The sequence below is a fragment of the Esox lucius genome, chromosome 15 (genome assembly GCF_011004845.1).
Source record: "Esox lucius isolate fEsoLuc1 chromosome 15, fEsoLuc1.pri, whole genome shotgun sequence".
NCBI classification, from domain to species: Eukaryota; Metazoa; Chordata; class Actinopteri; order Esociformes; family Esocidae; genus Esox; species Esox lucius.
This window is the reverse complement of record NC_047583.1, coordinates 4,873,513-4,995,279: the sequence shown is the minus strand read 5'-3', so window position 1 is coordinate 4,995,279 and position 121,767 is coordinate 4,873,513. Positions and strand designations below refer to the sequence as shown.

The 121,767-nt window shown below is 39.8% G+C and overlaps 3 protein-coding genes across 13 annotated transcripts; 2 read left to right on the top strand and 1 right to left on the bottom strand.

Annotated features, from left to right (window-relative positions):
* The first annotated feature begins 1,091 nt into the window (after positions 1 to 1,091).
* Positions 1,092 to 18,190, top strand: tpo (thyroid peroxidase). The gene is made up of 12 exons (XM_034297419.1): positions 1,092 to 1,098; positions 2,244 to 2,354; positions 2,680 to 2,812; positions 3,132 to 3,261; positions 3,989 to 4,195; positions 4,470 to 4,988; positions 7,249 to 7,507; positions 9,379 to 9,549; positions 9,736 to 9,973; positions 10,103 to 10,311; positions 11,279 to 11,452; positions 18,090 to 18,190. Exons 1-12 carry the CDS (start codon positions 1,092 to 1,094, stop codon positions 18,188 to 18,190), a joined length of 2,259 nt encoding a protein of 752 aa, XP_034153310.1.
* An 895-nt stretch (positions 18,191 to 19,085) lies between these two features.
* Positions 19,086 to 64,290, top strand: LOC105009564. Of its 6 annotated transcripts, none has more exons than XM_034297212.1 (90): positions 19,086 to 19,109; positions 23,102 to 23,204; positions 23,438 to 23,454; positions 23,610 to 23,631; positions 23,804 to 23,840; positions 23,955 to 24,018; positions 24,335 to 24,478; positions 24,600 to 24,796; positions 24,875 to 25,050; positions 25,272 to 25,390; positions 25,485 to 25,652; positions 25,865 to 26,064; positions 26,167 to 26,279; positions 26,459 to 26,565; positions 26,691 to 26,861; positions 26,988 to 27,196; positions 27,295 to 27,389; positions 27,561 to 27,589; positions 27,765 to 27,786; positions 27,883 to 27,910; positions 28,006 to 28,090; positions 28,233 to 28,379; positions 28,469 to 28,680; positions 28,785 to 28,888; positions 29,010 to 29,128; positions 29,223 to 29,390; positions 29,600 to 29,802; positions 29,905 to 30,017; positions 30,197 to 30,303; positions 30,430 to 30,600; positions 30,727 to 30,935; positions 31,034 to 31,128; positions 31,300 to 31,328; positions 31,504 to 31,525; positions 31,622 to 31,649; positions 31,745 to 31,829; positions 31,972 to 32,118; positions 32,208 to 32,419; positions 32,524 to 32,627; positions 32,749 to 32,867; positions 32,962 to 33,129; positions 33,339 to 33,541; positions 33,644 to 33,756; positions 33,936 to 34,042; positions 34,169 to 34,339; positions 34,466 to 34,674; positions 34,773 to 34,867; positions 35,039 to 35,067; positions 35,243 to 35,264; positions 35,361 to 35,388; positions 35,484 to 35,568; positions 35,711 to 35,857; positions 35,946 to 36,157; positions 36,262 to 36,365; positions 36,487 to 36,605; positions 36,700 to 36,867; positions 37,070 to 37,272; positions 37,375 to 37,487; positions 37,667 to 37,773; positions 37,901 to 38,071; positions 38,324 to 38,529; positions 38,687 to 38,787; positions 41,158 to 41,276; positions 41,492 to 41,647; positions 41,766 to 41,980; positions 42,147 to 42,232; positions 42,498 to 42,625; positions 46,084 to 46,209; positions 46,606 to 46,796; positions 46,939 to 47,030; positions 47,679 to 47,809; positions 48,980 to 49,104; positions 49,359 to 49,479; positions 49,676 to 49,888; positions 50,095 to 50,265; positions 50,611 to 50,757; positions 50,917 to 50,969; positions 52,382 to 52,514; positions 52,704 to 52,786; positions 52,963 to 53,089; positions 54,066 to 54,256; positions 54,759 to 54,849; positions 54,975 to 55,098; positions 55,373 to 55,554; positions 55,766 to 55,921; positions 56,071 to 56,204; positions 56,380 to 56,516; positions 57,746 to 57,840; positions 58,325 to 58,589; positions 63,849 to 64,290. In XM_034297212.1, exons 2-90 carry the CDS (start codon positions 23,147 to 23,149, stop codon positions 63,947 to 63,949), a joined length of 11,229 nt encoding a protein of 3,742 aa, XP_034153103.1. In that variant the 5' UTR covers positions 19,086 to 19,109; positions 23,102 to 23,146; the 3' UTR covers positions 63,950 to 64,290. The 6 variants fall into 6 exon arrangements, with proteins under 6 accessions (XP_034153103.1, XP_028981156.2, XP_028981155.2 ...); XM_029125323.2 differs by having other exon boundaries at positions 25,862 to 26,064; positions 29,603 to 29,802; XM_029125322.2 differs by having other exon boundaries at positions 25,862 to 26,064; positions 33,342 to 33,541.
* A 36,651-nt stretch (positions 64,291 to 100,941) lies between these two features.
* LOC105009069 (calpain-1 catalytic subunit) lies at positions 100,942 to 120,787 on the bottom strand. Of its 6 annotated transcripts, none has more exons than XM_010868466.4 (23): positions 120,434 to 120,786; positions 117,294 to 117,443; positions 116,580 to 116,836; positions 116,397 to 116,466; positions 116,170 to 116,288; positions 115,105 to 115,238; positions 114,848 to 115,022; positions 114,159 to 114,233; positions 111,786 to 111,871; positions 111,302 to 111,376; positions 110,915 to 111,075; positions 110,638 to 110,804; positions 108,161 to 108,172; positions 107,840 to 108,048; positions 107,023 to 107,062; positions 106,844 to 106,906; positions 106,629 to 106,686; positions 106,490 to 106,554; positions 104,330 to 104,398; positions 104,165 to 104,243; positions 103,161 to 103,277; positions 102,596 to 102,648; positions 100,942 to 102,075 (listed from the first exon to the last, which is right to left on the bottom strand). In XM_010868466.4, exons 3-23 carry the CDS (start codon positions 116,814 to 116,816, stop codon positions 102,049 to 102,051), a joined length of 2,091 nt encoding a protein of 696 aa, XP_010866768.2. In that variant the 5' UTR covers positions 116,817 to 116,836; positions 117,294 to 117,443; positions 120,434 to 120,786; the 3' UTR covers positions 100,942 to 102,048. The 6 variants fall into 6 exon arrangements, with proteins under 6 accessions (XP_010866768.2, XP_019909409.2, XP_019909408.2 ...); XM_020053850.3 differs by having other exon boundaries at positions 117,343 to 117,443; XM_020053849.3 differs by lacking the exon at positions 117,294 to 117,443 and having other exon boundaries at positions 120,434 to 120,785.
* Positions 120,788 to 121,767: the final 980 nt, after the last annotated feature.

Below are 121,767 nucleotides of genomic sequence, written 5' to 3'. Positions count from 1 at the left end.
GAGCAGGGATCTGAGATCCATGAACTCAGGTTAGCTAGTAGAGTCCAAACAAACATGGCGAAGCTGCATTTAGCAGTTATGCTGCACACAACTGGAATAAACTACCAGAAGATCTTAGACATGCCCCAAACGTATAAATTTTTAAATCTAGGTTAAAAACACTTCACAAGCCTATGAGGGAAGGATTAAACTTAACCACACTGTTAGCCTTACAGCTTTTATAGCTTCCTCATGGAATCTACTACTGAATATTTTTTTTTTTATTCTATTTCTATATTTTTCTTTTATGTTTTATTATTAAGAGGTTTTATTGTTTATATTCTAGTATTTGTTTTTATTCTATTGTATTTTTATATTTTTCTTTATAAAGCACATTGAATTGCAAGTGCTGTGTCCAGGCATTGCGCTATGCATTGTGCATAAGAACCATAAGCCATAATAAATTGGCCTTATTCCACACCCCCCCTTATTGCTAAATTATAAACATAGGATGGTATTGTTCCTTTATGTAGAATGTCAGTGATGTTTCCTGTTCAAAGACATAATAAGAACAAGGCAATCTCCCTCTCAGGTAGAACAATTATTTCCCCTTCTTTTTCCCAAGTAAAATAAGGAATGATTGACTTCAATGGCAAGGCATGCATGGTGAGATACACAGAATAATAAATAATTCATCCTATAGGATATGTCTATCTTTTAAATGCATTGGCAAAAGCAGACAAAACGTGCACCTAGAGAAAACAACGCATCAAGTGCTTTTGCAACGTAGTCAACCAAGTATAAGTGAACCACTTACACTGCCAGACACTTTTATACTAGACCAGCAGGTTTACCCCAAGAGTGTTCTCTCAGCAACATGACATCAGGTGAAATAATACTATTTTCCTATTGCTTTTAGCATAACTTCTTCAAATAGTTGTTTTTAACTCTTCAGAATAGTTTTTAATGTCAGAGTTTTTTTCTCCAACTGCAGCTCTAGGGTGAACTGCCTTGTGGGATTTAAAATTGACAATTTCAATCGAAAAAGGAAGAAAGCTGGATTTGATATATTTCTGAGAGTAGCTTACTGTTCAATTCAGTATAACCCAATCATGGCAGGTAATTTGAACCTGATTAAATGTGTCATTCTATCCTGCATAATCTTCATGAGGTTTTTAAGTGATGAGGCCAAAAACTCAAAACGTAAGTAATATTTATGTTTTCTTTTGGTTCCATTGTTGAAAAAAAATGTATTACATGTTTTTAATACATTTTCTGTTTACAATAACTGTTAACTTATTACTATAAACAGATAAATATGTAATGTTACAGACACATTGGTTATGGAAATTAGAATGTTGTTTGTAGAATCTGTCTTTAAGATGTATTATTTATTTGTTGTTGCACCAATGAAAATACAACTATTAGCACATATCAAACGATAGAGAGTATGAAACCTTAGTCTTTTCATTTACATCTATTTATATAGAATGAAAACCTACCCGATGGTATATACCAAGGGTACTAAGGATTTCAGGTCTCTGTAAGTAAAATTGACATGCAACTGCTCATTCTAAAGCTGTTTTGGCTGAGGGAGATTACCTCTAAAGTAATTCTGGTCGCACATCACATCACCCTGGGTTCAATATCGTCTTTCCCCTCCTAGGAATGTCATGATTGCCTTCAAAGTATAAGATCACTGTTGATACAATTCACATGTACCATCTAAATGCGAGGAGTTGTGTTTTCAGTCAATTTCCTCAGGTTTTGTAAATATGGACCTTTTTTAAATACCTTTCCAGGTGCATCATTAGACAGCAGGGGAATGCTAATTTCTTCCTTTCAAGAAGGCCTTTGGATGGTGGACACAGCGTTGTCTCACACCAGGACAGAGTAATGAACCATTGCTAATCCCAGTTTGTGTATGCTTCATTATTGCTGGGTGACATTGTTTTTTCATTGGGAAATTGGAAGAAAAATAAAAACAGTATTTTGCTTAATTAATTATTTAACTCCTGTTCGTAAATATGTGCAAGATTTGCATAGTGTTTGTGAATTAAGAATGTGACTGCCATTTTAAATGTTTACAAGTGGAGATTATAAATATGTATATAAATTATTCTTAATCAATATATGAATACTGTATATATATACTGTATTTACACACAAGACGACAGGTCCACTGTTTATCCTATCAATCCCTCTGACTGACAGGTTAGGTACACTCAAGTCCCCGATTCAGCTCTTTACATTTCTCCGGCAAGGGGAGCCTGAGACCCAAGCGATTTCCCGAGCTGCAGAGGTCTTTGATGCAACTCTGTTTATTCTAAAGGACAGAGCCAGCCGAAGACAGAAAAGGGGTCTGGTTGCATCAGGTAGGTCATGTTTCAATTCAACCGTTATCACATCATGTTTGAATAATGTAGGCTGTACTATGCTTGCAGTAACGGCACAAAGGGCATACCTACTATATTCAGATAGCCCACACTGATACTGTGAAGTGAACTGGAGTCTCCAGTTATCGGCCCAGAATAGAAGTGCAAAGACACGCGTGCAGGATCCACTTCACCGATAGTTAAATGTCAAAGATAAGCCTTTCGGAAATACCTGCAAAATGATTAAACCTCCCTGCACCAGCTTAATTAGAAGATCCGCTCCAGACTATTTGCATTTGTTAACTCGGTGCTGTCGTTTCTAAAGAGCTTCTTTCACTGGAAGACGTGGAGGTGATTGCAGATCTGTCGGGCTGTCCTTCACCAGTCCACACGGATGTCTGTCACCACGAGGGCTTCTCCAGCAAGTACAGCTCCATATCTGGAGTTTGCAACAACAGGTACCTCATATGTTTTTCTATTTGGTTAAATCTGATTGCAAATGAAGTTGAACCACAAGGGTCATTCCTAAAAAGCAGTGTGAAATGTATGGGGACTTTCTATTATTTCGATGAAGATATTATGTGTTTTTAGGTAGCAGAAAGTCAGACCTCTCTTTCCCACATACACATGCTAAACAAACACAAACACCCCCCCACCCCCACCCCACACACCATCGTTTATTTATTCCCGGTGAGATGTGGGAATCAGGAGATGCCATAACACCTGTTTTGTATTACGGGGTTATTTTGACAGATTTTGAACATCTCTTTTTTTCAGGCAAAAGCCTTTATGGGGCTCTGCCAACAACGTCCTGGCCAGATGGCTTCCGGCAGAATATGAAGACAGGGAAAGCCAGCCCAAGGGCTGGAACAGTGGGCAACTGTATAATGGCTTCCAACTTCCCCCGGTAATCTCCAAAGCGTTCTATTGCACGTGCACCATGGTTGCATGAAGAAAAGTTACATTACATTTGGATCCAATTTCTTTTTTTCCCCAGTATTATCTGCCTCTGAGTAAAAACATTGTAGATCAATTGCGTTTTCTTTTTTATGACAGAATTATGTCAGCAAATGATACGATCAAAACTTATAGTACATTTGTATTCATTGTGCAAGAACCAGATATTTACCATTTTCTAGTCCTACAAAATAGACATTTGTTATGAAGGAATGAGCATTTTTTTTAATGCCAACAGTATCCAATTATTTGCATTTGTATTTGCAATTCAGATACTTTCAGCAGACTTCCCCAGAAACATATAAATAAATATGCAATCCATTATGTACACAGTCTTACATTTACACAGACTTTGATACACTAAATTCAACCAAGAATTATTTTGTCCATATTAAACATATTTTTGGGGTAATTCTGAAGTTACTATATGTAATTTTTCTATGATTGTTCTGGTTTTTCTTGAGGAGATCATTATGTTTTTAAAACACATTTGGTCATATGCAATTTTCGCAGTGTGCTTGCATTTGTGAACAGTGTAGGTGACACTGTTGATTTATTCTTTATTTTGCATGAGGACAAGATTAGAATCTCCAAACATTTGAAGATTAGACTGAAAGAATTAAATCAAATGTTATCATCTAACCATCCTATGTTTCATGTTCCTATTGCAATACTAGGTACAGGAAGTCAGCAAGAAAATCCTGCAGAGCTCCATCAAATCAGTCACTCTAGATGATATTTATTCTCAAATGCTAGTGGACTGGGGCCAGTACATAGACCATGACATATCATTCACTCCTCAAAGCACCAGCAGAGTTGCTTTCTCTGGAGGACTGGACTGTTTAAAGACCTGTGAATACATAAATCCCTGCTTCCCTATTGAGGTAACTCAATTCTCCACATATTGAGGTATATCTCTCACATGATAAACCTGTTGATGTGTACCCTTGACATGATTATCATATTGAGGTATACCCTTCAGATAACAATAATGGGAACAGTTTCACAATAGCTATGTGTCTGCTTTCTTAGTCGACTACAAAAATTCCACAAATTCCACAAAAGTTGGAAGTCATTGAGTGGTTGTGAAGTGTCATTTTTGGTAAAATCTTACATAATATCATATACTAACCACATGTTATTTTATTTCCATCCAAGACAGTCTCTCATGACCAACTATCTGGAAATAGAAGCTGTGTTCCTTTCTTCCGCTCCTCACCAGCCTGCTTTTCGGGTAACGCACAGGCCACAACCGCAGACATCAAACCAGCACTACAGCGTCAACAAATGAACTCAATCACGTCTTTCTTGGACGCGTCCACGGTATATGGCCACACCCCAAATTTACAGAGTGCCCTTCGAGACCTGTCAAGCTCTGAGGGCAAGCTAGCTGTCAACAGCAGATTCATGGATCAACGGGGCAGATCCTACCTTCCCTTTGTCCTGAAGACCCCGTCTCCATGCTTCCAAGATTCAAACCATCGCCAAGGGGACAGGGTGGACTGTTTCCTGGCTGGAGACAGCAGGGTGAACGAGGTTCTGCCCCTGGTGGCTCTACACACACTGTGGGTGAGAGAACACAATAGAATTGCAGAGGCCTTGCATGACCTCAACCCACACTGGAGTTCAGAGATAATATACCAGGAGGCTCGTAAGATCATTGGCGCTCTACACCAGGTAGGTCCTACCGAAGGAACTGACTTTATGCTAATTTCCAGCAAGCGGGCAGTGACGGAGTACCAATGGCAGGGTTGATGTTCTCTGCATTTTGAAGTCCCTTCTTTTTTCTGCTTGTTAGCTAAAATGTTGCTCGCTAGCTCAAAAACTGGACAAGAAATGTATAATTGCGGTGTCCAGTTTCCCCATTATTTATGATGCTTCTCTGTCTTCATACAGAGATAGAATTGTAAAATTGATGCATAGAAGGTTTCAGAGATCGTTGGGATCATGGGTGAGTGATACATGCATAACGTAAAATGAAGTGAATTGCTATTTGACCATTGACAAATCATTGACCTGGCATGGTGTTGATACATAATATGTTTTTAGTAATGGAGTCACGCAAATAATAAATACTTGCTAATAATTGTGGAGACTGGTGTTTCCCCTATACTGGTTGACTGGTTGGCTGTCATAAATCAGGAAGACACGCCCGCCTGAGTGGGCAGTGTGCACGCAAGGGAGGGCTCAGCGACAGCTCGCCAGAGATTGAGCAATTTGCAAATTGAGCGAGCCAGCAGTGTGCACGTAGAGTTATACTTCAGAATGATTATCTCGTTCTGAAAAAATGGGAAAAAAATAGAATTTAAAAAATTCAAAAAATGACTTGTTAAAAATTACATTAGTTCACTGTTTCCCAGCCCTGGTCCTCGGGACCCAAAGGGGTGCATGTTTTTGTTTTTGCCCTGGCACTCACACACCTATTTTGAATGTTGCCCTACCACTTACACACTCGAGGGAGGTAATCAACCTGTCATCGAGGCTTTAATTTGGATCAGGTGTGTGAGTGCTAGGGCAAAAACAAAAACATGCACCCCTTTGGGTCCTGAGGACCAGAATTGGGAAACACTGCATTAGTCAATGCAAATATTATTACATAAATGAGTTCTATGTCAATATCCAGACATAGTTTCACTTCAATATCCAGACATAGTCGCACCTCAGTATACAGCCATAGAATTGTAGCGTCAACCATTTTTGAATGTGTTCTGTGCGTGCCCTACACGTCTTTGTCTAGGCTCTGATTAGCTAGGTACAAGGCATTGTGGGTAAAAAGAGAATTGCAGGTTTGGTAAGTTAGAGTAAGTCAGAGTAGGTTTATTTCTGGAATGTTAGATAGAGTTGGATGTTTGTTAGGGTAAGCCTTCGAGTTGGTTCACCGGCTCTATGTTTGTTGTCATACTACATAGCCAAAAGTATGTGGACACCCGACCAACCCTCCTAATGTATATGAGCTTTTTGATCATCCTATTCCAAAACCATGGGTATTAATATGGAGTTGCTCCTAGACTCTCCCACTTCACAATTATAGCAGTTACAATTGACCAGGGCAGATCTAGTAGGGCAGACGTTTCTCACTGACTTGTGGCAAAGGTGGCATCCTACGACAGTACCACGTTTAAAGTCACAGAGCTCTTCGGTACGACTCATTGTACTGCCGATGTTTGTCTATGGAAATTTCATGGCTATGTGCTGTATTTTATGCACCTGTGAGCAATGGGTGTGGCTGAAACAGCTGAACTCAATAATTAGTAGGGGTGTCCTCATACGTTTGGCCATATAGTGTATGTTAACCTGTTTGAGTCATTGTGTGGCAGCTGGTTCCAGTGTAGTTGTCTCAGGCCTACTGAATGAAAATTAAGCAGGCAGTTTATTGAGGAGAAGCTCGATACACTATAAAGTGTATCAATATCCAGCCATAGTTTTACCTCAATATAAAGCCATAGATCCAACTGAATATCCAGCTATATTTCTACCTCAATATTCAGCCATAGTTCCACCGGAATATAAAGCAATGGTTCTACTTGAATACCCAGCAATATTTCTACAACCATATAAAGCCGTGGTTCCAACTCAATGAAAAGCAGTGGTTCTGTAGGTCTGCACATACCGCAGATACACAAAACGACATACGGACCAGTGTCTCTGAGTTTCAGTGTGTGATGTGTTGAGATTCTGGTGAGCCAAAGCCTTTATAAATAGTGATGCCAGATTACATTTTCTGAAGGGAATCACAGGGGGACAAATCCTCAACAATCAACTCAGGCCTCCGGATATCTCGAAATACCATCTGAGTGGAACATGACCCGTTTACTGTATACACCCTGTCAAAGATAAGGATACCTTGTGGTGTGTTAAAGTTATATTTCTTATCAAGCGATTCATATAAATATTTATCTAAAGGTCTCCTTTTGCTTTGTTCTACATTTCCCCTCAGATTATAACCACCAGGGATTATGTTCCTAAAGTCATTGGAAGGGAGGCTTTTGATCGGTACATTGGTCCCTATGGAGGATATGATCCAACTATAAACCCCTCCGTCTCCAATGTGTTTGCAACAGCAGCATTCCGATTTGGCCATGCCACCATTTCCTCAGTTCTCAGGAGACTCAACGAGAGCTTCCAGGAACACGAACAGTTCTCTTCTCTGAGTCTGCATAAGACATTCTTCAGTCCTTGGAGACTCGTCAAAGAGGGTCTGTATTCTCTAATAGGATGAACTGTTGCATACTAAACACTTTGAGATGTAAAGGGCAGGGGATAAAATCTGCTTCGGTCAGCTCCAGCGATACGTTGTAGTATTTCCTCAGATCTGTAATTATTTTATGGACAAAGAAATACATGATTTCCAAGGTTGTGGAAAGTACCCGACCTTAAATTACACTTTCACATGCATCTTAATTAAGGTAATGGGCATACTGTGGCGACGGATGTAAATATAGCATATGCCTATGGGGTTACACAACCTACTGTTCATTTGACTGCTAAAATCACAGTAGACTCATTAAAGACTTTAAAGGAATGATTTCTTTTCTTTTTGTGCACTGTGTATGCCCACTTACAGTTGAGAAAATTAACTACAGTGGATATAAAAAGTCTAAACACCCCTGTTAAAATGCCAGGTTCTTGTGAAGTAAGAGATATGAGGCAAAGCACCTTTTGATTTTATTACAGCACTCAGTCTTTTTGGGTTTCCCCAGTTATAAGAGGGTGTGCACACTTACAAAACCAGGTTATTGTAAGGTTTTTATTTTTAATTTTTTCCCCCTCAAAGATTTCAGTTTGTTTTTTCAATTTAATTGTTCACATCATAGGTCACATTAAAAGTGAAAAAAGTTCTGACATTATTTATCTTTGTCTCATTCTTTCACATTACAAAAACCTGCCATTTTAACAGGGGTGTGTAGACTTTTTATATCCACTGTAGGTATATTAACATACACCATATAGCCAAAAGTATGTGGACGTAACCCCACTAATTATAGAGTTGAGCTGTTTCAGCCAGACCCATTGCTCACAGGTGCACAAAATACAACACATAGCCAATGAATCTCCATAGACAAACATTGGTAGCACAATGAGTTGTACTGAAGAGCTCAGTGATTTTAAATGTGGCACTGTCACAGGATGCCACCTTCACCACATGTCAGTTTGTGAAATTTCTACCCTACTGGATCTGCCCCAGTCAACTGTAAGTGAAAGTGTCTAGGAGCAACAACAGCCCAGCCACGAAATGGTAGACTAAGCGAACTCACAGAGCGGGCCGCTGAGTGCTGGAGTGCATAGCTTGAAATATCGCATATCATCTGTTGCATCATTTACCACAGAGTTCCGAACTGGAAGCAACATCAGCACCAAGAACATCGAGAACTTCACAAATTGGGTTTTCATGACCGAGCTGCTGTACACAAGCCTCATATCAACATGCGCAATGCCAAGCGTCGGCTGGAGTGGTGTAAAGGACGCCGCCACTCGACTATAGAGCAGTGGAAAAATGTTCTCTGGAATAATGAATCATGCTTCACTATCTGGCAGTCTGATGGACGAATTTGGGTGGAGTAGATGCCAGGAGAATGCTACCTACCGCAATCCATAAGGCCTGCTGTAGAGTTTGGTGGAGGAGGGATAATGGTCTGGAGCTGTGTTTCAGGGTTTGGGATAAGTCCCTTAGTTCTAGTGAAAAGTCATTTTAATGCTACAAAATTTTTTAGACAACTGATGGGCGGGGGTAACTCCATATTCATTTTCAAGGTTTCAGAATGGGATGTCCAACAAGCTCATATAGGTGTGATGGCCGGGTGTCCACATACTTTTGTCCATATAGTGTATAAACAGATGTACTTAAGTACATTTGACATGGGGTCCCAAACAACTGTGCTGCTCCATCCCATTGCCTCCCATTCTCAGGCCATGCTCAGTGTCTACTAGTAAGCGGCAGTTACTGCACGATTTCTTCAAGTCCACTGCACATTTGAGTCTCGACTACCTATCTGCTAAATAATTTGAATAGAAGTATCTGTGGAAAGTACTGGAAAGTGTATTGCAAAATGTCATGCTTTTATCTGAGGTGGACTAGAGCCGATTCTAAGAGGTTTGTTGGGGACGCCGGCGGCTGTGGTGAACCCTGACAACCTGCTGACGAAGGAGCTGACAGGGAGACTGGTGACTCTGAATGTCCCAGGGGACCTGGACCTGGCAGCACTCAACCTGCAGAGGGGGCGCGATCACGGACTCCCAGGTTTGTGTTACTCGTCAACACAACTCAATAATTACAACAGTTGTAACAGTTCAAAACAAATGTAATTGAAATCCAAGCAACTAAAAAAACAACAAGCATCAATCGCTCTGCAGTCCCCTTTTGGGATCTGTTTTCTTTGATCTTGGTATGCAGGCGTAATGGAATTGCACCATAATTACATTCCAGGTTACAATGACTGGAGACAATTCTGTGGACTTGAGAGAATATGGAATCGAGACGATTTCAGACAAGTTGCAAACGATGAAAGTGTTGCTGAAAAGATAATGGATCTGTATAAACATCCTGACAACATTGACATATGGCTTGGGGGACTGGTAGAGGAACCTCTTCCTGGTTCCAGGACGGGTCCACTCTTTTCGTGTCTCATTGGAAAACAGGTGGCAATGCTTCGAGACGGGGACAGGTGAGCTTTTTGAAACATTGACAGCTGCACTGTGGTAGTGGGTGATGCTTAGACCCCTGTTATGCAACACATTGCCTCATCCATCTTCACTAAATTTAATTGACTCTTATGTTTTCATTTGATTTCTAGGTTCTGGTGGGAGAGTGAGGGTGTGTTCACAGAGCGTCAGAGGATGGAGCTTCAAACTCACTCTCTATCTTGCGTCATCTGTGACAACAGTGAAATAAACGAGGCCCCGCTGGACCCCTTCGTGTTTGGGAGATACCCAGATGGTTTCCGCTTGTGCAGCAATATACCATCAATGAGCTTGGAGGCCTGGAGGGAGGAGCCTCACCCAGGTACACTACGCCTCTTCTCTCGACTGTGTGGTGTGTTTAGAAACCTTGTTGTCCAACAAATGATCACGGCAAGGTGAAAATGGCATCTGCGTTTTTCCAGGTGAATATGAGTTCCTGTATTGTGGGTAGTTACCAGCATAGTGGTCAGGCAAAGCGAAGAAAGCCAATACAAGACGTGATATGAACAAAGAATTCGGAGAAGGTTCCACTTAAATCACACATGATTATAATAATCCAACTTGAAAGTAGGAATTGTAGTGGGCAAAAATGTAGTGGGCTATATTTTGCTTGGACATCGCCATTGAAAGCATCTGCCGTTTTAATGTTTGTTACTGGGCAGTACTTCCTATGAGTTAAGGAAGGGTTGGTAATATTCTGTCAAGGGTAGCCATTTATGACTTGCCCAATATGGACATTGTTTTAACCAATGATAATTTAGTATGAAAGAACGCCAAAACTGGACAAACCTGTGTAATATTTCCATTCAGGCTGCCCTACTTATTCTCTCTACACCTAAGGGGCTGCCCCAGAGGGGTTCTTCTTGCTGGCTGTTTCTTGCTGGCTGTTTCTGTATATGGCAGGCAGGGCACAACATGTGAAAGGGGACCATGCCAGTGACCAAAAGGTTGCTGGATTGAATCCCAAGTTGGTTGTAGATCAACTGCAATAAATGAGCATAAAATATTGGTTATTCCATTGTTAGTAATGAACTAACTACCAGTTGTTAGTAATTTTTTTAGTAACATGCACGCTATAAAGATATATTAATTAAATGTATTGTTTTACACTCTGTCTTATCACAGTACTATCTAAAACCTTATGTATGTTCTGTAGGATCTGTAACATTTCAGTAGGATTTTAAGTTAAAAATACAAATAAATGCAGGGATTGTTGTTGTTGCACACATTGCATGTGAACAATTTATGTTATGTTTAATGTTAAACAATATGTCTCACTTAAATTCCAGCCCTCAGCTTCTGCGGCAGTCCAGGGAAAATAGCGAATGGCGATTTTGTATTTCTTTCCAAATCCGAAGAATTTGTAGTTTTGTATTCCTGCTACCATGGTTACAGCTTAAAGGGTGTGGCTGAAATGGTATGTACTGAGAACGGCTGGAGTGGTCCATCCCCTCAGTGTGAAGGTAGGTTGGACATTTTTGCCACCATTTGAATCGTCATGGCACATAATGTACTCATTAAAGGTAGACTTCATACTGAAATATTCTTAATCTCATTAAGTCCAAAGACATTATGGTTTGTAATGCAATGAACAAACATCAGTGCAGGCTAATGATCTCTGAGTATGCAGGCAATGTCTATAAAGCCAGTTACAAAATCTGCCCATATTTTCCAATACACAGCCTACTACTAGTAATGCTAAAATACTGAGTTCTATAATGGAATTACCATAATTTAAAAACTCACTCTTTCCCAAAACTTTTGCCAATATTTTATACTGGGTAAAACAACGATTCATCACTGAGTAATATTGCCTCGGTTCTTAACTGCCCTCCAGTGGTCATTTTAGATTAACACCACTTTAAGAGAATTAGTGTTGCCTGCAGTAGGTTTGTGCTCTCACACATTTACTGGCATGACCTGATCAAATATAATATGATCAGACATTGTATTTCCTTCTCCTTTTCAGATGCCAGTTAGGATGAAAAGCAAAAGAGACCGTTGATGAAAATGAAGCAGAAAAACAGATAATGATCTGCAATGCCTCTTTGACGTCTTTTCTTCTTCAGAATTTGCCATGTATCAAAAAGAAAATAATGCCAAGAGATGTTCAGCGTTGGTGGTTAATCAAAAAGAAACACACAGTAATTCTGTCAAACGTTCCTCCGAGGCAATAAAAAAAAAACAGACCGTGAAAGGTGTTCCTGACATGTTGTTCCGGGTATCACCCAAAGAAGTTATGCTGTGCATGTATGTGTGACAAAAAGGGTAAGAGAGAGAATATTAGAGGAGGAAGAGGAAAAACAAATAAAGGGTTTAAGGCCCATAACAGCGATTTTCCAGATGTGCAATATATTCCACAATGTAAGGTCAGAAAGGTGTTGCTGGCATGTTGTTTTGTTATAATCTTCGATTTGTAACCTTAATCTGTGTCTGCAAAACGGGGCCTATATTTTATGTCGGCCTTTATTTAACTTGCTGAAGTCTTTCACAGATCAATGGTGACCTTACAATGGTGGCAGTTCTTAATGGTGGTTTACATGTGTCATACCACACATGGGAGAAGCTCTGTGGTTTGGGGACCTCCTCCAAGCTATCACATTTGCCGTCCTCCAGGTGACACTGTGAACGCTTTGTTTAGTGCTGATGAACACTCCACTAGAACACTACCTCCTTCCAGAGCACTTTGTAAGTGCATCATGGGAGTGCTCCGCAGGGGTCAGAGGTTGAGCGGAAGAAGCGGCTTGGGTGCGGTCAGAGAAGTTCTCACAGGGTGCATGACGTTAGGAGCATATCTCACCCAACCTTTTTGTGGCTTAAGCAGAATGTTCTGACATTGTTGGGTTTTGAAAATAGAAGAGAATACAATAAGCAAAACAGAGATATTTAACCTGGTCATAAACAAACAGATTCTTAATTAATGCAAGTCCTCAGTCAGTGGTCTAAACCCCAGAGAAATTCACCTTTGGTAAGTTTTTAAGGTTATTTCACACTCAGGTGTACAACAACGAGAAGCTGATTTACCTCTGTAGAGATTAAATAATATAACCCTATGCAACCCTGAGATCAGGTGTGGTTAACATTTATATACTGAAAGATTATTATTAATTATGTTAAACACAGCAGGAGCTTTAAATAAGAGCTTTATTTTAAAAAATCACATTCAAACTCATGTTAAATAGAAGTTATTACACACCTGACATCATTTAAAGTGACTCAAATAAAGTTCAGCTGTTCTAGTAGGATTTTCCTGACATTTTCTTTGTTGCATCTCAGAGCAAAAGCCATGGTCCGCAGAGAGCTTCCAAAGCATCAGAGGGATCTCATTGTTGAAAGATATCAGTCAGGAGAAGGGTACAAAATACTTTCCAAAGCATTAGATATACCATAGAACACAGTGAAGACAATCATCATCAAGTGGAGAAAGTATGACAGAGACATTACCAAGAACTGGACGTCCCTCCAAAATTGATGATAAGACGAGAAGAAAACTGGTCAGGGAGGCTTCCAAGAGGCCTACAGCAACATTAAAGAAACAGTAGGAATTTCTGGTACTGGCTGGATGCTACATAAGACAAAAATCTCCCGTATTCTTCATAGGAATGGGCTATGGGGGAGGGTGGCAAGACAGAAGCCTTTTCTTACAAAGAAAAACATCCAAGCCCGGCTGAAGTTTGCAAAAAACAACATCAACTCTCCGAAAAGCATGTGGGAAAATGTGTTAGGGTCTGGTGAAACACAGCACATCACGCAATGAACACCATACCCACAGTGAAGCATGGTGGTGACAGCATCATGCTTTGGGGCTGGTTTACTTTAGCTGGAACCGGGGCCTTAGTCAGGGTGTCAGGAATTATGAACAGTTCTAAATACCAGGCAATTTTGGCACAAAATGTTCAGGGATCCGTTAGAAAGCTGAAGATGAAGTTCACCTTTCAGCACGACCCAAAGCACACATCCAAATCCACAAAAGCATGGCTTCACCAGAAGAAGATTAACATTTTGGAATGGCCCAGCCAGAGCACAGACCTGAATCCAATTGAACATCTGTGGGGTGATCTGAAGAGGCGCAAATATTGCCACGTCAAGATGTGCCATGCTAATAGACTCCTACCCAAAAAGACTGAGTGCTGTAATGAAATCAAAAGGTGCTTCAGCAAAGTATTAGTTTAAGGGTGTGCACATTTATGCAATCAGGTTATTGTTAGTTTTTGATTTTTCCCCCTCAAAGATTTGACACTGTTTTTCAATTGAATTGTTCACGTTATAGGTCACATTAAAGGTGGAAAAAGTTCTGACATGATTTATCTTTGTCTTTTTCTTTTATATCAAAAGAACATTTTAACAGGGGTGTGTAGACTTTTTATGTCCGCTGTATCTCTAGGTATAAAGCACAGTAGTGAGTTTTAAAATCAGAAACGGTAATAAACCTGGAGGCATGAAGTGACTGGAGTTTGGTTGTTCCCGATTGCATACACACAACACCCCCATAATCAAAAACAGACATAAGACTGGCCTGAACTATTTTTTTCTGATTAACGGGAGGAAACCAATTTTGGATTTTAACTTTCTCACTGGTTCTAAACATGAGTTTTGAAGGACAACTTGTCATCAAGCCATATAACAATATAGAGCTCAGGACAAAATTAAGAGACCCCTGCACCTTTTTCTTTTCTTTCCCAAAAAGTTGAAAAGGAAGGTTTTGAGTGAGGAACAGAAGGGTTAAAATTAAGAGACCACTGCAAATTGAACGCTTCTGTTCCTCACTCAATACTTTCCTTTGGAGTTTGTTACGTGTTAACTGTTCAGATTGGTAATATCATATTAATTTACATACACGTTATATGACCTAAGGAAGAGCATGTAATTCTTTTAATTTGCATTCGGCACTAATTTACAGTGTCATCTATAGTACAAGAGTCGTATTTCAAGTATAAAAATGCTTTGTCAACATTAGGTGCAATGGAATACAATACTGTGTCGGTAGCATTTTAATACATTTCACAATTTCTTCCAGTATAATTTATGCTGTTGATAGAGACAGCAAAGAGTAGAGGGTCCTTGTACAGAGCCTGGCACAAACCCTCTTTTGTAGTTCAGGAAATTTGAAACTATTAACCATATATTTTATACCCAGCCTGAAACCCCTAAAATCATATGCATATGTTTCCCCAGAAATGTGCACTGTTTTGCAATGTTTGTTATCCATCCAAAAATGTAAAAGCTACAATACATTTTTAATAATGTTTTCAATTTAGTAAAACGTATGACTCTTCATGTACCCTTTAAACACTGCTACACTTTTGATTGATAGAACAATTTGACCAAAACCAAAGACATTGTTGTGTTCAGGAGACTTCAATGATTCCAAAGATGGCATGGATGAGTTTGTAGTTCCAACGGTTTGGTGCTGGCGTTTGTTCATATGTCACTTTGAACATATTTGTCTCTATCTCCGGCAGCAAAATCACAAAGAGCCTTTATAAACAGAGAAAACCAAAAGAATACACAACAGTATTGTCACCCTAAACCAGAGGGGGCAGAACAAAGAGTTTGTGTAGGGATGTAGGGTTTGAGCATTGCCTGAAGATAGGGAGGGGCTGTACCCCTTGCTGCTCTGCAGTCAAGCACCAAGATCTGGTAATGGATGCAAGTTTCAAATGTGACTAACGCTATGACTAGCATGTGTGACTAGAACATTTCAGTTGCGCCCCCAGCGGGCCAATTGGTTTGATTTTGCATTATTCCCTGAGTTTTAGTGTCTGAGATTATGCGAGTAAACCCTTTCAAAATGTTTTAAGACATGCAAATAACAAGGTTTTATTTTTAAACACGTACAACTGATCGGCTTACTGCCTCTGCTTGAGATTCTGACAACATCTTAATGATAGCAAAGTTCAACAACCAGTGCCTTAACGGTGCGTCAGGGTACACTAATGTTAAGGAGTGTTGGGGCAAGAAATAAATGGTGGCTGGTTCTGTTTGGCAAGCTGACAAGGAAAACAAGCCTGTTTCTCTGTCTCTGACCTAGACAGTTAAGATGAATTGCTCTCAGGCCACTGTGGTAAATAAGAATGTGTTCTTAGCATAGTTATATGGTAAAAAGAAACCAGGCAAGCCTAGTTCAGACGGCCCGCAATCAAATGTTTTAATCGTGGCTGCTCTCTCTCGAGAATCGAACACAGCTCGCCCACGTGAAAGGCATTGTCGTTAGGCACTATGCAACCATTAACATCACACCAAGTTTGTATATTTTGTTAGACACCATTTACTAGTGTTAAACTGAGTAACGTTTCTTATTAAGTTTACCTCCACCACAAATAGTAACTGTATGACTTTTCCCACTGGACGTTTTAAAAGCTTATTAGCAAGTAATGTTTCATGGACGCCATTAAATTATGTTAAACTGAGTAATGTTTTGGTACTATGTTTACCTCCACCACAAATAGCATCTATGAACTTTATCGCTTTTGCCACTGGCCGTTTTAACAGCTTATTAGCCATTCGTGAATGACATTGGTGTCAATAACCAGTGATGGCCATTCGAGGCTTAATTTTGGGTTATTTAAGCAGCAGGATATTAAGCTGGCAGCACTCAGATTTTCTTCATCACAATAAAAGCCATAATTGAAATGTACAAGGTAATATAGTTAACAATCTAGTCTGTGAAAAAGAACAAACAAGAATAACATTGGAACGGACATTAAACATAAAATGTACAGACAAGACTCTTAACTATATAATCTTACATAGTTCAATTATGGCTTTGATTTTGAAAAAGAAAATCTGAGTTAACACTGCTAGCATAATATACTGCTGCTAGAAGAACGCAAATGAAGCCTCAAAGAACCGTTTTATTTCAGGCTCCCTATTACGTAGCTACGCAAAGTTGTAACCAGCGAAGTTTTTTCTGTCCTGAACTTCAGGCATAATGTGTTTTGAATGTTACGCTATTTAACAAAGGGTAGTCAGTCACTCAGTCAATCAGTCAGGGACGGAATCAGTAAGAGACATTCACTCTTCTAGGCCGGCTCCACTTACATGGTCTGGCAAAAAAGTACCTATTATTTTAACCACATTTGACAGATTTACTATACAAAATAAAGATCTCCATAAGCAGTCCAGGTATGTTATGACATAGCTAAAGTTTGTGTTCGTGTGTTGGTGTGCGCGCGCGAAACACAAGACTGTGTGAATGTCATAATGACACAGATTCCCATCCAACCAACTCCTTTTACATTTACTTTTTACACTGTCCACAGTTTAGACTAAAATGAATCAGTTGAGCTCTTGCCTAAACTTCAGTGTCAAGTCGTTTCTATGTGATGGACAGCAGTGAAGAACTGTTTGTTTTTCTCCCTAGTTGATTTTTAAAAGTGAAAATTACAACCCACTAACTTCCTTTTGCGTACATATAACACGGGTTCACACTTCACAATTTCGTGCTATGCATACGCCAAAGTCCTTTTTTGCGTGCAGTCGAGACGCGATCTCCCATGAATAATTATGCCAATCAGTTTTTTATGACCAGTATCACAAAGCAATGACAGGGACCAAGGTGAATCAAACTGGCCCTTGAGCGATTACACCACCAGTTTTACCACCAGTGAAAACAGAAATTCCTTTACATTCACATTCTTCGATTATTATTAGGTATCAAGTTACTTCTAACTTCGGATTACCTACTGTGTATCAATAACATTAAACTATTAATACATATAATTTCCCAATACCTTATTTTGAAGTATTGCTTTGCATATTGAGGTGGGCCAGAAGGCCTTTGCTGATAAATTCTTACAACATTCCCCAAAGTCCCTTATTTTCCCCAAAATCACAACATTCTAAAAAACCCTGTGCAACCCTACTCACACATCACTGGCCTATGAAGGGATGGGTACAATTTCACAAACTTTCAACTTCTTTGAACTATTTGAGTAAAAAAATACTTATGGTCGACTTTCAGGACGTTACCAATGTTCCCTGCACGTCATCAGAAGGTAAAATAGATGGACCCATCCTCATTTCACTCCCTCCTCGCCACCTCCTCTTCCTCTCTATCTACTGCTGTTACACTTTTCTTTTAACTCAAATTTCCCTCAGGAAACCCCTTGAAAGTCTTCGCCAACTTCTCATTTGAAGCCCTGGAAATTCCATACTTGGACACTTGGATACTGGAGCTAAGTTCCTACTACATTCGCTGATGAAGGTAACCTGTGAGGTGCGAGGGTAGCGAGTGCGTAAAGGAGAGGCAAACACCAAAGTAACAACAACACCGACACGAAGAATCACGTTTAGACATGGCTCTTGTTATATATATACATATATATACACACACACACACACACACACACACACATATCGAGCATTTTTGCTAACTAACAATTAGTTCACTAATTTAGTAATCGTTGTTGTACAGTCACGACTTACATATATATAACGCGCACGGCACCACACGGTCAGGAACTAAAATAGACTGACTAACTCAAAACAGGTGTGAGGGTGTGTTGGGTGCGCTGCTGACATCTTCTCCAGCCGGCGGCTAGTACACCGGGGAGGTGGAGCGCCGGAGAGGGAGAGAGCACGCAGCCCCACGCGGAGCAGCATAACTCAATTTAACAAACCCAATTTTACAAAACACACAAAGATATTTTAATTTTGAAACTATTCATGCGTTTAACATTACTTACGCGGAAAAAGTAAGTACACCCCAATTTTTAGGCTACTTCACAGAAAATGTAAAAAAATTATATCAGGTGCAATAACAGGTGCAAATGATTAGAAAATCATTGCCAAGTAACTTGGGAGCAAGGCACCCGCCTTCATAAAGGTTAGGACCTTGCTGTGGTTTGGTCTTAACCATATTGGTGTGTGATAACAAATGTTGTCCAAGTTCCAATGCCTTATCAAATGCCCTCAGAAGATAGATAATTGATGCCAATTCCCTTCCATGAGAACATTTGGTGCATTATGCTTATTTCAAACCATACCTGCCAAACCTCATTCCGAAAGCTGACAGACTAGATGCTTAAACATGACTGTTCGCCACACCTAAACTATAAATGATCCCGCCCTGTTCCTGACTATTTCACTCCTCTTTGTTAAAGCACTGGGCATAGACAGGTAAGCAAATTTCACGATCTACAGTATAATACAGTAATAACTAAGGCTAGAGTTCAATTGGTTGTCCATTAAGAGCACAATGGTTGTATCGAAAACATTCTTAAAGCAGTAAAAATAAACATAATGCTTCCTAAATATTTTTTTTATGAAATAAAAACACAAAGTAAAAATGACATGGTAAATATTTGCAATAACTATACACAAATATGCATGTATTAATACATTAATAAAAATGCATTAACGGTTACTTGATGGATCTATAGAGCAGGATTTGCATCGTTAACTCATGAAGTATACCTTCATAAACTTGAATTAATACATCTAATTTCGAATAATCAATGACTACTGCATGAGTGTACAGACCAATTATTTTGTGTTAGTAAACATATTAATAAACTCATAGTGCATAAATATATATGGATGTTAGTTAATGATCATTTATCAGAATGGGTGGATTTAATCATGTATACAACACAGTTGTTCATGCTTTGAGCTGGACTGCTGCTGTAGTTTATTTTTCTCTTGTGTGCATTGAAAATGCTATTAAACTATTACTACTGAAAAGAAACCCTACTACAACATTTAATTCACAAATGTTCATTAATTATCATTATGTCATAGTTTACAAACATCTATAAGTGCTATAAAGCTATGAATAACCTAATGAATAGTAGTGACTGTACAACAAGGATCACAAAAGTAGTTAACTAATAGTTATCAATGAATGCTTTATTAGCACATGTAATTGTTATAAAGTTAGTATTTAACTAATGAAATTACAGACACGAATTAAATACAATCCATTCACGCTTTAATAAGCTCTGAATTTATGCACAAAGAGTACATTTGACAAATGATCAATTAAAATCAAGCAATCAAAACATTTTTACGTGACAAAGGCTTGTTCCATTTCAAAATTCCTTCACTAAATTGACTCTGTAGAATGCTACATATCATGCTATGTATCAACATTCGAGCAATGTCTTAATAGTTCAATTGCATTTTCAATGCACACAAGAGGAAAACAAACTACAGCAGTAGTCCTTTTTAAAGCATGAACAACTGTGTTGGTATACATAATGATTAAATCCACCCATTCTGATAATTTACCATAAACTAACATCCATATACAGCTCTGGAAAAAAATTAAGAGACCTCACTGCAGAGTGAGAAAGCTAAAATCCAAAATTGGTTTCCTTCCGTTAATCTGGAAAATAAAATTCAGGCCAGTCTTATGTCTGTTTTTGATTATGGGGGTGTTGTGTGTATGCAATCGGGAACATCCAAACTCCAGTCACTTCTTGCCCTCAGGTTTATTAACGTTTCTGGTTTTAAAACTCACTACTGTGCTTTATTTTAACCCATCTGTTCCTCACTCAAAACCTTCCTTTTCTACTTTTTTGGAAAGGAAAGAAAAAGGTGCAGTGGTCTCTTAATGTTTTCTGAAGCTGTATATTAATTCACAATGATGTTATTCATTTGTTAATTCATACCATCACAAATAAATCCTGCTCTTTAGATGCATCAAGTAATGTTTTATCTGTGTATTAACTCATGATAATTAATTTGTACTCCATGAGTTAACTATGCATATATTAAATAAATCCTGACCCTAAAGATGCATCAAGTTATAGTTAATGTATGTTTATTAATGTATTAATACATGTATATTTATGTTTAGTTACTGTAAAGTATTTCCATTGACCTTGAGTATAAATTAAGGGCTTTCTAAATGTAAAATGTAAAATTCTGAGCAAATCATTATGTATGTTAAAGCCCTACTAATAACAGTGCATAATACTCTATATAACAATATATGCCATTTTGTAAACACCTTTATTTTGCAGGCTATGTTTTTACATGTGGGTAGTCTCTTAAATTATCTCTCAAACTATTCCGCCTATAAAAAAGACCAGATCTACCATCTGAGATCAGTTATTGTGGACCACAACGTTCAGTCTATTGTTACTTTCTGCTCTACAACAGAATATTATTGCAAATCTAAAAATGTTGAATGGATGATTAGGGTAGAAGCTTTCTAACCAAAAATCTAGTACAATATATTTCTATTGTGACATTTATGGTGACATTTAACATGTACATTAGTAATATGGGAATGGTGGTGTGCTTTTCTGAGACGCTCATTGTATTGTGTTTAAGAATCTCTAAAGAATGCTGACCGCAGTCAGTAAGAGGCAAGGACTAATTACTGCAGTGTTGGGAATCCTGATTTCAACTATGCAGAATGAACTGGAATGTACTTGTATTTCTATGACGTACTGAGAACTATACACAACTCTGGCAGAGTCTTGTGTAAGAACAGCTCTTAGCCATGGTATATTTGCCATATATCAAGCCCCCTCAAGCCTAATTGCTTATACGCGTGCACACACACACACATTCAGAAAAATCTGAGTAAATTAGTGGAGTAACAGTCATTTCATGTGTATTGCATGATACAATTAAGCAGTTGACATCCTATCAAGCTCTGTGGCGTGTATAAAAACGCTGAGCAGGCCCAACTGATATGCATTTCGGGTTATGATGGCAAGAGGAAAGGATCTTAATGACTTTGATAGAGAGTTCGTTGCTGGGTCTCTTCCAGGACGACAACGCCCCCATCCACGGGCCATGATGGTTCACTGAATGGTTTGATGAGTGTGCAAATGAGATCAATCAAATCTCACGCCAGTTGAACAACTATGGGAGTATTTTGGCCGACGTGTTAGACAGTACCTGCCACAACCATCATCAGAACGCTCATATCCCCTCATCAGAAATTAAGGGAAATTAAGAATGGTGTTCTATTCCTCCAGTAGAGTTCCAGAGACACCTAGGGATTTATGCCAAGGCGCAAATCTGGTGGCTTGTGATGGACCAAAACCTTATTGAAACACCTTTTTTTAGTTTTTTCCTTTCATTTGTCACCCATCTGTATGTATAGAGTTTGCCACAGATGGACTCCAGTCAAGTTCTAGTTCTAGACCGGTTCCACGGAGGGCCGAGTGTCTGCAGGTTTTTGTTTTTCCTATAAATTGGTTCCCAGTTCAGACCTACACAACCAGGTGAGGGTAGAAACTAACCGATTAGTGACCTAATTAATCAATCAAGTACAAGGTGAGAGTGAAATCCTGCAGACACTCGGCCCTCCACGGACCCGGTTTGACAACAGTGTTTTGGATATGTCTTGGATGATCAAAAGAAGCAGGATGCCTCCGAGCATCACTTTGGAGTGTCATGGCAACGGGTCGAAAAACATCCGTACATGTACGTGAAATATTTCAGCTTTTATGTGTTGTAATTTTCAAAATTACATTTCTAGAAACGTATTTTTGCTTTGTCATTATGGAGTATTGTGTGTAGGTTGATGGCAAAAATAATAATGTAATCAATTGCATATCATTCTAGTGTGTCTGGCACAGCAATTTAGGTAATTCTGGGGTTAGGCGTGTTTCCAACTTCGCTATATATTGTTATCAAAACAAACTCCTCGGTCCCTTCCAATGATAATCATACCTGATCATGACAGAATCATGACATAATGCTGCTCTCAAAATTCTTGCTGCTCTCCAAAAAAAACAATGGTTCAACAACAATGTATTGAATCCAGACTGTCTGCCAGTTTTTAAAGCCATCAGGAATATTGCACGAGGAGCACAAAGGCATTCACTTTTTGACATGGATTAAAAACACTGGTTAAAGTCAAATACAATACAACACGCAAAGAAACCCTCTTCATGTCCTAGTAAAATGGTGGCGGCAGCATCATGTTATTGCCTGACACTGGAAATAATAGATTAGCTGGATTATTTCTCTCCATATTTTAAAAATGATGGTCGTGAATTCTAATTTTAGAGGGAACATATGTTAGGGTTAACCCTAACCACTAATCCTAACCCCTATGCTCTACCCTTAACCCTGACCCCTATCCATAACCCCTATCCCAAATTAGGATGTCTACATGTATTTATCTTTTGACATGCTTTCTTTAGCACCAAAGGTTTCTGTACATGTGGAGGTGAGTCATACTCAACAACATGATGGGTGGGCCCAACACTTCATTATGGCTCCTACTAATCTCAGCTATTGGAACAGGTGAGTTTCAGACCGACTCATAAATCTAAACATTGGCACATGCGTATATATCTATATCACCCAAATACCCAAAAAATGAAACAGCTGAAAGTTAGCACTACCAATAGTAGTGTATTGTTGTCAAAGTGTTGGCAAAAAAGAGGGACAAAATTTTTGAAAATGTGTCACGGTCTTAATACTTGTGGAGTTGACTGTATGTAATATTGCATTTCTTTTCTTTTTGTCTCTATCAGTCTGCACAACTACAAAGGTAGGTTGTATGTCATTGCCAGACAATTTCTGGCTATTAAACGTGTAGGCGATAAACACTGTAAATAAATATTCAAATAATATATATATTTTAATTTCTTGCTTAATTTGATTATATTTAAATTATAATATCTGCTATATGGTGTTGTTTTTCAGATCAACTTAATAACAATGAATGGTAGGGAACATTCTTTGTATCTTTATAAATTAATCATTTATAATCTGTTTCATGTGTTTGCTTTAATGAATCAGTTAAAAGGTACACAACATGGTTGATTAAATGTGACCCACTAGATGAACATGACTCACAAACAACAAAGTAAATTCCTATTAAATTCTATTCATTTTAGACATAGTAAAAACATATCAGTGGAGCCAACTGAACAGGTAAGTGGACCGAGTTATTATCTCAGTTGATCTTAAAATATATGGCATAACTTCTCTGACCTCTATGTGGACTGAATTAAGACTGTCATTTAAATGTAATCCTTTTAATTTCAGCACTATTAACAATGCCTCACACGAAGCCTGCAACACAACAACACTAAATATAGCAAGTTCCAGGGTACGTTTCCGGAATCAATTTAAGAATAAGCACTAAAAAAATGATATTATTGATATCTAGCTCTTACAGCACTGTTACAGTGTTTATTTATAGTATTATTTTGTTAACTGGAAGATTGAGTAGTAACAATACAGCCAAATTCACCGCACTGTTAAAACACCAGTAACATTACCTTATTTGTTGTTTGATAGTGCCCTCTGGTGTAAGGATGAAATGATACCTGTCATTTGTGAATGCTCAAATATTTACAGTGAATATGCATTCACTATACACTATATACAGTATGTATGAATAAGTTAATTCTCTTCATTTTTAGATATCTAACACTGTGGAGACCCTTACTAACCAACTGTCTTGTGTGAGTGGCAAAAACCAAAGCCTTTCTGAAGAGAAGATTGGAGGGCTGCAATACAATCTCAGACGGATTATGGATTTGAATTTAAAAGTCTTCATATATTTGGTATTCAATACTTTCATTAAGGACTTCCCTTACAAATTATTTTAAACCTAAGTAGAAATTAAATGACTTAATATTAACATTGATGATGTCAAGGTATAGTTTAAACTGTCTATTATTTCAGGCTGAAAATGACTCAAAATCCGAGGTCCTCAATGTCTTTGGAGTTTTGAACAGTCTCAACCCTGTTAATGTCCGAAGTGAGACGTTCATACGACTGTGGTCCAAAATCCAGCTGGAACCTCTTTTGCCCTACATTACTGGAGAATTCATGACCCTGTTGAGCACAAAAGACTTCAGCTGCAGCGCTTATCAGGCATTGTGCGTTGACAACAATTCAGATTCTATAATATGAAAAGGTCTGCACTCGTGTCATTTAAATATTTTTTTTAATTTCAGGATCAAGACACTAAGTGATGATCTGGGATCCATTACCGAAGGGCAAAAACTATTGTTATACAATCACAGAAGCACAGACGCTCAAAGCAGCCAATCTGCCTCAATAAACACAAAGCAACAACAATTGATCTTCACTTACTTCATCCTACCATTCCTTTCGAGAAATGACACAACAGGTAACTAACATCTGTAGAAAAGCAAAAATCTCATGGACAACAAGCTTATCAAGTCATCTGCTAGGGCAGTGTTATTAATCCGGGTCCTCTGGACCCAAAGGGGTGCACATTTTAGTTTTTGCCCAAGCACTCACACACCCGAGTGGCATCATTTGAATCAGGTGTGTGAGTGCTTGGGCGAAAACAAATGTTTAATACTTTTAATATTTATATTGTTTCAGATCCCGGCTGTGTGTCAAACACCAGTGGAAGCACGGACTGGCTCCAGAGGAACTTTGGCGTATTTTCAGTTTTTGCAGAACTGTCCGAGTTACAAGTTCTTAATCCCGGGTTTTCCAGCGTAAGTTGCCTGAGTGTTTGTCAGGATGATTAACCTCCCAATAATTTTACAGTGCAATTCACTAATACGCCCTTTTCTTTTTCTTGTTTTGTAGATGGAATCTCTCTCGGCGCTTACTCCAGACCAAGTGGCACAATGGGCATTGAGCTCTGGAGCATTGAATAACACCAATGACATCAACCTTGTGTTTGAGCGGCTGGACAAAGGAAACGCTTTCCAAAATGTTGACCAGTTTCTGACGCAATTGACGGCCGATGCAGAAGTAATGCATGTTTGAAAAAACTAAACATTCATGCGTTCAACTTGACAATCAGCAATGTCTGTGCCTTCTTGTGTGTCCCTTTGTGGATAGTAAAATATTCCCAATAATCAATGATAAATCTATTCATCTCCTACTTTAACCCCATCTAAGCTTGTTGGAATTCCACAGTGATTCATGTAGCATTGATGAACTCTGGTCCTGTTTTTCAGCAGATTCCTGACATCTCTCCGGCCGTGAGGGATGTAATGATGAATCTGACATTTAGCATCATCAGCCCTGAATTCCAACGATTTGAAAGGCTGGACTGGATTGTGTGGTTCGAAGTAAAGCTGACTCCCATCCTCCCCAGTTTTAATGGAGTGATGCTCACTAATGCTACGTCATACGTCAACTGCACCAACTACCAAGTGATGTAAGGGCCAAGATCTTCATAAAACAGACAACGGATGCGATAGCTCATATCTTTGGCAATGGCTGGTTTTAATATGACGAGTGTATCTTCTCCCATTGACAGTGTTAAAGGAATGTCCGATGCCTTCCCTAAAATGACTCCTGATAGAAGAGAAGAAATCGCAATGGTCATGCTGAATTACCTGAAGAGATCTATACAACTCATCAATGGACCAGGTAGGACACACCAAGCTGGTTGTTGTTTTCTTTGGCTTTCTGACAGGTGTTTCATCACGTTTGCTAGATGATATGCGCTTTGTTGGAAATGAGCAAGCAACATGTCACTTCCTTTACTATTGAATGTAACATCAGTGTACTCCACATTTCAATAATGAAAATGGCCATATGTGTTTTAGCTTGCACCCAGGGCATTCAAAACGATGCAGACTGGCTTGAGATCAACCTGGGTCTATTCTCTCAATACGTATCCTATTCGGATCTCACACACTTCAACATCTCAGGGGTATAACAGTGTTTACCAGTTTCCTTTGCATTATCATAATTGACTTGTTTGACAATGTTCAAGTGTGGAATAATGGCTATTTACAGGGGTCAATGATTTGTCTTTTCCCCCCCTTCTCTACGAAGGTGGCAGTTCTAGACATCCTCTCACCAAATCAGAGAGCTGAACTGATATTTGACCAAAGCAGTGGCGCTCTGGAGAATGTCACTCTTGTCAGGGAAGTTTTCATCAGCTTGGTGGAATCTGACGTGCAGCTAGAGGAGTTCTTTGTGACTTTTGTCGAAATCACCAAGCAGGTGAGTACACCACGCTCTGGTTGGATTGGACCTTGTCCAGTAAGACCCGGCTGTTGTGAAATCCACCTGACTTGACAATCAGAATGCAAGGATGTTATACTAAGGCATGAACCATTTCATTTCCAGGAAAACATCACCATCATCACAAACACAGATGTAAGAGACACAATGCTAAACCTGACCTTGACGGCTCTTGCTCCCCAATTCTACGTCTTTGAGCCAAAAGACTTCCAGCTTTGGTTCCAAGTCAATCTGGATGTTCTACTAGCCAGTTTCAATCCTTCCAGTTTGGTTGTTATCCCCCTGAACATCACCTGTGAATCATACGACGCCATGTAAGGGACTTATTTTCTCGCAGCCATATCAAAAAACACATCTTTAAGTACAGATTCATGAAAGGCTGCATTAACATCTCCCACTCCCATTCCCTTAGATTTACAGGTCTCAACCAAAGTTTGGAATCTCTTCCACCTAACCTCTCACAGGGTGTGATGTCCAGCTTGGATGCATTGATGGAGAAATTCCAACGTATGTGACACGCTGCTCTTGTTTAACTACAGACAGTCCAACATCTAAATCTAGCATTTATAGAAGATTAAAATAATCTCCTAACAGGCACTCTGTCATTTTGTATTCTCAAATTATTCCAAAATATTGTCTGATAATCGGGTACCCTTGTCTGAATTATCTCCCTCAAAGGTTGCCCAAGGCCGCTCCCTGATATTGTGGTAAGAACTTTTAAAATACGAGTAGCTTGGTTTTTTTCAACCAGAGATTCACACGATAAATGGATAGATCATACACGTTCATTCTTTATTGTGTCGTTGTTGAGGAAAATCAAGCATCTTTTTTGTTATCTCATTAATTTTCACAATGGTAAAAATAATGTTTTCCCCCATCTAGTGCAAAGAAACATTGGTCAATGGTAAGTTGATGCAGGCTGAGAAATGTAGATTTACTTTTTACAGTGTGACAATTCATGTTTTGAGTGTAAAAACATTGTATTTTTTTTCTTTGGCAGAAGAACAACTTTGTACTGGAGTCAACAGGTTGGTTCAGTGGATTCTTGTACTGTAAGAAACTGAGACATGCCACGGTATCATTGATAAATGAATAATGTTTTTTTTATGACCAATTCCTACAGTGCACAACTGGAGCAAAACCTATTGTCTGGCAGTTCTTCTGAATCTCTGTGCAACTTCAACCTCCCTGAATATGCCTGTTCCTCAGTAAGCATTTAAAACCGATCAGAGAATGTGGTTGGTAGCAACAGAAGCATTTGTCTTTTCTGCATCTATTTTTGTGGATTTTCATTATGTCACTGTAAATGTCGTCCAATTTTGTTCACGTCCCTGTGCTCTTTTCTCTAAGACATTCCATCTCTCAGCGGACAACTTGGTGACGCTGCTGAAATGCCAACTAGCGAGCAACACCACTTACTCAACAGCAATGTGGAAGCTGTTCTTCCAAAACAATGCTGCGGTTCTGGATCAGGCTCTTCTGGAGTATTCCAGCATGGTATTTTGAATCCCCGAATTCTAAGCAAATGAGGGAAATATACAGTATGTCAACGTTTTAAAGCTAAATATGTTTTTTTACTTTTCCAGAACCCCAACATCAGCAGTCCAGCTATGCCACAAATCCTTGATGCCATTGAAGAAGTCAAAATAAACAATTTCACTAATGCACAGCTGAACAACGTCGGTTTCATCAATGACTGGTTCCAGAAGAGGCTCCAACCATTCCTGGCATCTCCATCCAGCAATTTCCTCTCCTGTCTGAGCTCCAAGAACTTCAGTTGTCAGACCTACCAAACTGTGTATGTATATCTAATGATATCTAATGCCACTGTCAATACAATGAGTGATATGCCCACAATTGAATGAGAACATGAGGTAACACTGCCTCTGTTCTCTGTTTCAGTATTGCTGCTCTAAACAGCCAATCAACCTCCATGAACACAGAGCAACAACAATTGATCTTCACTCAATTCATCTATCCATTCCTTTCAAGAAATGACTCAACAGGTAATATATGTTGGTAGAAAACACAAAAACAGGAATATATTATCTCATGGCCAGTCCAATAATTTAGTCATCTGCTTAGGGGGATTCTTAATGCTTTATTTCAATACTTATATTGTTTCAGATCCCGGCTGTGTATCAAATACCAGTGGAAGCACGGACTGGCTCCAGAGGAACTTTGGCGTATTTTCAGTTTTTGTAGAACTGTCCGAGTTACAAGTTCTTAATCCCGGGTTTTCCAGCGTAAGTTGCCTGAGTGTTTGTCAGGATGATTAACCTCCCAATAATTTTACAGTGCAATTCACTAATACGCCCTTTTCTTTTTCTTGTTTTGTAGATGGAATCTCTCTCGGCGCTTACCCCAGACCAAGTGGCACAATGGGCATTGAGCTCTGGAGCATTGAATAACACCAATGACATCAACCTTGTGTTTGAGCGGCTGGACAAAGGAAACGCTTTCCAAAATGTTGACCAGTTTCTGACGCAATTGACGGCCGATGCAGAAGTAATGCATGTTTGAAAAAACTAAACATTCATGCGTTCAACTTGACAATCAGCAATGTCTGTGCCTTCTTGTGTGTCCCTTTGTGGATAGTAAAATATTCCCAATAATCAATGATAAATCTATTCATCTCCTACTTTAACCCCATCTAAGCTTGTTGGAATTCCACAGTGATTCATGTAGCATTGATGAACTCTGGTCCTGTTTTTCAGCAGATTCCTGACATCTCTCCGGCCGTGAGGGATGTAATGATGAATCTGACATTTAGCATCATCAGCCCTGAATTCCAACGATTTGAAAGGCTGGACTGGATTGTGTGGTTCGAAGTAAAGCTGACTCCCATCCTCCCCAGTTTTAATGGAGTGATGCTCACTAATGCTACGTCATACGTCAACTGCACCAACTACCAAGTGATGTAAGGGCCAAGATCTTCATAAAACAGACAACGGATGCGATAGCTCATATCTTTGGCAATGGCTGGTTTTAATATGACGAGTGTATCTTCTCCCATTGACAGTGTTAAAGGAATGTCCGATGCCTTCCCTAAAATGACTCCTGATAGAAGAGAAGAAATCGCAATGGTCATGCTGAATTACCTGAAGAGATCTATACAACTCATCAATGGACCAGGTAGGACACACCAAGCTGGTTGTTGTTTTCTTTGGCTTTCTGACAGGTGTTTCATCACGTTTGCTAGATGATATGCGCTTTGTTGGAAATGAGCAAGCAACATGTCACTTCCTTTACTATTGAATGTAACATCAGTGTACTCCACATTTCAATAATGAAAATGGCCATATGTGTTTTAGCTTGCACCCAGGGCATTCAAAACGATGCAGACTGGCTTGAGATCAACCTGGGTCTATTCTCTCAATACGTATCCTATTCGGATCTCACACACTTCAACATCTCAGGGGTATAACAGTGTTTACCAGTTTCCTTTGCATTATCATAATTGACTTGTTTGACAATGTTCAAGTGTGGAATAATGGCTATTTACAGGGGTCAATGATTTGTCTTTTTCCCCCCCTTCTCTACGAAGGTGGCAGTTCTAGACATCCTCTCACCAAATCAGAGAGCTGAACTGATATTTGACCAAAGCAGTGGCGCTCTGGAGAATGTCACTCTTGTCAGGGAAGTTTTCATCAGCTTGGTGGAATCTGACGTGCAGCTAGAGGAGTTCTTTGTGACTTTTGTCGAAATCACCAAGCAGGTGAGTACACCACGCTCTGGTTGGATTGGACCTTGTCCAGTAAGACCCGGCTGTTGTGAAATCCACCTGACTTGACAATCAGAATGCAAGGATGTTATACTAAGGCATGAACCATTTCATTTCCAGGAAAACATCACCATCATCACAAACACAGATGTAAGAGACACAATGCTAAACCTGACCTTGACGGCTCTTGCTCCCCAATTCTACGTCTTTGAGCCAAAAGACTTCCAGCTTTGGTTCCAAGTCAATCTGGATGTTCTACTAGCCAGTTTCAATCCTTCCAGTTTGGTTGTTATCCCCCTGAACATCACCTGTGAATCATACGACGCCATGTAAGTGACTTATTTTCCCGCAGCCATATCAAAAAACACATCTTTAAGTACAGATTCATGAAAGGCTGCATTAACATCTCCCACTCCCATTCCCTTAGATTTACAGGTCTCAACCAAAGTTTGGAATCTCTTCCACCTAACCTCTCACAGGGTGTGATGTCCAGCTTGGATGCATTGATGGAGAAATTCCAACGTATGTGACACGCTGCTCTTGTTTAACTACAGACAGTCCAACATCTAAATCTAGCATTTATAGAAGATTAAAATAATCTCCTAACAGGCACTCTGTCATTTTGTATTCTCAAATTATTCCAAAATATTGTCTGATAATCGGGTACCCTTGTCTGAATTATCTCCCTCAAAGGTTGCCCAAGGCCGCTCCCTGATATTGTGGTAAGAACTTTTAAAATACGAGTAGCTTGGTTTTTTTCAACCAGAGATTCACACGATAAATGGATAGATCATACACGTTCATTCTTTATTGTGTCGTTGTTGAGGAAAATCAAGCATCTTTTTTGTTATCTCATTAATTTTCACAATGGTAAAAATAATGTTTTCCCCCATCTAGTGCAAAGAAACATTGGTCAATGGTAAGTTGATGCAGGCTGAGAAATGTAGATTTACTTTTTACAGTGTGACAATTCATGTTTTGAGTGTAAAAACATTGTATTTTTTTTCTTTGGCAGAAGAACAACTTTGTACTGGAGTCAACAGGTTGGTTCAGTGGATTCTTGTACTGTAAGAAACTGAGACATGCCACGGTATCATTGATAAATGAATAATGTTTTTTTTATGACCAATTCCTACAGTGCACAACTGGAGCAAAACCTATTGTCTGGCAGTTCTTCTGAATCTCTGTGCAACTTCAACCTCCCTGAATATGCCTGTTCCTCAGTAAGCATTTAAAACCGATCAGGGAATGTGGTTGGTAGCAACAGAAGCATTTGTCTTTTCTGCATCTATTTTTGTGGATTTTCATTATGTCACTGTAAATGTCGTCCAATTTTGTTCACGTCCCTGTGCTCTTTTCTCTAAGACATTCCATCTCTCAGCGGACAACTTGGTGACGCTGCTGAAATGCCAACTAGCGAGCAACACCACTTACTCAACAGCAATGTGGAAGCTGTTCTTCCAAAACAATGCTGCGGTTCTGGATCAGGCTCTTCTGGAGTATTCCAGCATGGTATTTTGAATCCCCGAATTCTAAGCAAATGAGGGAAATATACAGTATGTCAACGTTTTAAAGCTAAATATGTTTTTTTACTTTTCCAGAACCCCAACATCAGCAGTCCAGCTATGCCACAAATCCTTGATGCCATTGAAGAAGTCAAAATAAACAATTTCACTAATGCACAGCTGAACAACGTCGGTTTCATCAATGACTGGTTCCAGAAGAGGCTCCGACCATTCCTGGCATCTCCATCCAGCAATTTCCTCTCCTGTCTGAGCTCCAAGAACTTCAGTTGTCAGACCTACCAAACTGTGTATGTATATCTAATGATATCTAATGCCACTGTCAATACAATGGGTGATATGCCCACAATTGAATGAGAACATAAGGTAACACTGCCTCTGTTCTCTGTTTCAGTATTGCTGCTCTAAACAGCCAATCAACCTCCATGAACACAGAGCAACAACAATTGATCTTCACTCAATTCATCTATCCATTCCTTTCAAGAAATGACTCAACAGGTAATATATGTTGGTAGAAAACACAAAAACAGGAATATATTATCTCATGGCCAGTCCAATAATTTAGTCATCTGCTTAGGGGGATTCTTAATGTTTTATTTCAATACTTATATTGTTTCAGATCCCGGCTGTGTATCAAATACCAGTGGAAGCACGGACTGGCTCCAGAGGAACTTTGGCGTATTTTCAGTTTTTGCAGAACTGTCCGAGTTACAAGTCCTTAATCCCGGGTTTTCCAGCGTAAGTTGCCTGAGTGTTTGTCAGGATGATTAACCTCCCAATAATTTTACAGTGCAATTCACTAATACGCCCTTTTCTTTTTCTTGTTTTGTAGATGGAATCTCTCTTGGCGCTTACCCCAGACCAAGTGGCACAATGGGCATTGAGCTCTGGAGCATTGAATGACACCAATGACATCAACCTTGTGTTTGAGCGGCTGGACGAAGGAAACGCTTTCCAAAATGTTGACCAGTTTCTGACGCAATTGACGGCCGATGCAGAAGTAATGCATGTTTGAAAAAACTAAACATTCATGCGTTCAACTTGACAATCAGCAATGTCTGTGCCTTCCTGTGTGTCCCTTTGTGGATAGTCAAATATTCCCAATAATCAATGCTAAATCTATTAATCTCGTACTTTAACCCCATCTAAGCTTGTTGGAATTCCACAGTGATTCATGTAGTATTGATGAACTCTGGTCCTGTTTTTCAGCAGATTCCTGACATCCTTCCGGCCGTGAGGGACGTAATGATGAATCTGACATTTAGCATCATCAGCCCTGAATTCCAACGATTTAAAAGGCTGGACTGGATTGTGTGGTTCGAAGTAAAGCTGACTCCCATCCTCCCCAGTTTTAATGGAGTGATGCTCACTAATGCTACGTCATACGTCAACTGCACCAACTACCAAGTGATGTAAGGGCCAAGATCTTCATAAAACAGACAACGGATGCGATAGCTCGTATCTTTGGCAATGGCTGGTGTTAATATGACGAGTGTATCTTTTCCCATTGACAGTGTTAAAGGAATGTCCGATGCCTTCCCTAAAATGACTCCTGATAGAAGAGAAGAAATCGCAATGGTCATGCTGAATTACCTGAAGAGATCTATACAACTCATCAATGGACCAGGTAGGACACACCAAGCTGGTTGTTGTTTTCTTTGGCTTTCTGACAGGTGTTTCATCACGTTTGTTAGATAATATGCGCTTTGTTGGAAATGAGCAAGCAACATGTCACTTCCTTTACTATTGAATGTAACATCAGTGTACTCCACATTTCAATAATGAAAATGGCCATATGTGTTTTAGCTTGCACCCAGGGCATTCAAAACGATGCAGACTGGCTTGAGATCAACCTGGGTCTATTCTCTCAATACGTATCCTATTCGGATCTCACACACTTCAACATCTCAGGGGTATAACAGTTTTTACCAGTTTCCTTTGCATTATCATAATTGACTTGTTTGACGATGTTCAAGTGTGGAACAATGGCTATTTAAAGGGGTCAATGATTTGTCTTTTTCCCCCTCTTCTCTACGAAGGTGGCAGTTCTAGACATCCTCTCACCAAATCAGAGAGCTGAACTGATATTTGACCAAAGCAGTGGCGCTCTGGAGAATGTCACTCTTGTCAGGGAAGTTTTCATCAGCTTGGTGGAATCTGACGTGCAGCTAGAGGAGTTCTTTGTGACTTTTGTCGAAATCACCAAGCAGGTGAGTACACCACGCTCTGGTTGGATTGGACCTTGTCTAGTAAGACCCGGCTGTTGTGAAATCCACCTGACTTGACAATCAGAATGCAAGGATGTTATACTAAGGCATGAACCATTTCTTTTCCAGGAAAACATCACCATCATCACAAACACAGATGTAAGAGACACAATGCTAAACCTGACCTTGACGGCTCTTGCTCCCCAATTCTACGTCTTTGAGCCAAAAGACTTCCAGCTTTGGTTCCAAGTCAATCTGGATGTTCTACTAGCCAGTTTCAATCCTTCCAGTTTGGTTGTTATCCCCCTGAACATCACCTGTGAATCATACGACGCCATGTAAGGGACTTATTTTCCCGCAGCCATATCAAAAAACACATCTTTAAGTACAGATTCATGAAAGGCTGCATTAACATCTCCCACTCCCATTCCCTTAGATTTACAGGTCTCAACCAAAGTTTGGAATCTCTTCCACCTAACCTCTCACAGGGTGTGATGTCCAGCTTGGATGCATTGATGGAGAAATTCCAACGTATGTGACACGCTGCTCTTGTTTAACTACAGACAGTCCAACATCTAAATCTAGCATTTATAGAAGATTAAAATAATCTCCTAACAGGCACTCTGTCATTTTGTATTCTCAAATTATTCCAAAATATTGTCTGATAATCGAGTACCCTTGTCTGAATTATCTCCCTCAAAGGTTGCCCAAGGCCGCTCCCTGATATTGTGGTAAGAACTTTTAAAATACGAGTAGCTTGGTTTTTTTCAACCAGAGATTCACACGATAAATGGATAGATCATACACGTTCATTCTTTATTGTGTCGTTGTTGAGGAAAATCAAGCATCTTTTTTGTTATCTCATTAATTTTCACAATGGTAAAAATAATGTTTTCCCCCATCTAGTGCAAAGAAACATTGGTCAATGGTAAGTTGATGCAGGCTGAGAAATGTAGATTTACTTTTTACAGTGTGACAATTCATGTTTTGAGTGTAAAAACATTGTATTTTTTTTCTTTGGCAGAAGAACAACTTTGTACTGGAGTCAACAGGTTGGTTCAGTGGATTCTTGTACTGTAAGAAACTGAGACATGCCACGGTATCATTGATAAATGAATAATGTTTTTTTTATGACCAATTCCTACAGTGCACAACTGGAGCAAAACCTATTGTCTGGTAGCTCTTCTGAATCTCTGTGCAACTTCAACCTCCCTGAATATGCCTGTTCCTCAGTAAGCATTTAAAACTGATCAGGGAATGTGGTTGGTAGCAACAGAAGCATTTGTCTTTTCTGCATCTATTTATGTGTATTTTCATTATGTCACTGTAAATGTCGTCCAATTTTGTTCACGCCCCTGTGCTCTTTTCTCTAAGACATTCCATCTCTCAACGGACAACTTGGTGACGCTGCTGAAATGCCAACTAGCGAGTAACACCACTTACTCAACAGCAATGTGGAAGCTGTTCTTCCAAAACAATGCTGCGGTTCTGGATCAGGCTCTTCTGGAGTATTCCAGCATGGTATTTTGAATCCCGAATTCTAAGCAAATGAGGGAAATATACAGTATGTCAACGTTTTAAAGCTAAATATGTTTTTTTACTTTTCCAGAACCCCAACATCGGCAATCCAGCTATGCCACAAATCCTTGATGCCATCGAAGAGGTCAAAATAAACAATTTCACTAATGCACAGCTGAACAACGTCGGTTTCATCAATGACTGGTTCCAGAAGAGGCTCCGACCATTCCTGGCATCTCCATCCAGCAATTTCCTCTCCTGTCTGAGCTCCAAGAACTTCAGTTGTCAGACCTACCAAACTGTGTATGTATATCTAATGATATCTAATGCCAATGTCAATACAATGGGTGATATGCCCACAATTGAATGAGAACATAAGGTAACACTGCCTCTGTTCTCTGTTTCAGTATTGCTGCTCTAAACAGCCAATCAACCTCCATGAACACAGAGCAACAACAATTGATCTTCACTCAATTCATCTATCCATTCCTTTCAAGAAATGACTCAACAGGTAATATATGTTGGTAGAAAACACAAAAACAGGAATATATTATCTCATGACCAGTCCAATTATTTAGTCATCTGCTTAGGGGGATTCTTAATGCTTTATTTCAATACTTATATTGTTTCAGATCCCGGCTGTGTATCAAATACCAGTGGAAGCACGGACTGGCTCCAGAGGAACTTTGGCGTATTTTCAGTTTTTGCAGAACTGTCTGAGTTACAAGTCCTTAATCCTGGGTTTTCCAGCGTAAGTTGCCTGAGTGTTTGTCAGGATGATTAACCTCCCAATAATATTACATTGCAATTCACTAATACGCCCTTTTCTTTTTCTTGTTTTGTAGATGGAATCTTTCTCGGCGCTTACCCCAGACCAAGTGGCACAATGGGCATTGAGCTCTGGAGCATTGAATGACACCAATGACATCAACCTTGTGTTTAAGCGGCTGGACGAAGGAAACGCTTTCCAAAATGTTGACCAGTTTCTGACGCAATTGACGGCCGATGCAGAAGTAATGCATGTTTGAAAAAACTAAACATTAATGCGTTCAACTTGACAATCAGCAATGTCTGTGCCTTCCTGTGTGTCCCTTTGTGGATAGTCAAATATTCCCAATAATCAATGCTAAATCTATTAATCTCCTACTTTAACCCCATCTAAGCTTGTTGGAATTCCACAGTGTAGCATTGATGAACTCTGGTCCTGTTTTTCAGCAGATTCCTGACATCCTTCCGGCCGTGAGGGATGTAATGATGAATCTGACATTTAGCATCATCAGCCCTGAATTCCAACGATTTAAAAGGCTGGACTGGATTGTGTGGTTCGGAGTAAAGCTGACTCCCATCCTCCCCAGTTTTAATGGAGTGATGCTCACTAATGCTACGTCATACGTCAACTGCACCAACTACCAAGTGATGTAAGGGCCAAGATCTTCATAAAATGGACAACGGATGCGATAGCTCGTATCTTTGGCAATGGCTGGTGTTAATATGACGAGTGTATCTTCTCCCATTGACAGTGTTAAAGGAATGTCCGATGCCTTCCCTAAAATGACTCCTGATAGAAGAGAAGAAATCGCAATGGTCATGCTGAATTACCTGAAGAGATCTATACAACTCATCAATGGACCAGGTAGGACACACCAAACTGGTTGTTGTTTTCTTTGGCTTTCTGACAGGTGTTTCATCACGTTTGCTAGATGATGTGCGCTTTGTTGGAAATGAGCAAGCAACATGTCGCTTCCTTTACTATTGAATGTAACATCAGTGTACTCCACATTTCAATAATGAAAATGGCCATATGTGTTTTAGCTTGCACCCAGGGCATTCAAAACGATGCAGACTGGCTTGAGATCAACCTGGGTCTATTCTCTCAATACGTATCCTATTCGGATCTCACACACTTCAACATCTCAGGGGTATAACAGTGTTTACCAGTTTCCTTTGCATAATCATAATTGACTTGTTTGACAATGTTCAAGTGTGGAACAATGGCTATTTAAAGGGGTCAAAGATTTGTCTTTTTTGTCCCCTTTTTCTATGAAGTTGGCAGTTCTAGACATCCTCTCACCAAATCAGAGAGCTGAACTCATACTGGACCCTATGAATCTGTCCAATGAATCTCTTGTACAAGAGGTTTTGCTGTCGGTTCTGGGGTCTGCCGACATCGGGGAGATTGGACTTTTTTTCCAGGCATTTGTTAATACTGCAGCAATGGTTTGTGTTTTGTTTCTTGATTTTGAGATGACAGGATTTCTTTACATCTCACACTCCTGAACACCAGTGTTCGAAGTTGTCGTAGCTATGCTAGTACCATATATGTAATATTTTATTATCTTCTTCTTACTTTTCGTCTGTCAGTCTCTTCTCACATCATCGAACGTTGTTGTATGCATTTGTCGCAAAGCATTGTCTCCCTTTCTGCTTATCTATGTAGCACTTTCTCACAGATTGTTTATGTTTTTACAGACAAACCTGACCTCTATTGAGCCAGGACTACGAAACACCCTCTTAAATCTGACTCTTACAGCACTAGCCCCCAAATTGAAAGCCTTGGATGCTCAGGGATTCAAGTTCTGGTTTCAGGTCTATCTCCAGTTATTGCTCCCAGGCATTCAACCTGGGACCTTTTCTGTCATCCCAAGGAATATCAGCTGTGACTCCTTCAGTGCTATGTGAGTTGGAGCCTTCCATGTTTGAAAGGATTAATGATTATTTATGACGTGATTTGTACAACACTGCATATACTGTATATTATAGGTGTCTAGTTTACATAAATTATGTAAGTACATGTAAACATATTTTAATTAAAAACATTTGTTTGTCACACAGCATCAAGGGGTGTGATAATGTGGTCACTCAACTGTCACAGATGCAGTCCCAGGAAGTCTTCACATTTATTATGAATTATTTGACAGGCCAATTAGTTGGAGGTAAGACATTGATTCATCTGACAGAAAAAGCTGTCTACAGTTAGTACTGGAACTATTTGGACACTGACATAATTTTCATAATTTTGGCTCTGTACACCAGAACCTATTGTTTTAAATGTTTAAGAATTGGTACCATTTTCATACACAATCCCCTCATTTCAGGGGCTCAAATGTAATTGGACAAATTAACACAATCATACTTTGTCGAGAATTCTTTGGAGGCAATGACTGCTTTAAGTTTGAAACACATGAACATCACCAAACGCCGGGTTTCCTCCTTTGTGATGCTTTGCCAGGCCTTTGCTTCAGCTGTCTTCAGCTGTTGTTTGTTTGTGGGTCTTTCTGCCTTAAGTTCTGTCTTCAGAAAGTGAAATGCATGCTCGATCAGGTTGCAATTAGGTGATTTACTCTGCCATTGCAGAACATTCCACTTCTTTGCCTTAAAAAACTCCTGGGTTGCTATTGCAGTATGTTTTGGGTCATTCTCCATCAGTAAAGTGAAGCGCTGTCCAATCAACTTCGCTGAATTTGGCTGAATCTGAGCAGACAATATATCCATATACACTTCAGAATTAATCTGGCTGCTTCTGTCTTCTGTCACATCATCAATAAACATTAGTGACCCAGTGCCATTGGAAACCATGCATGGCCATGTCATCATACTGCCTCCACCATGTTTTACAGATGTGGTATGCTTCAGATCCAAGCCTTCGCCATACTTTTTCCTTCCATTAATTTTGGTACAGGCTGGTCTTAGTTTCATCTGTCTAAAGAATGCTGTCCCAAAACTTTTTTTTAAATGTTTTTGGCAAAGTCTATTCTGGCCTTTCTATTCTTGAGGCTTATGAATGGTTTTCACCTTGTGGTGAACACTCTGTATTTGCTCTTTTGAAGTCTTCCCTTTTGGACTTGGATAATGATATGCCTACCTCTTGGAGAGTGTTCTTCACTTGGCTGGATGTATTTGTTTACCATGAAAAGGATCCTACGATCATCCACTACTGTTGTCTTCTGTGGACGTTCAGGCCTTTTTGTGAAGCAGAGCTCACCAGTGCTCTCTTTTTTTCTCAGAATGTACCAAACTGTTGATTTGACCACTCCTAATGTTCCTGCTATCTGTCTGGTGAATTGCATTTTTTTGCAATCTAAGGATCATCTGTTTCTCTTGCATTGAGAGCTCCTTTGACTGCATGTTGTGGGTTCACAGCAACAGCTTCCAAATGCGAATGCCACAGCTGGAATCAACTCCAGACCTTTTACCTGCTTAATTGATTAAGAAATAATGAAGAAATAGCCCTCACCTGTCCATGAAACAGCTTCTGAGTCAATTGTCCAATTACTTTTGGTCCCCTGATAAAGAGGTGGCTACATATTAAAGAACTGCAATTCCTAAACCCTTCCTCCAATTTGGATGTGAATACCCTCAAATTAAAGCTGAGAGACTGCACTTTAAGCCCATATTCATTATTTAAAGGCAAAGTTCGCATTTTTTTACTTTGGGCCTATTTACAGCATGATCCTTTTTCATTGAGACATTATTTTTCGTAAATTCTTTCAGTTTTGACTTTTTCAGATCTTTTTTATTGAACAGGGAAACTGACGTAGTGTTTGAAAAAATATGACACGTTCATTTTTCAAAATGGGAAGGCTATGGTGTATTGATAGAGGTCTTTGTATGTTCTCCTGAAAACATGGTGCCATAATGAGCATTGTATAAATGGTTATGTTCTACGTGAAACCGAACTATTTTTCTCGTAAACAACGCACTACCTCACAACTGTAAACATTCGCACTCAAGCTAACAGCGTGCTGTTCCAAAAAATCTGAACTATGCTGCTGACCTCATTGGAGTTTACTAGCTAGCAACAAGCACAATTCACGGACATTCATCAAAATGTTTCGAGAATGTACAGTCCCTCATTGTATTTATAAAATGAAATTTAGCTAATTGTCTAAAAGACAGGCTGTTATTCCGGAATGTTATCAGGAAAAAATGGCCGGCCCCCACACTATCAAAATCGTGCCAATGCTCCATACTAATAATAATTTCAGTACCTCCCCATACTATTCCTGCAGAATGGTTACTTACAACAAAATCCAAATAGCTATTACATGCCTACTTACAGAATTGAGAGTTGTCCGTTTGGTCCCTCCGGCCTCTGCCTCTTCTTCCAGTTTCTCTCTCGTCGGTTTAGATTGAGAAATATGTGTCAAACATGAACCTGTAACATACAGTAGAAAAGGAATCACATTGGCACTATTCATGGCATTGGCACTATTCATGGCATGTTGTGGCACTTTTGTGCCACAACAATGTTTTTGCACTCTGGATACTGTGCATTGTTTTATTCCTTCACCTCTCCCCCAAAGGCTTTTCCTGTGTGAACACTGTGACTAATGACAGTGATTGGCTTGAAAGCTACTTGGGACAATTCCGGATCTATGCAACATATGTGGACTTTGTGATCCTGAAGAGTGATTTTAATGGAGTAAGTCACAAGCCACTACGTTCGTCAATCACTGATTATTTTTTTTTACAATTGTTTGCCTGTGCTCAGATTTAATTTAGTGACTGTAATTGTGTGTTTAATTCATTATTAGCTTTGCATCAGCTTTATTCCTTAATTTTAATGGCAATAACCTAAATTCTGCTTTCAGGTCCTTAAGCGTCTTATATTCTCTTGAAATAATTTTTATTCACCAGGTGAAAGTAGCGGATCTGCTCACTCCTACACAGTTGGCTCAGCTGGCAATAATTCCCTCACAACTAAAAGGGGCACAGGATGTCAACAAGATCATGGCATACATCATTCCGGCTGACTTTGGACTGTTCTATGACATACTCTCACCGGCTATTCAGGTACATATCCTTCTACCAACCTTTCAGGCAAACTTTGCTAATTATTTTTGCATCTGTGTTTTCAGTTGCATTAGAACATTCTGAAAATACTCATTTACATTTTTCAAAATGTCTCCAGAAAAACCAGAACAACTACACAAAAGAGGTGAAGTCTGCTTTCCTCCAGGTGGTTTTTGACAGTGCCGACCTTTCCTCCACTGCCATCAACGACACAGAATTTCTTCTTTGGCTCACTGTTCGGTTGAACCCTCTCTTGGTGAACCTTTCATCCAGTCAAGTGACACCACTCTTCAAAATCTTGATTGATAGGGACTGTAATAGTAGCCAACAAACGTAAGGAGATATGGCTAATGGAAATGGCTGTTTGTTTGTATTATGATGTGCTATATTGTTTCACGAAGACATAAAAAAGCTAATAGCAATATTCTGATATTAAAGACTTAAATTTATAGACATTTAAAAGTCACTTCTCCCTGTTATTTTCTCTCTGGAATCTCAGGATCTCACTGTTAGATGAGCTGCGCTCAACATTGACTGAAGAGACTCAGAGTGAAATCTACAGCAACACTGTGCTCCTGCTAACAGGTATAATTTTGAGTCTTAAACAGTGTTCTTCTATCCTGATTCTACATACAACACAGTGTATTCAGGTGTTTTTGAATACCGGTCATGTGCAGCTCATTTGACAGAGCGTGATTTGACATACAGCGCCAGGGTTGTGGGTTTGATTCCCTCACAGAGCCAGTGTAAGAAACATTTACGTGGATGCACTCACTATTGCAAGTTGCCACAGATGAGAGTGGTGAATTACTGAAATGTGAATAAAGAAATAACTTTTGTTGTTTTACAGAGCCAACACCGCTGCGATGCTATGTAAACGGAAGCTTCTACTCATTTCTGAAAAGCACGTTCCTTGACTTTGGATTCCCCGACCTGTCAGTGCTTCTCACTCTCATGCCAGACACGCGTCAAACTGAGGTAATGGCAGAGGAACTGGAGGTGTCATGCCTTTATGTTGTTTGTACATGCTTAATACAAAAGAAGAATCACTATTGTACATCTGTGATCCATTAAGTTCCCATCTACTATAGTGGTTTTGATGAAATAGGCATATTGGCAGACATATTAGCAAGACAAGTTTGGGGTGCCCGTTTTGGCTTGGCAACACCACTTTTACAACCAGTAGCCAAAAATCACAGAATTCTGCTTTAATCAACATATTGGTAACTAGAGGTCAACCGATAGTTGATTTTATATTGGCCGATATAATTAGACAGTTTGGAGCAGGAAAAAGCCCATAGCTGATTAATCAGCCGATACCACCCCCCACACTGTCGGAAATGAACAAACTTTGACTTCATTAGAAACAGGATAACTGTTGAACTTGACATCTAAGTCAAAGTAAATACATAAATAAACAAATAAATCTGTAACTGAACATCAAAACTCACTGATTTTAGTATGCAAAATAACACTGTGGGTGTTAGTTATATCAGAGTTTACATTAGCCTTTTTTTTCACTGCCAATATGGCCGTTAAAATTACAGAACTCCGGCCATATAGAACAGCTACCAGACATATTTTTTTAAATATAATAGCCTACATTTAAACAGCAATAAAACACGAACGCTATGATCCAACAAATGTGTTTTATTTAAATTGGTCAGCAGAATGAACTCTTCACAATTTTTACGAAATATGCTTATAGGCTACAACTAGGGCTGTCACAAATATTACAAAATTGGCTGATAGCAATCATTTGAGCCAGGTCGCAATTATTTTATAGACAACTATCTTTTTGCACATTATTTGGATTACAAAATCATGTTTCCAATCTGAATAAGGGATTTGAAGCCATGCAATGTTAGAAATGTATCAACAAATAGCCTACCAGGCAAATTATATCAGTTTCATTAGGAGGTGGATGGGTGCAGAACAGCGTTTGACAGCTTTGCGTGAAGTTACAGGCGCAGATCATTCACTGAAACTCGTTTGCTTCTAAATGTCAGCATGTTTAAACCTAGTTTAGAATTGTTTTCTAAATCTAGTCTAATTTCTCAGCATTATTATTTCATAGAAAAAGCATTTCAGTCGCTTATTTGTTGGATAAGCTGATAGACATAAGAAAAAAAAACAATCAAGCGTGTGTAAAATATGATAATGCGCAATAAAATATACAGTTCTGGAAAAAATTAAGAGACCACTGCACCTTTTTCTTTCCTTTCCAAACAAGAAACCAAGGCAAGTCTAATTCAGCCCAACAGCAATAGAAAGAATTGCCCTCTCGAGATTCAAACCCTGTTCACCCACATGAAAGGCTGTGTCATTAACCACCACATCATGGAGCTATACATTTGCCGGCTGTCAGTATAGCCTCTTGTCTATACTGAAACCCGGCATCTGTACATATAGAACAAATTCTGTTTTGCCACTGGCCGTTTTAATAGTTAATTGGCCATTCATGAATGACACTGATACAGTTAAACTGACTAAAGTTTCTTAGTTAACTGTATTGCTTTTGCCACTGGACGTTTTAACAGCTTATTAGCCAGTAATAGGCTCTTATCTTCTAAGTTCCTAGGGAATACTCATAAGAATTGAGCAATTGCTAGCGAGACTGAAGCTGAACTATTCCATGCCAGAAACAGCCGCCGTACACAGATTCAATTAAGGCTTACTATAACGTAACTACGTTTTAGGCCAGCAAATCTGTATACAGTCTATGGTCTATCCTGACCCAAAATGCACGCACTGATGCATACTTTGAAAAGCCACGAGAAACAGTCGCATAAACTGTTTTATTTCAGGCTTATTATAATGTAGATATTAACGGTTTTAGCCAGCGACGTTTTCGTCTACATGGAATAATGCATAATGCATACATCGCTTCGCCTGCGAGGAGATAGGAAGAATTCACAAGTCCGCTTCTCTAACCACTGAGCAATTTTAACCAGGGGTAGTCGGTCGGTCAGTCAGTCAGTCTGTCACTCAGTAAGAGACATTGGCTCTTCTTAGTCCGGAAAAAAGTTGGAAAGGAAGGTTTTGAGTGAGGAGAAGAAAGGTTAAAATTGAGATCACTGCAAATTTAACGCTTATTTATTTCCAGAGCTGTATGTTGTCCCGTTACATAACGTATGCTGGAATTGCTGCCGGAGTGTGCATCTTTTTAATCTCTTACCACGCTTGGTCACATGAACAAACACTCAGTAACATCTTACTGAAACCACAGAGGCTCGCTGTTTTCTAGGCAACAGGTCGTATAAGTCACACAATGTTAAGCTATTTAATATGCTGTTAATCAATTTATTTGGCATATTTCCCACCGAACATTTTGGCCGTTAATATTTTCATCTGCCGGACAATTACACGACGTGCTACCGGAAACGTAAACTCGCTATATCTATATTTTTCTATATTTTCTCCCCATCAGTTAATCCAGTTGAGAAGTCTTAGAGGAAACAGCGTGATTGCATTCTCTACCGAAGGCGTATACGTTGGTAACCGAACATCCTGAAGTACGTGTTATTTGGTGGATTACATCGTTGGAAATAATTATGTCGTAATGCTGTTATGTGATTTATCACTGGCCAGGAAGGTATACTTCTTTTGCGCGTCCCCTTACATTGTAATGTCACTCAAATGTTCGTGCATATAGGAGTAAGGAGGACCCAGAAGTGTGGGTCCTCCTTAATTTCTTGAATGGATAGTTACATGGCTGGAGGATTTGGAAGAGGGAACGCTGTTATGTAAAAGTTGAATGGTTTATTTTCCTCCCGGTCTTGTATCGTAAACCAGGAGCTTACAGTGTTGCGTTATATTCGAAAAATAATTGAAAACCGATACTACTTGAATACCACTTGTCAGCTGTACAATCAGCTGATCCAATGTTTACTCCGGGTGTGGCCGGGACCGCAAGGTTTTCACCACGTTTTCTAACCCTATCGCCAGAATAATGCGTTCAATATTTTTTCATGGTGTGGATAATTGCTTTCTGAGAAAAATATATCTGATTTAGTCTACATTAAAAGACGAAATTTAGTGTGTCGCGAATTTATGTCAGCTCCTCTCCAGCGCAATGAGTGCCAGAGTGTTATTGCTTTGAACAAGGGGATATACTTGTTGTGAAAAGTGTTTTTGTCCTCAATCTGAGAATATTTAATTCATCTGAATCTGATCTCGAAAACAAGTTAGAATTTCCACACAAAATTTTATGTTTTCTTATTTTAGGCTAAAAGAAAATGGGGGTTTCATTCTTTATCATATCTAGAAATCTACAGTATCTACTCTCTTTATTTAGAACTGTGTGCTTGATATGTATCCAACTAATACTCCCTCATTTACCAGGAGCCCTAATACAACTTTAACTTACTTCATGTGGCTTTGCCATGATTTAATCATCAATTGACCAGTGATCAATGATTCTCTTGGCATTGCAGCTCCTGAATTCCATAACGTTACCTGAGCTGAGTCAGTTCCTGAGTCAGCCTGGCATCATCGACAACAGTTCTGACATATGTGTTCTGTTCAATGACTACTCCAAGACACCTGAGTTCTTGGAAATTGTAAGCAGCTCAGATACTTCCTCATTTGCATTCTTGTTTTTGAATGGCCAATGTTATTCTTTGAGCATTTAACAAGTTTTGGATGCCTCCGGAACGCGAGGAGACCCCGGGGAAGACCTAGGACACGCTGGAGGGACTATGTCTCCCGGCTGGCCTGGGAACGCCTCGGTGTCCCCCCGGAAGAGCTGGAGGAAGTGTCTGGGGAGAGGGAAGTCTGGGCATCCCTGCTTAGACTGCTGCCCCCGCGACCCGGCCCCGGATAAGCGGAAGAAGATGGATGGATGGATTTAACACATTTTATCTTTTCTCTCCTGTATTTTTATCCAGCCTGAATTTAATTTAAATCAAACTGTTGGTAAAATTATGCATTTACCCATTGCGTTTTTTTTTCCTCAGGAGAATGTACCTGATGCTGTGAAGCCCCTGATTCTTCCCTGTGTCTGGCCTTTAGCCCTGGAAAGCAGCAATACATTAAACGTGGATGCCTGGTTTGACCTTAGCCTGAAGAAATACTTACGTTTTCTTACTAAGAGCCTCATCAGCTCATCAGAAGTGCAAAATGCCAGCTGTCTCGCATTCCAGAAACTGTACGTTTTTTATACATTGGTTGACTGACTGTTTGAGATAATCAACATTACTTTCTCTGTACTTTTCATTATATAAACCCTGAGACGCCAACACCAGGCTTTGTTCTGTTCACATCTGTCAACCGTTGTTGTTTTTCTTCAGAGTCTCCATCCTTGGAAGTGATTTCAATTACAGCACCTCTAACTTTGGGCCAAGTGATGTGTATAGCAGCATTAAGACTTATCTTGTCACAGGTAACCCTCCGTGTCACATTCATGTTTGGCATAGGTTATAACAGGATATCAGCAAGGATGCATTCAGGTTTGGCATGGGTTATAACAGGATATCAGCAAGGATGCATTCAGTTTTGGCAAAGGTTATAACAGGATAGCAGCAAGGATGCATTCAGGTTTGGCATGGGTTATAACAGGATATCAGCAAGGATGCATTCAGGTTTGGCATGGGTTATAACAGGATTGCAGCGAGGATGCATTCAGGTTTTGGCATGGGTTATAACAGGATAGCAGCCAGGATGCATTCAGGTTTGGCATGTGTTATAACAGGATATCAGCAAGGATGCATTCAGGTTTTGGCATGGGTTATAACAGGATAGCAGCGAAGATGCATTCAGATTTGGCATGGGTTGTAACAGGACAGCAGCAAGGATGCATTCAGGTTTGGCATGGGTTATAACAGGAGATCAGCGAGGATGCATTCAGATTTGGCACGGGTTATAACAGGAGATCAGCGAGGATGCATGTATGGAATTTAATGTTCTCATTTTCATTGGTAGAAATACTGTGATAATTGCATTTCATTTGGTTGACTTTTATTATTTTACGATATAGACTATGAACATGTGCAAGTGTATTAATGTTAGCATGTCCCTCTGTCACTGTAAGGCCCTCAACCTAAATGCTATATTGCCAGTGATCCAGACCTGAACTCTACCGCTTGGTTTGTGAACTACATTGGTGTGTTCGTGACTTACCTCTCCCTGGATGACCTCAACACCTTTCTCACCACCAGTCAGGTATGAGTCATGAGCAGTTGGTGCTAGGTGAGATGTTTTTATGCCATGACCCCGGTTTTGGTGCCATGTCCAGTCCAATCCTTAATATGGTAACACTTCATTATGAGAGTCCCAAAAGTGTGTCTGTAGATGCTTTAAAGATTCTTTACTGACAATCAGCAATATTTTAACTAACTATGCTAAACCTAATCTTAACTTTTATCCTAAGCTTAACCTTAACCTAAACTGTCTAAACCTTACCTTAACCCTAACCTTAGCAATCAGTTGCTTATCAATTTGTTAATTGAAGGTTTGTTGAGAGTACAACTATTTATAGAACATGTTACCAAAGTTCACACCAGGCAACCCCACGTGTTTTCGTCATAGTTTGGAAAAATTACCAAACCTTGAACAGTGCCATCAAAACTCCAAATTCTTCTGTGCAATTTCCTGTTAGTTGCAGGTTGAATATACAACCTTATAAAATAATTTCAGAGGACTCCAGTGGGGAAAAAAACTTGTTTAACACTTGTTTTGGCAGCGCTTTTGAAGGCTTCCACCACTCTAATGTAGCCTACTCAGTGGGGACTTTTAGCGGTATCTCTCGTAGTAGAGATACTACTGGGTTACTTAAAGACAGGAACAACTGCTTTCAACTAACATTCCCTACATAGTAATCTTATGTTAGAAGTCTTGGTAACGATATAAAGTAGTTAAAAAGTTTGATACATTACCTTTTTGCTCTTTTTAATGTGTATGTTTGTTTCATATCTGTATGTTATTTTCTGCATTTCTAATATTGCTGTTTATGTACTGTAGGTGTAAAAGAGAACTGCATCTAAGATAAATCTATGAATACACTTCCATAAACTTGAATGTACTGTATATATATATATAGGGATCCCATTTAAGGCTTCATTCTCCATACACAATCACCACAGTTTCAGGTGGTACCATGGTCTACACCATACTCCACACTTAATACCATTATAAATTGCAAATACAAAATGAAATGTTTACAAAATGTAAATGTTCCCATTGATGTAATGGGAAACTATTGCAGTAAGGTACATTGTGGTTACACCAAAATTACTTGAAATTGTTAGAACAGCTACATTGGGCCTTTTAAATAAAACAAGAAACATCCACTAGAACCGACATTGCATTCATTACGCTTTTTTGTGTTTAAAGTTCAACATCTTTGTGGAAAACCAAGCCAATATCCAGCTCTTCAACAACACTGCTATAGCTGCAAATGTCATCTCCTACTACATCACACAGCTATACACAGTGGACCCCACCTTTAACCCTATGCAGTGAGTATACATTTGCCTTAGCAACTGTTGTATTAGTAGAAAGATGGTAATGATAAAAATACTTTTAGTTAGTGAAGTGCTGTATATGTACGAACATGAGTAGTATACTACATGAACTATGGTGGTTGTAATAACAGTAGCTGTCATACTAGTAGTTGTGCCATATCTCCAGTAGAAACATAATGACGACAACAACAGTTATAATGCTACTGAAATGACAGTATAACAGTGGTTGGTCTTTTGCTTTCCTGTAGACTTCCAGGCAGCTTTCTGTGTCAGGTCCCAAGTACAGCCTATAACTCTCTGAGCCAAAACAACAGTGTTGATATACTGAACCGTTTCCAGCAATTCTGCAATGGAACTGACAATCCTCAGGTACATGCTAAGAAACAGAGCAAGTAGAAAATATACAGTTGTGAGTTTGACATGATTTGCTGTTAGGAGTTGAGTTTGGTCACAATGTAATGCTGATCCAAAGCAGAATAACATGAGTAATGGCTTAATGACATCAGAAGCTCTGGATTTCCACCCTCCTTTGTTGTAAGACTACAATATTTCTTCCCCTGGGCAGATATTTGCTGCACTGGTGTCTAACCTCCAAAATATCACAGCAAACATTATCACAATGTTGGGGAACGCCATCACTGGCCTGTCGACAAATCAGATTGCCTCGATTTCTACCTCAACACTTGTATCATCTCTTTCAACTCTTGGTTCTGTGAGTGGCTGGAACCAAGGCCAGGCCATTGTGGTTGTACAGACCATCATTTCTGGAGGCTTCCAGGTGAGGGCGCCATCTCCCGTAGAATCTTGGAATCATGCATGCTTCTATATAATCATAGATTTTACAGAATGTTAGGACTTGGATTTCAGGCGTAACTGCCTGATTTGTATGCCCCATTGTTCTGCTGTGTTGTTTGTATGATAGGAAAATGGGAAAATAAAGCGTGACTCCATTTAAAAAAAATCCAAATACTGTTTGATTGCCAGATCAGCAACGCCTCCACTCTGATCGCATTGGGCACACTCATTGGGGGTGTTCCGTCGGCAATAATAACGTCCGTCTCAGCCACTGAGCTCTTGGCAACATCCCAGAACCCCGGGTTTATCACCAACTTGCTTGCTGCGCCAGAGATTTTACAGGCAACCTACATCAGCAAGGTAGTTGATGTATTTGGCAGGACTGGGGTCAACTTCAATTGAAAGCAGACTTAAATAGCAATTATTATTATAATATTTATTTTCAATAACTTGTTTATACACTTATTGATTAGTAGTGATTTATTTTAAACATTTGTTTTCGATGAAAATTACTTTGGTCGATTCTTAGCGAACGGCCTTCAATTCAGATTGACCCCAGGAGTATCTGAGAATATTATACCGGAAAATGAATGAGCACATTCTTTGTTTTAACGAATTGTGTATGCTTTCACTGTGTTCCATTCGCAAGTGATTAACGAGTACATGAACAAATGATACACAGACCCTTCTCTTTTCCCCTTGTAGATAATCACCGTCGGCCAAAGCCAGAACGCATTTATTGTTAATGTACCAGATGCTATGGCCACGCAGATCCCCAGGGTTCTCTTGACATCCTTCCAGGATACAGTAGACGTGCAGGCGATCAACAGAAAGACCTGGACGCAAAATCAGGTTTGGGGCTTGATATCATTTATGGACAGGCCTTCCCTTTGGCAAAAAAATTAAAATAAAATACAAATGTATAAAATACAAAAAACAGTGTGTTTCTTCCATTGCCTTGTGCAGATATAACTGGCAACACCCAGACTCTAATCTTGTTTCTTTATTTAGGCTGTTGTCTTCTTCTCCTTTGAAGTAAGCAATGCAACCATCAGCCCAGAGGAGTAAGTTATGAATTAGAAACATTTCTGCATTTTACACAAACCAATATTTTTTGTACTATTACTATGCTAATAACTTTCTTATGTTTTTCTCATTCTTTTGAAATACTATCTCATTAAGTTATTTCAAGATAAACACATTCTCTGATTCAGTGATATGTAAAGCATGCATCTGTCTTTATTTTCAGAAAGTGTTTGGTTGTATTCCTTTCATTTTTTTTTATCATGTTGGCAGTAACATAAATCCTAAAGGATAGCAAAAGCATGTGAAATGGGCCTGCCATAACTGACCACTGGAAGTTGTGTCTGGCTGATGTTCTGCTGTTGAAAGATTCCCAACTGATCTCAATTTCAGCCTGAACTGGAAGGGATACTGTGGTCAAAGTAACCTGTAGGCTACATCCCCCATGACAAGATTGTATGTAAAATCCCGGTGTACATTTCAGTCATGTGTTATTTAATTATAGTAGCCTAACCCTTCCAGTTCAGGCTGACATTTAACAATATCACACTATTATACCACACCTAAATATGAAATGAATAAAAACATTGTTGTGCATCCTTCAATGGCAGAAAAATCCGCCAGACTGTAATGGAGGAATCTAGGACTGTATATGTAGTGTTTCTTAGTCTTCTACGTGTTTGCTCCTGGGTGCTGGTAAGGGCATAGATGACAGAAAGGACATGTGATTCCTGTTTAGGGGTTTTAATGAAGGTTCAAACAGACCAGGATACAGAGCGCAGTGATGTAACATGGACATCCTGATACGTAGCTTGACAATTATTCGTTGGTCTTTGTGTGTGTGTGTGTGTCTGTGTGTGCATGTACATGTGTTTGCGTGGTATAAACCAAAGATGTCAACTACTGAAAGACACAAGAAGTAACTGGATATTTAGAGATTTTGTGCTGCTTGTGGGACCTTTCCCCCAGAGGTAGAGATTGCCTATAATGCACTGCTTCCCTTTACCAGTGGTCATAGCTACAGCTGTCCATATGACCTAAAGGAATACTCTACACCTTAACTACAATTTGACTATTAACTTGTTCATTCTTCCTAGCCTTCTTTACATAGACACAACTCCCAATGGTCAGCTATGGCAGGCCCATTTCATATGCGTTTTGCATGAGGTGCTTTCCATATCAATGAATCAGAGAATTTGTATAACCTCAAATAAAAACAATCTTGTTTTTCTTGTTGATGCAAATTACGAAATAACGAGAAACTTTAAAAATATAATGGTTTATTATTATTATTTAAATGTATCCCATTATTATGAATAGTTATCTCGTTATAACAAGATTGTATCTGAAAATGATTAGATAAACTTAGATGTAGCACCTAAAAATAATCACCTTACATATCAGGGCTTTCGTCCTATCTCTCTGTATTCTCTAAATCTCTTCTGCCAAACAGGCTCTCCCCATTCGTGTTGCAAGGGTTTACTTGTACAGCAGCAGGGTCCATGCAGAGCGAATTGATTCGCAGTCTGGTTCATGCCTGCAGACCCAGGATCCAGAGGCAAAAAGTGGTGCTAATAGAAACACAGGTCAGTGAGACATGAAGATGTCAGTGTTGTGATTATGATGCTGTGTGAGTTCCAGTAATGATGATGGTGACGATGATGGTTTGTCTCATGATGATGATGGCAATGATGACAAAGTTCACAGTGCCATTGTGTTGATGATGATGATTGCTGATTAATTTCACACATTGTTGTCTCATCATTTTTCCACAGTTGACCTGCATGTATAATTTACTGAAAAGCAACCTCTCGCAGAACTTCACTGACTATCCCTCAGAGATGTTACTCTATTACAAGTAAGTCTAATCCTGTTTATTATCCTAACATTGAAATTCATTACAATATTTCAGACAATACTCAACTACCTGGAAATGCAAGCTGACCTTGTGATCCTTTCAATGCTTCACACGACTAATTTGTGGATAATTAAAACATGTATGTTAATCCAAGTTAATTGTTAACTTCATTCCAGCTATTCGATAGTTGAGCAAAGCAACTGCAGGTCCTACTTCACCGCTGTGGGTTCTGCAGATTTCACCGTCCTCTCCAGAGTGCTGAACAAGGATACACTGTTGCTGAACAACGCAAAAAGCTGCTTGGTGAGTGACTGCAAAGTTGTGATTTTCACCAGTAGACAAATCTCCACTGTGACCTGAATATTACCTCAGGGTTATAGGTGGCGAAATGGCTATAAAGTTGGACCTGTAGCTAAAAGTTTGCTGTTTGAGTTCCAGGCCAGACAATGAGAAAAGGGAAGGAGGACAAAATGTTACAGCAACTGGAATGTTGAAAATGCACAGTGTTACCCTGACTCTGGCTGGGACCCAACCCCTTTGCTTACAAAATGTTCCTCATTCAGTGAAGCTGCTCTGCCACTTGAGCTTGTACTCTTCTCAGTTGTGTGTGTGCGGGGGGTAGAGAAAAATGTAATAGCGTATGTAAGGAGGATGGTAAGCAACCCCTAACCACACATACCCAGACCCCTCTGGTAAGATCTAGAACCTTCTGGATCCCACAGATAACGACACAATTATTGCATTGAAACACAGCAACCAAGAAACAAGTTTCCTTATTAGTATTTACAGTTATTATAATATAACTATATGTAAATGCTATACAATGATGCTGTGTGTGCCAGTAATGAGTGCATACATGGTTAATAAGTATGGTAGCCCCCAGTAGAAATCAAACTTACACTCTTTCGGAAAGTAGGATTCAAACCCACAACCATTAAGAATGAAGGAATCACACCCATAACCTTTAGAAATGTAGGACAAACCCAGAACCTTTAGGAATGTAGGAATCAAACCCACAACCTTTAGAAATGTAAGAACCAAGCCGAGAACTAAACCCAGATCCTTGCTCTCCTGACTGAACACGGTAGAATGGCACAAACCAACTCTTTTGTTCCATAGTTGAATTCATTTTGAGAATGGTATTTTCGGAAAGGATGTGGTCCTCCTAGACCATTGACAGAATGTTGGATAAGCCGGAATGTCGATTATACAGATTATACAGAACTATGTAATTCTTAAGAATCACTTTAATTAAGGCATCAGTTTGTGTAACTTTCAGGGAATACGTGGAATGAGCCTCAGCAAAGACAATGTGGAGGTGCTGGGAAACATGCTGTGCATTGTGAACGGCTCCTACATCCAAAGTTCTGACCCTTTCATTCTGGAGAAACTGAAGAACTGCCAGGACTTCACCGTGTCTCAGGCCAATGCCATGGAAACACTCCTGCTTTCAGGGACCACTCAGTATGGGTATGTGAATACACACTTCACTGAATGGATGCTGTCTTTTGAGGAATGTTCAGTGGTTACCCACGTACTGCTTTTGGCCAAAAACCTCTATCCTGGTCTCGTCTGACCACCGTAGGTCATTCTCATGCTTTCTGTCAAACTCCTGGGCATTGATCTTTCAGCAGCGAGGTATTTATTGAGAATGTGACAATAACTTTGTTCTCATGTTCAGATGTAGTCACTCTATCTTTATTTAGACGGAACTGAAAACCTATGCAAGCAACATTTTTCATTTTCTTGAAAATGTCAATCAACAATAAACCGCTGTCAAATTAACTGTAACAAAAGAAAACGAACAGAACAAAATTATTTAATTATAAATCACTAATTACAGACAGCTCAGGGGTCTGTATATTTTTGCATATATGGATGTATAGATATATATCTATAAATATATGAAATTTTACAGTATATTATAATTAATCACAGAAGTTCCTTATGTAATATATTTTTTTTTTTGTAGAAACACTTCGACATGGAATGAACAAACCTTGGTAAACCTTGGAATCCTACCACTGTATCTGTCCAGTAACTTCTGGAGCCTATTCACCAGTGTAGGTCAACACCTTTTTCATGCGCACGTCTTGATCATTATTCTCTATTTTTTAATTTATTTTTTATGGCTGTTACATTTGTCACAGGTTGCTAATTATTTACCTACATTTTTGTCTATTCAAAGAATGTGAAAAGGACATTCCTCCAGTACTTTATGCCCCAGCTAAGGAACAACGGAACAGTGGGGACAAAGTTGATGGCACTGTTCCAGCAGGTTAACAAAATCACAAGATCCAGGAGAGAAGCAGGTAAACCTACATCCGTTTGATCTAGGAGAAACAGCTTTTTATTTTAACTTTACTTAACCAGGTTGGCCGAGTGAGAGCAGGATTTACCTAGCAATATCTTACAGATGAGCTGATACCAGTGGGTTTGACGTCGAGTGTGTAGCGAGGGCCAGCCAATGAGTGCTTAGAGGTCACACTGGTGGGCGTTGTATGTAGCGTTGGTGACCTAACGAATGACACTGTGGTAAACTTATGTTTGTGTGTATAACTTCTGCTCACTGTTGTGTTTTGAAAGGTTGCACCATTGGCAACATCACCCAGTCGACCATCGCTGATGCCGCTTTCCCCTTCGGCTATACCGCGACCCAGTTTGACCTATGCCTTAACACCAGCGTTTTAATAAACAATCTCGCCGCTGTCACTGGAAAAGTGGATGATGTCACCTTCCAGGCTGTTATTTTAGCCAAACTTAACCAGGTAATCATGATTTCAGTATGGTTTCTTGAAGTTTGCCTCTTCAGCTCCCACGAATGGAAAACGTGATTGTATTCATTGTAGGAGTAGTAGCATTACATCGATGAAGGAAACTTAAGGTACGCCAGTCCAGTTTCTAAACTGACTTAACTGATGGTTAATAATCAGATACAATAAACCGCGGATAACTGGACGGTAAAATCATTTTTGGCAGGCTTATCCATCGGGGATTGTTGACGAGCAGCTCCAGATTCTGGGTTCAGTGTCTCGTGTGGCCACACTAGATGACATCACAAAGTGGAGAATCACCAGTATCGACACACTGTCAGCACTGATGAATCCGAAAAATGGTCCATGGGAAGCAGCACAGGTAGATGGGGGGTGCGAGGGGGTAAAGAGAGGTCTGTCCTCTGCACATAATACATTTCTTTATATGTTGCTTTGACTTTTGTAGTTTGTACATTGGTTTTTTTATAGCTTCACTCTAACACAGTATCTCTCTCTGTTGATTGATTTTAGAGTAACGCAATCATCATGATATACTTAAACACATCAGGCAACTCCTTGGGCAGTTTCGAGCTAAACGCGATTGGTTCAAACTTATGTTCTCTGGACATCAGTGTGTTGCAGACAATCACGCCAGACAGCCTAAGGTGGGTACACCTGGCCGGATCAGGAAATAAACTTTTCACTGTTCTTGTTTACAAAGTAATGGGTAACAGTTAGTTTCAGTTAAACTGTAAAACCATAGATGGCCATGAATATAATAATAGATAACTGACACTGTACTATATCCCTGTCAACTAAAACATTATTTCCTCTCCTAAGAAATGCCAATTCCTTGAATGTGACCTCTTGCTCCACTGAGCAGAAGAGAACTTTATATAACATCGGCAAGACTGCCTTCAACACACAGCGCACCAGTGTAGCAACAACTTATTACCACCTCATCAGCTCCTACCTAGGTAAACACACACACACACACACACACACACACACACACATACATACACTCACCTAAAGGATTATTAGGAACACCTGTTCAATTTCTCATTAATGCAATTATCTAATCAACCAATCACATGGCAGTTGCTTCAATGCATTTAGGGGTGTGGTCCTGGTCAAGACAATCTCCTGAACTTCAAACATTGGGCCAACATTTCTAAAGAATGCTTTCAGCACCTTGTTGAATCAATGCCATGTAGAATTAAGGCAGTTCTGATGGCGAAAGGGGGTCAAACACAGTAGTAGTATGGTGTTCCTAATAATCCTTTAGATGAGTGTACACACACAAACTAAAATGCTAAATATCTGATTTATCATTTGTGATGTTAATTTAAGGCAAATGTATTTACATTATGGTGAGTTTGCAAATGCTTATATCCAGGGCAACTGATATTTTAGGAATGCAGAATGCAAGTTTAGTTTTAAAAACTACAAAAGATTAAAAGGACATCTCACACACCTACACACGTTTGATACAGTTGCTTCCTTTAACCTCCTGAGACCCTGTGTTCACATATGAGGACACTATGTTTTAGGCTTCCTGCACCATGTACCTCATTCTGCTGGGCTGGTGCAGGTAACACGCATTACTTATTGATCTTTGAATACCTCTCTGGTACTGACAAATGCAGTATACAGTATGACGTAGAGTATAGAAATAAAACACTGACTGTATATGTCATTGGCAGTTGAAATGCACACACACTGAGTGCAAACACACATACATATACTCACACACACTGTTTGCAAATTTGGGTTAGGGTTAGTTTTGATGAAAACAGTTGAAACGAACAGTTTTCTACTTTGTTACACTTTGGTGACTTTGTGTTATGTCGTAAAATAAACCCAATGTCATCATAATTTTTTCAAAAGGTACTTCTTGTTCAAAGATAATGCTTAGATATTATACTTATCAGGTCCTACTAATTCCAAATAGCTAAGAGAAATAAAAAATGCACACATTATCAAAGCTCAGGTCTTAGGAGGTTAAGAAACGATTATGACCATCTCCGAATCATATAGCAAATTGAAAGTATGGTTCAGATTTTTTTAACAAAAACATGTTCATGTTACGCAAGACACTTTGATAAATCCCTGTAATTGTTGCAGTACAAAAAAATATATATGCTTGGTCGATATACAGCCTTATGGCCTTCCCATTGCTGAATGTGTGCCTCCTTTTTGCCAGGTGGGGCTCCCATTGAAGACATAAGGAGCCTTGCAACTCAGAATGTGAGCATGGACATCGCTACCTTCCTAAGTCTTGACATCACCGTAGTTACAGTAAGTGTGGGTGGCTTTGGTATTGTACTGTTCATTCTGACACAATATGGCAATACAATAGCTAGGTCTTAAGTAACCTGTACTGGGCAGGGGTATTTTAAGTTGGGGTCCTTGCCTTCGGAACTAGAGGGTTCACCAGTAAATATACTGTATGTTATTATTTTCTTTTTACTGTATTTAACCTTTAAAAAAAAACTAAGAGTAAATATTATTTCATGGGAGAATACAAACATTTTTGAGAAAGATATATTTTTTTATTAAATATATTTATTATTTGATATTTTTCCTGAGAATATAAGTAATTGTCAGTGTAAAAATGAAAATGTACAGATTCTAAAGTTGTGTTATTAGTTTTGCAATGGGGTAAGTATGGGTTCCCCAGAAATTCAGACCAAAAAACTTAGGTCCCAGCAAAACATTTTTGATATACCACTGCTAAACAGTATATGTGTTTAATCTTATTCTTTTTATGAAAATGTTTTAGAATCTGACCGTAAGCGAGGTGAAAGGACTTATGGGTATTAACGTGGACGATCTGAAGACGTTTGAGAATACCTCAGTTGTTAAGGCGTGGGAAGCTCAGCAGCCACAGTCTGAGCTGGATACCCTGGGTATTGGCCTGACTGGAGGCCGAGAAGCTCTGATTGTCACACCCAACCCCAACATTAGCAGCTCTACTAACGGCATCACGAAATCACCAGTGCCCGCCACTGCCACAGTCATGCCACTGCTAAACACCACAATCAACAGTAAGGCAACATCACTGCTTTATTTCCCTAATGGAAAAGTATTCAAGAGAATTAAAATGTTGGTGTACTTTGTATATTTCCTGAAATTGAAGTAGACTTCAATCCAATCCTTATACACAAACCACATTCCCACACTTTGCTTTTAATTATTCAAGGTTAAAACAACTGCTCTATTTATCAGGTAAACATGGTCATTATATAGTGGTTTCAAGCTGGCTCTAAATTGAACACAACAAACCCACACAGCCAACGGACGCATCTCTCCACAAAATTGAATATTATTATTACCAACACACCAAGCCCTGTGTGGGGACACACTTTGCAGTGGTCTCTATAGCTACTCATGCCTTTAAGCACAACTAATTTTTTTTAAATGTTTTTCATCGATGGGGCTGGTTCATCAGTCCAGCAAAGGAAAATAAAGGCTCTATTGGAGCTAAAGATGGGATGATGGTGTTAAACCTCACAAAAAGGTGCTTGATTAGGGGATTGTCCAAAGATGCCAAGTCCCTCCTTTGGTACTGGGTTGACAACCTGCTCTTTAATGGCGTTGCAGCACAATGTTGTTAATGACAATGATGCACACGTGTGTGCATGTTACAAGTTACCATATCGTGGCATTATAATGTAATGTTGTACAACACTGAAAAGCGCATTTTTTTGTGCACAACTGAGAACTTAACATTGGCTGAAAGTTGCAGGCTAACATTAACTGTGAGGGCTGCTACTCAGGTTAAGTATTTTACAGTATTTTAAACTACAAAATACAAAACGCTAAAGTATTCTGATACAAAATATGAAGTCATTTTCATCAACCCAATCAAATACAAGTGACAAAATCCTATTTTGAATTTGAAATACGTATTTTAAATACATGTATCATAAAAACTGCCCATCCCTTCCCCTAGAATAGGTGACATGGACTATTTTGACACGTATCCATATGGAATAAAAAAACTTCCACAGCCCCACTACAAGATTAATCATTTTGCTAGCTAGCTACAATATGTTGTGAGAGTTGAATTTGTTTTCCTTCTGATTACCAAATTAATGTTGTCATACAGTGAGGGAAAAAGTATTTGATCCCCTGCTGATTTTGTACGTTTGCCCACTGACAAAGAAATGATCAGTCTATAATTTTAATGGTAGGTTTATTTGAACAAATAAATCCAGAAAAACGCATGTCAAAAATATTATAAATTGATTTTCATTTTAATGAGTGAAATAAGTATTTGATACCCTCTCAATCAGAAAGATTTCTGGCTCCCAGGTAATGAGCTGAGATTAGGAGCACACTCTTAAAGGGAGTGCTCCTAATCTCAACTTGTTACGTGTATAAAAGACACCTGTCCACAGAAGCAAACAATCAGATTCCAAACTCTCCACCATGGCCACAAGGCTGGAATGGGATACAAGACCATCGGCAAGCAGCTTGGTGAGAAGGCGAGAACCGTTGGTGCGATTATTTGCAAATGGAAGAAACACAAAACAAGTGTCAATCTCCATCAGTCTTCTGGGGCTCCTTGCAAGATCTCACCAGGTGGAGTTGCAATGATCATGAGAACGGTGAGGAATCAGCCCAGAACTAAAACCCTGCAGCTCCCCCAAGGTCCCCCTGCTCAAGAAAGCCTGTCTGAAGTTTGCCAATTAACATCTGAATGATTAAGAGGTGAACTGGGTGAAAGTGTTGTGGTCAGATGAAACCAAAATCAAGCTCTTTGGCATGAAGTCAACTCACCGTGTTTGGAGGAGGAGGAATGCTGCCTATAACCCCAAGAACACCATCCCCCTGTCAAACATGGAGGTGAAAACATTATGCTTTGGGGGTGTTTTTCTGCCAAGGGGACAGGACATCTTCACTGCATCAAAGGGACGATGGACGGGGCCATGTACCGTCAAATCTTGGGTGAGAACCTCCTTCCCTCAGCCAGGGCATTGAAAATGGGTCTTGAATGGGTATTCCAGCATGACAATGACCCAGAACACACGGCCAAGGCAACAAAGGAGTGGCTCCAGAAGAAGCACATTAAGGTCCTGGAGTGGCCTAGCCAGTCTCCAGACCTTAATCCCATAGAAAATCTGTGGAGGGTGCTGAAAGTTCGAGTTGTTGAACATCAGCCTCGAAACCTTCATGACTTGGAGAAGATCTGCAAAGAGGAGTGGGACAAAATCCCTCCTGAGATGTGTGGAAACCACAAGAAACTACAAGAAACGTTTGACCTCTGTGATTTCCAACAAGGGTTTTCTCACCAAGTACTAAATCATATTTTACAGAGGGGTCGAATACTTATTTCACTCATTAAAATGCAAATCAATTCATAACATTTTTAACAAAGGTTTTTCTTGATTTTGTTATGTTAGTCTGTTGCTCACTGTTCAAACAAACCTACCATAAAAGTTATAGACTGATAATTTCTTTGTCAGTGGGCAAACGTACAAAATCAGCAGGGGATCAAATTTTTTCCCTCACTGTAACTGATTTCATTGGAAAAATACATAACATTTGAGTTGTTTCAAGTGTTTTACACACCAAAGATATTTATTTTTTTATCTTTCTCCAGGGAATACATAAGTGTGCACAATTATTAGGCAACAATTGGTGTGCACAATTATTAGGCGACTCAATAACAAAAATAATTTCTCCAACTCACTTGTTTATTCTCAATCATTCTCAAAGTGCAACAAATATGTAACAAACAATTTAAATTAAATAACATTTCTGGCCTAATTTGACTCTTAATATCTCACCCGGCACAGCCAGAAGAGGTCTGGTCACACTTCTGAGCCTGGGTCCTCTCTAGATTTCTTCCTAAAATCCGGCCTCCTTAGGGAGTTTTTCCTAGCCACTGAAATCCAACACTACTGTTGTTTGCTCCTTGGGGTTTAAGGCCGGGGGTCTCTGTAAAGCACTTTGTGACAACTGCTGTTGTAAAAAGGGCTTTATAAATCAATTTGATTGATAAAAAAAAATTGGTGACCAATATAGCCACCCTTATGGTCAATAACTGCCATGAGCCTTCCATCCATGCAGTCTGTTTCACGATCAACTTTCGCTGAAGCAGCAACCACAGCGTCCCAAATGCTGTTCAAAGAGGTGTATTATCTTTCCTGACTGTAAATCTTACGTTTGAGAAGCATCCACAAGTTCTCAATAGGATTTAAGTCAGGTAAGGAAGGGGGCCAGGTAATTTTTTGGGCATCTTTGAGGCCCTTGCTTGCTAGCCATGCAGTGGAGTACTTGTTGTGTGATGGAGCATTGTCCTGCATAAGGAATATGGCCTTCTTGAATGCTGAGGACTTCTTTCTGTACCACTGCTTGAAGAAAGTATCTTCTCGAAACGGGCAGTAGGTATGGGAGTTGAGTTTAAGTCCATCTTCAACCCGAAAAGGTCCAACTACCACATCCTTAATGATAGCAGCCCATATCAGTACCCCTCCTCCACCTTGCTGGTGCCTGACTTGAAGTGGTGCCCCGTGTCCATTAGTGATCCAGCCACAGACCCATCCAACTGGTCCATCAAGAGTAACTCATTTTATCTGTCCAAAAAACCTTTGAAAAATCTGTTGTCCAATATGTACTCTTCAACATGTGAATCTTATTCAGTGGTGGTCTTCTTTCAGCCTTCTTGACCTTGGCCATGTCTCTGAGCACTTGACACCTTGTACTTCTGGACACTCCAGGTAGCTTGCAGTTCTGGAATATGGTGGCACTGGAGGATATGGGTTCCTGGTAGCTTCACATTTAATTCTTCTCAAGTCTTTTGCAGTTTATTTGCGTCTTTCCCATGCATTGTTTGCACCCCAGTTGACTATTTGCAACAAAACATTTGAGTGTCCGGTGGTCACGCCTCAATAGTTTAGCTATTTCAAAGTGTTGCATCCGTCTGAAAGGCATTTTACAATTTATGACTTTTCAGTGTCAGTTAAATCTCTTTTTTGGCCAATTTTACCGGAGGTCATGAAGCTGCCTAATTATGATGCACACCTTGATATACGGTGTTATTCAGTGGTGCCACACCCTCCCTCATTACACAAATATATATCACCTGAAAATGATTCAGTCCAATGAGCATTCAAGTTTATATGGTTTGGAGTAGGAAAATGTGCATAGAAATTATAATACGATCAGAATACTCACTTGCCTAATAATTGTGCACACAGTGTAATTGTTAAAATAAATGTAATCTCACACCGTCAGTAAAAAAAATTGCATTAATTATTGGCCATTATCTGTTGCAGATTTATGAGTTCTTACACCAGTTTGAGAAGAGAATCATCCAATAATGTTTACTCAGAAGAATATGTTGGTAGAACAAGACTATGTATGTTTACATGGAAATCAGTGACGGTGTGAGATTACAGTGAAGGGCATTTTTTTGTCTAAAATGGCTGACTGTTTTCATCATTTTGACAATAACTAAACTAAATAAACATTAAAATGTAACTAAAACTTTCACATATTTTAGTCAAAATGACTTAGACCAGACTAAATTATAAAAAGCAAGTGCCAAAATTAACATTGCTGAGAACACATCCTCAATTACCATTCTGACTTGGGAAATAGCAACAGGGAGGAGAAGGGAAGATGAGCTAATTGGAAGGTTGGTATGAGAGCCGGATTGGAGATTTGACCATAACATCAAAGTTAACACCCTTACGACCAGTGCCATGGGCAGGGCTGGCTCTAGCCTTTTGGGGGTCCTAAGCAAAATTGTATTCAGGGCCCCCTTCCCTACCATTCCCTAGTGGACAGGGTGCCCCTACCAAACGGGGGCCCTAGGAGAACGCTTATGTCGCTTATGCCTAGAACTGGCCCGGCCCACGGGATTGTGACCACAGTGAGTCAGGGCACCTGTTTAATGTCCCATTTGAAAGACCGTTCCCTGTACAGAGCAGTGTCCCCTTCACCACTGGCATTGGGATTTGATTATTAGACCAAAGGAAAGAGTGCCCCCTGTTGGCCCTCCAACACCACTTCCAGCCGCATCTAGTCTCCCAACCAGGGATCGACCAGCATCCATCATGCTTCCCTTCCAGCCAGCTTCAGAGGCAAGCTAGCAGTGGGATGCACAGATTTATGCTGATGGCAATATCATAAACATAACTGCTACTTTAATTGAATAGGTGATCATGCGTTTTGGGGTAGTTACTTTGGATTATTCCATTGCTGGTTACCTCATGTTAAAAGTGATTTATACCCAACAATTACCAAATTATTTACTGTGATGGTGACTTCACAAAACATATTTTCTCTTACAGATGGCATTGGTGATGGAGGACAACTGCTTGGGAAAGACATGCGAGCCTTCTCTCTCTGTTTGGCTCTGCTGACCATTATTCTACAGTTGACATCAGGCTAGATGAAGAGACCATAGAATGGGCTGACCATCCCATTGTTTTACCTACAGCAACATGTCTTGAAGAAATATCAAACAGTCCTGTACTACTTTTATAAATAAAATTTGCGTTTTTATAATGTATCCAATTATGTTGAAATTGTTACAAATTTAGTCCCTCTTAATAATGAATCTACATTTGTTTTCCTATGAACGACTTGATTTCCATAAGATTGCACATGGCACTTAACATTTTTATTTAAATTACATTTAAGCACAATTTGTGATGTACACAGTATTTCCAAGTTCCCTTGTTTGTAACCCGTAAATATTTTATTTTAATTTTAAATAAATCTCTCAATGTATCTGTATCTCTCACTGTATATGTGTGTATCTCTCAGTATATACACACATATCCATATATGGCACACATAAAATATGTATATCTATCACTTTTTTATATAAATAATAAGTGGTAATTATTGATTTATAAATGGTTGTTTCTCATCTTGAAAAAAAAATTTAGATAGCTTTTATACTTCTTCTACATTGACAATATTTGTATGACTCCCCAATGCATTTCAATGGTAATAGATGTGTCATTTAACTGTGCAAGCTAGAGACTGCAAGCCAACCTTTGATGTTTAGGCTATCCTAGCATACTGTTTCAGCTATACCAAGTCTCTCACATTACCAATGCAATGAAGGCACCTACTAAATATGTTTTTAAAGACGCTTTAAAACAAGTTGGTATCACAACACAGTGGCTCTAAAAAGTATTTACACCCCATGGACTTCTCCACATTTTAATGTTACAACTTGAAATCAAAATGGAGCTAGAAATTGTTTAATACAAAAAGTCCATAATGTTGAAGTGAAAAATAGACATTGTTTTAAATTATTAAAAAAATAAAACAGAAAATATTTGATTGCCGGAGTATTTAACCCATTTAGTCAATATTTCGTACTGAAGAGGCACCTTTGGTAGCCATGAGTCTACTTAAAAGGAACCCTGACTATTAAGATACATAAGCCAATATGCTACAATTGCTCTCTCCAGAAAAACATAGTTAGAAATACATATTAGCATATTAGGTTGAGGTAGCTAAGTATGTGTGCCATTGGTCCAGTTTATGTTCTTTACCTTATATGTGTAAATGCAGCATCTTGCCCTTCGTGGTTTCTGTCTTGAATTCCCCCTGCCCGGACTGTGTGTATGTGTTGTTAATTCTGTCCCCCTCTGTTTCCTGTTAGTCTGACACACAAGCTCAGTCTGCTCTCCTTACCCAGGAACAGCCTAAATAAGATTTCCTGTTTTCTACTTGCAACTTTCAGTTTCAGCTTATATAAGATAGCAAAAAATATAAGCACGGCTTCTTTTTCCAGCCCTAAGCTGTCGTCTATAGGTGCGTCCTGCTGGCGGGGATGAAACGTTTGCCGCCGAATACGTCACTCCCATTTCTTGCGAGATGCCGCCCGCGAACAGCCGGCGGTCTGACTGCTTCATTTTCTTTGGCGGTTGCCTCGGTCTGATGGACCGCGGTCGTCCGGCGGCAAGACGCTTTTAAATACAAGGCTACTCTCAAAATCAACCGGCCATGTTTGTTTGGACACATTCGCATCAGTTCGTCGCTCAATCGCGAGTTACTACAGCCTGCAGTTTGCTAGCTAGCAAAGTCATCGACTACCATCGTTTAAGTAAGTACATGCTTCCTTTTTGTGTAACGCAATATTATGTTTACATTGTTTTTAGTTTATATATTTAAAATGTGTAGTCATCTTTGTTCTTGCCTAACTAGCTAAAGTAGCCTTGTTTACGCAATGTTGTTAGTACATGTAGAATTTTAACGAACTATAATAGGTAGCAAAAGCTTTACATCTAGAAAGACTAAGTTTAACTTTTAGTGTTTTCTTACAAAAATAACGATGTATATATGTTGTTTAAATTATTTTGTTTGCCTGAACAAGTATGCTGCTAGTCCAGTAGCTAGAGTGGCTAGTAAGTGTTAGCTAGCACATGTTGTTTTGCCTTTGTTACAGTACACACTGTGGCTAGCAAGTTTTGTGCTGTGTTGCTACTGTACTGGATTTAAGGCGATTATGATTTCTAATTCTTTTTATACTTTTTATGTTTGAGGACAATTTTGTGTTCACTTGAATCACAACACTCGGTGAATACATTTGTTTTAACAATTTCACTGTTCCACATTTGGCTGAAAATGTTTCCCCCCCACAGCATAGCTACTGTATATTCCTAACGTTAACAATCCGGTTTTGTTCACGTTTTCTTGCAGATACCTTGGCCAGAGCATAACCGGTTATCTTCACCCAAGAGACCTACTGTTGGTCAATCGTTTTGGCTTTAAAGGTAAATGTATTGTTAATCACAATGTCTAGTTACTGGGCCAAAAGGAAAATAATATTGAAAAGAGTTGAGAGGGAAAAACAGGACATTCACTTGAATCACTACATGCTACAGAAGTTGCATCGATTCCAGAAAACCAGGAAAATGTTGAGCCATCTGTAGACTTCAGAGCTGGTATGTAAAATGTATTGCTGTGATGCTTTATTTGTGATCCTGTAACTAAACTATACACTTTGTTAGATTTTCACATTTCTGTTCCCTCTTTCTCAGAACCAGGTTTCTCCCCAGTAATCCAGACTCCACTTCACAGAGCCAAGAGTTTGAGTACAAGTAAGTGATGTTATTTGTGACGTTTTTTTATTGCTTCTATTTAAGATGAGGAATCCTTTTATCCATGATCTGTTTTTCATCAGGGCATTTGACTTTCTAGACAAAGGGTGTCAAGGTGTGTTGTACATATCATTAGCTTTGCACAGTTCAATTATTGTTTCATTACTGAATATGCAATATCTGCAGTGAAATTAAAGCTGTTATGTTTGTTCCCCCAGCTCGTCAAGTACTAAGCTTTACACCACCAGCAGCAAATTTACCCTGGCAGCATATGGGCGAAAACGCTGGAGGTATGTAATACGTTGCGCTAAACTAAGTTTTACATTTAAGTCCAATTCATTAAATGCATGCAATTACTTCAAACATATTTTTACGTCAATGATTATCAATAGGAGAAAGTCATCGCTTTGTTATTGGCCCTTGGACGCCCCTGGCATCTCGTGTACAGCACAAAGTTTTCAGCTATGAAGGTATATTCTAGGCCTATGTCTTATTGTGCAGTGTTTTAACAGTATTGAAAATATTGCCTTTAGTAATTTTTATTTTGTTAATGTAGATTTCCAGTGACTCCAGAATGAAAACCAAGCTCTGAGGGAGAAGAACCAAGCCCTGAGGGAATGCAATGCACAAGCAGGTGAGAACGTGCACTCTTTCTTAAATTTTACTTTTTTGTGTGTAATGTATGTTCAGAATTACCATATGCCTTTGATTTTGTAGCTTCGGATGACAGCGGCTCACTTCAAGAGCAGGTGAAGCAAGTAGGGACTATGTTGAAGACGTTTGCTCTCACTGGGCAATCAGGTACAACTTGCAAACAACACCTGTGGTTATTAGTTTAATGCCTGTACATGTAGTAGACCTAGATATAAATGTCGTAGTTTAGTATTTGAGGGACCAGGACTGACTACTTTATTATTTTATTCTGGGAACCCCTGTAGGTGCGTTACCTGAAAGGAGCATCTGACCGTGAAGGCAGAAAAAGCCACACAGCTGAGAAGGACCCACAGCCGACCCCTTAAACCTAGGCTGACTACTGACACCCCAGCATCACTGAACTGGAACACTTTCTTTATCCTGCAGTCAGTAACCTCAAGAAGCCAGAAGTGCCAGACTACCAAATCCACCCTTTGTATTTTAACTTTAGTATTGGCTTATTTCATTCCGTCTTAACAATTCTATTATAGTTTGTAAATCCTATTTTCATACCTGTTACTTGATATTGCACATTAACTAGTACCAAAATTCGACTTTCATTTCATCACTGTGCTTAACTGTTATTCTATTAATAATAGCTTGGAAATACTATTTCGTACCTCTGATACTTGATATTGCACATTACCTGGTACCAAATATTCTACTTACTGTTTTTAACATCAGCATTTTTCATTCCATCACAGTGCTTAACTGTTATTCTATTGTTAAATATAGCTTGTAAATCCTTGTGCCACAGGTCAGCATTGCAGTTATAATGGTCTGTTCTACTACTGTTTTTACCTCCGTATTTTAATATAAATATATATGTCAAGTTTTGTTTATCACAGATACAAGAGACACAGATCTTTTTGCAGCACGGTGTAAATCTTGTGCTCCAGGTCAGCAATGCCATTATAGCGGTCTATTCTACTCTAGAGCTTTACTCTAAATTATTACCACTTTTCCTATTGTTAGAAATGGCTTGAAAATGTGATGTTATACCTCGATTTATTTGATATCCTGCACATTCTTTGGTACCAAATATCCTCATTACTTATGTTTACTGGTAATTATTTTCACCCCAGAGCTGACCTCTTTATATTATTAACAATTATTGTGTTTGTGTTATAATTTGCTTGTATGGCTGTTTTTATTTTAACCAAAATTTAATTGGAAACCTGCATGTTCTGTAGTGTGTATTAATATGTATATTTTTTTCTGCCTGTTCTTTATTTCAGTGATCTGACACATCTTGTTTGAATGACAGTTACTGTACTTTGAAATGTGGAATTAAAACACCAAATGGAAATTTGTCTGGTTTGATCAATCATTATTCTCGATAAACTGCATGCTATAAATATTATATATATATATATATATAAGCGGCAGATCGCTCGAAAATAGCGTTTGACTCATTGCTGTCTGGATAACTTTAAACTTATTTACTGACATTATGAACGTGCATTCATCAGGGGAAGAATAAGCACGAGTCATTGGTCAAAAACTCAACCCGTGTTGCCGAGCGCGCCCCTTGTATGCGAACGTGCAAAAAACTCCAATTCAGTATACACCCAGTCAACTAACGAACATCTTAATCACCTTCGTTGTACCATTTAACAATTTAGGCTATCAGAGTTAGTCAACCCTGACTTTCCTTGATAAGCCCCGAGTTAAATCTGAGTAGTTTGAACTCTCAGCCCTCAGACCTAGCATGAATACATGGGTTGGTTATTGTGTATCATTGCGTGTGGAATAATTTTATCAAAACGATGTCTGTTTATTTTGCCCTGACCAATAGGATGTCAGTTACAGTCCACCTAATTTGCAAAGTCAAACCTTGTTGAAAAGGATGATGATGGAGGAGGAGACAAGATTAATGTAAGTCTTTGGGTAAAATAACTGATTCTGTTGTATGTGATTTTTCTTTGTCGGCGTTTGTATGTCTGGCGTAGCCGAAAATCAAACAAATTGTCAGATCTTCGCTTTTACCTGCTCGGAATAACAAGCCTATTGTGATGTCATCAGTTCTTTCTGCTCCACCAATGCTCATGGAACTTGAATGCATCACAGTGTGATTTCATAAAGTTAATTTACATTACTGTACCACTGGTTGCTATGGTAAGTAAGCATCACAATGGATTTCTCCTTATAAAAACTTGTCACCTAAATGCTATCCTCATTTTGCTTAACTTTTACTTCTGAGTGCACCTATGCAGTTTTTCTCTGTTCATTTAGTTAGATTAAAGATACTCAGAATGCATGTATGAGCACAGATGGGTCAAACTCAGAGCCCAGCTCCCGACAAAGGCCAAACTGCACATATTAAGGAAGGTGTTAGGGCAAAGAAGATGAAGACCAATCCGATTTGGGCTGCCTTCCAGCTTGTTCTAATGCTCATCTGTTGTGGAGTCCGCTGTGGAAAAAAAGGAAAAGATTGCTCGAACTCAGGAAATGAAAATCTATATGGGAATCACAGCAGAGTGACCTCATCTGCTTCCACTGGTAGGTCAAGATATTTATCTAGATGGAACAGAAAAAAACCAGACTGGACCATGCAAGCCCAGACAGCGGACCATGAAAAAGACATAAACAGAAAAACAACCAGATCTCGAATATCAGTTCCTCCTGATGGAAAGAAAACTGCTGTTGAGGAGATCAGCATTGTCCCTGAGTCGACTCTAAACTGTTTTGTCTCCCAGTGTCCCAGCTCCATGTCTTGGTGCTCACTGCCTTCCTCGCTTCCCTCCAGAGGTCCCCAGATTAGTGAAGATGCAATTTCAACCTCATCCACCTCACGACCTCACAGCTGTCCATCACGCTTCTCACTGTTGTCAATGTGGAAGAGCAGAAAAACCACCAGAAGTTCAACATCAGTTCCTCCTGGTGGAAAGAAAACTGCTGTTGAGGAGATCAGCATTGTCCCTGATTCGACTCTAAACAGTTTTGTCTCCCAGTGTCCCAGCTCCATGTCCTGGTGCTCACTGCCTTCCTCGCTTCCCTCCAGAGGTCCCCAGATTAGTGAAGATACATCTTCAACTTCATCCAGCTCACGACCTCACAGCTGTCCATCACGCTTCTCACTGTTGTCAATGTGGAAGAGCAGAAAAACAACCAGAAGTTCAACATCAGTTCCTCCTGGTGGAAAGAAAACTGCTGTTGAGGAGATCAGCATTGTCCCTGATTCGACTCTAAACAGTTTTGTCTCCCAGTGTCCCAGCTCCATGTCCTGGTGCTCACTGCCTTCCTCGCTTCCCTCCAGAGGTCCCCAGATTAGTGAAGATACAACTTCAACTTCATCCAGCTCACGACCTCACAGCTGTCCATCACGCTTCTCACTGTTGTCAATGTGGAAGAGCAGAAAAACCACCAGAAGTTCAACATCAGTTCCTCCTGGTGGAAAGAAAACTGCTGTTGAGGAGATCAGCATTGTCCCTGAGTCGACTCTAAACAGTTTTGTCTCCCAGTGTCCCAGCTCCATGTCCTGGTGCTCACTGCCTTCCTCGCTTCCCTCTAGAGGTGTCAAGATTAGTGAAGATACAACTTCAACCTCATCCAGCTCACGACCTCACAGCTGTCCATCACGCTTCTCACTGTTGTCAATGTGGAAGAGCAGAAAAACCACCAGAAGTTCAACATCAGTTCCTCCTGGTGGAAAGAAAACTGCTGTTGAGGAGATCAGCATTGCCCCTGAGTCGACTCTAAACTGTTTTGTCTCCCAGTGTCCCAGCTCCATGTCCTGGTGCTCACTGCCTTCCTCGCTTCCCTCCAGAGGTCCCCAGATTAGTGAAGATACAACTTCAACTTCATCCAGCTCACGACCTCACAGCTGTCCATCACGCTTCTCACTGTTGTCAATGTGGAAGAGCAGAAAAACAACCCGAAGTTCAACATCAGCTTCTCCTGGCAGAACCAAAACTCCAGTCGAGGAGATCAGCATTGTCCCTGAGTCGCGTATCAAGTGGTCTTCATCCCAACCTCCAAGCTCAATGTTCCACGGCTCACTGTGTTCCCTCTTTCACTCTGGATGTCCCCGGGTTAGCCACCATGCAACTTCAACCTCATCCAGCTCACGACCTCACAGCTGCCCATCCCGCTTTTTACTGTGTTCAGTGCAGAACAGCAGATGTTCCAAGAACTGTCCAGAGAACTGGCAGTTGCTGCCTGGTGTGCCCACCCACAATCTAGAAGATCCCTCTGATTAACCAATCATCCATTGTGCAGCCATCCATTTAACTAACCAGCAGTCAAGTTATTTAACCCTAAGAAATTGATTAAAAAATAATTTCTATAATAATTTCTCAGTTTTTCTCTTCTGAATAAAATAAAAGCTTAGAAAAATATTTGAATTTGAATATTATTGAATGTCAAAAGTATCCTTTATGAAGCATATTGTTTGACCTGATGGCTGTAACCAACATGACTTACGTAAAATATTAAATATGCTTTTTTTTTAAATCAAAGTATAATTTTCCTTAATCTATATGCTTTGTTTATGAGATTTACAAACATTGAAAGATTAACTCTGACGCTATTCTCTCATTATGTACATTGCCCTCCACTAATATTGGCTCCCTTGACAAATACAGTTAGGTTCGGAAATATTTGGACACTGACACAGTTGAAAAAATGGTGGATTTGAAATGAAACAACCAAGATGCAATTGAAGTGCAGACTTTCAGCTTTAATTCAAGAAGTTGAACATACATATCCTATGAAACGTTTAGGAACTACAACCATTTTCATACACAGTCCCCTTATAACAGGGGCTCAAATGTAATTGAACAAATTAACACAATAATTTGTAATACCTTGTCAAGAATCCTTTGCAGGCTTGATGTCCGGAATGCTTGAAGTCCGGAATGCATGAACATCACCAAACGCTGGGTTTCTTTCTTTGTGATGCTTTGCCAGGCCTTTACTGCAGCTGTCTTCAGTTGTTATTTGTTTGTGGGTCTTTCTGCCCTAAGTTTTGTTTTCAGCAAGTGAAAGGCATGCTCGATCAGGTTAGATCAGGTGATTGGCCATTGCAGAATATTCCACTCATTTGCCTTTTAAAAACTCCTGAATTGCTTTTGCAGTATGTTTTGGGTCAAGTGTCCATCTGTAAAGTGAAGTGCCGTCCAATAAACTTTGCTGAATTTGGCTGAATCTGAGCAGACAATATATCCCTATACACTTCAGAATTCTTCTGGCAGCTTCTGCGTTCTGTCATAAAATCAATAAATACTAATGACCCAGTGCCATTGGAAGCCATGCATGTCCGGGCCTTCACACTGTCTCCACTGTGTTTTACAGTTGATGTGGTAATCCATGACTCCATCAAGTATCAGCAGATATTAAATCAAAACCTGACTGCCTCTGCCAGGAAACTTAAATTGGGCTCATTACTATTTAGTGTACTAAAGTACAAAGAAAGTGTTTCCAAAATAACATACTATAAGTATACTACTTTTTTTCTTTCAGTTGCCTGCAGGGTGTAACTGTTGAAATTAGGATGAGGACAAAAGACGTTAAGAGTTCATTTGTATGTCCAAAGATCCAGGACTTTCCAGAAATGTTCAGAGCTGACTTGGTACGACTTGGTGGTTAAAATCTTTATACATCACGACTTCTCAGTTCAGGCCTTTTACTTCTTATCATTACAATGACTTCTACTTGTACAGACACTATCTGAAGCTGGCCTTTTCATTCAGTGTAAGTATATTTTGCCTGCCAGGGTCACTGTCCTGGGTCATTTGGCGCATCTAGTGATCCATCATCCTGTTTTAGAAGATAATAGGGTTAAGTTTGGACCCAACCACTATAGGAACTGTGCCAGCCATGGTGTTGTTTTTCAAAAATGTTCAGCAAAACCTGAAAACTGATTGTTAAAACATGTACAAACAGTCTGTAAAAATGGCTTTCACTTTAGGGATAATAAGAATCATGAGAAGCATCATTTGTCAGTAATAAATAGTGTGAATTTGGCCAAGCCTTAACAATCTCACCTTAACAAAGCTCAAAGTGGGCTGCTTTGCTCCGGCACAAGTCAAACACTGCTGCTACTGTAGATAAAACTGCTAGGACAAATTCAGCTTTGAAACAACCCAAAGGAGGCTCTGTGATCTTTGAAATAACCGCCCCCAAAAACTTATATTTTTTTAAATAATTGGCCTTCCCCCAAATGTGAGGCAATATTAACTGAAATCCTTCGGTTCTCTACATATACCTCCTTCCTAGTGTTTTAGCTTATGTTCTTTAACCTTCTCCTGATTCCTACCTCTGGAACCTTCTGATTCAGGTTTTCTTGCTATGACTTTCATTATTCACTTTGAACCCATCAGTAAAAAACAGAGACATGTCTGTTTCCAATGTTTAAATGAAGTATAATTTAAATCCAGCCTTATTAATGTTTGAGGCAGGATTTTCCACAGTGCTCATTTAACTTACTGTAAATTATATCTATCATAACCCCAGAGCCTGAGGTCTCATGCTCACTTCACTCCCAAGGCTCAAAAGAATGTTCCTGACTCATTGTTGTTGAATTACAGGAAGCTATTTCCTTAAGAGATTAATGGAATCAGTAATGATATCAATCATCACTGCATGGCAAGAATCAATTAAGCATCTTACATGTTTGTTTAGATTTTTTTCACTTTTTTTTTTTTCACTGAAAATTAAAGTGTTTTATAGCTTGATGGTAATCCGCCAAATTGTTCCTGTTTTCTATTGATGCTAATCATTCTTCAAAAGACCACATTTTACAATTAGGACTGATCTTATAGGGACTAATAAAGATGTTTCAAGTACAAAATGTGAATTTTACCACACATTTCTTTTTTTTCAGGTTCCCAAATGCATCTGTTGGAAAATATTCAATCTGATGTTGAGGCACTAATTGCATGATAGACTATGGTCCCAGGTGGTGAGGTCATCACAGTGAGGCAAATAGAACAACATTACTTTCATGAACTCCTTGAAACAAAAGTCTCTCTACATCCCAACGCTGTTGGATAAAAATGGCAATCTGACGTGATGGTGAAGGGAAGGATTAACACATTTGGAAGGGGAAGACTAAAAACAGGCCTCTGGCACCAGCAGCCCTGTCCGCAGCAGACAAGCAGACAGAAGGGACCAATTTTTGGGGAATCCCGAGGAGAGCTAGAGAGCCAGACAGTCCAACCGACTGGAAGACAGGGATACAATAAAAAAGTGTGCATTTTCCATCATAGAATGAATAAAAAGTGTAATAACATGCATACAATTTCAGCGACTCCAAAGACTGTAGGAGCTTTAACCCCCCCTTCTATATTTTAGTACACATAGTTCCCTTTGAGTGTATTATAGAGACTTCCTGTTCTTTACACTGTGATCTCAGAGTTTTATGAAGTTCTTTTAAGACAATGAAACAAAAATCCTGGTAAAATCCTAACTGTATGTGCAAAGAAACAAGTGTATTACATCATATGAAAGCATGGAGTTTAGGCTACAAGACCGTTTGTTACTTTAAAATTAGATTTCATCATAGAACTGTCCTCCTGAATTGCCAGTTGCTGACATGGTGCTGTTTGGGTTACAGTGAATTATCACTTTAGTTATATTCAGTAGATTTTTAGGAACACAGATGCAAACACGTTTTTGAAAGTAGGCCTGTCAATTAATTCTTTAAATTACTAATTCATTTGTTATAATAGGAATGTGGTTAAATTTGGGTTCAAAACAGGGTTCTAAAAGTGTACTGAACATCTTTCAGAAATTAGAATTTCGAAATGATCCACGTGTAGAAAAAACTGCTCAAAAAAAATAAGGGAACACCTAAATCACACATTGGGTCTCGATTAACTAAATATATTAAAGATCAGATTCTTTACGTATTTTGTGTAATTCGTTTTAGATCAAAATTACCTAACAACGGTCTATGGAAACCAAAATCACCTACCGATTGAGGGCTGGATTCAAATTCTCATCAAAAATCTAAGTATACAATTGAAATCACAGGCTGAACTTGGGTGAAATTCATCATGGCAACTCATAATGTGACTCAGTAGTGTGTATGACCCCCAGGTGCCAGTATGCACTCCCGACAATGTCTGGGCATGCTCCTGATGAGACGGCAGATTATGTCCTGGGGGATCTCCTCCCAGACCTGGATCAGGGCATCAGTGAGCACCTGGACAGTCTGTGGCACTACTTGGTGGCGTCGGATGCACCAATAAATAACGTCCCAGAGGTTCTCATTTGGATTCAGGTCTGGAGAACGTGAGGGCCAGTCAATGGCATCAATCCCTTTGTCATCCAGGAACTGCCTACACACTCTGACCCCATGAGGCCGGGCATTGTCCTGCACCAGGAGGAACCCAGGGCCCACAGGACCAGCATAAGGTATGACGATGGGTCTGAGGATTTCATCCCGGTACCAAACAGCAGTCAGGGTACCTTTGGCTATCACATGGAGGTCTGTCCGACCCTCCAAAGATATGACCCACCGCCAAACCAGTCATGCTGGATGATGTTGCAGGCAGCATAACATTCATCATGGCATCTCCAGAGTCTTTCACCTCTGTCACACGTGCTCAGTGTGAACCTGCTCTCATCTGTGAAGAGAACGGGGCGTCAATGGCGGACCTTCCAATTCTAGTGTGCTCACAGCTCAGCACCATCGAGCGGGACGGTGCTGAGCTGTGAGCACAGGTCCCACTAGAAGATGTCGGGCCCTCACGGAGTCTGTTTCTGACAGTTTGGTCAGAAACATGCACACCAGTAGCCGGCTGGAGTTCTATTTGTAGGGTTCTGGCAGCGCTCCTCCTGTTCCTCCTCACACAAAGGAGCAGATACCCTGTCCAGCTCGCCTCGTGTAGCGGCCCATCTCCTGGTATCTCCTCCATGCTCTTGAGACTGTACTGGGTGATTATACTGTGATGATTGTGTTCCTTTTCTTTTTTTGAGCAGTGTATTATTAGCTTAGTACAAATGAGAAAATAAAGGGACTACAATTCTGAGGGTATGTTCCTTCCTGAGTGGGGTTCTCAGAAACACAACCGTTTCATAATAGGCTTTTGCATTCAAATTCAGCTGACTAGCACTTTCTAACTACTTTTGTATCCAGAGCTGACACTATCCTGGTAAGACTTGTTCCAGCAGAAATGTTGAAAGGCAAAGGGCAGAGATGAACCTTTTCTCATCTATCAAAAGCAATGTTCTGGAGGTGTTGTGTTCTAGGACATGCTAGGCTTGAGCTGGGAGACGCATCAAGGGACCACTGAAAGATACTAGAGTTGCAACCCCCACTCCAAAAGTGCTGACAGAGGTTGTCAATTTTGCAGTCCAGAGCTCGCTCACAATATCTAATGGTTGATAATTATCTTTTAATACTGCTGGTAAGCTTGTATCAGCTCAAATGTATCTTTCCAGTGGGATATAGAAGATTGTTGGTAACTATTGGTCCTGGTGCTTTGGTTGCAGGGAACAAATGCAAATTACGTAAATATTCAATAAAGGGATTTTCAGTAAATATTTTAAGTGAAGCCTAATGGGTGATGTCGTTATATCGAGAGATGTATGGGCAAACTTTTGCCTTTAAGGGGCAAGCTGTAGACATGAGCAGTAAACATCTGTAGTTAATGTTTTAAGTTAAAGGTGGAAATAACTTTATTCAACAAAATGTATCAGAGTTACTGACATATTCCCCATTTATACTTCATTGCTGGTCTGACTATCAGATTACAATGACTTGTAATCTACTTTAGACACTAGACACAAACAGTACTACCCAACCCCAAACCAACCCGTACTCGGTAGTACTATATTGGTCTCATTTTGCACAGTGCCCCTTTAAGGTAAACGTATCTACTGTATGGAAAAACAGGCAGGGCTAAGTGACACTTATTACCAGTGAGCTAGCTACACCCTACTAATTACTGAGTTCAGGTGTTTCAGATGTAGCCAACTCAGCTCCGTCCATAAAGGTAGGCCATGTGATTCTGCCTGCTTGCATCTCAGACAATAGGCTCTGTGCACAAGCGTATGGACGAACTTCCGCTTTAGCCAGATGTTGGCATATCATTTTCCGGTTTACGATCACCTGCGTCGCCCAAAATGTCAGTTTTTAGTAGATGTCTCCAAGACCTGCCTAAAAGAAGCATTAGTGATGTCCATCAAATTGTTGATGCCTGGTCCCCTGGTCCAACAAGCAAGCGGAACAAGGGATTCAAACTCTACGTATCGAGTTATCTGCACATCTACGAGGGTAAGTAGTTTACTGTGGTGTGCCGGCCGGCTATCGTCTAAGCTAGTTAGCGACGTGTTCCTTTTCAGTGTAGTATTAGGCAGGACAATAGAACGCATAATAATTCACCCTAGCCTCAAAAACGGCAAAAGAACGCTGGCTGAGCTGGAACGCTAGCGCGTCCCCATAGCAAGTGAATTGAAACTAACCTTCGTTCAGCCTCTTCTAACCTGAATTAAGCTTAAAATTCCATAGCCTCAAAAAAGCACCAAAACAGGTCTCCTCTTTTATTTTACTACTGTAACCTCATTTCACAATGAAACCGAAAAATAACAACTGGCATAGGAAGTAAACATCTGGTCCTATATGGTATTAATTGCGCTTAAACCTGCGTTACGTGGAAGTATATAAAAAAATCGCCTTTTCTGACTATTTCTAGTATAGCGTTTGAAGTCATTGAATGGTGCAAGCCATATTTTATTAAAAAGAGGACATTCTCCTGATTAAAATGATGCCCCACTTGTACCTTGAAACTTAAATGAATCACGTACATTATATATATTTTTTTCCCGTACAACAGCATCACTCTTCTTGTTATGAGTTTAGGTGTTTACTAATGCGGATGAGTATTAGTAAGTAAACCGGAAACTGCAATACCGACTTCTAGACAAAAGCGGAAGTTCGTCACTACGTTGGTGCACAGTCTATTGCGTTCATTGGTTAGCATTAGTTGCTGATGACTTTAAATTTAAGCTAAGAGTGCAGCTGTATGTCACAGTTGATTTCTTTCATTTACGTTTTGAGAATACTATGCTGTTAGCCTTGTAATAAATGAAGGTGAGGTTCGCGCTAGTAACACGTATTTGTGTGCGGGTGTTCACGATTGCAAACGCATTTTCAAATCCCTCTTAATATGAAAATAATCTAAAAGTAATTCAAAGTAATCAGAATACGTTACTGAATTTGAGTAATCAAAAAGGTATGTTACGGATTACAAATGTGGACAGGTAACTTGTAACTGTAAAGGAGTACATGTAAAAAGTAACCCACCCAACCCTGAATTTCACATAACCACTGGCCTCCGTCTTATTTTGCCTTGTGGAGCACACTGTTGCGTCTTGGAAGTTAAAGAAAAATGCAGTGTAATTTTCATTTTACAGTAACATTGTACTATGCAATTTGATATTTCATGTAGAGAACTAATTAGTCATCTGGCAGCCATTGATTCAGCTTTAATTTGACTTTATTACATCTGCTGGATTAGCTTGAGCTCTAGCAGATCAGAAACAGTGGGGAGAACAAGTATTTGATACACTGCCGATTTTCCTGGTTTTCGGGCTGTCGCTGGGCAATACAGACTTTCAGCTCCCTCCAAATATTTTCTATTGGGTTCAGGTCTGGAGACTGGCTAGGCCACTCCAGGACATTGAGATGCTTCTTACGGAGCCACACTTTCGTTGCCCTGGCTGTGTTTCGGGTCATTGTCATGCTGGAAAACCCAGCCACGACCCATCTTCAATGCTCTTACTGAGGGAAGGAGGTTGTTGGCCAAGATCTTGAGATACATGCCCCCATCCATCCTCCCCTCAATACGGTGCAGTCGTCCTGTCCCTTTTGCAGAAAAGCATCCCCAAAGAATGATGTTTCCACCTCCATGCTTCACAGTTGGGATGGTGTTCTTGGGGTTGTACTCATCCTTCTTCTTCCTCCAAACATGGTGAGTGGAGTTTAGACCAAAAAGCTCTATTTTTGTCTCATCAGACCACATGACCTTCTCACATTCCTCCTCTGGATCATCCAGATGGTCATTGGCAAACTTCAGACGGGCCTGGACATGCGCTGGCTTGAGCAGGGGGACTTTGCGTGCGCTGGAGGATTTTAATCCATGACGGCATAGTGTGTTACTAATGGTTTTCTGTGAGACTGTGGTCCCAGCTCTCTTCAGGTCATTGACCAAGTCCTGCCGTGTAGTTCTGGGCTGATCCTTCACCTTCCTCATGATCATTGATGCCCCACGAGGTGAGATCTAGCATGGAGCCCAAGATCGAAGGAGATTGACCATCATCTTGAACTTCTTCCATTTTCTAATAATTGTGCCAACAATTGTTGCCTTCTTACCAAGCTGCTTGCCTATTGTCCTGTAGCCTATCCCAGCCTTGTGCAGGTCTACAATTTTATCCCTGATGTCCTTACACAGCTCTCTGGTCTTGGCTATTGTGGAGAGGTTGGAGTCTGTTTAATTGAGTGTGTTCAAACAGGTGCAGTTAATACAGGTGGATGAGTGGAGAACACTGATGTCCAGGATTTATTGTGAATTGTTTTTTCCACCTCTTCCATAAGTGGTGACATGTCAAGAATGAGCAACAGGGGAGTTTCACAGAGGCCTGAATTCCCATGAATCAGCTGAAGGAGCTACAGGAAGGTGACCTGGGAAAGGGCTGTATCCTGTCTCCAGTGGGGGTGCAGGGACACCACTCTAGCCTGTCAACATCTGGCCGTACTAGGCAGAGGCCTTTACTGGGTTTGTCCAAGCACCCTACACTGAATATGTGTACTAACAACTGAATATCGTATTCAATGTAATGTAGACTTGTCTTTTAATCAATAGTATTCAACCTCAGTCCTGGAGGGCCGAAACAATATCTAGTAACATAAAGTCAGGCTTCAGAATTGGTCAAGGCTGTATACAACATTTTCATACATACTTCTGACAACAAGTGATAATGAACAGCAGTTTTTTTCCATTTATCTCAGAGTTCTTGATGAACTCAGGAACCCAACACAGGGTTCTCACAGGACTGAAAATTATTTCTCTGACTATGTACAATGTTACAAATCTGAGGGCCTGCTTTGTAAACCTGTAAACCTTTCTTGAAGTTTGATTCTCAGGCCAAACTTATTCTTAATGTATGTTACTGTTGTGCTTGGTGGTGATATTTCCCTCACCTACATTTATGGCAAGAAAACCATCATGTATACAACCTCACTGTGTTGACCACCCAACAAAATAGCATTATCAATAACATAAAATATGATTTTTTTGCCTCTACCTACTTAATACAAAATGAATGCTTCAGTCTGAACATGTTGCGTGCCCCCAAAACATACATAACATACAGTGTAATGTTGCCAGACTCACTAATTCCAACTGATTTCCTAAAGTGCTTTTTAGGTAAGTTTCCCCTTCTTATCAGCTCACTCTTTGCTCTGTAGATATCTCACTGCTCACTCCTACAGCCCAAACTTCCTTTGGGCGTCATTCATTTCAGTTCTTTGCCGTCAATTAAATATATATATATATTTATTTTTTTACTTTAATCATATCTCATTCATTTATATACAAAGGAATCTGGTCAATGCTCAGTATCAAATCTATCTGTATTAGTTTATTGGTAGTTTTACATAATTTATGTGGTACTTTTGTGTTTTCCAGTCCTCTAGCAAACTGTATATCAATTTTATGTAAAAATTCTTTACAATGTAATAATATTAATACTAGAATCACAATTGATTACCTGTTTTCAATCACAGTGAAAATAAATACTACAAGAAAAGGGAATTAGGGAATTGCTAGACAATTCAAACAGCTCACATCCCATTCTCTGTAGCAGACTTTGTAAGGGAATTGCAAGAACCCATGTTGACCTGAGCGGTAGACATTTAAGTTAAATATGCATATTTTTTTATTTTGCAAGTCCAAGGTTACATCTGTAGATGTTCAATAGATATTAATATTATCAACTAATGTTAAAAAAAACAAAAGATTATTGGACAAGAAGAGAGTTTCAAAATTAGAAACAGAGCACACTGCAAGGAGGGCATACTATAGGTGACCTTTTCGTAAGGTCAAGAACATATCTCTACTCAATATGATTTGTCTCCATTCTGGCATAACACCCTTTTGGGGAGCACTGCCCACTCCTTATCCCACAGCAGAACTGAATGCTTGACGAATCAATATTATTACCTTCAGAGACATTTCTGACCCGACACAGGGAACATTTCACTTTCAGATCCATCCCAAACCCTTGACAAATGCAGCATAAAAAAGGCACTCCCACATATTATTCACGAGCAATAACATGTAATAACTGACGTTGATGTATGTTTGACTTTCTTTAAGTATTTTCACCAAAAGTAAAGACTCTGAGTCAAGAAAGAGATGGCCCTGACAGACTGTAAACACACAGAAAGTACTACACTCATATCAAAAGCCCCTGGATGTTTCCTGCCATTTTCTGGGGAGCAGTCCCTTCTATACGAACAGGAAGCAGAGCCTAGTTTTCCCACAGAGATGCAGAGGTTGGATCCCAATGACGTTCCGCAGCAGTTCTTTTATATTTCATGGAGGACAACATGAGAAGCTGGCCTATTGTGGGGTTCCTGTGCCGGGGGAACTTTGCTTCCTATAAACAGTATGCAACACAAAAGCCCTTCTAACCGTAACGTACAACACATTGTTTTACTTATTGCCAAGCTTTCAGTTGATCATTTTATCAAGCTTTATGCCTGACATCAACAGAACCACCATGCAGAAAGTCAAAATAGCTTAATTCAAAAAAGTACATTCTGTCTTTATGTACTTAATAGCGTGATGAAGTTGAATACATTATTATGGATATAAGTATTATTATTATATTACTATTATTATTTTCTTCTCAGAGTTGATGATGGAGTCCACGTTTACTGGATTTGTAGAACAGTGTGAAGATGTTAAGTCAAGATAAGTCAAATATGTGTGAACTGGTTTCAGATGTTTCTTTAACTCCTGGTTCTTCCATAGCTGTCAGCCTGAAATAGGTTATGTACCATGTGGTAGCTAGCCATTAACCTTTCTTTAAACTTATTTACTGACATTATAAACGTGCATTCATCCAGGGAAGAATAAGCACGAGTCATTGTGCAAAAACTCACGTGTTGCCGAGCGCGCCCCTTGTATGCGAACGTGCAAAAAACTCCAATTTCGTATACACCCAGTCAACTAACGAACATCTTAATCACCTTCGTTGTACCATTTAACACCAATTTAGGCGATCAGAGTTTGTCAACCCTGACTTTCCTTGATAAGCCCCGAGTTAAATCTGAGTAGTTTGAACTCTCAGCCCTCAGACCTAGCATGAATACATGGGTTGGTTATTGTGTATCATTGCGTGTGGAATAATTTTATCAAAACGATGTCTGTTTATTTTGCCCTGACCAATAGGATGTCAGTTATAGTCCACCTAATTTGCAAAGTCAAACCTTGTTGAAAAGTATGATGATGGAGGAGGAGACAAGATTAATGTAAGTCTTTGGGTAAAATAACTGATTCTGTTGTATGTGATTTTTCTATGTCGGCGTTTGTATGTCTGGCGTAGCCGAAAATCAAACAAATTGTCAGATGTTTGCTTTTACCTGCTCGGAATAACAAGCCTATTGTGACGTCATCAGTTCTTTCTGCTCCACCAATGCTCATGGAACTTGAATGCATCACAGTGTGATTTCATAAAGTTAATTTACATTACTGTACCACTGGTTGCTATGGTAAGTAAGCATCACAATGGATTTCTCCTTATAAAAACTTGTCACCTGAATGCTATCCTCATTTTGCTTCACTTTTTCTTCTGAGTGCACCTATGCAGTTTTTCTCTGTTCATTTAGTTAGATTAAAGATACTCAGAATGCATGTATGAGCACAGATGGGTCAAACTCAGAGCCCAGCTCCCGACAAAGGCCAAACTGCACATATTAAGGAAGGTGTTAGGGCAAAGAAGATGAAGACCAATCCGATTTGGGCTGCCTTCCAGCTTGTTCTAATGCTCACCTGTTGTGGAGTCCGCTGTGGAAAAAAAGGAAAAGATTGCTCGAACTCAGGAAATGAAAATCTATATGGTAATCACAGCAGAGTGACCTCATCTGTTTCCACTGGTAGGTCAAGATCTTTATCTAGATGGAACAGAAAAAAACAACCAGACTGTACCATGCAAGCCCAGACAGCGGACTATGAAAAAGACATAAACAGAAAAACAACCAGATCTCGAATATCAGTTCCTCCTGTTGGAAAGAAAACTGCTGTTGAGGAGATCAGCATTGTCCCTGAGTCGACGCTAAACTGTTTTGTCTCGCAGTGTCCCAGCTCCATGTCCTGGTGCTCACTGCCTTCCTCGCTTCCCTCCAGAGGTGACCAGATTAGTGAAGATACAACTTCATTTTCATCTAGCTCACGACCTCGCAGCTGTCCATCACGCTTCTCACTGTTGTCAATGTGGAAGAGCAGAAAAACAACCAGAAGTTCAACATCAGTTCCTCCTGGTGGAAAGAAAACTGCTGTTGAGGAGATCAGCATTGTCCCTGAGTCGACTCTAAACTGTTTTGTCTCGCAGTGTCCCAGCTCCATGTCCTGGTGCTCACTGCCTTCCTCGCTTCCCTCCAGAGGTCCCCAGATTAGTGAAGATACATCTTCAACTTCATCCAGCTCACGACCTCACAGCTGTCCATCACGCTTCTCACTGTTGTCAATGTGGAAGAGCAGAAAAACAACCAGAAGTTCAACATCAGTTCCTCCTGGTGGAAAGAAAACTGCTGTTGAGGAGATCAGCATTGTCCCTGAGTCGACTCTAAACAGTTTTGTCTCCCAGTGTCCCAGCTCCATGTCCTGGTGCTCACTGCCTTCCTCGCTTCCCTCCAGAGGTCCCCAGATTAGTGAAGATACAACTTCAACTTCATCCAGTTCACGACCTCACAGCTGTCCATCACGCTTCTCACTATTGTCAATGTGGAAGAGCAGAAAAACAACCAGAAGTTCAACATCAGTTCCTCCTGGTGGAAAGAAAACTGCCGTTGAGGAGATCAGCATTGTCCCTGAGTTGACTCTAAACTGTTTTGTCTCCCAGTGTCCCAGCTCCATGTCCTGGTGCTCACTGCCTTCCTCGCTTCCCTCCAGAGGTCCCCAGATTAGTGAAGATACAACTTCAACTTCATCCAGTTCACGACCTCACAGCTGTCCATCACGCTTCTCACTATTGTCAATGTGGAAGAGCAGAAAAACAACCAGAAGTTCAACATCAGTTCCTCCTGGTGGAAAGAAAACTGCTGTTGAGGAGATCAGCATTGTCCCTGAGTCGACTCTAAACTGTTTTGTCTCCCAGTGTCCCAGCTCCATGTCCTGGTGCTCACTGCCTTCCTCGCTTCCCTCCAGAGGTCCCCAGATTAGTGAAGATGCAATTTCAACCTCATCCACCTCACGACCTCACAGCTGTCCATCACGCTTCTCACTGTTGTCAATGTGGAAGAGCAGAAAAACAACCCGAAGTTCAACATCAGCTTCCCCTGGCAGAAACAAAACTCCAGTCGAGGAGATCAGCATTGTCCCTGAGTCGCGTATCAAGTGGTCTTCATCCCAACCTCCAAGCTCAATGTTCCACGGCTCACTGTGTTCCCTGCTTCACTCTGGATGTCCCCGAGTTAGCCACCATGCAACTTCAACCTCATCCAGCTCACGACCTCACAGCTGCCCATCCCGCTTTTTACTGTGTTCAGTGCAGAACAGCAGATGTTCCAAGAACTGTCCAGGGAACTGGCAGTTGCTGCCTGGTGTGCCCACCCACAATCTAGAAGATCCCTCTGATTAACCAATCATCCATTGTGCAGCCATCCATTTAACTAACCAGCAGTCAAGTTATTTAACCCTAAGAAATTGATTAAAAAATAATTCCTATAATAATTTCTCAGTTTTTCTCTTCTAAATAAAATAAAAGCTTAGAAAAATATTTTGAATGTCAAAAGTATCTTATATGAAGCATATTGTTTGACCTGATGGCTGTAACCAACATGACTTACGTAAAATATTAAATACGCTTTTTTTTTTTAATCAAAGTATAATTTTCCTTAATCTATATGCTTTGTTTATGAGATTTACAAACATTGAAAGATTAACTCTGAAGTTATTCTCTCATTATGTACATTGCCCTCCACTAATATTGGCTCCCTTGACAAATAAGGAAATATTTGGACACTGACACAATTTAAAAATGGTGGATTTGAAATGAAACAACAAAAATGCAATTGAAGTGCAGACTTTCAGCTTTAATTCAAGGGGTTGAACATACATATCCTATGAAACGTTTAGGAACTACAACCATTTTCATACACAGTCCCCTTATAACAGGGGCTCAAATGTAATTGAACAAATTAACACAATCATTTTTAATACCTTGTCAAGAATTCTCTACATGCTTTGTAAGTAGGAAAACCTGCAAAATCGGCAGTGTATCAAATACTTGTTCCCCCACTGTATATACTGTAGAAGAAACATCTGCAGAATGTTATCTGTACTTTTACAGTAGTTTCAGGATCTTTAGTTTTGTGTCCCCTGCTATTTCTCATCAGGGACCCCCTGTGGCTTTATCTAGAGGGCAAAGTCGGATTAGGGATCCCCTGTACTGTTGGACACCAGCCATTAAATGGCACAGGAATATATGGACTAAATGGTAGATGGATGGATAAATTAATAAATGGATGATTTGAGGATACACACAGGCTCTGGTGACCCCCAAATCAGTACTTGGACTTTACTTACAAACAGGAAGACAACACATAGAGAGGAAAATGAATCATGCACTGATGTCCAGGATTTATTGTGAATTGTTTTTTCCACCTCTTCCATAAGTGGTGACATGTCAAGAAGGAGCAACAGGGGAGATTCACAGAGGCCTGAATTCCCATGAATCAGCTGAAGGAGCTACAGGAAGGTGACCTGGGAAAGGGCTGTATCCTGTCTCCAGTGGGGGTGCAGGGACACCACTCTAGCCTGTCAACATCTGGCCATACTAGGCAGAGGCCTTTACTGGGTTTATAGCTTATCAATAACATAAAATATCATAATAACATAACATAAAATAACATACATAACATACAGCGTAAAACCATCATGTATACAACCTCACTGTGTTGACCACCCAACAAAATAGCATTATCAATAACATAAAATATGAATTTTTTGCCTCTACCTACTTAATACAAAATGAATGCTTCAGTCTGAACATGTTGCGTGCCCCCAAAACATACATAACATACAGCGTAATGTTGCCAGACTCACTAATTCCAACTGATTTCCTAAAGTGCTTTTTAGGTACGTTTCCCCTTCTTATCAGCTCACTCTTTGCTCTGTAGATATCTCACTGCTCACTCCTACAGCCCAAACTTCCTTTGGGCGTCATTCATTTCAGTTCTTTGAATATATATATATATATATTTTTTACTTTAATCATATCTCATTCATTTATATACAAAGGAATCTGGTCAATGCTCAGTATCAAATCTATCTGTATTAGTTTATTGGTAGTTTTACATAATTTATGTGGGTACACAGCCACTGTGTACCCACTGTTGTTGCCTGCTCTTTGGGGTTTCAGGATGGGTCTCTTAAACAGCACTTTGTGACAATTGCTGGTATAAAAATGGCTTTATAAAAAAAAAATATATTGACTTCATTTTTATTCAGAAATATTTTCCTGTGCCATCTCAAAGACAATACCCCATATAGACAAAGTAAAACACTTGGCACACAGAAATGTGGTAAAGATGGTATTAACCAGGTGATGAACAGTACCTTGTTTTTGCTTGGCATTAAGGCTTAATAGCTTGATTTTGGTCTCATCAGAACAGAGAATATTTTTCTCATACTCCTAGAGCCATACAGACAGTGCGTCATAAGCAATTTACTCAGGAGTGGCATTACTCTATCCAATCTACCATGAATGCCTGATTGGTGAAATGCTGCAGAGTGTGATGGCAATTTCTAAAATTCAAATAGTTCTATGAAAATGGTAGGTAAGACAGGAGAAATCAATTGCGCAATAAACGGTTTTAATCTTGCTTGCAAGGAGAAAGTATACAGGTTACAAGGTAACAGTGAATAGTTTTTAAATAAAAACATAATTTTGACAGTATTTATTACATAGGAAAAAGGGGTGTGGTAAGATGCTGCCATCTGTCTCATGTCAATCAAACACCTTTCCCTTTGTTCTATCACACAAGTCAAATGCTATCTTCCCCCACCTTATCCTTCCTGCCATAATGTTTACTGTAGTGTTTACCCAAAGGGGCCAACTGACCTTACTCCCCCTGTTGTGTATCTTCTCCTATCCTGTCCTAAAACCCATTGATCTGCATCTGGACAGACAATAGATGCCCCCTATGCAAATACCAGATCCCCCACATTCCTCTACCTATCTAAACAGTGGGACTCAGTCCTTTACTCAGTGAGAATACAGTTATTAAAGAAATTTCCACAACAATCCATCCTCTTGATACCATGTCAAACCTTGGTATCAAACCTTAAACAGTTCACTCAATAGGATGTAGACTGCAACAAAACAGTACTCTTTAACAACATGACCCAGTCAATATTATTACCCTTAGTGATTAGAGAACTGAGCAAATCTGAAATGTCTGGATCCTCCTTTACATTCTTCTAGATCATTACCTTCCGTATTAACTCCAAGATCACACATTGTCATCATACAGAATTATAACATAGTACAGCAAAACTTTTATGTTAAAATCATCATAAACACCTATCACTGAATGCATCCTTCAATTCATCACTGTTACAAAGTTCTCTCATGCCAATTACTCAATTCACTGAAAAGTCCTCTCCATGGTTCCATTTGGATGTACTTCCATCTCACCTCAGCCACCTCACAGTTGTCCTTTTAAGCCAAGCTCAGTCTCTCTCTGGGCTCCAGCAAGTCCTCTGTTGCCGAATCGCTTTCAAGTGTTCTGTATCTGAATGTGTGAATTAATTACAACTGCACAGTACATCATTAGCTTGTTGCATCTCGCTGATACATTAGAACTACACACTATCAAACACTCAAACCCTATATTTCCAATATCTCTCTACTTCTTTTCTCCAAATAGATTAGAACAGTTGAAATCAATAACAGTATCGTTAAAACATTAACATCTCTGGTGCTTCTGTTCTGCTAGTGTAGCAAACTAACAATTCCACTCTTTTCTATAGTTGGTGTAACAACCAACACAAAGAACAGAAGAACACAATTTCACATTTCTCATTACTGTTCCGAAAACTCATCAGTTAATATAGTTTGCTTACATTCAAGTACCACTCTCTAAGAGCAGTTCATGAACAATTGTCAGTTCACCTATATAATTTACATCTGATTGTGTTGTATCGGAACTACAATCAAATTCATCATTGTTTCACATAAAGGATCAAATACCTTATTTCAAATCAACATTTCACACCATCTTGAAGGTCAGCTAACATAACTGTTATTTAGCCTAATTTCTCTACAAGATGAAACTCAATGTGAATGTCTCCAAGTCTCTTCTTATTATCCTAGCACATCAAAGACACTCTGAAATCCTGTCATAAATCATGACCCCCCCTTTTTACTCCTTTATCACCACAGGGCTCTCCCTGGAGTGGGGGGTGGTCTACTGACCTAAGAACAAACCCTGGTCTTGAAGAAGGGTCACCTTATCAATAATATCAATGTTATCTTGAGAAACAACCCAGGCATTGACAATAGTATAACAACCTCTTTTCTCTTCATTCACCTCAAAGAAACCTCTGTTAACCATTAACTTTCCAATGCTTGCTTACTAGGACAGAACTTAAATTAGAATACCCAATTTTGATAATGTCTGTTTCTCTTCTAAAGAGTCCAAACAAGTTAAAATCCATCTCAAACTGTTTTTTTTTTTGTGTCCGTGAGTGGAGTGCTACAGTGAGTCTGTACCTCTCTTTATGCAATTTTAGACTATGTAAGACTTTTCAACTTGGTTTTCCAGAAATATAACTTGATGCAGAATTATCTTCTCAATATCAATTAAAACATGGCAAAATGTAGTAAACATGTAAGAAATAACAAAATGTGCTCCCTGCACGTTTTTACCCACTTATTCCATAATGCATAAGATTACTTCAAATATCAAATACCTGAACAGTAACTCACCAATCAAATTAGTTATTGCTTAGCTAAACCATTTCAAAATGCTAAGATGTATTCTACTCAACCATAACCATGTTAGATTTCGCATAAAACATACTTTTCAAAAACCCAATTTAACAAACTAGATTATTCACGTAACTTCTTTAAGTACCTATTTAATTTACTTTGAACTCTAAGTTCAACTCTTTTTCATTTGAAATCTAAGTTCAACTCTTTTCCACTATAGATAATCATTTCATACAATCCCCCCGCTTTCAAGACAGAGTCAACGACAAATGACTCCAAGCTTGAAAGCAGAACCATTACAGAACCGAAATTAAAAAGAATCTAACATACATCCATTAAACGTCGCAAACTGAATATCCAACCAAAACAACCGAAAATAAGAAAAACATCTTCAAAGGAAATAAAAACTGTACCACACACACGGTCGCTCGTGTGAAGGAACTCCCAAAGTAGCATATAAAAATTTGCATTTCCACAGGCAACGGCCAAACTAAGTTGAGACCAACAAACATCATGACTCAATTTACCTCCTAAAGTCTAGGGAATTCACTCAATTTTAGATGTAAGTCTATGTCATTCAAAATAGTGGCGGTCAGCCAAAATCGCTACTTCCATGTATAAGTCATGCAAAGACATCAAATTTGTTCTCAGCAATTAACAATGTTGGATGACTCAAGGTCTCCACCCTTACTACAATTTGATTCGAAATCATAAATGTAAACATTAAAGCAACCAAAAGGAAAACTAATTCAGCTTTCACATAATGTTTTATCATCCCAAACTGAACATGCTTGTGTTGGTAAAATTACCACGGGTGAGAACAGGCTGAACACTCGAATTTAACCCTTAGTAATATGCTACCTTGATATAATGTTAAGGGTGGCGGAAGCCATCCCAGTGGACCTGCCCACCCTTCCTGAAGCTCTGAGCTCCACACATATATGGTGAGCCATTAGCAAGGCCAAATGTTTGTTTATGGTCCCCAGACCATACTATCAATTTAGCCTACATCGTTCGTTAACTGAAGATTTTAGATTTAGTGTCCAACCTATCTAATATTTTCGCAGTTTGTAAAAATGTGCTTATCATTATATATACAAAAACTCAACATTATGGTGGAAATTAAGAAACTCTTAAGAATGGCGATCCAGGCAGAAAACAGATGTATGACGTCACTATAATCAAGGTACAATAAGTAATCCAAAGGAAAACTCAATGTTGGCCTTAAACACCGTTACATCAATACCCTATTTGTTCACAAATGTACCATTCCAGAATTTAAATTCCATGAACGAGTATCATGCGTTGGTTTTAAAAACACAAGTATTATCCCAGTTATCGTTAGAAAACACTTATAAGAGAACTCCATTATTTAACCAAACTCAATTTAGCATTTAAAATAGGACGTCTAATTTTAGGTTAATTTAAACGGGGAATAAACTGGCTTTGGCTATTTGGGGAATAAACGGGCCATAGTCATTTTACCCTCTTTTGCAGGCTTTGACTATATTGGCTGAATCCAGTCTTCATTGGAAACAGCATGTTATCTTAATACTAAAAACTTTCGCTATCGTCTGCATCCCACTCCATACAAGGAGAGAGAAAACACTATTTTAATCCCTCATTACGAAACCACGAGACCATATTTTACCAAATCACAGAATCATCATTATACCAATATCTAAGCTATCCCTCTAATTATAATTATGCCAGTATTTTCTTAAACTCCTAAGTTAGCAGGCTTACACTCCCACGTGTGCCAGCCATCAGCACAACACTATAAGGCAAATTCAATTTCAACACAAAGGCAAAAGCCAAAAGAGTAGGCCTCGCATAATAACCATATTAACAACGCAATTTAAGCGTTCGCCCAAACGCACTCCAAACAAGACGAAACATTGCGATTACAAAACTTCCAAGTTAACACCAACCTCGGTAAACAAGATCCGATATTCTATCAAGGAATATACAATGCAGCCAATCGGATCCCTCGTGCACAGGGAATACCAAAATGGACAAATGCATTTACTAGACCGACCACAACCAGACAATGACAAATGCCTGTGACTCGGGCCATAACCACATACAGAACAAACACAAGTGGCGCGTGCATATACAACTTCTGTAGCATAACTACTGATCCAAACCATAAGCTGACTAACAATTGCGGGACAATCCCTCTACAGGCACTGAAAGTATGAGATCCAATCTCAATTGCATATTTAAGTCCAACCTAAATTGCAGATGTTCAAGCAGTCCAACCGCTTATAATCCAGTACTAATCGCAACGCAATAGGTTAGCTGCATAGGAATGGTTGTCAGGCCTAACTACAGTCGCTATTAGCACGCTATACTCCATCACGCAGTCCAACTGCTGCACGGGAATTGGTGTCAGGACACGGAACAAAAACGACATGTTTCTAACTACAGCCGCCCTGACTGCAATACTCCAAAAAAACTTCTAGTCACCATACTTACTCAAATCCATCTATCAATTTCCACAAAACCATCAAATCTGACTTACAAAAACCAACCACATTGTTTACTAAAGCATATGAAAACTGTATTAAGGAACAATCTCACCGGTTGATGCTCCCTCTGGTCCCCTGTCTGACCGTCCGCACCCCTCCCTCAGGCGGTTCAGCGTTCCTGCGTGTTCCCGTTGAATCACTCGCGGCAAGGCCAAAGAGAAGCCGAAACTGTCTCTATTCTTGCGGGAACAATACGTCTGTAGAGCTGTTGTCTTGATTCGCACAGGCATCTTCCCAAATCCAATGTCCAGTCGAATGTACAGTGGTAGCTTCATAACTTTAAACGTAGCGGTTAGCAAAGTTTCTTCCTCAACCCCGGGTCTGTAGTCTTCTTTGGTCTCAGCCGCAAACACCGGAGATTACGGGTGTGTACACCTGGTGTGTACAACTCCCCACTTATGGAACTTTTCTTGACTCAAACAACGAAAAGGACCATAGAGCATAGCCTCCAGCGGGGTTGGCTACGATTGCAGGGAAACGTCGGGACTACGCAAACCTCCAAGGAGGCCTAGCGGGGGGGGGTGACGGGCGATCAGAGGGGACTGAGCCATCGAACCTGAGCAAAAAAAACTACAACACAGATCAACATACTCCACACAAACTTTCCCAAAACTTCCATCACTCCACACTGTCTACACACCGTAACCTACGCCTTCCAAACAACTTCACATACGTTACCACGTCCATCTACCTCCAATCAGCCCGACAGGCCGCGCATCCATCACCGAATGAAAAACGCCAGTCACCGGAAAACCTAAACACTCAAAGAAACATTGTTCACATGTCCAAACACCATAAACGTCAGTGATAATTTTTGCCGGTCCAGGGTAAACATGAGAGACCGGCAAAGATTTACTGTCGCACTTCCCCATGTTCCAGATTTACCCAGTAAATCTAGTTTATCTCAACCAACCAGAAAGCGAAGTCAAGCTCGTCAGCCCACAAATGAGATTTTATAAAAGGTCCAACCTTTTACTGCAGATTTTAAACTATAAAGTCCAACTTTAAGTTTTTAAACCGCGGTTTAGCCGTATTGCGTTCTTACCTCCAAGTTCTATTTCCGCAGGAAACCTGTACTGATCAGGCACGAGTCACAGCTCCCGTCAGGCACTCTTTCTCAGCCCGTCAAAGGATAAGCCTTTATACTAGATTTCCAGAGCTTTCTCTGGCCGTGCACGGTTAACCTGTTAGGAAAGGGACTCGAACCGATCAGGATTAGGATCCCGGACGAGCCCCCAAAATGTGATGGCAATTTCTAAAATCCAAATAGTTCTATGAAAATGGTAGGTAAGACAGGAGAAATGAATTGCGCAATAAACGGTTTTAATCTTGCTTGCAAGGAGAAAGTATACAGGTTACAAGGTAACAGTGAATAGTTTCTAAATAAAAACATCATTTCGACAGTATTTATTACATAGGAAAAAGGGGTGTGGTAAGATGCTGCCATCTGTCTCATGTCAATCAAACACCTTTCCCTTTGTTCTATCACACAAGTCAAATGCTATCTTCCCCCACCTTATCCTTCCTGCCATAATGTTTACTGTAGTGTTTACCCAAAGGGGCCAACTGACCTTACTCCCCCTGTTGTGTATCTTCTCCTATCCTGTCCTAAAACCCATTGATCTGCATCTGGACAGACAATAGATGCCCCCTATGCAAATACCAGATCCCCCACATTCCTCTACCTATCTAAACAGTGGGACTCAGTCCTTTACTCAGTGAGAATACATTGTATAAAGAACTTTCCACAACAAGAGATGATTGTCCACATGTAAACAACACCCTCATAACACCCCAACATTTAAGATGGATATGTGCTGCTGGACCAAAAAGGAACAAGAATCAGCCAACACCAGGGGTCCCATAGGAAGATTATTTCATCTGATGAAGGCATTCCCTGCAAATCTGCCACACTGTTGATAGTGCAGACTTGAAGGGAACAGTTGCTTTCACTGATTATTCAGGATAACATACTGTACTCCACATAGCTTGTTTCTACCCCATTTGATCCTATCTATGCCAGTGGAACGTTGATCTCCAGCTTACAATATAATCCTTTAACACCTCTCTGACAGATTTTCTATTGTGCTCCAATTCAGTTTTGGGTCTGTTACTGTGTTTGCTCTATAACAGATTGTAAAGAATTGGTTCAAACGGACACGTATTTGGGTTGACTGGCAGTCTTTGATAAAGCTGCTTCACAGACCAAAGAACACAGCCCTGTATGTGAGTACACTATATACACTGTTGTGATGACCATCGGGGCGGCCTGGAACCAGAAATAATCTCTTGAATTTCTAACACATCGTCCTTTTTGATTCCTTGAAGCCCTGTTATTAGCTAGTTGATTATCATTTTGCCAAGGAAAGAAAAACAAGCTAGACAGGCCCTCAAAACGGACCTGCCCGTCTGGCATTTGCCTGAAATGCCAGATGGCCAATCCGCCCCTGGGACCATTGCTAAGCAGATTACTCCTCCAAATCGGTGTCAGGATATAGTTCTCATGTTTGGTGATGCTGACACAGAGATGTGAAATACTAATGGATTGCTATTTTATGAAGTACACAGGAGGAGTACTGTTAAGGTCACTCCAGTGTAACAAAAACATGTTTACAGTAACTGAAGCATGGGAACTATTAAGTAGGGTAAGCTACAGTAAGTAACAGTACTATGATGTGCTGTACAATGAAGCTGAAAAAGGTTGCATTAACAGAGTGTTGCTGACCCCTACAGGTCAGGAAGTACACCAAATACAATGCTAAAAAAAACATGAATAATCAAAGCATAACACCAAGTCAATTAAACTTCAGGGATATCTATCCAGGTAGGAAGCATAAGAAATTGTGAATCAATATCACTGTTTTGGTGCAAATCAAAAGTGACAGCAGTTGCACAGGAGAGGCAACAGCAAGAAGAATGGTTTTTGCAGGTGTTGGCCACAGACAATTGCTCTCTCCCTATACTTCCTGACCTTTTCTTCTCTAGTTTTGCATTTTGCTAGTGTCCTTGTCACTACTGGTAGCACGAGGTGGTACCTGCAGCCCATTCAGGTTGGTACCTGCAGCCCATTCAGGTTGGTACCTGCAGCCCATTCAGGCATGAGGGCCCGACGTCCTCTATTGGGAACTGTGCTCACAGCTCCGCATCGTGCAGCTCGATTGGCATTCGCCAGAGAACACCAGAATTGGTGCCCAGCCATTGGCGCCCCGTTCTCTTCACAGATAAGAGCAGGTTCACACTGAGCACATGTGACAGACTGGAGCCTGGAGATGCTGTTGTCAATGATATGCTGACTGCAACATCATCCAGCATGACCGGTTTGGCAGTGGGTCAGTGATGGTCTGGGAGGCATATCCTTGGAGGGTCTCTTGACTGCGGTACCCTGACTGCTGTTAGGTACCGTGATGAAATCCTCAGACCCATCGTCAGACCTTATGCTGGTGCAGGTGGTCCTGTGTTCCTCCTGGTGCAGGACAATGCCTGGCCTCATGTGGCCAGAGTGTGTCTGCAGTTCCTGGATGATGAAGGCATTGATGCCATTGACTGGCCCTCACGTTCTCCAGACCTGATTCCAACTGAGAACCTCTGGGAAGTTATGTATCGTGCATCCGACGCTGCCAATTAGTGCCACATACTCTCTAGGAGTTCACTGATGCCCTGATCCATGTCTGGGAGGAGATCCCCAGGACACCATCCACCACCTCATCAGGAGCATGCCCAGACATTTTCGGGAGTGCATACAGGCACGTGGGGGCCATAAACACTACTGAGGCACATTATGAGTTGCCGTGATGAAATTCACAAGTTCACAAGTTCGAACAGCCTGTGATTTCAAATGTTTACTTTGTTTTCGGTGTGAATTTGAATCCAGCCCTCAATTGGTTGCTGATTTTGGTTTCCATTGCCTGTTGTTACATCATATTGCTCATGATTTAAGTGTTCCCTTAATTGTTTTGAGCAGTTTGTAATAAAATGGTGGAGATTGCTTTTATTCAAAAACGATTCATAATAATTTCATCTTTTTAATCACACTAGATTTACTTCCAGGCTAACATGTTAGGATCAACGGAAGAAGGGAAACATCCAACTTTAACTGTCTGCATATGCTACAGACATTCAACATTTTGCTTCAATGCTCACAACTAGTGTTGTCAAAAATATCGATATTTCGATAAATATCGATACTGAAAAATGTGAACGGTACCAATACTAATTTCCCGAAGTATCGATACTAGCCGCGCTTTCACTTTCACTTCTCTCCAAAGGCGCGTTGACAACCACCACACGCGCACGCGCACGCGCACTCGCACTCCCACTCGTCTCATTCGCTCTGGTTAGCAAAGGTGAAGTGAATGGAAAGATGGCGAGTGCAGCGCCCGTGCGACCGGCTTTGGTTGATAAGGAACACAGCAGGAGTGCTATCTGGAAATATTTTGCATATGAGGCAAATGAACATGGAAAGCCGAAGGACACAAGCAAGCCAATATGCAAGAGATGCTACAGAACAGTGCTAACAAAAGGCGCTAACACCACTAATATAGCAAAGCACTTGAGAGACCGACACCCGGATCTGTATAAAGAATTTCTCGAGGTTGGTATTATTATTATACATTACTGACACTCTATCCTCCAATTTGATACTGTTAAGAGCTTTGACACAATCTGTATTGTTAAAAGAACTATATAAATAAAGGTGACTTGACGACTTCATGTCGATCCAGTGAGCACTGTTTTCACGTGTGATGCACGCACGTTTGCGTTTAAATCTGTTCATCAAATAACGTTAATGTATTAACCAGCTTTTATGACCGATGAGCAATGCATTTGTTACAGTATATTTTAATCTTTGATAACAGTAGGTATTAGGTAATAAAAATATAACGGATCATGTTAGCTCTGGTCCAATGAAAAAATATTAACAAATAGAACTTTGGATTTTAATCAGTACATGTATTAGTGAATGTTAGTTTAAATCAACTTTTAACTTTGATTAACAAATGTTTTGTAAGTATTTTTCATTGCTTATTCATGTTAACAAATATCTATTACCATTAACCTAAGTTCTTAGATTAGTTCATTCAGTTCATTTTAAAAGTGTGGTCTAAAAAAAAAATGTTTATTAAAGTTTGGCATTCTCTTGTAGCACCAGAAAAAAGATGAGACTCGACCTGCAACAAAAACAACACAATCACAACCTACACTACCAGCTGTATTTGAACAGCAAAGAAAGTATGAAGCAAACTCAAATGAAGCCAAGAAGTTGAACAGGGCTGTAGCAGTGTACATATGCATGGATCAGGTTCCTGTGTATACTGTTGAGAAACCTGGCTTCAAACAACTTCTTGAACATTTGAACAACAGGTATGCCCTTCCTTCACGCAACTTTTTCATGCACACTGAAATCCCAGCCCTATATAACGAAACAAAAGAAATAGTCATGAACCATCTTGGAAGGAAAACCTTTTTTTCATGCACCACTGATCTGTGGACAAGCAGAGCCACTTCCACGTTCATGGCAGTAACTCTGCAATTTGTCACTGAAACCTAGGACATGCAGAGCTGGTGTTTGGGCTGTGTTGGGCTCAACACTGAGCACACAGCAGAATGCTTGAGGGAAGCATTGGAAGAGATGATACAAGAAGCATGGAAGCTGGACATGTCATACATGGCTGGTATCACTACTGATAATGCTTCAGCAAACAAGAAAGCATTTCAGCAAGACTTCACATGGGTCCCCTGCTTTGGGCATAACTTGCACCTTGCCATTAACAAGGGCCTGGATATAGACCGTGTGTCTGGATCACTGTCTAGGTTGAGAAAGACAGTGTCTGCCTTCAGCAGGTCACCAAAGATGTTGCGACAGCTGAAGAAAAAACAAAAGGATTTGCAACTGCCTGAACACAGAATGATCCATGATGAGCCCACACGCTGGGACTCAGCTTATCAGATGGTGGAGAGATTTCTAGAACAGCAGCAAGCTGTCTGTTCCGTTCTAGCTGATGATCGGAAGAAATGGCACCTCATGCCAAAAGATTCCGATATTACAGTTTTTGAGACTGTAAAAGAGGTATTGAGCCCCGTCAGCTCTTTCACGGATGCCCTTAGTGGTGAAAAACACACCACTCTCTCTGCAGTCCTGCCTCTGAGTTGGAAGATCTTCTCTACTTTGACAGTTGAGGAAGGTGACAGCAACCTAAAACGTCAACTTAAAGACAACATCAGAGAAGATCTCAGACAGAGATATGAGAAGACACATCTGCAGCTGATATTAAACACTGCCACATTTCTTGACCCAAGGTTCAAGGACAGTTTTGTAACCTTAAGAGAGGAGGTTAAACAGAATCTTATGATCAGTGTCGATTTGCTAAAAGCAGGGGGCCAAAGTCAGCAAACATCATCTCCAGATGACAAGCAGCAACCAGCAAAAAAAAACTAAATCAAATCTGAAGAGTCTGTTAGCAAACATACAGGGGGAAAAAAAGAGTGAACATGGAGAGGGTTCATCATCCAGAGAAGATGAGGGTGCAGAAACACAACTCAAAAATGAGTTTTCAGTATATGAAAAGATGCCTGAAATCAGTGCAGGAGAGGACCCACTCACATGGTGGAGGACACATGAGACAACTTTACCTCACCTTGCCCAGTTTGCTAAGAAGTATCTGTGTATCTCTGCTTCAAGTTCAGCTTCAGAGCGTGTATTTAGTACATCAGGGCTCATTTGCAGTGCAAGAAGGGCACGACTTACAGAGGAGCACATTGACATGCCGGTGTTCCTAGCTCAAAATCTGAAAGTTGCAAAACATCTGTAGGATACAGTAATGGGTGTCAATCTCACACACCTCTGTAGAGAAAATCTGCATAAAACTGCAGCAACAGATTCCATTTAATTATTTTGTTTACTAATTTGATACTTGATGCATAAGATTGCACTGATTTTGTTTTTGCTTGAAGTTTAAGTATCTTTTGTTGACATTGTGATTTGATTTTACTTGGAAATACAAAAGATTGCACTTTTTTTTTTACTTGCACTTTATTGGTTTTTGAATGTAATGCAATCTGAGAGGCTTTTGAACAAGTGCACTACCTCAGGACATTTCTGTTAATGTAAAATATATGTTCTAGACTTGTTATATTTAGCTTTAAATAAAAAAATAACCCCTTAATATTGTGGCAGTTTTTTTCTCTGTGGTATCGAAAATGGTATCGAATATCGATATTTTTCAAGGTATCGTATCGAAGTTAGAAATTCTAGTATCGTGACAACACTACTCACAACAGTCTGACAGCTTATACATTCAGTTTATCCACATCGGCTAAAAGAGCTCACTGGGGCTGCTGGTTACAAGCGAAGACTAAAACCAAATGCTGTGAAATTTCCCCCCAAATGCCTTCAATTTCCCCCCACAAGGAGCCCAAACGTCCGCGCATGGCGAGTGAAAGCCGCGCTAACAAACGTCTAAGGCAAGAGACTCTGGACACTCTCCTGCTAGGATGTAAACAACCCGCTCCTACAGTTTCAGTCGTGGAAGACGAATGATCGGACACTACGCCGATCATGGAGGTAACCGACAATCCACCAGATGCTGTTTTTAACAAAAACCAAAACATTTGGAGTGTTTTTGTACCACTTATTATTTTTTATTTTTTTATAGCTGACGCCCACGTTATCTTATGAGGCCAACATGTCGTACTAGTCGGGGTTCCTTTTGAATAAGTCTCTACCAGCTTGGTACAGTGGGGAGAACAAGTATTTGATACACTGGCGATTTTCAGGTTTTCCTACTTACAAAGCATGTAGAGGTCTGTAATTTTATTTATAGGTACACTTCAACTGTGAGAGACTGAGTCTAAAACAAAAATCCAGAAAATTACATTGTATGATTTTAAAATAATTAATTTGCATTTTATTGCATGACATAAGTATTTGATCACCTACCAACCAGTAAGAATTCCGACTCTCACAGACCTGTTAGTTTTTCTCCTGTTCTCCACTCATTACCTGTATTAACTGCACCTGTTACCTGTATAAAAGACACCTGTCCACACTCAATCAAACAGACTCCAACCTCTCCACAATGGCCAAGACCAGAGAGCTGTGTAAGGACATCAGGGACAAATTGTGGGAAGAGCGAGCTGTCAACCAGCTTGGCAGCGATCAGGTGGTCACTTTGTGAAAACATCTGCTCCACCAGGGAGATGACTGTGTTGCATGCCTCCTTCATCACCGGCGCTGTGTTGGTTACTCGTCGGCCTGGCTCGTCTGTTCCATCGTGAACGGTGGCAGCCCATTCATCAGTTTGCTTCCGCATATTCTGGACATTCTCCTTGAAACGGGTGAGCACACTGCAGAGTGTTGTATAAAACATAAGGAAGAAAAAAAATTCCAGCAGCTGCAGAAAGGTTCGGTCCCTGAGTTTTTTTTTACAGGCCATATGCCTCACTTATGGTGGCCTCATCCCAGAACTGACACAGCCATGCAGTGTGGTCCGAAAATTAAAACATGCCGGTTAAAATGTTTACCACACTTTTTATTTTTACCTGTTCATACAAATAAATTAAACTGCGACCTAGGCCTCTTTCAAGGTTGAGCCCTGTACTACAGCAACAATAAAACATGAAAATGTGCAGATATTACATGCATAATCATTAAGAAAACCAGTCACAGTGAGCAATACAAAGGTCATTTGATTGTTGTAGTAGCTGCAGTAGCAGGTTTTATACAGTAGCCAAGACTCACCTCTGTGTGCATTTTACTCTTGAAAAAGATGCTTCTGTGTAAATACTGAATTGAGTTTTGCGATTGAATGAATTGAGCTGCATTGTACTGTAATAATGTTTATAATCAAAAATGGCAAATGTATACTAAAAAGAAAGAAACAAACTTCAAAATCACAAAAGTTTATTGAAAATCTCGATACAGTACCATCATTTTACAGGTAATGTCTATGAACATGCCCACTTCAACTATAACATAGTATACCCTATATGGCTATCGTCAAAGTTACAATGTAAATACTCAAAACTTTTGTGGAAACTGATTACATCAAAATATTGAAGTCAACTAACTTAATTTTGTTAAGTAAGTAATTACTGAAAAAGTACAATTTGTTAGAATTTAATAGTTAAGATATTTTAAAATATTGATTTTGAAGTTTACTGTACATAAAAATATAGAAGAGAATTATTTCCCAATATGCATTGCTCTTTAAATTAACTCTAGAGTTACCACCTGAGACATGGTTATTGAACACATTTATTCCTTTTGTCAATTCCTTGCCAACAGTTATAAAATATTGAACCGTGAATACTTAATGAGTCTAGTAAGCCCCCCATCATTTCAGATGCCGTCAAAATATGCTGTGAAATGTCAAATTGAAATCCTACCACTAGAAACTTTAAGGAAATTCCCAGATTTTTAAAAATAAAAATCAACACTTCTGCTAAGATTTCTAGAAATCCAGGGAACTTCAGCAGAGTTTTGCAAAGCTACATACAAGGCATTGGCTTGCAAAGGAATGCATAATTCCTATTGGAACCAGAACGTCTTACACAAAGATGGATAATTTATGTCATTGTTACAATCATTTCAGTAGTGGGTGCAAAATATATGTTTGACTAAATGATTGGATTACTTTAGACAAATGTATGTGTTTGATTTTTGTGTAGTTAAGATGAATTAATCAGTCAAAGTACATCAACTTGAAGCAGAACATGCTGGAAACATTTTCATTTTAAACTTATAGAAATTGAGGCAAAGTCAGTACAACATAAACATTTTAAGTTATTGGGAACATTTATCTAACTTTGAGTTACACTTAGTAGAAATATTTTAGTAAGAAAAATACGTTAGGGTTTACAGTGCAGTGCAAGGAAGATAATGCTGATGCGAGTGTTAGTTTAAAGAAGGTGGAATTCATTGATATACTCTTTATTAAGTCTAAGTGCAGACATTTTGTTTCATACTTAAACCAGCAAAGCATCACCATAGTACTTTAGCAAGCCTTAAGATTCCAACAGGCATCTGTCCATCCTATTTATGCATACATAGTGATGTGCATCCACTGAAAAGCAAATGAAAAAGACATCAGTAAAAGTAACTTTGTAACTTCATCACAAACGTTAAAGTTTTTGCAATAATCCTGTTTTGGATAGGTGTGCTTTCCCAGAAGCAATTGATGTGTGATTGGTTGCCTCAAAGGGGCTCACATTTAAAACTCTGAGAGGACTTTCAACCATGGATAGTGCTATTCCAGGAGCTTTAAATGTCCCAACCCTAACCTCAACCATTGCCTTTCATACCTTTATCCCTGAAAAAGGTTTGACAGAAAATGTCAAAACAAAAAAAAAAAGTACTGACAGAAAATGGTTTTATGTTGTAACATTGAAATACGCTTTTAATGATTCAGACTTCGTTTTACAACCCAGCTGTAACCGACCTGATTCAAATGTTCGGCCATCATATTATTTCATCTTGGCAATGATTAACTGAATCAGTTTGTTAATGTATGACTGAAGTGAAAGCCTATAGACATAGGACTGCAGTGCAAGAGACGAAAACAACTTGTGCAAACCATAAATTACCTCATTGTCTTGTAGAGATATGGTCCCTCCATTGTTGAGTTCTCTGAATATTTCTGTTGAGAATGACATTATTAGCTATTTAGATAAACATTTATTTTAACAATTCTTTGAACTAACTGTAAACGATCATTGGAATAACAGAAATGTAAAATCAAGACAAAAGTGAGTACACCCCTCGCGTTCTAATAAATATTGGAAGAGGACTCCAGTGGCAACCTGTGAAGCTCTGGTGAACTCCATGCCCAAAAGGGTTAAGGCAGTGCTGGAACATGATGGTGGCCAAACAAAATATTGAAATATTGGGCCCAATTTGGACATTTTCACTTGTGTACTCAGGGGTGTACTCACTTTTGTTGCCAGCGGTTTAGACATTAATGGCTGAGTGATGTTATTTTGAGGAGACAGCAAAAGTACACTGTTATACAAGCTGTACACTCACTACTTTTCATTGTAGCAAAGAGTAATTTCTTCAGTGTTGTCACATGAAAAGATATAATCAAATATTTACAAAAATGTTTTTCTGAGATACTGTATGTGGTCCCCCCCATTTACATTGTGAACCTACTAGCCATACGGTCCATGCGTAATACAAGGCTGATGAAACTCCCCAGGCTGACAATTCCAGAAGTGCCACCGTAGCGAAGAGCTATCAGGTTCAGCAGGTTATCAGTCAACCTGATCCCTGTGGAGGAGAGCATCTTCAAGTCTTCATTTCAAAGGTACTCAACAGATGATGGGTGGTTGTTATGGCAGAAGAAGCTATGATCCATTGCTCATCCTAATTTTACAATTCAGAAATCTACATTCATGAAACTTACATAAATAGAAGACTGAAAGTGGACTTGCGATGGGTGCAGTTAAGGCATTATTCCCAATCTCAATTTGTCAAGTAGCCCCAATGGACATTTTTGTTGCAGCCCTGGACAAGTACACATGATTTAAACGGATCATCAAGGACTCACTTGCTGCATTCCTCTGCCCTGCTCTAAAATCACCTACAGTGTCTTGCAAAGCTGACAAAGTCCCTCTTCAATTATCACCTAGGAAAAGGGGATATTTGACAATTTGCTTAAATGGTCTTAGACTACAGTAGACCTTCACTGGGTTTAACCTAACCACTCTGAAATTGAGAGGTACCGGGAGCTGCCACAAGTAGGAATGAACTGCCTCACTTAAGGAACCGAAATGACAGATTTATTTTCCACCTTGTTAGCTTTGTGATTTGATCTAGAAATCCCTGCTTATTGGTCAGATGTTTTAACCGCTAAGCCAGCTGCCTCCCTAGTAACCACATCACCACCACATCATTGGGAAACCAAATCATATGATATGGCAGTCCACCAGTCAGTGAAATGGGTAGCACCTGAGTAAGGAAACAACAAAGAGTTGAATAGGTCGCTTTTAAAATTGACAGACATTCGCCGTGACCGTTCTCTTCTATGGGGTCTCAGGGAGAGTTGGCATTTACAAAAAAAAAATGTGTGCTGTTGGGTAGTACTTAAGAAAACTCAAGTTGGTAAAACACTGTATATTTAGAGTTAAGACCTATTTCTAGTGAGCTACCCTTACCTGAAGACATGATTGCGTTCCTCAGTTGACTCACTGACAAATATCCAGAACGGTCCACATCAGAATGTAAGAAGATATCCTGTACAATTTAAGACAATCTGATAAATTGTACTATAATATTTCTAACTACCAAATAGTTCTTTGCTTTGTCCAACAGTGCAATACCTTGTACGTGGTAGCTTTGCTCCATAGACGTAGAAATTCAACGCTGTTCAGTCTTCCGGTGACTGATGTCTGACGAAAGAAAGGTTAAAGGAATCTCTGAAGTCAGATATAAAGCCAATTTTTCAGTTGCTAAAGTCACCTGTGGTCAGAGAAACAACTTGCAACGGATTACAGAAAAACTGTTTGTGTAATACCTACCTTACCCACTAAAATATTGTAATCGGATTACAGATACTTTTGAAAAACATGATTACTTTTTGATTACTTCAATTGAAAAATAACATGTGCGAGAAATTATTTAGACACTTTGAATGTTAGATTTTTTTCTTTTATGTTTTAAAAACAGGTCCCTGTACAACTGAAGCAGGAGCTTGGTCCTCATTGCCGGCAGTAAGTCAGACTTGTTCCCAGTGCATGTTGGACTCCGGCAGGGCTGCCCATGGTTCTGTTCATAATTTTTATGGACAGAATTTCTAGGCGCCGCCAGGGGCCGGAGGGTGTCAGGTTTGGGGACCACACAATTTCGTCTCTGCTCTTTGCAGATGATGTTGTCGTGTTGGCCCCTTCTAACCAGGACCTTCAGCATGCACTGGGACGGTTTGCAGCCGAGTGTGAAGCGGTGGGGATGAAAATCAGTACCTCCAAATCCGAGGCCATGGTCCTCAGTCGGAAAAGGGTGGCTTGCCCACTTCAGGTTGGTGGAGAGTGCCTGCCTCAAGTGGAGGAGTTTAAGTATCTAGGGGTCTTGTTCACGAGTGAGGGAAGGATGGAACAGGAGATTGACAGACGGATCGGTGCAGCTTCTGCAGTAATGCAGTCGATGTATCGGTCTGTCGTGGTGAAGAAAGTCTGTCGATTTACCAGTCAATCTACGTTCCTACTCTCACCTATGGTCATGAGCTTTGGGTCATGACCGAAAGGACAAGATCCCGGATACAGGCGGCCGAAATGAGCTTTCTCCGCAGGGTGGCCGGGCGATCCCTTAGAGATAGGGTGAGAAGCTCGGTCACCCGGGAGGAGCTCAGAGTAGAGCCGCTGGTCCTCCACATCGAGAGGGGTCAGCTGAGGTGGCTTGGGCATCTTTTTCGGATGCCTCCGGAACGCCTTCCTGGGAAGGTGTTCCGGTCCCGTCCCACCGGGAGGAGACCCCGGGGAAGACCTAGGACACGCTGGAGGGACTATGTCTCCCGGCTGGCCTGGGAACGCCTCGGTGTCCCCCCGGAAGAGCTAGAGGAAGTGTCTGGGGAGAGGGAAGTCTGGGCATCCCAGCTTAGACTGCTGCCCCCGCGACCCGGCCCCGGATAAGTGATCGATGAAGCGCTAGTTTAATTTTCTCTGGTTTTGTTTGGTTGGATGGCTGGTAAAAACAGTATCAGTAACACATCCTTAGATTTGGGTTATGGTCATATGAAAAGTCAGAACAAGGGTTATTGGGTTAATTGGAATGATAACTACTGTCTCTATCTCTAAAGTGTCATGCCTAGCTGAAATCCTCAAGTCTTTGGTAATTATAAAGTTGTGTTCTTTGTGCATTCTGAATAAATACATCAATCTGGTTTTAGACATGGGCACAGTACTACTGCTACTGCATTGGTTATGGATAATATTGCCAAAGCACTGAGTGAAAAGTCAAATTGTGTTGTTCTGTTTATTGATCTTCAAAGGCTTTTGATACTGTTCATCATTCCATTCTGATAAAGATATTTACCTCATTGGGCTTGGCTAAGCACACCTGTTTATGGTTTCTGAATTACCTTTTGCCATTGTAACGGATAGGGTTGAATCTAATTGTGTAGTAATTTCATAATAATCTGCATTATATTTTTCATTCCACTGATGTCAACAGTTTTTGAAGGCAGGATTTTAATGCCCACATTGTCTACAAAAATAACCAGTCACAATTCGTGCCTGTTACCTCCAGAGGTGGTCAGGAAAATCAAAATGCAATTCACAACACAATGCGTCTTCTTATCATCAACATCAAATGTGGATATAATCGGGACGTAGACACATTCAAAATGTGGGATGTAGACACATTCAAAATGTAATTGTAAAAATATATTAATTAACAGTTCTTCTTGTCGCATGGAAATGTTTGTAAAGTACTGTTTAAAATGTTGCAAAAGAGGAGACTGTCACTATGCTCATGTGAAAGGATACATCCATTAGGGCTACCATGCTTCGACAGGACTCCAAGCTGAAGCCTTTTGTTTCCTTTACACTTCCTGTCAAATGTGAAAAGATAACGTTCTGTAATCTTAAATTACTGGAAATGATGGTCAATCTCTTTTATACATACCTTGTAGGAGATTTACATTCAGACACCTCTGAAGCTGTTCAGCATCCACCTCCCCAAACTTTTATTGGCAAATCAAAATCATTATTGATTTTCTGAGTGTTGAAAAAGTAGTAATAGTAAGAACAATCTCAAATTACATCTTCTCTAGTAAAATATTTCATTTTCACATTGCAATACAACATTTTGGGTTCAAATGAAATATGCTGTGAACTTGCCTGATCACAATATTTACGAAAAAGAGTTTGCTTGTCATCTATATCTTCTCCTTTAAGAGTGGGCTGAAATGTAATATATTGTAATATTTATTATAAAGAAAGGAAGGTGGAAAGCAACACTGGAGATAAAAAGCAATGCATCAACTCAAATAATACAAAAAAAACTTTTCCTTAAATACCTTTGGGATTTCCTCCATATAATGGTCATTGGAATTCTCACTGAGGTAAATTAAAAAGAAGAATTCAACTGAAAATACATGCATTATAGTGAAGTATGGATATAACCTCATGTGAGTTGTTGACAGTTGGGCTTCTAAGGCAATGTTTCCTGGCTTGAGGAGATTGCATTAATGATCGGAGATCGCACACAACCCCAGGCTGACTGGTCGCAGCTTATCTACTAGTCCAGCTAATGCAAATCACCCCTCTACCTCAGCTTCCTCCTCAACCAATAGAAATATGTGCTATGTAAGGTAATGTACCTCACACTGGTCACTCCAAAAGACAATACTTTCTCAAGCTGCCCTTCCTTTCAGTCCAGTCAGTCCAAATCTTTCATCACCCCTTAATTTTTCCCAAACAAATTGTGTGAACTTCCATCTAATCACTTCACCTGCTAAGCATCTAATCCATATTTGAATATTTACAATTTAGTATGGTGTAATTAGATTTTAGCCTATTCCCTACATACTGTAGCATTTTGATTGGATTTGTGTAACTGATTTTTGTCTTGCAATCTTTATACCCTTTTCCCTGATGTCATCACCAATAAGAGTTGGTCCTTAAATGACATATCTTTTTAAACAAAGGTGAAATTTAATGAAATTGCATACATTGTGTCAACTGGACATTACCCTTTAATGATGTATTGCCAACTTGACTTGATTGAATTGAAAACTGGCCCTGATTTTGTCTCTGACCACTGACAGTTAAAAAGTTAATGTACATTTTTATGAGACATTATACTGATAGATCACAAGTTAGAAAATGACTCACTGTATATGGGTCTCCACCTTGGAGAAGATGGACAGGATGAAGGAGGCGGTTTCATCTGGGTTGAAGGATGTAGGCACAATCAGGTATTCACCAGGATTCAGCCAGAACAATCCCATCACTGTCCGAGAATCTATGTATTTCTCGGTTTTGGCGACAGGCACATTGGTTTTGAAAAAGGTTTTAGGAAACTTCCCTCTGTGTCCTTTCATCTAAGATTCACAAAAAACAGAAGTTTCAAAACTGATGCCTAGAGGTATCTAAAATGACACCATATTTTAATAGTTAAATTTCTGTGTTGTGAAATCTGTAAAAGTGACTTACTTGTGAGGGAACCTGTTGAGCGAGTAAAGACAAGAGAACTTTATTATGAGCAAGTAAAGATGAGAACTTTATTCATCTCAGGTGGGATATTTCAGTGTAGCAGCAGCATTGCATAACATGAAATACACTACATAATCATTATGAATTAAATGTACATATACATTTAAAATGTTCAAGGAATACAGGTGCTGGTCATAAAATATATCATAAAAAAGTTTTATTTCAGTAATTCCATTCAAAAAGTGAAGCTTGTATGATGTATATATTCATTCCACACAGACTAATATATTTCAAGTGTTTCTTTTAATTTTTATGATTATAACTGACAACTAATGAAAACCCCAAATTCAGTATCTCAGAAAATTAGAATATTGTGAGGTTCAATATTGAAGACACCTGGTGCCACACTCTAATTAACCCAAAACACCTGCAAAGGCCTTTAAATGGTCTTTCAGTCTAGTTCTGTAGGCAACACAATCATGGGGAAGACTGCTGACTTGACAACTGTCCAAAAGACGACCATTGACACCATGCACAAGGAGGGCAAGACACAAAAGATCATTGCTAAAGAGGCTGGCTGTTCACAGAGCTCTGTGTCCAAGCCCATTAATAGAGAGGGGAAGGGAAGGAAAAGATGTGGTAGAAAAAAGTGTACAAGCAATAGGGATAACCACACCCTGGAGAGGATTGTGAAACAAAACGCATTCAAAAATGTGGGGGAGATTCACAAAGAGTGGACTGCAGCTGGAGTCAGTGCTTCAAGAACCACCACGCACAGACGTATTCAAGACATGGGTTTCAGCTGTCGAATTCCTTGTGTCAAGCCACTCAGAAGCGTCTTGCCTGGGCTAAAGACAAAAAGGACTGGACTGCTGGACTGCTGCTGCTGAGGACTGGACTGCTGCTGAGTTATGTTCTCTGATGAAAGTCAATTTTGCATTTCCTTTGGAAATCAAGGTCCCAGAGTCTGGAGGAAGAGAGAGGTACAGAATCCACAATACTTGAAGTCCAGTGTAAAGTTTCCACAGTCAGTGATGTTTGGGGTGCCATGTCATCTGCTGGTGTTGGTCCACTGTGTTTTCTGAGGTCCAAGGTCAACGCAGCCGTCTACCAGGACGTTTTAGAGCACTTCATGCTTCCTGTTGCTGACCAACTTTATGGAGATGCAGATTTCATTTTCCAACAGGACTTGGCACCTGCACACAGTGCTAAAGCTACCAGTACCTGGTTTAAGGTCCATGGTATCCCTGTTCTTAATTGGCCAGCAAACTCGCCTGACCCTAACACTATAGAAAATCTATGGGGTATTGTGATGAGGAAGATGCGATACGCCAGACCCAACAATGCAGAAGAGCTGAAGGCCACTATCAGAGCAACCTGGGCTCTCATAACACCTGAGCAGTGCCACAGACTGATCGACTCCTTGCCATGCTGCATTGCTGCAGTAATTCAGGCAAAAGGAGCTCCAACTAAGTATTGAGTGCTGTACATGCGCATACTTTTTATGTTCGTACTTTTCAGTTGGCCAAAATTTCTAAAAAAAAATGTTTTTGTATTGGTCTTAAGTAATATTCAAATTTTCTGAGATACTGAATTTGGGATTTTCATTAGTTGTCAGTTATAATCATCACAGTTAAAAGAAATAAACATTTGAAATATATCAGTCTGTGTGTAATGAATTAATATAATATACAAGTTTCACTTTTTGAATGGAATATTCTAATTTTATGACCAGCACCTGTATATTCAGGCTATTGTGAGTCCAGAGTGGTGGTGGTGGGGGGGGTGTTGTGAGCCCAGAGTGGTGCTGGTATTCATTATTAAAAACAAAGATCAAAATGATATAATTTATACTGTATCTGGATTTTTTTTCTCTGGAAGTACATTGTAATATTCTGCATGCTGAATTCACTGCTTGAAAATTGGCACACCACCTCAGGCTCTACATTGAAACAGTGGAGCCACACTTGCTTTTAGATTTGTCCATAATCTGGCAAGAACCTTGGTGTGACCATAAACCAACACCTTGTCATGCTCCACAAATATCAAAGGGTTGACTTTCTCTGGTAGGTTCATGTTCCACAACATTAATTAATTCAAAGGGCATCAAAGGAACTAATTCAGTCACTTGTTATATCTCATCTGGACTACTGCAGCTCACTTTGGTAGAGCTTCCTGCTTGTGTAAACCTCTGCAACTTACCCAGAACATTGCAGCCTGCCTGCATTTTAACCTTCCACACCGGTTTCCAGTTTAAGCTTACATCCAGTACAAGACTATAGTGCTTTGTTGTGGAGCAGCAAGAGAAACAACCCCTCCCTGGTTCCTGTTTTGAGCAGTTGTGTTGTATTTACATGAGACCTTTGTTCTTCCATTTCTGGACTTTTTTCAGCTCTCACTCAACAAAACTTGCATCCTTTCGATGCTAGGACTAACTCCCATTTTTCAAAAGTTGTGGACGAAAAAGGAGCACTAACCCCAAAAATGTAAAAGCCAATGTGGAGTGTTTTGGCAAGGCGTCTGTTTCTCTTGTCAGGCTTTTGCATCAGAGTAACCAGGATGTTGTAGTCACCCTGTGTCTCAGAGCAGACCTTTTTCAATCCTTCAATCTTCACCTGATACTGGGGATTTATCCAGAAAGTGTCTGAGAAACAGCACAAACATTTTGGGTTAAGTTGAGGAAAATAATTCAGACAGGTTTTTGGGGGTAATTTCTTAGTAAAGGAAAAACCTATCAACAAAAATACAATTTACCGGGGAAATTAAGGCAACCCCCAGCGGTGGTTCCTGTAACCCATCTGCCCTCATGGACAGTGGCCGTCCAGTGACAAGCAGGGTTTTTGTCAAGAAAGTCCGGGCACAGACAGCAGATATCCACAGACCGGAAGTGCTTACAGAAGTCTTCAACAGTTATCCTAAGAAGACAACAAACTTGATGCTGTTTTTGAAAAATCATTACTGATTTGTACTAATTGATATTGACATTTAACTATCACTAATGATTCGTACTGGCACAGGAATTTCAGCGCTGATCTCTCTGGCAATATTATTGAAATCTCTACTGATGGGTAGTGACAGTAGTCGCTTATCACAAAGCGTAGACATTTCACTGCAAACAAATGCCTGAAAAATAATATTTACCAGAATTCCCCATCCTCAACCACTGACAGACACGTCTTCCGATCGCCAGGACTCACTGTTTGCCACAAGGATGAACTAAGAGGAAAAACACACATCATGTCAGTAGCTCTGAGGTAAGTCTCCTGGGAAATGTTAGTTATAGCTCTCCAGAGTCTGGCTACTTCTTTTAATTTAGTTGAAATGTAAGTTATTTTAAGATTAATGAACTAATAAATGGATTGTTGAAGGCTAGGTGGCATTCAAATGATATGTTGATAAGAATGGGATAACAATTAACTGCGTGACTTCTAAATGTAATGGAAAGTTTGGAGGGATGAACCGACATACAGTGTGATAACAATCATGCCCTTTCAGCCCCAAACTAGCTCCAGGGTCATTATCATTTGCAGATACTGATGGCGTGTAAAACAGTCATTATGACAGTATTACTGCCATGGGTTTTTGTCATAAAGAATAAAAAAGGAATAGAAAATGTATTTCTTACTTGTCGCTCCAATCTCCTGTCCACTCCACTCTGCCCCATGGGTTGTAGACACGGATTAGATTCACTGGCCTTCCTTTGCTCATGAGCTGTAAATGACATGAGCTGTAATCTCAGAGCAGGAACACCAGTGTTCTGGGGCAGGACATGAATCTGGCTCCCGCATGAGAGAACCAAATATCTTAACCAAAAGAAATGCCATAATGGGTCAAAGGTTGACAGTGCTTTTGATGCTGCCGGCAGCGCACTACAGAGTGCCTTTATGGAATGTATTCAGTCCCCTTTACTTTCTCCAAATGTTGTTGTGTTATAGACTTAATTCATAGTTAGTTTTTCTGATCCTTTGCCATGCCACTTCAGACTGAGCTGATTCTTTAGAACTTTCCACTTGTGGAGAACACAATTGATAGGACATGATTTAGAAAGACACACGTCTATATAAAGGTCTCACACTTCTCAGTGTATGTCAGAACAACACTTAAGCCATGAAGTCCAAGGAACTCTCTGTAGACCAAAACAGTGTGAAGTCATAGATCTGGGGAAGGTTATGGGAAAAAATTGCTCAAGCATTGACAGTTCCTTGAATACACTGGGTTCCATCATTTTGAAATGGAATAAGTTTGGAATACCAAGAGTGGCTAGAGCCGGCCATTGGTGTGTTCCAAGAGAATTACATCAATTATGTCAGTTCTGTCAATGGAACATTAGTCTGAGATGTGTATGTAAACATGTTTGATCAAGTGTCTGGCAGACCAGTAAAGGAGAAATTTACAAGTATGGATAAGAGATTACTTCAAGTTCAGTGGATCAAGTGACTCATTGTATACGTAGACCCTGAAAGGACATCCAAGTGTGAGAACTTGTCATCAATTGAGAGAACAAATCTAAAACAAGCCTGTATCGAAAACAGAGTGAATTATGAAGCCTGAATGTCAGCCACACAGCCAAGACAATGCTGGAGTGACTTCGGGATAAGTCTGGCAATGTACTTCAGTGGCCCATTCAAAGACGGGGAGTGAACTCTTATTAACATACACTGAACAAAATTATTAACCCAACACTTTTGTTTTTGCCTCCATTATCCATGAGCTGAACCCAAAGATCTAAGACTTTCTCTGTGTGTTATGGACAACGAACACAGGTGCATTTTATTGATGGCATTTTGAATGCACAGAGATACCGTGACAAGATCCTGAGGCCCACTGTTGTGCCATTCATCCACAACCATCACCTCATGTTGCAGCATGATAATGCATGGCCCCATGTTGCAAAGATCTATACACAATTCCTGGAAGCTGAAAACATCCCAGTTCTTGCATGGCCAGCAAACATACCGGACATGTCACCCATTGAGCTTGTTTGGGAGGCTCTGGATCAGCGTATACAACAGCGTGTTCCAGGTCCTGCCAATATCCAGCAACTTCGCACAGCCATTGAAGAGCAGTGGACCAACATTCCACAGGTCACAATCAACAACCTGATCAACTCTATGCGAAGGAGTTGTGTTGCACTGCGTGAGGCAAATGGAGGTCACATCAGATACTGACTTTTTTTTCGGACCCCCCCGGACCCTCCAAATACAGTGAAACTGCACATTTTAGAGTGGCCTTTTATTGTGGCCAGCCTCAGGCTGAACTGTGCAATAATCATGCTGTGTTATCAGCATCTTGATACGACACACCTGTGAGGTGGATGGATTATCTCGGCAAAGGAGAAGTGTTCACTAACACAGATTTAGACAGATTTGTGAACTATATTTGAGAGAAACACGCCTTTTGTGTACACAGAGAAAGTCTTGGATCTTTGACTTCAGCTCATGATAAATGGGGGCAAAAACAAAAGTGTTGCGCTTATAGTTTTGTTCAGTATATTTTGATGGATGTTTGATGTACAATCCCCATTCATTCTGACAGAGTTTAAGATTTACTACAAAAGAAGAATGAGAGAAACTGCCTAAATCCAACTGTGCACACCAGGTAGAAACTCACCCAAGAATCCCCAAAGCTGTGATTTCTACCAAGAGACATCTAGAAAGTACTGAATAATGTGTCTAAATGCTTGTGTCAATATGTATTTTAGATATTTTATGTTCCTAAAAATATTGTTTTGCTTTTTCAAAATGGGTATTCTCTCTGGATAAATGGCAATTATTTCAGTATCCAAAATGAAATATATTGAACAGAGCAAGCTAAAGAAAATGTGAGGCTGTAAATACATTTCACAGGAACACAAGAATAACTTATGGTTTGGGTAGGGTTCATTTCGGTTTATGAGAAGTATCACCACAACTGCACCCATTTCCCTTAAGTTAGGTCTGTGGAATGTAAATATTGGCCAAGCAAATAAAGTTTATAGACAAAGACAGGGGTCAGTTACCTGAATAATTCCTGTGAGGGTGTAGGCATGACCTCTCACTAGTCCATTTGGTGCCACTGTGTTCCCTGGTGTTTCCTACAATAAGACCCAAGTAATTAGGTATTACAGGCACAGCAATCAGACCATTACAGAACAGAGGTTTCAGGCACATAGTAAGGACAAGGCTACTAACTGTGACATAGAAATGCTTTGTGGACACACTACTTTTTATATATATTTTTAACAATAGAAAGACCAGGCCTATGGAAACATTGTTACTGTACTGGTTAAAGATGATTAAATCTCTGGAATCTGGAGGGATGGAGTTAAAGGGGACATGAGTTGTGTTTTTGAGGTCACTTTCGAGTTTAGTCATTAGCGTATGAGACTGTGTTGGATTTTGGCAAGAGGCCAAAATGTTTTTGTGTTGCATCAGCAATTGTGGGTTTGATTACAGGCTCAAAATGGACAGAAAAAAAGATCTTCCATTCCATGCAAGAAATTGCCAAGAAACTGAAGATCTTATACAATTCTGTGTACTACAGCCTTCACAGAACAGCGCAAACTGGCTCTAACCAGAATAGACAGAGGAGTGGGAGGCCCCAGTGCACAACTGAGCACGAGGACAGATGCATTAGTGTCTAGTCTTAGAAACATGCTTGGTGTTAAATCTCCATTGATTTGTTTTGGAGAGTGGTGGTGCTGCTCACCCCAGGAGGAGTCTCACATCCCATCAGGGAGTTACATTTGGCAGCTCGAAACAGGAGGTTCCACAGATTTGGAGGCGCGTCAGCAAGCTTAAATGTGATGTACACTCCTCCTGTAAAGTCCATCATGGCTTCAGAAGGGTTCCCCAAATTCATGTCAGCATAGGAGCCACACACCCTGCCAGAATATTTCAAGTTATTCGGGCACAATCCAATAACAGAATGTTATTAAACTCTTATCACAATCTCGTTTGTCTCACTTGGCGTAAGCTTTTTCCATCAAGGCAGGCCAGAACTCGTTGGGAGTTTTCGAATGAACAAAAATGAGCTGGCCGTCAATTGTTGGCAGCTTGTCATCGATCACAACATCCACCCACCTACCAAACCTCCAGAACTGAAAGAAAGTAGAATTAGTATCTCCTGTATGTCCTCTACATGACTGCTTTCTACAAGCTTGATACAAGTGCTCCCAGAGCCAAGACATAAATGATGAATTCTCAATACCATTCATATGACTTGATTACCACATTGAAAGGACAACTTTCTTGATTTTGGCTGGAAACAGTGGGGACACTAGGACGAATGCCTAGACTAGAGGTCATCAAACCTTTGAAGATCGCTTATCACAAATGCAAGCCAGGATCTATTCATTGCAAAAACAAAAAAACACTAGGAATGTAACACTTAGACTTAATATTTATTTTTACATGAATACAATTGTCATCGTTAACGCCAATAGTTACAGACTTAATACACACATGCAAGACAGCAAGTGCAACAATATCACCTCGCTATAATATCTGGTTTTGTCTGTGATTGAAGAATCGCTTCTTTAAACTCACTGTTAGTAAATCCTTAATTGTGACTAACTAAGATGTGACTGCTTTAAGGCTGGTTTTACCGTCCATCGTCTCATGTGTTTGTAGTTTGTGTATAAGTTCCTGTGAATTTCAGATAGTGGATGATGCTCCAAGTTGCCTTTTTTGAGACCGTCATTTTCCCATTCCGCAGGGAAGTAATGTTTTTGCCCGACCAGCTGTTTTGTGGGTGTCATTAGCCTGCTAGACAGCTCATCTATCAGCACATCTATCAGCAGGAGATGCCACTGCTCTTAGGCGCGTTGCCCACACCAAGATTAAAATAAACCAGCTAATTTAGGGAATCTACTTGGAATGCCTTGAAGATCAACCAGTTGATTGTGATCGACTTTTTGGTGATCACTATCTTAAACCAATAAACTACAGGGCCTGCATAGAATGACAGATGTTTAAATATCCTGGGTCTTGTCTCAAAAAAGAATGTTCTATGCTGGATAGGTTATTTACCTTGAAATGGAAAATTCCACAGTAATCGTGTTCAAAGCTTTGCTGTCCATGCAGCACTTGTTCCATGATGCATGTCTGGAATGTTAAGGCCCCGATGGAAGCAAGAAACCAGCAATTACCTAAACAAACATTAAATATGTTTACAGTGAGTTTGAGTGCATCCCGATGTTTGCATTACAAAAGGCATGGCATGCTATCTGATTCTTGCTAGAAATTAAATCATTCACCAGCTAATCCTTGCCCGTAGTCAAACCTTGAAATTCCATCAACCGTAAAACAAGGTCTTTTTGCAATTTCCTGGAAATACATATTTAGAGCACATTTTAGATACATGGCATTCATATAATGAATACATGAATGAAATCCTCTTCAGTAGCGTTGTGTGGAGATTTGAATAAAGCCTAACATACCGCTGGTCTCAGCCACTTCACTCTGCACATGTCTTTAGGGGAGAGTAGCTCTTCACCGATGGAGGAGTTGTCTGGGGGGAATCTGTCGTCGATGTACTTATACCCATTGGACAAACAGAACTGCTTCAGCTGTTGGAAGTCTTGGTTGTTGAATTTCTCTGGGTTGGCAAGGGTCCCTATACCATCATTCTTGTCGCGCGCCTGCATTATACTCATGCACACACCAGGAGGAGGCATGGTTATATTCTGTTGAGGATCTGAAGGGGAGATAATGCAAATATTGAAAAAGGTATGGCTGAAGCCGAAATATGAACAACATAGTGCATTACTGACTATTGAAGACCGGTAACAATATAAAATCATATATTTCATGCTACAGTAGTTCTTAACGGGAATCCTTAAAAGCATTATTTTTGTTTCATCACCTTAAATACATTTTTACAATGAGGTGAATTCTGAGCATTTGTAAGTCAGTCAAATTGTCAAATTCAAAAATGTACATAGAACACTCATTTTACTTACACCCCTCAACCATTCATTCCAAATATACAGTACGTTTATTTCTTGCTCTCACTGAAGCATGTGTTATTGTCAGATGTATAGGTAGATATGGTGATAAATGGCTCCCTGTTTGTACACAACCTGATAGTTAAAAGGGTTTAGAGATGTAATGATCATTAGTGATTTTAGAGGCATGTTGTACATGATCAATACCTTGAAAAAGGTTCCCCAACAACACAATGTTTAGAAAAAGTGTTTCCACCTTGACTGTAAGTGACTTCGTCTCAGACAGATCACCTCTAGTTGAAATGAAAATGAGGTTCAGGTGTGCAGCAGGTCTTTTGAGGCTGGTACATACAGGTGCTGGTCATGAAATTAGAATATCATCAAAAAGTTTATTTATTTCAGTAATTCCATTCAAAAAGTGAAACATTCCACACAGACTGATAGATTTCGAGTGTTTATTTTAATTTTGATGATTATAACTGACAACTAATGAAAACCCCAAATTCAGAATCTCAGAAAATTAGAATATTGTGAAAAGGTTCAATATTGAAGACACCTGGTGCCACACTCTAATCAGCTAATTAACCCAAAACACCTGCAAAGGCCTTTAAATGGTCTTTCAGTCTAGTTCTGTAGGCAACACAATCATGGGGAAGACTGCTGACTTGACAGCTGTCCAAAAGATGACCATTGACACCATGCACAAGGAGGGCAAAACACAAAAGGTCATTGCTAAAGAGGCTGGCTGTTCACAGAGCTCTGTGTCCAAGAAAATTAATAGAGAGGCGAAGGGAAGGAAAAGATGTGGTAGAAAAAAGTGTACAAGCAATAGGGATAACCGCACCCTGGAGAGGATTGTGAATCTAAACGCATTCAAAAATGTGGGGGAGATTCACAAAGAGTGGACTGCAGCTGGAGTCAGTGCTTCAAGAACCACCACGCACAGACATATGCAAGAAAGGGGTTTCAGCTGTCGCATTCCTTGTGTCAAGCCACTCTTGAACAAGACACAGCATCAGAAGTGTCTAGCCTGGGCTAAAGACAAAAAGGATTGGAATGCTGCTGAATTATGTTCTCTGATGAAAGTACATTTATCATTTCCTTTGGATATCAAGGTCACAGAGTCTGGAGGAAGAGAGGAGAGGCACAGAATTCCAGTGGTAAACTTTACACAAAGTCCAGTGTAAGGTTTCCACAGTCAGTGATGGTTTGGTTTGCCATGTCATCTGCTGGTGTTGGTCCACTGTGTTTTCTGAGGTCCAAGGTCAACGCAGCCGACTACCAGGAAGTTCTAGAGCACTTCATGCTTCCTGCTGCTGACCAACTTTATGGAGATATAGATTTCAGTGCTGTACATGCTCATACTTTTGATGTTCATACTTTTCAGTTGGCCAACATTTCAAAAAAAAAATTTTTTGTATTGGTCTTAAGTAATATTCAAATTTTCTGAGATACTGAATTTGGGATTTTCATTAGTTGTCAGTTATAATCATCACAATTAAAAGAAATAAACATTTGAAATACACTCAACTAAAGGATTATTAGGAACACTTGTTCAATTTCTCATTAATGCAATTATCTAATCAACCAATCACATGGCAGTTGCTTCAATGCATTTAGGGGTATGGTCCTGGTCAAGACAATCTCCTGAACTCCAAACTGAATGTCAGAATGGGAAAGAAAGGTGATTTAAGCAATTTTGAGCGTGGCATGATTGTTGGTGCCAGACGGGCCGGTCTGAGTATTTCACAATCTGCTCAGTTACTGGGATTTTCACGCACAACCATTTCTAGGGTTTACAAAGAATGGTGTGAAAAGGGAAAAACATCCAGTATGCAGCAGTCCTGTGGGTGAAAATGCCTTGTTGATGCTAGAGGTCAGAGGAGAATGGGCCGACTGATTCAAGCTGATAGAAGAGCAACTTTGACTAAAATAACCACTGGTTACAACCGAGGTATGCAGCAAAGCATTTGTGAAGCCACAACACGCACAACCTTGAGGCGGATGGGCTACAACAGCAGAAGACCCCACCGGGTACCACTCATCTCCACTACAAATAGGAAAAAGAGGCTACAATTTGCACAAGCTCACCAAAATTGGACAGTTGAAGACTGGAAGAATGTTGCCTGGCTACTTCCATCTGGATAATGCACCATGTCACAAAGCTCGAATCTTTTCAAATTGGTTTCTTGAACATGACAATGAGTTCACTGTACTGAAATGGCCCCCACAGTCACCAGATCTCAACCCAATAGAGCATCTTTGGGATGTGGTGGAATGGGAGCTTCGTGCCCTGGATGTGCATCCCACAAAGCTCCATCAACTGCAAGATGCTATCCTATCAATATGGGCCAACATTTCTAAAGAATGCTTTCAGCACCTTGTTGAATCAATGCCACTTAGAATTAAGGCAGTTCTGAAGGCGAAAGGGGGTCAAACACAGTATTAGTATGGTGTTCCTAATAATCCTTTAGGTGAGTGTATATCTGTCTGTGTGTAATTAATGAATATAATATACAAGTTTCACTTTTTGAATGGAATATTTTGATGATATTCTAATTTTACGACCAGCACCTGTAGTTCCCTGGTGGAGCAGCTATGCGAACCTGGACTGAATCGGATGTGCTTTGGAAGACATACAGCGTCTCTCACAAATGTAATAATGGAGCATTGTTTTCTATATGCGCCGATTTACTGAACACTGTCAAATGCATCAGTAAAGATATTGTGCGTTATGGAACCAAAATAGTTTCACGTGTAAATGAGGCTAGTATGACGAAGCAAAGTATTCTTATTGTGAGAGCTGTTACAGCAAAGGACAGAGTGGATGTGGAGCTGTTCATTGCATCGGCAGCTGAAGCACTGCAGGACACAACACTCCTCCGTTCCTGTGAAAGTCTTTTCTATGAGTTGTCTTTTGTGCCTCTTTTCATCTGAACGACACTTTTGGTTCCCAGCGGGTTTGTCCTTTAAGTTGCTTACAAATCAACTCAGAGCCATGAGAAAATGGCCCTTATTCACTTTTTGTAGTTGTGAACAAAAAGTTAACATTGCAGGTATAAATGGAACACAAAGTGGCCCAAACCACAGCAAGTTTAGTCCTATAATAATAGATAATATAGCAAACGATTTTACCCATATGGTACATTATCATACGAATTAGGTTGAGTCATATGGTCTATCACTGATTACAATTGATGAAATATTTAGAGGGAAAAAATACAATATGATCATATGATCTGATAAAACTGGGCACTGCAAAATACGTAACAAACTAGGTAGTGCCAAGGGTATTCAAATTCCTCACTAAGAAATACATATGTTACAATTGTAGACGTTTTACTTACCTCAGACAATCACGGTTTGAATCTTCTGTAAACCAATCCAGGTTCTAGTCTTATATATATATATGTACCTGAAAGCTCCAAAGATTGACCATGTGATGTCGTCCACAATAGACTATGAAATAATGAGACCAGAAACACAACCCACTGTGCACACAATTATTGGGAGCTGTGCCAAGTCTGCTGTCATAATATCTTTCTATTTGTTTTTAAATGACAAATGTGTACATTTTGAACTTTAAGTGTACCTTTTAGTTCTAAAGAACTCAGCTGTGAGTTCTGTAGAAATGAGTCAATTGATAACTGTCACATCGGAAAGCCGAAAGTATGAGTCTTTTTTCCCTGATTAAAAACACGTCTATGTTTTATGGTTGCCTGGTCAAAGGTTTCTATAAGAGATGTTGATTGTGCTTTGTGAGTCTCTTAATGAATAACTTTTAACCAGCTTTTCAGCCAGTATCTTTTTTTCCTCTGATAATAAATAAGAAGTAGATTTACTGAATTACATGACAGAGAAACGGAAAACGCTGTAGATTCATGTTGCCAGATGCAAATCTGACTGGGGATAACTGAAATATATGATATTTTATGTGTGGCAAATAACATCAAACATTGTTAGCATCTAGCTTGGACCAATCAATTAGGACGCACAAATCAAAATAGGTTCTGGACTGGCAAGTAGAAAAACACTAACCCTGTTCCTGTATAAGGGTTGCAGGTGAAGCATTGCAGTAACCTTAATCCTTTTTCTTAGACTGCATAATCTTTATTTTACATAACCATTATTAAACCAGGTGAAGCAAATAAAATGTTCCTGACTAAAAAACCTACCTGAAATGTAAGATAATAGGACAGCACACAGAACCACATGAAGAATAATAAACCCTACATTCTAGAAGTGAACTACATCTTTTGCAATTTGTTCCAGTCACTAGCACTGGCAAATATGGAAATATGGAAAATAATTGATGACCAAAGGAAGTTGATGCTGTAAGAGTGACAGGCGTATTTGGACAGTGACACAAGTGTTATTATTTGGATCAGTGCTCCAGCACATTGGATTACAAAAACTAAAAGGCTACCAGGTTAAAATGCAGGTTAGGGTTAAAATAACAGGTTTAAGTTTTATTTGATATTTTTTCAGATTTAATTTACATCTATAAAATGATTACCAATTTAAAGGGAACAAAAGTAATTGGACAAAGTAACTTAACCTTTTAAAAAAGATATCATGTTTACATGGGATTAATTTACATTTTCAAAACTTTTAACAGTATGCATTTGGACTGAATTTTATATTCATGTAGTTTCATAGTCTATTGTGGACGACATCACAT

Coding starts and splice junctions, on each gene's coding strand:
- tpo (XM_034297419.1), top strand. Junction 9,550..9,735: donor GCGCGATCACGGACTCCCAG/GTTTGTGTTACT, acceptor ATTACATTCCAG/GTTACAATGACTGGAGACAA. Junction 11,453..18,089: donor TCCATCCCCTCAGTGTGAAG/GTAGGTTGGACA, acceptor AATTTCCCTCAG/GAAACCCCTTGAAAGTCTTC.
- LOC105009564 (XM_029125321.2), top strand. CDS start 23,147: ATGATGGGTGGGCCCAACACTTCATTATGGCTCCTACTAATCTCAGCT. Junction 30,018..30,196: donor ACAACTCATCAATGGACCAG/GTAGGACACACC, acceptor TATGTGTTTTAG/CTTGCACCCAGGGCATTCAA. Junction 41,277..41,491: donor TGAAGAGTGATTTTAATGGA/GTAAGTCACAAG, acceptor TTTATTCACCAG/GTGAAAGTAGCGGATCTGCT.
- LOC105009069 (XM_010868466.4), bottom strand. CDS start 116,816: ATGCCTCCTCCTGGTGTGTGCATGAGTATAATGCAGGCGCGCGACAAG. Junction 115,023..115,104: donor ATGGAAAAAGCTTACGCCAA/GTGAGACAAACG, acceptor ATATTCTGGCAG/GGTGTGTGGCTCCTATGCTG. Junction 114,234..114,847: donor GATGTGAGACTCCTCCTGGG/GTGAGCAGCACC, acceptor GTCTTATTGTAG/GAAACACCAGGGAACACAGT.